The sequence below is a fragment of the Corylus avellana genome, chromosome 1 (genome assembly GCF_965113065.1).
Source record: "Corylus avellana chromosome 1, dhCorAvel1.hap1.2, whole genome shotgun sequence".
NCBI classification, from domain to species: Eukaryota; Viridiplantae; Streptophyta; class Magnoliopsida; order Fagales; family Betulaceae; genus Corylus; species Corylus avellana.
The window spans coordinates 18,318,474-18,444,553 of record NC_142490.1 but is presented as its reverse complement, the minus strand read 5'-3'; the positions used below and the strand labels follow the sequence as shown (position 1 = coordinate 18,444,553).

At 35.3% G+C, this 126,080-nt stretch overlaps 10 protein-coding genes and 3 pseudogenes across 16 annotated transcripts; 6 read left to right on the top strand and 7 right to left on the bottom strand.

Annotated features, from left to right (window-relative positions):
- Positions 1-5,188: 5,188 nt before the first annotated feature.
- Positions 5,189-9,943, top strand: LOC148588037 (uncharacterized; annotated as a pseudogene). The gene is made up of 5 exons (XR_015911577.1): positions 5,189-5,612; positions 5,967-6,533; positions 6,765-6,917; positions 8,739-9,153; positions 9,290-9,943. The product of XR_015911577.1 is annotated as an uncharacterized LOC148588037 (transcript).
- Positions 9,944-20,122: 10,179 nt separating this feature from the next.
- Positions 20,123-24,591, bottom strand: LOC148588036 (uncharacterized; annotated as a pseudogene).
- A 3,032-nt stretch (positions 24,592-27,623) lies between these two features.
- On the top strand, positions 27,624-29,573 carry LOC148588035 (uncharacterized; annotated as a pseudogene).
- Positions 29,574-36,985: 7,412 nt separating this feature from the next.
- Positions 36,986-38,304, bottom strand: LOC148588034 (heavy metal-associated isoprenylated plant protein 39-like). Of its 2 annotated transcripts, none has more exons than XM_088510807.1 (3): positions 38,049-38,304; positions 37,816-37,891; positions 36,986-37,568 (listed from the first exon to the last, which is right to left on the bottom strand). In XM_088510807.1, the coding sequence occupies exons 1-3, from the start codon at positions 38,055-38,057 to the stop codon at positions 37,138-37,140; spliced, it is 516 nt and encodes a 171-aa protein (XP_088366933.1). In that variant the 5' UTR covers positions 38,058-38,304; the 3' UTR covers positions 36,986-37,137. The 2 variants fall into 2 exon arrangements, with proteins under 2 accessions (XP_088366933.1, XP_088366935.1); XM_088510809.1 differs by having other exon boundaries at positions 36,986-37,573; positions 38,049-38,063.
- Positions 38,305-40,364: 2,060 nt separating this feature from the next.
- On the bottom strand, positions 40,365-42,110 carry LOC148588033 (uncharacterized). The gene is made up of 4 exons (XM_088513910.1): positions 42,024-42,110; positions 41,593-41,928; positions 41,399-41,500; positions 40,365-40,586 (listed from the first exon to the last, which is right to left on the bottom strand). The coding sequence occupies exons 1-4, from the start codon at positions 42,108-42,110 to the stop codon at positions 40,365-40,367; spliced, it is 747 nt and encodes a 248-aa protein (XP_088370036.1).
- A 10,059-nt stretch (positions 42,111-52,169) lies between these two features.
- LOC148588032 (uncharacterized) lies at positions 52,170-54,512 on the top strand. Its single transcript, XM_088513909.1, has 4 exons — positions 52,170-52,481; positions 52,567-53,559; positions 53,648-54,094; positions 54,174-54,512. Exons 1-4 carry the CDS (start codon positions 52,170-52,172, stop codon positions 54,510-54,512), a joined length of 2,091 nt encoding a protein of 696 aa, XP_088370035.1.
- Positions 54,513-63,027: 8,515 nt separating this feature from the next.
- LOC148588031 (uncharacterized) lies at positions 63,028-68,678 on the top strand. Of its 4 annotated transcripts, none has more exons than XM_088511718.1 (8): positions 63,028-63,123; positions 63,248-63,337; positions 63,621-64,115; positions 64,323-64,472; positions 65,242-65,391; positions 67,409-67,821; positions 67,926-68,180; positions 68,341-68,439. In XM_088511718.1, exons 2-8 carry the CDS (start codon positions 63,280-63,282, stop codon positions 68,350-68,352), a joined length of 1,533 nt encoding a protein of 510 aa, XP_088367844.1. In that variant the 5' UTR covers positions 63,028-63,123; positions 63,248-63,279; the 3' UTR covers positions 68,353-68,439. The 4 variants fall into 4 exon arrangements, with proteins under 4 accessions (XP_088367844.1, XP_088367843.1, XP_088367837.1 ...); XM_088511717.1 differs by having other exon boundaries at positions 68,338-68,439; XM_088511711.1 differs by having other exon boundaries at positions 64,371-64,472; positions 67,926-68,678.
- Positions 68,679-71,414: 2,736 nt separating this feature from the next.
- On the bottom strand, positions 71,415-75,337 carry LOC132169321 (uncharacterized). Its single transcript, XM_088511674.1, has 5 exons — positions 75,064-75,337; positions 73,879-74,272; positions 73,563-73,791; positions 72,260-72,775; positions 71,415-71,613 (listed from the first exon to the last, which is right to left on the bottom strand). Exons 1-5 carry the CDS (start codon positions 75,335-75,337, stop codon positions 71,476-71,478), a joined length of 1,551 nt encoding a protein of 516 aa, XP_088367800.1. The 3' UTR covers positions 71,415-71,475.
- A 3,298-nt stretch (positions 75,338-78,635) lies between these two features.
- OFP5 (ovate family protein 5) lies at positions 78,636-80,127 on the top strand. The gene has a single exon (XM_059579949.2). It carries the CDS (start codon positions 78,719-78,721, stop codon positions 80,033-80,035), a length of 1,317 nt encoding a protein of 438 aa, XP_059435932.2. The 5' UTR covers positions 78,636-78,718; the 3' UTR covers positions 80,036-80,127.
- A 58-nt stretch (positions 80,128-80,185) lies between these two features.
- LOC132168874 (heat stress transcription factor A-4c) lies at positions 80,186-85,797 on the bottom strand. The gene is made up of 3 exons (XM_059579950.2): positions 84,812-85,797; positions 83,628-84,704; positions 80,186-81,384 (listed from the first exon to the last, which is right to left on the bottom strand). Exons 1-2 carry the CDS (start codon positions 85,025-85,027, stop codon positions 83,748-83,750), a joined length of 1,173 nt encoding a protein of 390 aa, XP_059435933.2. The 5' UTR covers positions 85,028-85,797; the 3' UTR covers positions 80,186-81,384; positions 83,628-83,747.
- Positions 85,798-94,139: 8,342 nt separating this feature from the next.
- LOC132168875 (BES1/BZR1 homolog protein 4) lies at positions 94,140-98,296 on the top strand. 2 transcript variants are annotated; one of them, XM_059579954.2, is made up of 3 exons: positions 94,140-94,510; positions 97,101-97,864; positions 97,965-98,296. In XM_059579954.2, the coding sequence occupies exons 1-3, from the start codon at positions 94,295-94,297 to the stop codon at positions 97,966-97,968; spliced, it is 984 nt and encodes a 327-aa protein (XP_059435937.2). In that variant the 5' UTR covers positions 94,140-94,294; the 3' UTR covers positions 97,969-98,296. The 2 variants fall into 2 exon arrangements, with proteins under 2 accessions (XP_059435937.2, XP_088368528.1); XM_088512402.1 differs by lacking the exon at positions 97,965-98,296 and having other exon boundaries at positions 97,101-97,868.
- Positions 98,297-100,322: 2,026 nt separating this feature from the next.
- On the bottom strand, positions 100,323-104,295 carry LOC132168870 (uncharacterized). The gene is made up of 5 exons (XM_059579947.2): positions 104,028-104,295; positions 102,053-102,973; positions 101,481-101,669; positions 100,898-101,093; positions 100,323-100,778 (listed from the first exon to the last, which is right to left on the bottom strand). The coding sequence occupies exons 1-5, from the start codon at positions 104,160-104,162 to the stop codon at positions 100,579-100,581; spliced, it is 1,641 nt and encodes a 546-aa protein (XP_059435930.2). The 5' UTR covers positions 104,163-104,295; the 3' UTR covers positions 100,323-100,578.
- Positions 104,296-109,351: 5,056 nt separating this feature from the next.
- Positions 109,352-110,624, bottom strand: LOC132168876 (Haloacid dehalogenase-like hydrolase (HAD) superfamily protein). Its single transcript, XM_059579955.2, has one exon. It carries the CDS (start codon positions 110,452-110,454, stop codon positions 109,573-109,575), a length of 882 nt encoding a protein of 293 aa, XP_059435938.1. The 5' UTR covers positions 110,455-110,624; the 3' UTR covers positions 109,352-109,572.
- Positions 110,625-126,080: the final 15,456 nt, after the last annotated feature.

Genomic DNA, 126,080 nt, shown 5'->3' with positions numbered 1-126,080 from the left:
CAAAGCAAGAAAAGGTAAGGCGAAATTGGATCCCCTTGTCTAATCCCTCTAGAAGGACGGATAAGACCAACGGGTTCCCCATTGATAATTATTGAATAATTGACACTAGTAACACAAGACATTACAAGCCCCACCCATTTCGCATCAAAGCCCATCTTTCTCATCACCGACTCCAAAAAAACCCATTCCACTCTATCATAGGCTTTACTCATATCGAGTTTTAAAGCCATATATCCCACCTTACCCCACATCCTAGAATGCATAGTGTGTGTGAAGTGTTTCGTAGGCCACCAAAATGTTATCTGTAATTAATTTCCCCGGAATGAAAGCACTTTGATTGGGTGAGATAATATCCGGAAGTATGATTTTTAACCGATTAGCTAACACTTTAGAAATAATTTTGTAAATCACATTACAAAGACTAATCGGTCTAAAATCAGTGACTTTCGTCGCTCTAATATTCTTGGGAATAAGGGCTATGTGAGTAAAATTAATATCCTTATCAATGTTTCCGTACCTGAAAAAATTGGAGATGACTTTTCCAACTTTCGGACCCACCGAGGCCCAATGATCTTGAAAGAAACAAGTCGGGAAACCGTCGGGGCCTGGCGCTTTCATGGGATCCATTTGGGATAAAGCCATATAAATCTCCTCCATGGTGGGCTCCCGAACAAGTCTGGAATTCATTTCAGCTGTGACTCTATTGGGCAATAAATCCAGACTTTCATCCACCCCAGTAGGGTGTGAGGATGTGAACAGAGTCTGATAATAAGAGCAAAAAGCCCTTTCAACTTCTCTCGGATTGGACCATCTCCTGCCCTCCTCATCATCAATTTGAGAGATAATATTTTTACATCTCCTCTGTTTTACGCATTCATGAAAGAATCGTGTGTTCTTGTCCCCATTTTTGAGCCAATGCATTTTTGCTCTTTGTCTCCACGTTACATCAGCCTGAGCCAAAAGATCACCCAACTCAGTTTGCAACCTTTTAATCTCACCCCTCCTAGCATTACCATCGACTTCCTGCAGAGTTCGTAGTAGTGCTGATTTTTGAGAAATAATATCTCCAGTAGGTGGGACCTCCTTCTTTCTCCATTGCATTAACTCTCTTTTACTTTGCTCCAAATTCCTTGTAATTCCTTGCCAAGCGTCACCTTTCCTCTCCTTTTGCCTCCAAACTCTCTTGATTATTTCCTTGGGTTCCACTTTTCTACTCCACCTAGCCTCATATCGAAACCAGAATTTTTTCCTGCGTCCCGTCCTCCTCCCAGTTGAGCATTCAATAAATAATGGAGCATGATCCGAACTTCTGGCCACCAGAACCTCCACTTGAACATTAGTAAAAAATTCACACCACTCCATATTGCCGAAAGCTCTGTCAAGCCTTTCTTGGGTAAAATCCTCCGCTTCACGTCCATTATGCCAAGTGAATTTGGGACCCGAGAAACCCAAGTCCTGCAGATTACATTGCTCCACAACTTGCTGAAATTCCTGCATTTGTCTTAGTGCTTTACGCCTCCCTCCCCACTTCTCATGGTCTTCCAGAATTTCGTTGAAGTCTCCCGCGCATAACCAAGGGATTGGAGCAAAAGATTGGAGATAATTTAATAAACTCCAAGATTCCTGTCTTTTGCTAGCATTGGGGTTGCCGTAGAACCCTGTAAATTTCCAAGCCTGCGTCCCCGACACTGAATTTACCACTGCGTTGATATGCCAACGACTATAATTTTGAATCTCAATGCTAACGTCATTTTTCCAGAGTAAGGCGAGGCCTCCACTCTTGCCCACACTGTCCACACCAAAGCTGTTATTAAAACCAGCCTTTATTCTTATGAACTCCAAACTCTTTGCTTGTAACTTGGTCTCCATGAGAAAGACCATATCGGGTCTCTTTTCCTTTACCAACCGGCAAAGGTCTCGAACTGTCCAGGGGTTCCCAAGCCCCCGGCAGTTCCAACTCAAGACAATCATGATGACTGGCGGGGCTGGTAGTCAGCCACCGCCATTCCTCTTTGAAAATTTTTTTGAGTTGCACCATTTCTTTTTCCTCTCTTACTGCCTGATTCTACAGTAAAACCTTCATCCCGCTCTTCCGCAAATCGTTTGCTTTGAATTGTAATATCTTGTTGGGCCTCTGACCCATTACTTGCTTTCTCCCGGGCCAGTTTTTTCCACTTGCGCAGAGTTGGACTACCCACTTTTTTGTTGGGCCCACCCCCATGAAGATTGGGCGTGCCACTTTCCTTGCCGTTATTAGCCACTTGTCTTGCTGCACCCACATTGAATGTACAGGTGGCCATTGGATTAATGCCCCCTTCGTTTTCGTGCACAGAATCATTGAAGACCCCTTTGTCCGTTCCTCCCACGCAATCAACTCCTCCAACATTCTCCGCTTTTGACTCCTCATTACTCCTCCTTCCGATTACATGCTCATTTCCATAACTGCAGTGTTTATTTCCTAAATGGAAATCCTTTTTCAAAGAAGCATTTAAGTATTGCTCCTTATTTAAGCACATGGCAGTTACTCCTTCGACTACTCCCCCGAATTCATAGCCTTTAGAAGCGCTTCCCTTTCCATCAGTTACACCTGCCATATCTTCTGTCTCTCTCCCACATGGAGACTCCCCCGATTTTTGCAATCCGTTACAATCGTCATTAAATGAAGATTCGCTGCTGTTTCTCTCTGCTTCTTTCCGTTTTTGATCCTGTTTTTCCGGCCAAGCAGCCTCCTCCGACCGGCACTGTTTGTTGCCGTTTTCTCTTCCGGTGCCGACCGAACTGGACCCCTCCCTTTCCCACCATTTTTTGCCCGCTAACCATGGCTTCGTAGGAGGAACTCGAAGCCATGGGCCATACTCTTGCTCTGACCCCACCATTCGCTTTCCCGAACCTCCAGTACAACCTTTCACGCCATGACAAATTACTCCGCAAGTGTAACAAAATTTCGGCACCTTCTCATACTGGAAAGGAATCCAAATTGAGCGTTGCTTCATGCGAAGCATGGTTCCCCGAGGAAGTGGTTTGAGAACATTGACCTGCACTTTAACTCTCAGGAAAGCTCCCCAGCCAATTCCCTCCTCATTGGTATCCACCTCTTCAACCACCCCTATCGTCGCTCCCAATTTTTTCCCCATCTCCATCCCCATACAAGCGAGGGGAAGACGAAACATTCGGACCCAAAAAGCTGCATATTCGAACCTCATTTCCTCTGGAGATAGAAGGCCATCAAAATCTTCCACAGCGAAAAGATGGCCTTCAAAAATCCAAGGTCGACCTTCAAGGACTCGCTCCTTATCCCAATGGTGTTCGAATTCCATAAGAAACATATTGTCTCCCATTACTTTGAACATCATACGGCCTGTCGGCTTCCATCCACGAATCAGTTTCGCTCTGATTATATCCTTCCCAATTATCCTATCAGCCATTAGCTTGCCCACTAAACATGACTTGCCCTTTTCCACGATCTCCTCCGCGTCTTCTTCCAGAAATTCAACCCCATTCAGTTCCGCCTCCGAGATAGAAAACTTCCCCCACAGTTTCGTTAAATCTTCCGCCCTAGAAAAATCAATTCTCACTACCACACCGATGAAGATGTGTAGTCTATCTCCTTCTCCTCTGGGCTCAAAGAAACCTAGAGAGAATTAGCGATAATCATCAGTAAACCATATACTTTATAAATGAAGAAGAAAAAAAAAAAATCCATGAAACATAGATCAAAAGGACAACCACAAATTAGAAAGACAAAACAATAAGAAAACCTACTAAAGAAAATTCAAAATTCACTTGACAAACCAATTAAGTTGGTTAACCGATGAAAAGAAGTTTATACCCCCTATCGAATCGAACCAAAGTCGAAACAATATTTTTATTCCACCTACCGATCGCTGAAAATTGGTAGTTAGTCGATGATGGTTTAGTGGCGGTAAGTAGGTGATAGGGAAATTAATAAAAGTTGATAAAATTAATTAATAAAAAAAATAAAAATAAATAAATAAACATGAGAGATAGTGGTTTCACGTAAAACCAAATTGACCATTTAAAATGGAGTTTTACTACTTATGGCACTATTTGCAGCCTCATCAAAACTATTTTTTTGTTATTTTGGTGAGGCAATTTGGTAAAAGTTACTAAAAATTTTCATTTTCAGCCTCACCATTTTAATGAGAAAAAAAAAATGATGAGTGAACAATACTCACTATTGAAAAAAATTAATTAATTTCTCTCTCCCTTTTTGTTTTTCGTTTTTCTCTCATCCTTTAATAGTTAAAGAAAAAATAAAGAAATCTTAAAAAAAAAAAAAAAAAAAATTAATTAAATAGTGAAAGTTGATTGTTAAAATATTGAGGCTGCTAGGGATGTTCTAAAAAAGTGAGTAATTAAAATAGAAAAAAAAAAATACTTTTAGTTACTTTGATAAGTAAGTTGGGGGTGTTGTAAAAAGCAATCCGTAATTAAAATAGAGAAAAGTATACTTTTAGTTACTGTGGTGAATAAAATTTGGTAAAACTACTAATAATGCTCTTAGTAACTCTATTTTTTTTTTTTTGTGAGTAACTCTATCTTACTCCTATTATATTGGACCAATTTAGATAGAACAAGTGCCAAAATTTTACCGTTATTTTAGATAGAACAAGTCACGGCCTCCACTGCCATTTTGATAAAAATAAATAAATAAATAAATAAATAAAAAGGGAAATTACGAAATAGCCACTAACTTTAGAAATTATGAAATTTGCCACGGATTAAGAAAAGAAGAAATTCGTGGTCACTTGGATATGTAATCGTCAGCTCTTACGAAAGCATTTCTTGCGTAGTATTGGAAGAAATTTCTTATAAATGTAGCAGACTTTTTGGCCAAAATTCCTGCAAGCTGGTTGAATATCAAAACACTCACCGTTTCTTCCGACTGCTCAAAAGACTCTGAAGCTCAATCTCTAACGGCTAGAATTCGAACAGTACGTAATGTCAAGTGCCATAGATTTTTTCTCTTTCTCCTTACCATTATTCTTCTACTTTTAATTTTGTGTCTGTATATTCTTTCTTTTTCTTTTCTTTTCCAAGCGTAAATCATAATCTTGTACTGTTCGCATGGTGGTGCTTCTTTACTATTTTACAAGTTTGGTAGAAGAAAAGTTTATGAAAAACCATAGAAAAAAAAAAAAAAAAAAAAAAAAAAGGGAAAGAAATGGGTCAATAAATTTGTTGTGAGTGATGGCATGTTCATATGTCAAATTTATCCAACAACTAATATTTGTGGTGTTGAAAATATTTCTGTAATTTAAATACCAAGGACCCTCTAGGTGTGAGATTTGTGTATATGTAACGACGAAAAGAATTAACTTTTCACCTTTTTTTTTTTCTTTTTTTGTAGTCGTCACTCTTCATCACTTGACCTAATTAAGTGATCTATATATACATATAGTTATAATTATTTTGATCTTATGAATTACTTTTCTATCTGATTTTATTTCTTACGAAACCGGGAAAAAAAAAAATGAGAGAGAGTAACCATCAAATGACTTCTTCTGAACATTCTACCGAACAACAAAGTACATACAAAGACAACGATTTGCTTCTGAACATCCCAAGCGAGCATAATGCATATGATGAGAGTAAGTTCCCTCTTTCTCTCTCTTCTTGTCCTCCTGCAGTCACATCACAAATAAGTTTTAGAATATCTTAGGGGAAAGAGTTCTAAATGCGTTTGTTTTTATTTTTTCCCAACTTCCAAATACTGCATTGTTAAATTTTTCTGCTAAGCATCTTTTATAGAAGCAAAAAAAAAAACCACAAACGCGGGTGTGAAAAGAATATTTTTTCTTTTTTCAAGTAATTGTAGATATTTACGAATAGAAGATTCCCCATAAAATATATATACTAATTGTTCCAGCTTCTTAGCATCTATATGGCATGATTTATCACGGAAATATTGCAGTTAATACCTATGTCACTTGGAAAAATTTCAGGGACTTATTCAAAGGTAAGAGAGTCGCTCTATCGAGCTGCACTGGAAGGTGATTGGCAAAGTGCTAACAACGTATGTAAGAAATATCGAGGTGCTGCTAAATGGGATCTTCCCACGGAAATGGGTGCTCTTCCAGATGAAGTCACTATATGGGAACTTCCCATAACACAGCATAAAATGAATGCTCTTCAAGTTGCAGTTGCAGCAAAACAGACCTGTTTTGTTAAAAAACTGTTGAAGGACTTTATGAAGGCAGAAGAGTTAAAATTCAAAAATGCCAATGGAGATACAGTCATTGCCATTACTGCTCTGTGAGGAAGAGTGGAAATTGCTAAGATGATAGTGGAGAAGAATAATAAAAACGTTGCCACAAAAGAGGAAATTGCTGAGAAGAATAATGAACTGCTAATTGTCCGAAATGACCAAGAAATTCTATCACTTATCATAGCAGCTATGCACAGACAAAGAGATATGGTGTCGTATCTATATTCTGTGACTAACTTTGATAAATTGAGGGATGATGAAAAGATTAAGCTCCTTGTACTTGTTATTTCCTGCGATTTGTATGGTATGTCCTACGTCTGGCTGATTGAGAGTTTTAGACAATTAACGCGTTGAAATTTCATATGAATCATATGCTTACTGAACCATTCTACATTGTGGCCTTACTTTGACAATGAGTTTTAGACAAGTTGGATAGAGTTACCAATACTTATATGCAATATTATTGATCATATAACGATTTTTGAACCAATCTTTGACACTGATCATCAAATGAATGTGTTGTTTTGTTGAACAGATATAGCACTGAAAATGCTTAAAAAGGACTCAAAATTAGCAACTGCCGAGGATGAACATGGGTTTATAGCATTGGAACAGTTGGCAAGGAAACCTCTTGCAATTGGTAGTAGAATAAATCAGATGTCACTCGGGGAAAAATGCAAAGGCTACTGTTAGTTTGCCACCTACCCAAACTTTCTTTCCTTGCATAATCAAATATCTCTATATATATAAGAAATGCTAAAAATTACATTTTTATTCTTCAACCCCACAATAATGATATGACAATTTTTAGTATTGTAGAATAATTGTGACATAAAATATAATTTCTAGCATTACTATATATTGTATGTATTTAGTAGTTTGTTATTGCATATATTAATAAAAATTTGACTATCGGTTTACTCAATACTCAAATAACTTTGGGATGAGAAAGTAATCTTACTTGATCTCATCAAATCTTTAGATGATATCTACTTAAGTATTCTGGTAAGATCTAATTGATATGTTTCAAACTGTTGTAGAACTTGTTACTGCTTCCTTTTTTTTTTAGGGAAAAGTCCATATACCCCTCAAACTACCACCCAATTGATAATGTCCCCCCTAAACTTTTAATTGTGACAATTTCCCCCCAAACTACCAAAAATTGTCAATGTTCCCCCTAATGACGAAACCACCCTTAGTAAAATAAAAACAAAAAATACTAAAACTTCTAGAAAAAACCTAAACTAAAATAAATAAATAAAATCCAAAGGGTGGCAAATTTAAAATAAAATAAAATAAAATAAAAAATCCACTGTATAAGAAAAAAATTTTAAAAAAAAATTGTTATGAAAAATATTTTTTTTTTATAACTTTTTAAAATAAAAATTTCTGTTTTTAAAAAAATTAACAATTTTCGTTTAAGAAAATAAAAAATTTCAGTTTCTTTTAAATAAAAATTTCTGTTTAAATAAAAAATCACTTTAAAAAACAATCGTTTAAAAAAAATTAAAAATTTTCGTTTAAAAAATAATTATTATTTTTTTTAAAAAAAAAAATCTTTCTTTTTAAATTAAAATTTTCGTTTTTTTAAAAAAATAATAATAAAAATGTATTTATTTAATTTATTTTTTGAATTTATAGGGGTATTTTTGTCTTATTGAGAAATACATAGGGGCATTTTTATCTTTTTGCTAACCTTAGGGGAGACATTGAAATGTTTTTGTAGTTTGGGGGGACATTGTACATGTCACAATTGATAGTTTGGGGGGTACATTGTCAATTAGATGGTAGTTTAAAGGAAGTATATGGACTTTACCATTTTTTTTAAGATGAGGAGGAAAGAGGCAAAACTCATTATTTAGTTACAGAAGTACTTGTCTAGCCACTATAAAGCCCGTTTATTGATGCTCAAAAAAAAAAAAAAAAAGAGTTGGTCTATTGATATTTTCCATTGAACCAAAAGTTTGCTTCATCTTAAAAATCAAAAATTTAGTTCACTTTCTTGTCATGAAAATCACCATTAAATTTTACGTGTACTTTCATTTGTTTTTTCTTCTAATAGTGATTTTTATTGACAAGTAATTAAGTGAGCACTTGAGAATGAGCTCTTGAGAGCATATGTAACACTCAACTTTTTTCTAACATATTATATATTTTGGAAATTCAATCAAAACCATAAGCAATAAGACTGTAACTCGTGGCATTTGATATGCATCAAAAGATAAAGAGATTAAAGAGTATGTATTATGCCAAGACTACAAGACAAAACATACCCAAAGAAGTCTACAACGAGGACATAAATTACAGCATTTAATGCACTACATTATCTTCTTTTTTTCAATGAAAAGTTAAGTCTCATTTCTTATTATGTATCTTGTTAAAATAATGTATATAGAATAGATAAATTTCTATATATATATATAGAAATTTATCTATTCTATATACATTATATATATATATATATATATATATATATATATATATATATAGATTCTTTTCCTAATCCTAGGCTTTAAAGGGCTCTATCACAAAGCATTGATGCCGATAAATTAGTTAAAGTCATTTGGAGCATAGTTTCAAAGTCGGAATTGAAGAATTCTAGCAAATATTCCTCCGCAATTTTTCTTGCTGCGGAGTTGGGAAATGTTGAATTTCTAACTATACTTATACGCTCTGAACCTGATCTTATATGGATCGCTGATAAAAACAATCGAAATATATTTCATTTTTCTGTTGTATATCGGCAAGAGAATATATTCAACCTAATACATGAGATAGGCATTTTCCGGAATTTGATCATAGCCATTCATGACAAAGAGCGGAACAACATGCTACACTTAACTGGAAAATTGGCTCCTACATATGGACTAAATATTGTGTCAGGAGCAGCCCTTTATATGTAACGAGAGTTATTATGGTTTAAGGTATGGTAATATTATTGCAACTTCCTTAATTTATTCTAGTTTCATATATATATATATATATATATATATATATATATATATATATATATATGTTGGAAGCAATTTTACTATTCAACTTACACCTCGATTATTGTAGGAGGTTGAAAAGATTGTGCCCCATGCATTCTTGAAGGCGAAGAATTCAGAAGGACAAACACCCAAGGATTTATTTACGGAAACCCATAGAACGTTACATAAAGATGGTGAAAAGTGGATGAGGGGCACAGCAATGCATTGCATGCTTGTTGCAACACTGATTGCTACTGTAGTTTTTGCTGCAACCTTCACTATACCAGGTGGCAATGATCAAGGAAAAGGAACTCCTATCTTTTTGGAACGTAATTGGTTTTTGGTGTTCTTCATATCAAATTCAATAGCATTGCTATCTTCTTCAACTTCGATATTAATTTTTTTGTCAATTCTCACATCTCGGTACACAGAAAAAGATTTTTTCAGTTCATTACCTATAAGGTTGTTGTTTGGACTATTCGCACTCTTGATCTCCATAGTAGGCATGGTTGTAGCCTTTGGTGCAACTTGGTTTTTGGTCTATCAACGCCAAGTGACAAGGGTTCCGACTGTTATAATTACTTTAGCTGGTATCCCAATTTCCTCTTTTGTTGTGCTGCATTTCGAACTTTTGGTTGATATAATCCGCTCAACATACTCGTCTAATTTTCTTTTTCGGTCCCATAAACGTCTTTTTCATAAGAAAGCGTGGAAGATGCCCTCTCCAACAATTGGTCAGTAAAAAGAATTGTCGTCAAGGCAATCAAGGGATTAATTTTGACCCAGGAAGGCCAGGGAAAGAAATGAGGAATTGGCTTGATTGTAGTCAATGTCGTAATGTACCATTCAATAAGGACTTTCATTTGTCATGGGATTTAATATACCTCTCTTTTGACCTCCTTTTCACCCATAATAAGTGATCCCCTTACGCACTCTCATTTTCACTTTACGTTTTTTTTTTTTTTTTGGCATATTTACATTTTGGTTTTCATTTCTCTTTAGGGTATTTAAATTGTCAATTTTTAAATATTTATAGGCAAAAAAATAAAAAATAAAAAAAGTCATTTTAAACAGCTTGACACTACTTAAGTTTAGATAGTATTATTTAATATTGCTGTTTTAAATATTTGTAGACAAAAAGGAAAAATAAAAAGTAACAGTTTACATATCTTGATTCAATCTTAATTTTTACATTTTTTTTTTTATTGTTTGCAATTTCCTAGCATTACTATATATTGTATGTATTTAGTAGTTTGTTATTTCATATATTAATCAAAATTTGACTATCGGTTTACTCAATACTCAAATAACTTTGGGATGAGAAAGTAGTCTTACTTGATCTCATCAAATCTTTAGATGATATCTACTTAAGTATTCTAGTAAGATCTAATTGATATGTTTCAAACTGTTGTAGAACTTGTTACCGTTTCCTTTTTTTAAGATGAGGAGGAAAGAGGCAAAACTCATTATTTAGTTACAGAAGTACTTGTCTAGCCACTATAAATCCGTTTATTGATGCTCCAAAAAAAAAAAAAAAAAAAAAAAGTCCGTCTATTGATATTTCCCATTGAACCAAAAGTTTGCTTTATCTTTGGAAAACTCTACACAGATAAATATCATAGTTTATGCGGAATGAACAGATATTTATCAAAGCAAACAATCACCAAAATATAAACAATCACATACAAGGATTTTGGTGACGAAGAGGAAACCTTTTAGAAATCGATCTAAAAGTAAAACCTCTCCGGGGCAGCCAAACCCAGGAAATCACTATCGAAAGATTATCCAGAGATTACTGACACTAGGAACGCTTACAACCCTTTGCAAAACCTTGGCTCTGTAAGATCGACAAGCCTCCAACTTGTCTCATCGCTCACAATCTTCTTCAACGTGATTCTCCTTTATTGGACCCTTCCGGTAGACTTCAATTACACAATCAAAACTAACAAAAATCCTCTAAGAGGAATCAATTTGGCTCACAACAAAATAATCACTCAAGCATAGCCTCACACGAATTCTAGGGTGCTAAAATTCATGCATCTCTCTTCTATAATGATGTATATATATATATCAGTACATCAAACCCTAGACTTGGGCCCACTAAAAACACGTTTTTGGGCATAATAGGTACGGGGTGTCCGGCCAGGTTAATGGGCTGTCCGGACAGGACCTTGCGAAGCAAAAATAGAGTTTCTGGAATTGCTATCCGGACAGGGGGAGAGCCTGTCCGGACAGGAACTACAAATGGTGAAAATCAGCAATCTGGAAATTCCATCGGTGCTTGATCAACAGCTTCGATTGATGGGTGCTTGTGGTCCGATTGAGCTGAAATTTTGCAGCGGCGTTCATGACACATGAATCTACATTATGGACGGTGGAGATTGGATTCTGAGCATTCTGTATCATTGTTTGAGCTCGTAAACAGTATCCTCTGCATTTTGGAACCGAATTGAGCCAACAAAAATACTAACAAACTCCCCATTTGCAATTCGGTGACAAAACCTAGCAGAATCCAAAGACAACCAAAATGTAGGATATACATGATAAACAATTGTTAATCCAATTTTCTCCCCCTTTTTGTCACAAATTGACAAAAAGATTCCTGAAACACTTCACAAAACATATCAAACATATGGAGAACAGGAATAAAGTGTCATCAACACAAAAATACTCATGATCAAAGCAAAAAAAAAAATACAAGAAGTATAAAATGCAAGATCATAAAACACAAACAAAACTCCCCCTCAATGCATGACTTCATAACAACAATAAACTTGAAATTAACAAGACTTCTCTCCCTCAAAAGTCCAATGAACACACATGATACACACATCAACGACTCATGTATTGCACAATGAATATTCCAAACATGCTCCAAATATGCAAAATATATATAAAACTAGAAATGGCAAGAAACTCATATTGCTTAACCCAAGCAAAGAAAAATGTTCCATTCAACCCATACTTGTGTAGTGTGTTTGTGTAAACCATTCAAAGAGAAAAATTGTCAACTTACAAAATGAGGAGAAAGTTTCACCACCATGAGGTTTTGACAAGTATATCAAATCAAAAGTCAAACATTATCATACTAGGGCCTAACCACTCTCATCCTATACATTTCTCTTTGTAAAACATTTTGCACAAGTTTGACACAGTGAAATAAATTCCCTTTGGAATATGAACTTTTGATTTTATTTGTTTCACTATTTTGTTTATTTTTCTCTTTGAGAAAGTGTCCTTAAACTTTTGGTGCTTATCACAAAAAAGAAAGCAGGAATTTTTAAGCCCTAGGTTCAACTAGCATATAGTCAATTTGAAGAATATGACTAGTCAAAAACCTCAAATGGTTACCTAACAGACCTCACAAATAAAGTGAAACAAAACCTCAATTTAAGCTTAAATGTGCATAAGAGATCAAGCATAGGCAAAATGTACCACATAAGCTCAGGCTTTAGGTAACCACAAAAACAAGTCCATTGACACAAATTTTCATCTCATGCATATTAAGAACATTTCAAGATGCAATGAATTAAATCCATAAAAGCAACATAAGAAATTAATGGACAATCTAGGTGCATAAGACAAAATAAAGAAAAGAACGACAACCAAAGTAAAATATTTTTGTCTTTTTGTTATTTTTCACAAAAGAAATGCACACAAAAAAAAGAAAAAAAAAACAATTTCAAAACAAATAAAACAAAAATGCAATGCAAAACGAAAAACAACATATTCTAGGATATACAAAGATATGCAAGAAAATCAATCCTAGGCATATAGATGACTCACCTAACATAAGGTGAGATCATCACCACTCCCCCTCAAGGGGTGAATGGTATCATCCTTCCCAACCCAAACTTAAGAAATCTTAGGTCTAGACTTATGACTTTGCTCAAACTTATCTAGCTTACATAGCACTTCTCTCATCATTATGACCAAACCCTCACTTTCTTTTCCTAGAATAAGAATTTTCATTTATATGCACATGAAGTTTCAAATTAAAACAGTGAGGTCGAATGTGACCCACTTTTCCACAGTGATTATATGTAGGGACAAACCTTTGAGAAGATAATTTCCTAGGAAGATGCACGACTCTAGGTGTAGGGTAAGATGCATGAGGCTCAATGTAGATTTTCTTACTTTTCTTACCTTGAGGAGTCGGAGCAACTACTTGCTTTTCTTCACTTGAAGATTCTTCTACTTTCACTGGTTTAACAAAAACAATCTTTGAAGTAGAAGCACGGTTAGAAGACAAAGAAACAGTTTTATCAAATCCTAAGCCAGATCTGTCGCTAGAATGCTTTTGAATATGCAACATTTTATCAAGCTTTTCACTAAAGAATTTTGTAACATCCCCATCTCATATAGCGGAAAAACTGTAATTATCAATGCCAAAAAAAAATACTCTTAAAATACTTTTCGTTATACAAAAATACCCAAAGCTATGTCGTACAAGGCATTTATACAAATCTATCCGACAGTCTAAACTCTAGACAAAACTTAACCAACTTGGAATCTCTGTACATCTCAATATGAATCCCTAATCACAACTGCATAATTACCTTGATTTTCCATTCCTGCAAACACTACAAAAAAACTGTGAAGTAGTGAGTCAATTGATTTCCGATAATATAAATCATTGTTGAATCATATATAGCAAAATGCTAGACAAGTTATAAAACCACAAAAATCCGTATTATTGGATATCAATATCATACTCAGTAAGTAAGAATACTTACAGTGGATTACATGAATGGATCATCAAAGGTAATTACTTGAAACCCGTTCTGCTGCAGTTGGTCCATACCCATAACAATCCCTTCACTGACTTTCTCTCTCTCTCTCTTTCTCTCTCTCTCTCTCGCCTAAACTCTCTTTCTTCCTCTTCAGCTCTCTGTCTTAAATTTCCCATCTCACTCTCGGTTTCTCTTGTGTTCTTTCTTTCTTGTAGCGCTTGGTCTCGCCCTTTCTCTCTCTGTTCTGAGTAAACACTCTTAGAAAGAAGAAAGACCGAGTAAAAAGCGGAAGAAGGAAGAATATATGCAAGAGATGGGAGAGGAGATGAGTGGTGAAAATACTGAAGGAGAAGAGCTCTATTTATAGGAGAAAATCAAACACTATTCTACCGTCAATTTACAATTATACCCTCATTTTACTATTTCACCAACCCTATACTATTTCACCAACCCTATACTATTTCACCAACCCTATACTATTCTACCTTCAATTTACAATTATACCCTCATTCTATCTTCAATTTACAATTATACCCTCATTTTACTATTTCACCAACCCTATACTATTCTACCTTCAATTTACAATTATACCCTCATTCTATCTTCAATTTACAATTATACCCTCATTTTACTATTTCACCAACCCTATACTATTTCACCAACCCTATACTATTCCACCAACCCTTTACTATTTCACCAACCCTATACTATTCCACCAACCCTACACTATTCCACCAACCCTATACTATTTCTACCTTCCATTTACTATCCTATTATTTCACCAATTACCATTCTCTAATTACCACTCTCATAAATTTCCCAAGAATTAATATCACCAATTATTACAATCATACTCCAAATTATACCAATCAATCATCAATTATCATATCTCTTAAATCTCCCAATAAAATAATCAATATAAAATCATCATCATGATATAATAACCTCAAATCAATATTCATTCCAATAATATTCATAAGATCTAATAAGTTCCTCAAGAATAAATATTATTACCTAATATCATCAATAAATATCTCAACCTCAAAGTAAATGCCATTACCTAATATGAATATTGATATAATCATAGCATCAATTTAATATCTCTAAAATAAGACTTTAAAAATCTGGGGTGCTACAAATTTACTCAAGTGATTTCTAGATGCAATCAGATCATTTTGAAGGGATTTATTTTTAGCAATTAACACATGATTTTCAGATTTGAGAGTATTGCAAATAGCATGTGAATCACTCAAAAATTTCAACAAATTATCCCTTTCAAGCTCAAGATTCTTAATTAAAATCCTTAACAATTTTCAAGTTAGTATTTCTAAGCATAGAAAACTTTTCCATCAAATTGTTAAAGGAGTTTTGAAGGTCATTAACCCTATTTGATTCATTATCAGAGGCAGGCTGAACATCTGATTGATTAGAATCATCAGACTCATAGGAAGCAACGAAAGCCATATAATTAGGAATTTCTTTCTCATCAGTGTCACTCAAGGTAATATTAAAAGCTTTTTGACCTTTTGGCTTATTACTCTTGAGGTTAGTACAATCTTTCGCACATGACCATAGCCAGAACACTTATAACATTTTGGACCACGTGGGTCTCTTTCATTTCTATCCTGAGTACTCTCTTTTTGTTTTCCAAATTTCTTGAAAATTCTATGTTCATTTCTAAAATACCTTCTAGCTCATCATCTAGTGAATCCTCATCAGATAACTCATCAGTGTTCTTCCTAAGAGTTCTAAGGGCAATATCCTTATTTTTCCTAGGTTGAGGCAAGGAAAACTCATAAGTTTGAAGAGCACCAACTAACTCTTCTATCTTCATGGTATTAAGATCAGTGCATGACTCAATAGCAGTTACCTTCATTCTGAATCTTTCAGGGAGTGATCTTATAACTTTTCTAATAAGCTTAGTGTCAAAAATTTTCTTTCCTAGATTTATCATGGAATTTCTAATTTCACTAAGTTTACCAAAAAATTCATTGAATGTCTCAGCCTCTAACATTTTAATATCCTCAAACTGAGAAACTAACATTTGAAGTTTTGAAGCTTTAACAAGATTAGTTCCTTCATACGTAGTTTCTAGGATCTCCCATGAATCCTTGGCACTATCACAATTTGAAATTCTGGAGAACTCAGTTTGTGAAATTGCCAAGCATAGAGCATTCATAGCTTTGTCATTCGCCATACGAGTTTGTTTTTCAACATTAGCCCATTCAGCTGTCGGCTTATCTGGAGCTTTAAATCCAAATTCAATGACATGCCAAATGTCTATGGATTTTAAGAAAATTTCATACAAGACTTCCAATAGCCATAATTTGATTCATCAAAATTAGGCACAGTGTTAAGGGTTTGAGACATCTTAAACAAGAAACAAAGATCACACTCAGGAATTTAATCCTTCACGGAGTGAACCCGCTCTGATACCAATTGAAAAACTCTAAACAGATAAATATCACAGTTTATGCGGAATTAACAGATATTTATCAAAGCAAACAATCACCAAAATATAAACAATCACACAGAAGGATTTTGGTGACGAAGAAAAAACCTTTTAGAAACCGATCTAAAAGTAAAACCTTTCCGGAGCAGCCAAACCCAAGAAATCACTATCAAAAGATTATACAGAAATTACAGACACTAGGAACACTTACAATCCTTTGTAAAACCTTGGCTCTATAAGATCGACAAGCCTTCAACTTATCTCCTCGCTCACAATCTTCTTCAACGTGATTCTCCTTTATCGGACCCTTCCTATAGACTTCAATTAAGCACACAATCAACACTAACAAAAATCCTATAAGAGGAATCAATTTGGCTCACAACAAAATAATCACTCAAGCACAGGCTCACACGAATTCTAGGGTGCTAAAATTCGTGCCTCTCTCTTTTATAATGATGTATATCAAACCCTAGACTTGGGCCCACTAAAAACACGTTTTTGGGCATAATAGGTACGGGGTGTCTGGACAGGGCCTTGCAGAGCAAAAATAGAGTTTCTGGAATTGTTATCCTGACAAAGGGAGGGCCGGACCGCAGATGGTGAAAATCAGCAATCTGGAAATTCCGTCGGTCCTTGATCAACAGCTTCAATCGATGGGTGTTTGTGGTCCGATTGAGCTGAAATTTTGCAAGGACGTTCATGACACATGAATCTACATTATGGACGGTGGAGATTGGATTCTGAGCACTCTATATTACTTTTGAGCCCGTAAACAGTAGCCTCTGCATTTTGGAACCGAATTCAGCCAACAAAAATACTAACAATCTTAAAAATCGGAATCTATTTAGTTCACTTTCTGACATGACAATGAAAATCACCATTAAATTCTTCATTTGTTTTTTCTTCTAATAGTGATTTTTATTGACAAGTAATTAAGTGAGCACTTGAGAATGAGCACTTGAGAGCATGTGTAACACTCATCTTTTTTCTAACTTATTATATATTTTGAAAATTGAATCAAAACCATAAGCAATAAGACTAGAACTTGTGGCATGTGATATGCCTCAAAAGATAAGAGATTAAAGTGTGTGTATTATGCCAAGACTGCAAGACAAAACATACCCAAAGAAGTCTACAACGAGGACATAAACTACAGCATTCAATGCACTACATTATCTTCTTCTTTTCAATGAAAATTTAAGTCTCATTTCTTATTATGTATCTTGTTAAATAATGTATATAGAATAGATAAATTTCTATATATATATATTTTTTGAATAGATTCTTTTCCTAATCCTAGGCTTTAAAGGGCTCTATCACAAAGCATTGATGCGGACGTTAGCCCATAAATTAGTCAAAGACATTTGCAGCAAGGTTCCAAAGTCGGAATTGAAGAAACCTAGCAAATATTCCTCTACAATTTTTCTTGCTGCGGAGTTGGAAATGTTGAATTTCTAACGATACTTATACGCTCTGAACCTGATCTCATATGGATCGGTGATAAAAACGATCGAAATATATTTTATATTTCTATTGTATATCGGCAAGAGAATGTATTCAACCTAATACATGAGATAGGCATTTTCCGGAATTTGATCGCAGCCAGTCATGACAAAGAGGGGAACAACATGCTACACTTAGCTGGAAAATTGGCTCATACAGATAGACTAAATATTGTATCAGGAGCAGCCCTTCATATGCAATGAGAGTTATTATGGTTTAAGGCATGTTAATATTATTGTAACTTCCTTAATGTATTCTAGTTTCATATATATATATATTGAAAGCAATTTTACTGTTCAACTTACACCTTGGTTATTGTAGGAGGTTGCAAAGATTGTGCCCCATGCATTCTTAAGGGTGAAGAATTCAAAAGGACAAACACCCAAGGGTTTATTTACAAAAACACATAGAACGTTACATATAGATGGTGAAAAGTGGTGAGGGGTACGGCAATGCATTGCATGCTTGTTGCAACATTGATTGCTACTGTAGTTTTTGCTGCAACCTTCACTATACCAGGTGGCAATGATCAAGGAAAAGGAACTCCTATCTTTTTGGAACGTAATTAGTTTTTGGTGTTCTTCATATCAAATTCAATAGCATTGCTATCTTCTTCAAGTTCGATATTAATTTTTTTTGTCAATTCTCACACCCCGGTACATAAAAAAGGATTTTCTCAGTTCATTTCCTATAAGGCTGTTGTGTGGACTATTCGCACTCTTCATCTCCATTGTAGGTATGGTTATAGCCTTTGGAGCAACTTGCTTTTTGGTCTATCAACGCAAAGTGACAAGGGTTCCGACTGTTATAATTACTTAGCTGGTATCCCAATTTCCTCTTTTGTTGTACTACATTTTGAACTTTTGGTCGAAATAATCCACTCAACATACTCGTCTAAATTTCTTTTTCGGTCCCATAAACATCTATTTCATAAGAAAGCGTGGAAGATGCCCTCTCCAACAATTGGTCAGTAAAAAGAATTGTCGTCAAGGCAATCAAGGGATTAATTTTGACCAAGGAAGGCCAGGGAAAGAAATGAGGAATTGGCTTGATTGTAGTCAATGTAGTAATGTACCATTTAATAAGGACTTTCATTTGTCATGGGATTTAATATAACTCTCTTTTGACCTCCTTTTCACCCATAATAAGTGATCCCCTTATGCACTCTCATTTTCTCTTTACGTTTTTTTTTTTTTTTTTGGCATATTTACATTTTGGTTTTCATTTCTCTTTAGGGAATTTAAATTGTCAATTTTTAAATATTTATAGGCAAAAAAAAAAAAACAGAAAAAAGTCGTTTTAAACAGCTTGACACTACTTAAGTTTAGATAGTATTATTTAATATTGCTGTTTTAAATATTTGTCGACAAAAAGGAGAAATAAAAAGTAACATTTTACATATCTTGATTCAACCTTAATTTTTACATTTTTTTTTTTTTTATTATTTGCAATTTCCTAATCCATTTCAAAAGCAATGCACAATTGCCATCATAATGTCACGGCTATTGGGCTTAGTAAAAATTTAAGAATCAATGTGAATTTGAATTGGTTTGTAGAGCAATAGACTTTCAGAGTAATTTTAAAAGTTCTTTTTGTGTCACTCTTATATCTCTTCAAAAATGATGTGACTTTTAAAATTTTGATTGATTAATATCTAATAGTGATCAATCATAAACTCAATGGTTGTCTTCAATGGGTAGCTCAATCGGCTGTGGACCACGCCTAATGAAGCGGAGGTCACTAGTTCGAATCTCCCATCCCCCTTCCCTTGTGTGGACATGTCAAAAAAAAAACTCAATGGTTATTTAAGAGCCACATCATCTTTTGAGAGACAAAATAATGACATAAGAAAAACTTATAACATTACTCAGACTCTCATAGTTATAACATTACAAAATAATCCGATTTATTTGTAAGCTATATTTTGAAAAGAGCTTTGCATAACTAGCTCATAACAATTTAAGTAGGATGGCCATTTATAAATTTAACAAAAATTTCCTACAAACTTATTACAAACTAGCTTCTAAAAGTGATATGCATGTGTTCTTAGCATTAATTAACGTAACGAACACCCAATTTAGCTCATTTTGAAACCAAGAAAAATTATATTCATAGGAGCAGTCGAGCTCTATATCTTATGCTCTTCAACTCGGACAAAAATAAAAAGAAAAAAGAAAAATCCAAGCTTTGAATTTTTCTGACTAAACAAAAAAATGACAATAATATAAAGAATCCCATCTGAAAATTCTACCCTTTGGGTAAAAGTTTCTCTATCCCTACAATCTTCGCTAGTGCACATTCTCAATGCCTTGATTGCTTAGGTATGAGGATGTCAAAGTCACTAACGGTCCATTCAGCAACTTGGTCGGGGTCCTTGAAGATTTCAGTTTCCAAATCAATAGACATCCATTGCCTTTTAGCCGGTGGAGTTCCTGCATCCTGCAATGAAGTTTTTCTAGCTATTGTCAGCATCAAACCTCAGTTACCAGATAGATAAAATTTAACATCACAATACCATTCACGTCCCGCTCGGCAAATTTTAACTAAAAGTCGTCATTTTTATTGTAACTATCTATTTTTCTAAAGTATTTTTTGTTTCGAAAAGGGATTATAATGTGGCATATATGTGAACATTTGTTGTGTTTTTGAGCTATGTACGTGTTAGTATCTTTAACTTGAGAACAAAAAAACAAAGTAGTTAAGAAGAAAAAATACAAGTTTGGCAAATTTGTATTATGTAATTCCTCCAAAGTTACTCCTTTAATATATTCTTCTCCCCTTATTTTTGTTAAATCACCGGTTTTTCCCATAAGCTTAAGCTTTTAAAACAATTGGCGATTAACATGGTAACTAAAAGCTTAAGCTTATGGGAATAACTGGTGATTTAGGGCTTCTTTGGGTGTGTGTTTAAGGAGCCTAAAAATGCGTTCAACACTTAAAAAGTCCGTTTAAAAAAAAAAAAAAAAAAAAAAAGTCGTTTCGTAAAACAAATTGAAAGCGCTTTTAAAGGTCCAAAAAACCTAAAAATTGTCAAAACGCACTTTTAGCAAAAGCTTAAAAATGAAGTTTTTGCCAATAAACATTTTTTTGACTTAAAAACTCTATTTTTCAAACGCAATCTCAAATAAGCTCTTAACATGGTATCAGAGCCAAAGGTCATGGGATCGAACCTTAACTCTGTTAAATCACCTCCATTTAAATTAAATATTTCACATGTTGGGCCTTATCTACTAATAGGGAGTTTGAGTCCACACGTGAAGGAGTGTATTAAAGTAATGATTAAGTGATTAAATTTATCTCTTCCTATCAGCTTATGAGAATAAGCTGGTGATTTAATAGTTTTACTGTGAAAGTGGTTGCTAATTATTACCATTTAGTCCAAAGATCAGAGGAGGACAGAAAGAAAATCAAACCTAATAGAAGTAAAGTGATTGAGACAACCTCCCAACATCAAGATCCCACTTCCTAGGATCCCCAATCCAACCCTCCCCCTGCTTTGTCGAGTAACCATATTCACCCCAAACAGGGTGTGGCAAAATTTGCAATATCTCCTGAGGCTGAGGATTGCTATATGGATCACACAAACTGAAAGGCACCTCAAGCTGCTCTGCATTCCTTGGGGAGCAATACAAGTGGTAGGCGGCATAAGGGAAGCAGGCGGCGTCGATGCGGTAGACACGAGTCCTGTCAGGGAACGTGTGGTAAGGCGAGCAGAGCTTGAGGTTGCCTGCATTGCACCATGCACTTGTGTTTGGATTGATGACCATTTCACTGTATCTGGTGACATCTAAAGTCACATTGCCATCACAAGGCTGCCCATTGTTCTTCCAGCAGCTTCCCATGTCCATTAGGTAGAATTGGCTGCTAGGACCACCTCCTTTGATAACATTTAGGGTAAACCTCACTCTAAAGTTTGGCGATTCTGGGATCTGCACGTGTTAGAATATTAATTAAATGACGAAAATTATCATTTTTTTTATTAATTTAAACTTTTAGGACAATTAGTAATTTAATTTGAAATCTGACACTAAAATCAATGGGAAACAGTTGCATATGGGTTACTATAAAAAGTAACTCACAGTTCGGCCAAAGGGATTTTTGGCCGTTGCTTAAAACTCTAACTCTAACTTGTTAGTAATTGGACTCCAATACACCCACAATGAAGTTGGTCCATATAATACTAAGAGTTATATCTCTTGGATATGTCACTTATATAACCAAGAGTCGTGTCTCTTGGTTGGTTATAAATAATCCAAGGGATGGAAGTTAAAACATCATATTATTCATTCAATCATTTCAGAGTTAGAAATTTTGAATCTCTCTCAATTCTCTCTTCTATTCTCCATCAAATAGCATTTAGGTTGTGGGCATGTATGTTTTGTTCTTGTAATAAAACACCACTGTTGAGTTCTTTTAAATGTGTACGTGAGAGGCATCTTTATACATTGTAAAACACTTACCAAAGATCCTTATTTGTAAGTTCTAAAAGAAAGGTACACATATAGAACTCTATGTTTTTATGTTTATGTTTTTTCCAACATAACCATTCATTTACTTTCATTCTTCAAACACTTTATTGACTTTAGCATCGAAATTATTTCCCGCCGACATATTTTATTGCTTCTCGTTTTTTCTTTTGCATGTGCAAATTGGTTGGTGTTAGACATGAGGAAATCTGTTCATATACCTACCAAGGAAGGAAGAGAAAGATTGCTTACAATTTTAGACATCCCTCTGGTTGGGTAATGGTAGCCTCCGGAAAGTCCAAAGGTGGCATCCGATCTAAAGTAAAGCATCAACCAAGGATACTTTGTTGAAGTCCTCAAGACATGATGAAAAACCCAACTTCCTTTTCCCATGTCACTGAATGGTAAAATATGTTCCCCACCATACCTTTACTCAAATCTGCATCCAAGTCCCACGACCCATAAAACCTTAATAAAACATAAAAATAATGTTAGAATATTTAATTAAATAATTATATTTACTCTCTTTTTATTAATTTAATGATTTAACAACCTTCCTGTAAGAGTAGTCCTGTTAGGCCCCTGCAATGTGGTATAGTCATGATAAATCCTTGGCTGGTTCATGCACCCTTTTCCGAAGCAGGGGAACCCTTTGTCAGGGCCAAAAGGTCCAACTTTATGGCCATTTTTAGGGCATTTTGCTGCAAAAGTATCCATGTTGCCACTCTTGAGCATGATCATCCAAAACTGCCATGGATTTGGGGTGTCTTCAACTTGACATTTAGATCCCAGATAGAGTTCTTTCTCTGCAGCGTAAAGGTCTGCAGGGAAGGGCCTTTGGTTGCACTCCAAGAAATGGTTCTCCCACCCCTAGCTTGTTGTCTTTGTCTGTCACTCTGTGGACCAATACATAGGGAATGGACTTGCAGAGCGAGCAGTCGTTTTCTATTCAGATAAATATAAATTATTTTTTTAAAAAAAAAAAAAAGATCGGCTATAAATCTATCAGTAATTGCATGTTCTAGACTTAGAATGCATTTGGTACTGTGATTTCGTAAACGAAAAGACCAAATCACAGAAAATGCATCATTTGTAAGTGTTTTTTTTTTTTTTGTTTTGAAAAATTGCATTTTGAAATCATATTCCCAAACGAACCGTTTCAAGGAGAAAAAAAAAATTTGTGAAAGATTAATGCTATTTAGTAGGATATGATCTGACCGCCATACAACTATTACACAACAAGGTCTTGTAAAAGAAAGAAAAATTAATGGTTAATTTTTACTAACACATCATTCCAATTATATAACAGTTGTGTAAAGCAATTCACTAAATATCATTTCTCTCGTTGTAAAAATTCAACTAAAATTAGCAGTGCAGAATTGTATGGATGCTATTATACCAAGAATTCAACACACATAACACACAGCAGAATCAGAGCCATAATGTAAAGAAAATAAAAATAAAAATGATCAATGTAACTCTACTATCTCAAAACTTAAAAGCTTTCGGATGTCCCAAGAACAGAGAAATAAAATTTTAAAAAAGAAAAAAAACAGAGAGGCAATTTTCTTATACATCAATAAGGAAGAAAAACAGAGAGATGAATGGGGAAGTTCACCTTTTTGTTAAGAATATTACTTGTTATTTACTTCTTTAGGTATTATTAGTCTACTAGGTTTACCTTTTCTTATTCTACTAGGTTTACCTTTCCTTAATCTATTAGGTTACTTGCCTCTCTATAAATAGAGGCCTCTGTATTCATTATTATTATAAGAGTCAATACAATGTAGTCCATTGTGTGCTTTCGCTCTCTCTCTCTTCTCTCTTTCTTCCGCTTCTAATATATTATCCAATATATTTAACATGGTATCAGAGCCACCTTTCTGTGGCCTCCAATAAACGTCTTTGACGTTTTCCGGCACCGCCAGTGTTATCCGGCGAATCATTCTCTCTGCTCCTCACGGTTCTCTATCTTCTCCTCGAGGTTTTCAGTGTATCACTATACCGCTTGAAAACCCGGAAGACAACCGTCCCAGAGTCGCCGCACACAGCCCCATAGGAGCTTCCACGCGCCCTCATGCGCCGCCCAAATTTTTGGCAATTCCGCCACTGCCCTTCCACCACCAGCCGCCACGGTGGTCCGATCACTTCTCCAAGGCCACTGATCGATAGCTTTCATCTCGGTGATTCCAAAACAAGTCCCATATCCTCCATACGACGCCGCACGTGCCTCCATGTGCCCATAGAAGTTCCGCACGTCAGATCCACGCGCCAAGACCACGCCACCTTCGTTCGCGCGTGTACCACACACGCCATCGCACCAGAGTGCCACGTCAGCCCTATCTGCCACGTCAGCGGCTATGCCACATCAGCACCTTGACATGGTTGACTTTGACTGTTGACTTTGACCACTTAAAAAGTTGATTAGGTGTTTTCTACTCAATTTTTCGTCCTGATTTCAAATTTGTGGTCTATTTTTGCTTTTGGCATCTCTATATGGCAGAAAACAATATTATTCTCCAAATTTAGGCGTTTGTTTTATGCGGTTCAAGTTGGTTCATGCATTGTTCAATTCGGTTCCATAGCCTTTTCTTTGGAGCAGTTCAATCCGGTTCATTCTTCTTGCGGTAGGCACTCTCAGGTCAGACCAATCTTTCCTCAGGTCCATGGGTTTTCGGGCCAAAGAAGTCCCTTTCAACCGGCCCACTTATGCCTTGTCAAATGCCGCCATCACTGGTCACTACAGCCTCTCCTAGGCCATTGATCAATTACTAATGAGAATTTTTTTGGGTCAGACCTTTCAACGGTCCAAGGGTTTCAGGCATGATTTGCCTCTTCAACCGGCCATTTTTCTCCCTACTTAGCTCAGCCGGCTAGGCGAGACGGTCTACTAGTTAGATGGGCCAGACTTTAGTTCAGCCGACAAGGCGAGACGGTCCAAGGGTTTCAGGCATGATTAGCCTCTTCAACCGGCCCTGCTTATCTCAGCCGACCAGGCGAGACGATCTACTAGTCAGACTTTAGTTCAGCCGACAAGGCGAGACGGTCCAAGGGTTTCAGACATGATTAGCCTCTTCAATCGGGCCTACTTATCTCAGCCGACTAGGCGAGACGGTCCAAGGGTTTCAGACATGATTAGCCTTTTCAACCGGCCCTACTTATCTCAGCCGACCAAGCGAGACGATCTACTAGCTAAAATTTTTGGGTCAGACTTTAGCTCAGCCGATCAGGCGAGACAGTCCAAGGGTTACGGGCCAAACAAGCCCCTTTTAACTGAACCTACTTTTCTCAGCCGACCAGGTGTGCTACTTCATTACTAGTATATGGTTTTCAAGTCAAATTACAACTAAGTGAACCAAGCTCCAGCTTAAATGCATTGCTCAAATTCAGACAGAATCCACCGGTCTCTAACAACTTTTATGGCGTTACTTCGGCAATTGTTTTGGCACAAGCAGCTTTTTCGGCGAATTCCTTTTTCTTTCCCTTTTCTTTTATCCAAACTCAAGTTTACACATTGAGTTTGAGGGGGATGTTAAGAATATTACTTGTTATTTACTTCTTTAGGTATTATTAGTCTACTAGGTTTACCTTTTCTTATTCTACTAGGTTTACCTTTCCTTAATCTATTAGGTTACTTGTCTCTCTATAAATAGAGGCCTCTGTATTCATTATTATTATAAGAGTCAATACAATGTAGTCCATTGTGTGCTTTCGCTCTCTCTCTCTTCTCTCTCTTTCTTCCGCTTCTAATATATTATCCAATATATTTAACATTATTGGTTGAAAATTAGGATTTTTAATTGGGAAAGTTCATCAATAAGAAAAACGTGATTTTTTTATTTAGTTCATCGGTTGAAAATTAGGATTTTGTAGAAGATGAGACGAAAGTTGAAGAAGACGAAAGGTTGAAGATGACATTTAAAACGCACCGTTTAATAAATAAAAAACGCAACGATTTACTAATGTTGAGAAGCACTGTTTAAGGAAATTACGAAATGGCGACTAACTTTAGAAATTATGAAATTTGCCACAGATTAAAAAAAGAAGAAATTCATGGCCACTCAGATATGTAATCGTCAGCTCTTACGAAAGCATTGCTTGCGTATTATTGGAAGAATTTTCTTATAAATGTAGCAGACTTTTTGGCCAAAATTCCTACAAGCTGGTTGAGTATCAAAACACTCACCGTTTCTTCCGACTGCTCAAAAGACTCCGAAGCTCAATATCTAACGGCTAGAATTCGAACAGTACGTAATGTCAAGTTCCATAATTGTTGTTATCGTCAAGACTTTAGATTTTTTCTCTTTCTCCTTACCATTACTCTTCTACTTTTATTTTTATATCTGTATATTCTTTCTTTTTCTTTTCTTTTCCAAGCGTAAATCATAATCTTGTACTTTTAGCATGGTGGTGCTTCTTTACTATTTTACAATTTTGGTAGAAGAAAAGTTTATGGAAAACCATAGAAAAAAAAAAAAAAAAAAAAGGAAAGAAATGGGTCAATAAATTTGTTGTGAGTGATGGCATGTTCATATATATGTCAAATTTACCCAACAACTAATATTTTTGGTGTTGAAAATATTTCTGTAATTTAAATTACCAAGGACCCTTTAGGTGTGAGATTTGTGTATATGTAACGACCAAAAGAATTAATTTTTCATTTTTTTTGTAGTCGTCACTCTTCATCACTTGACCTAATTAAGTGATATATATATATATATATATATATATATATATATATATATATATATATATATATAAAGTTATAATTATTTTGATTTTATTAATTACTTTTCTATCTGATTTTATTTCTTATGAAACCAGGGAAAAAAAAAAAGGGAGATCCTAACCCTCAAAGTACTTCTCCTCAACATACTATAAATGTTGGAGGCTTGGAGCGGAGGCAAGCCCAAGCGAGCAGAATGCAAACGGAACTCAAACAGATAATAGTAAGTTCTCTCTCTTTTCTTGTCCTCATGCAGTCACATCACAAATAAGTTTTTAGAACATCTTAGGGGAAAGTGTTCTGAATGCGTTTGTTTTTATTTTTTCCAACTTCCAAATACTGCATTAATGTTAAATTTTTCTGCTAAGCATCTTTTATAGAAGAGAAAAAAAACCACAAAGAAGATTTTTTTTTTTTTTTTTTTCAAGTTATTGTAGATATTTACGAATAGAAGATTCCCCATAAAATATATATACTAATTGTTCCAGCTTCTTAGCATCTATATGGCATGATTTATCACAGAAATACTGCAGTTAATACCTATGCTACTTGGAAAAATTTCAGGGACTTATTCAGAGATAAGAGAATTGCTGCATACAGCTGCACTGAAAGGTGATTGGCCAAGTGCTGACGACCTATATAAGAAATATCCAGATGGCGCTATATGGGAACTTCCCCTAACAGTTCAGGATATGAATGCTCTTCAAGTTGCAGTTACAAGAAATCAGACCACTTTTGTAAAAAAACTGTTGAACCGTATGACTAAAGAACAGTTAAAATTCAAAAACTTCAATGGAGATACCGGCCTTGACATTACTGCTCTGTTAGGAAATGTGAAAATTGAAAATTGCTGAGGAGATGGTGAAGATGAACCCTGAATTGCCAATGATCCAAAATAGACATGGAATTCTACCACTCCTCATAGCAGCTATGCACGGACATATGGACATGGTGTTGTATCTCTTCCCTGTGACAAATTTTGAACAACTGACTCCTTATCAACGCATTAAGCTCCTTTGTCATGTTATTTTCTTCGATTTGTATGGTATGTCCTACAACTCACTGATTGTGAGTTTTAGACAATTAGCGCATTGAAATTTCATAAGGTTACTGAATCATTCTACATTTACAATGAATTTTAGGCAATTAGCCAATTAGTTGCATAGAGTTACAAATACTTCTTCATATAAGGATTTCTGAACCATCATCAGATTAATGTGTTGTTTTGGTGAACAGATATAGCAGATGAAATTATAAATCGGGATCCAACATTAGCAACAGCCGAGGATGAATCTGGGCACAGCATTGGAAGAATTGGCAAGGAAACCTTTTGCAATTGGTGGTAGACGTCAATTTCTTACAATTTTTTTTTAATAGATTCTTTTCCTAATCCTAGGTTTCAAAGGGGTCCATCACAAAGCGTCAATGCGGACGTTAGCCCATCAATTAGTTGAACACATCTGGAAAGCGGCTTGAGAATCTTCATCAATAAAGCTTACCCAACCAATTTTTCTTGCTGCAGAGTTGGGGAATGTTGAATTTCTAACTATACTTTTACGCAGTGATCCTGACCTCATATGGATGACTGATGAAAACCACCGAAATATATTTCACATTTCTGTCCTATATTGGTAAGATGATATATTCAATCTAATACATGAGATAGGCATTTACAAGTATATTATTGGAACCGGTTGTGACAACTGTGGGAATAACATGCTACACTTAGTTGGAGAAGTGGCTCCCGTAAATTCCGTATCAGGAGAAGCCCTTCATATGCGACTGGAGTTATTATGGTTTAAGGTGTGTTAATATTATTACAGCTTCCTTTTTTTCTAGTTTCATACATGTATATATATATTGGTAGCAATTTTACTATTTAATTTACCCCTTGGTTATAGCAGGAGGTTCAAAAGATTGTGCCCCCTACATTTTTGAACGCGGAGAATTCAGAAGGACAAACACCTACCGATTTATTTAAAATGACCCATGCAATGTTAGAGCAAGAGGGTGCAAAGTGGATGAGAAACACGGCAATGCATTTCATGCTTGTGGCAACATTGGTTACCACTGTAGTTTTCGTTGCAGCCTTCACTATACCAGGTGGCAATGATCAATCAAGTAGAATTCCTATCTTCGTGGAATGTAATTTGTTTATGATATTCTTCATATCAGATTCAATAGCATTTTTATCATCTGTAACTTTGATATTAGTTTTCTTGTCAATTCTCACATCTCGTTTCAGAGAGCATGCTTTTTTCGAGTCATTACCCTGAAGGTTAATGTTTGCACCCTACTTTCTGGTCTATCAACACAAAATGCCAAGGGTTCCGATTGTTATTGTTTCTTTGGCCAGTGTCCCAATTTTTTCTTTTGTTTGGCTACATTATGGACTTTTGATTGATATAATCAGCTCATCGTACTTGTCTAGATTTCGTTTTCAGTCCCGTAAAGCTCCATTTTTCATGTTCCGTCCAACAATCAGGAGATAGAATTGTAAGGGGTAATTAATCAAGGGATTTTGAGCAAGGAAGGCCAGGGGGCTTGATTGTAGTCAATGTACAATTTATTAAGGACTTTCATTTGTCATGTGATGTACTGTAACTCTTTTTCACTAATAAGTGATCCCCTAATTATGCGCTCTCTCTTTCTTTATCTTTTTTATCTTTTTTATTTTTTTATTTCTCTTTAGGGTATTCAATATTGTCGATTTTTAGATATTTTTAGACAAAAATAAAAACCGAAACAAGACATTTTAAACAAATTATTTCAACTTAATTTTAGATTATATTATTTAATATTGTCAGTTTTTAAATATTTGTAGACAAATAAAAAATAACAGTTTCCATATCTTGATTCAACCTTAATTTTACATTCTTTTTACTGTTTGCAGTTTCTAATCCATTTCAAAAGAAATGCACAATTGCACTCATTAGGAGGCCACCGGTATTGGGCTTAGGGGTGAGCAAATTAATTGTTTACCGCCTACCGACTACGATCGAGCTGAAATTAATCGCTTATCGCCAGAAGTCGATCAGTAATCGTTTAAGAATTTTTACACCGACGTCGGTTCGGTTTGGTTAATCGGTATAAATATTTTTTTGTGTTAACCAAATTAACCGATAAGTAACTGATAATAAATATAATCAACCAATAATAAATATTTTATGATCAATTTATTAGTAGAAGTGTTAAACATATGTATAGTGGACTCTTATTGTGTTAATTAATAGGCTTATTTAAAATTTGTTTGGTTAAATAAGTTATTTTAGCCCAAAAACAATTTGGGCCCCCCAAAACAATCAATTTTTTGCCAAATTAAAAAAGCTCACGGTTAACCGATTAACTGAACCGATTTTAACCAAAATATCCGTTCAATCAAAACTTTCGAAATAAATACTTATCGAAATGTAATCGGTGAATTAACCGATTTAAATGACAATTTCAGTTAACCGACCAAAAATGGCTCTACGGAACAGAACTGATACTCACCTCGTTTTGGGCTTACTCATAAGTTAAGAATCAATGTTACTTTTGAATTGGTTTGTGAAGAAATTTGTAAAGAAGTAAGAAAAAAAAAATAACCAAAAATGAAAATAGAGACAATAAATTTTGCATGGTTCGATTTATAATTTCCTAGGTTCATTTGGATAAAGCCCTAAGATATTAATAGAGCTTACAGATAATATCAATTTATTCAAATCTTATCAAATCCCTTTATTTAGGGTAATGCAATGATATCATACCTTCATCAAATCCCTAAGTGTAGAGTAATAAAATATATTCTAACACTTTCCACACCTCTACTATATTTTATTATAAGCATATGCATATTTTTTTAATAGCATATACTAATTCGTATAAATTCAATTATATACATTGAAAAAACAAGTTACCTTTTTTGTTACAATAGCATGGTAAATAGGTGTGGAACCAATTAAAGGATACAGAAGCTAATTAGCTAATCGGCGTGGAACCAATAGCTAGCTCATGACGTTATTAATTTTTGGCTCTAATTTATAACAATTTCAGTAGCGTGACCATGCATGAATTCAATCATATGACTTGTTAGAAATAACATTAACATGAATTCAATCATATACTACCACAAGAAAAACAGTGATTAAATTATTTGCGATGACAAAAATAAATGGTCGCGAAAAGCTATCAATCACGACGACATTTTTCAAGTCGTTAATACTATGAACAATATAATAATTGTGGAAAATAAGACAAAACAATCACCCAATGCAAGGTACATCCACAGATGAAGAAATTTACTATCAAAGATGAAATATAAAATAGTGAAGAAAAAAACCAATGATTTAACGGAAAATTCTAATAGAATAGGGTAATTGAAAGAAATTAAAAGTTCGATACCCTTAATTGAGAGTTTTTAAAGTTCGAAAGTATTTTCAAAACACATAGAAGTTCATGAGGGTTTTGTGAAAGGTTTTGTGAAGTTTCTCCTATTTCTTATTTAAGTTTGATTGTAATCAAATCTCTCTATATTAAGGTTTTATTCTAATATAGATATCGCAAAATGTTTGTTTGAGATTACGATTTCGTAAGAAACATTTGCATTTTTAAAGATATCGCAAAATGTAAGGTGTTTGACATTACGATTTTAAAAGCACCTAATCTAAAATAAAAAAATTAAAAAATAATAATATAAAAATCTGCAATTTCTATAAGCAGGTTAGAGAGTGTTTATTTGAAAAAGCACGAATTTAAACCAAAATTACTATTTTGCAAAACAAATATTTGATAAAAAAAAATATTTTTTAACATGTTTTACCAAACTCCTTTACGATTTTAAAAAACATCGATTTTAAAAATACAATTTTTTCACATGTTTTAAAAATACAAATTTAAAATCTCAATTATTGAAACCGCAATTCTAAACGGAACCTTAGTCTTTCTAAATTTAAGATGCATCACTACTTACTTTTTCAATTCGCATTGATTAATGGAACAGCACCCAGTTTAGTTCATTGCTAAAACCAAGAAAAATTATATTCATACGAGCAGTTGAGCTATATATCTTAAGCTCTTCAGCTCTGACAAAAATAAGAGGAAAAAAGAAAATCCAAGCTTTGAATTTTGCTGACTAGCCAAAAAAAAATGACAATAATATAAAGAATCCTATCTCTGAAAATTCTACCCTTTGGGTAAAAGTTTCTTTATCCCTACAATCTTCGCTAGTGCACATTCTCAAGGATTTCGCTTGTGTGCTGTAGTTAAAACTACAGCATACATGCTGTTAAAAAATTGAAGGGTAAAGATTTAACTAAAGTAATTGAAGGGCACAGATTTGTCATAATAAATACCAATTTTCTCTTTCATTTATCACTTCATCAATTTATTGGTATTTATTATGACAGATTTAAACCCTTCAATTACTTTAATTAAATCATCACCCTTCAATTTTTTAACAGCATGTATGCTGTAGTTAAAACTACAGCATACAAGCCGGATCCAATTCTCAATGCCTTGATTGCTTAGGTACGAGGATGTCAAAGTCACTAATGGTCCATTCAGCAACTTGGTCGGGGTCCTTAAATATTTTATTTCCCAAATCAATAGACATCCATTGCCTTTTAGCTAGTGGAGTTCATGGATCCTGCAATCAAGTTTTTCAAGCTATTGTCAGCATCAAACCCCACTTACTAGATAAATAATAATTAGAGTTAATAACTTTTTTGGTATTTGCATTTTGAGGTTTTTTAATTTTTTTTCTTAGGTTTTAAAACATGACAAAACTAGTACCTCAGATTTTGAAAAAGACCGAATCACTATCTCCAATTTGAAAAATTCTATGGGAGTGGCCGAACCACTGGCCACCCCCAGTTTGACCTCAGCCACCCCCCAAGGGCCAAAAAGAGGGTGGCCGAAACCACCCCCATGGCCCTTGGGGGTGGCTCGGCCACCCCTAAGGTCAAACTGGGGGTGGCCGGCCACATCCTGAGAGTGGTTCGGCCACCCCATAGAATTTTTCAAACTGGAGGTGGTGTTTCAGTCTTTGCCAAAGTCTGAGGTACTAGTTTTGTCATGTTTTAAAACTTAGAAGGAAAAATTAAAAAACATCAAAACTCAAGTACCAAAAAAGTTATTAACCCTAAAATTTAACATTATAATACCATTCACGTTCCGCTCAGCAAATTTTAACTAAAAGTCGTCATTTTTGTTGTAACTATCTATTTTTCTAAAGTATTTTATGTTTTTTTGTTTCGAAAAGAACAGAGGAGGACAGAGAGAAAATCAAACCTGGTAGAAGTAAAGTGAATGAGACAACCTCCCAACATCAAGATCGCACGTCCTAGGATCCCCAATCCAACCCTCCCCCTGCTTTGTCGGGTAACCATATTCACCCCAAACAGGGTGTGGCAAAATCTACAGTATCTCCTGAGGCTGAGGATTGCTATATGGATCACACAAACTGAAAGGCACCTCAAGCTGCTCTGCATTCCCTGGGGAGCAATACAAGTGATAGGCGGCATAAGGGAAGCGAGCAGCATCCATGCGGTGGACACAAGTCCCGTCGGGGAATGTGTGGTAAGGCGTGCAGAGCTTGAGGTTGCCTACATTGCACCATGCACTTGTGTTTGGATTGATGACCATTTCACTGTATCTGGTGACATCTGAAGTCACATTGCCATCACAGGACTGCCCCTTGTTCTTCCAGCAGCTTCCCATGTCCATTAGGTAGAATTGGCTGCTAGGACCACCTCCTTTGATCACATTCAGGGTGAACCTCACTCTAAAAGTTTGGCGATTCAAGAATCTGCACGTGTTAGAATATTAATTAATGACAAAAATTATAATTTTTTATTAATTTAAACTTTTAGGACAATTAGTAATTTAATTTGATATCAGACACTAAAATCGACGGGAAACAGTTGCATATGGGTTACTATAAAAAGTAACTCACAGTCCGGCCAAAGGGATTTTTGGCCGTTGCTTAAAACTTTGACTCTAACCTGTTAGTAATTGGACTCAAATATACCCAGAGACAATGAAGTTGGTCCATATAATACCAAGAGTTGTATTTCTTAGATATGTAACTTCTATAACCAATATACCCAGAGACAATGAAGTTGGTCCATATAATACCAAGAGTTGTATTTCTTAGATATGTAACTTCTATAACCAAGAGTCGTGTCTCTTGGTAGGTTATAAATCACCCATGAGATGGAAGTTAAAACATCAGTTATTCATTCAATCATTTCAAAGTTAGAAATTCTGAATCTCTCTCAATTCTCTCTTCTATTCTCCATCAAATAGCATTTAGGTTGTGGGCATGTGTGTTTTGTTCTTATAATAAAACACCACCGTTGAGTTCTTTCAAATCTGTACGTGAGAGGCATCACTATACATTGTAGAACACTTACTAAAGATCCTTATTTGTAAGTTCTAGAATAAATGTACTCACATAGAACTCTATGTTTTTATGTTTATGTTTTTTCCAGCATAACCATTCCTTTGCTTTCATTCTCCAAACACTTAATTGAATTAAGCATCGAAATTATTTCCCGCTAACATATTTTATTGCTTATTTTTTTTCTTTTGCATGCGCAAATTGGTTGGTGTTAGACATGAGAAAATTTGTTCATATACCTACCAAGGAAGGAAGAGAAAGATTGCTTACAATTTTAAACATTCCTCTGGTTGGGTAATGGTAACCCCCTGAAAGTCCAAAGGTGGCATCAGATCTAAAGTTTGCTTAGAATTAGTTTTGATGTTTAAGTTTGCTTGCAGAAGAAAAGTAAAGTAATCGATGAGTTTGAGTTTTGAGCCGACCTAGTTGGAGTTTTTTTTTTTTTTTTTTGACTTCTAACTTAGGATGTATTTGACGTTGCGATTTCATATACAAAAAGTGCAATTTTGAACCAAATTGCACATTTTTAAAAAAAAATTGCTATTTAAAAATGCAGAAAATCTATATTTTTAAATCGCAGGTAATGAAGTGTTTTTTTAAAAACACAAAATTTTTAAGGTCAAACCTCAATTTTGCCAAAAGCTTAATTGCATCTATAAAATACACTATTTTGAAATCACACTTTAAAATTGCAAACCTAAACGGACCAGCATTGGAACTTGATATTAATTTCAGTAGAAATCAACTGCCTTCTCGCCGTTTGAGTTCCTGGATCCTGCAATGAAGTTTCTCTAGCTATTGTCAGCATCCAACCTCAATTGCCAGATAGAGAACATTTAACATTATAAATAGTCACATTCCTCCCCTTCCATCAGTGATAGGAACATATTTGTTTTCCGCCATGCAAAGACCTTGTACAACTCAGATCAGTATACTCACAGTTTTGGTACCAATTTATTGGTATACATTTCTTTCTTCTTAAATCAAATGAATTCGAATTGGAAAGAAAAGTGAATATGTTTATTGGTTTATGTATTTTTTTGTTTTTTGTTTTTAATTTTAATTTAAGTTGTGTTGTGATGTGGATACCACAAGTGACGGTAGTTCATTGGTATAAAGAAAATTTCTAAAGAGATTGGACATGTACTAGGGTAAGAATTTGGCTCTATGCAATGAAGAATCACTCGCACAAACCTTATTAGTATTAGTCACCTTGGGTTCCACTAATGTTTTGGCGGGGCTGGATCATGTTACGACTTAATTGATCTTAAGGGAGTGCTTATGGTTCTTGCCGTTTAGGTCTCTTCCGAGTAGCTCCCAGCCTCCCAACAGGTAGATGCTACCATGATCATGCCTGGGTAGAATAACCACAATTAATCGTCCTCTCCTACTTTTTTTAATTCACAAAAAAAAAGTTGTGGTAAATTGCAATATATAGATGCTCTTGTTCATTGCATTTGGGAGCTTTTGTGCCTAACTAATTCAATGGAATAAATCGGGTTTATTGTTGAGATGGCCAGCCCTATGTTGTTTTTCTTGTTTGATGTACTTGAATAAATAAAATAAAATAAAAAATTTACCAGCATAAATGTCTTTTGAATGCTCTGGAAATGGACAATACTGGATAAGAGTTAAATAAAATAAAAAATTCACCAGCATAAATGTCTTTTGAATGCTCTGGAAATGGACAATACTGGATAAGAGTTAATTCACATTCTTTCATCAAAACCAAGGTGCCATCACTCAAATAAAACTATTTTTTCAGAACTAATTCGAAAACTCTTCCGTTCCCGTTGACGTAAAAATCACTAAACAAAAATTTGTAAGAGCGTTCCCAATAGAGGAGCCATATTTTTATGTAAAATGACTTCTCAAAACTTACTTTTATCTAATTTAACTAAGTCATCTTTAAATGTCTCTACATTCGATTAGCTATATTTTTATCTATTCTATTAAAATATTATTAAAGATAAGAAAAGTTTTGAAAAAAAAAGAGAACATGTGAAAAGAAAAAATGAGAAAATTTTTGGAGAAAAAAAAAACATGCAGAGAAAAAGTAGGAAAAGATTTGGAAAAAAGAGAAAACATGTAAGAAACAATGAAAAATAAAATAGCTCCCTTGAAAAGTGCCGCTACATTTAGTTTTTTTTTTAGCTCTTCCAATCAAATATCTATTTTACATTTTCTTTTGACTAATCCAATATAAGGGTTTTTCAAACATTTGAAGAGCTATTTTAAATAAAAGTAACATTTTGGCTCTTTCATTAGGAATGCTCTAACATTCCAAACAATACAAAACATTAAATAACATTTTAGAAAAAAGTACACTTTACACCCAAAGTTTGGAGTGATTTTTTTTTTTTTTTATAAAAAGTAAAAAAAATAAAAAAAATTAGGAGCAATATGAAAATTTTGGGATGACATTGGTCGAATTGAAAAAAAAAAAATTTTGCTAGTTTGGAGGGTGCATTGCAAATATTAAAACATTGGTAGTTGAATTGAAAATCGACCCAAAATTTGGAGGGCTAAAGTGTAATTTTCCCTAACATTAACTATCACTACTCTACATAAAGCAATTCAGTAACAAAAATTCAGCAAATTACACAAGCGCTCGGATCCTTCTCTGCGCTTCCAAGACTACTCTTGGGTCATAATATAATTCTTATAAGATTTAAGAATCAGCAAATTGCACAAGCATTCTGATCCTCCTCTACGCTTTTGCTTTTGACAAAGTAATGTGGTTGGGCTGCATGATTGTAGCCATCGTAGGCCTTAGAAAACTCAGCATATTCATCCTTTCTCTTACCCTTCTTTGGCTCCTCTTTCTTAGGTTCTTCCTGCTCCTTCTCCTTCTTTGGTTCTTCTTTCTTAGGTTCTTCTTCCTCCTTCTCCTTCTTTGGTTCTTCTTTCTTAGGTTCTTCCTCCTCCTTCTCCTTCTCTGGCTCTTCTTTATTAGGCTCTTCCTTCTTCTTCTCCTCTTTTGCTGGTCCAACAGATAATACTTCCGTGGAGCAGAGCTTCCTCAACGTTCTGACTACATCAACCGGATCGATGTCCCCGATCACGGTCATTTTCTGGTCCTTCATGACCATGGAGATCGAGTGCACACCTAAACTATTAGGTTACAGAACCAGCCAAATTAGTTAGTCAGATCTTTAAGATGTGGCATTTATTTCTATAAATCAAGGAAAATTCAAGAAAGAAATCAAATAAATTAAGTCGCCTAATCAGCTTTGACAATTGAGACAGATTTTCCTTCAAATTTTGATCCCCATCGACATGATTACATGAAGCATAATACCAGAGACTACCAAGAGGGGTTGTAGTAGAATTACAATCAGATAAAATCCCTATACCTTGAAGACCAGAGATTGACTTGATGGCCTTTCGTGTCGTTCTTTCATCATGCAAGAACACCTTAAATATCACTTTCTGTAGTAAAACATATAGAAATCTATTCAGATTTATACATCAGGGAATAATTAAAGTGAAAAAAATAAACTACCAGACCCATCACATGATTTGGGAACCCAATAAAACAACATCTAACAGCTGATAAAAATTTAAAATTTACAAACAAAATAGGTACCTTCTTCATTTCCTGATGGAGGGAGGGGCTTCAGAACTTCACACACCGCACACCACGGTATCTTGGCGTTGATGGTGACAGACGCTGGGACTGAGAGATGAGGGACTTCAGATCTGTATGGATCCTGAACGGTTATCGTCTCAGCCGCGATTGATTCATCAATGGTTCTGGATACTTCCTTCTTTTGCTTTCTCTCTAAATCTTCATTACACCTCTCACGGTAGTAGTTTTGGTTTTGGTTTTGGGTTTTGTTGAAATACCATTTCGATGTGATATGTAAAGGTCCTTTTGAAGAAAACTATTTATTAATGAGTGATGATCACTCTGGGCGTGCATGTAATTTAATATTTTAAAATATTAAAATATAATATTTTTATTAAAAAAAAATTTATACGGATATGCATGACGGTATTATCACTCATGCACGATGGAGTGATGTGTATCATTACTCTCTGTTAATAGTCAACTTTTAGATAGGAAATTAGAAAAAAAAAAAAAAAAAAAAAAAAACAGCTATTTTCCAAATGTCAAGTCCAAAATGTACCTATCAAGGACTTTTCGGGATAAGTGTAAAAAGAAAGACTTGCTTGGCAAATATTCCAATATTTTTCTTGATGTACTTACCAAAAAAAAATTACATTTGACATCAAAATAAATGCTTTTTTTTCTCCCATATTACCATTTTAATGATATTTTTTTCTCAAATTATTAATGAGAAATGTTAGAATGCAATCAAAAGACCACATTTTCACCATCAAAGTCTACGTGGCAATAATATGAAAATGAAAAAAAATTCATTTATCTCTCCTTTGTCGATTTCCTATGAGAAGAAACCAGGCTGGTTAATCCAACTTGGGTTAATCAGCCTTTTTATTAAAAAACAAAAAAAATAAATAAATAAAGTGCAGGAAAGATAATCACAAAGAGAGAGAGAGGGACAAAGAGATGAGAGATTGAGAGAGAGTGAGCTTGAGGGAGAGTTACAGAGAAGGAGAGACAGAACAGAGAAGAGGGAGAGATTGGAGAGTGAAAGAGAGACGAAGGGCGGCGTCGTGGGCGTCGAGTCGGCACCCCTGCCCACTGGGGTGGCGGCAAGGAGGAAGTGAACTCGCTGCAACCCCAGCCACCCATGGGTGGCCTCGTGCCAACCCCAATGGGCGGGGGTGGCGGCTAGCCGCTCCCTGCTTGTCCTAAACAAATAAATAAATAAATTGGAGCTTAGCCCATCTTCTCTGAATCTCATTGTCCTTCCAAAAAATTAAATCTCTCATCTCTTCGTCCCTCTCTGAGATTCTCTAATTAAAAGGCTGTTTAATAAAAAGCCTGATCAACCTATGTTAAAGTATTGATTAAGTGATTAAATTTACATCTTCCTATAAACTTAAGCTTTTGGGATAACTGGTGATTTAAACATGGTATCAGAGCCAAAGGTCATGGGATCGAACCTTGCCTCCGTCAAATCACCCCCCATTTAAATTAAATATTCCACGTGTTGGGTCTCACCTATTAAAAGAGAGTTTGAACCCACACGTGAGGGGGAGTGTTAAAGTATTGATTAAGTAAATAAATTTACCTCTTCCTATTAAAAGAGAGTTTGAACCCACACGTAAGGGGGAGTGTTAAAGTATTGATTAAGTGATTAAATTTAACTCTTCCTATTAGCTTATCCTTTTAGGATAACTGGTGATTTAACAAACCTATTTCTCAGATTCTCCAAAATAAAAAAATAAAAAATTAAAAATTAAATTAAATCGCTACAATTCCGGTTACTGCCGGAACGGGCTAAAATCAGCCTCTCCACACAGCAACACGACGCCGCCCTTCGTCTCTCTTTCTCTCTACAGCTCCCTTTCACTCTCGAATCTCTCCCTCTTCTCTGTTCTGTCTGTGTCTCTGCTTCTCTATAACTCTCCCTCAAGCTCTCTCTCTCTCAATCTCTCATCTCTTCGTCCCTCTCTCTCTCTGTGATTATCATTCCATCACTTTTTTTTTTTTTTTTTAATAAAAAGGCTGATCAACCCAGGTTAGGTTAACCAGCCTGCTTTCTTCTCATAGGAAAACGACAGAGGAGAGAGAAATGAATTTTTTACATTTTAATATTATTGCCACGTAAACTTTGATGGTGAAAATGTGGTTTTTTGATTGCATTCTAGCATTTCTCATTATTAATTGAGACAACTTAATCCTTAAATTATCAAAACAATGACAATGTAACTCAATATTAGTAAAATGATGAAATTATTCTTACTAAAATAAAAACAAATTACTAAAACTTATAAAAAATAAAAAAAAAATAAAAAAACTAAAAATTTAAAACTAAAAAATAAAACCAAACCAGGGGTGGTCCGCACACCTGGCCCTGGAAGGTTGCCTGGCCATTTGCTGAGTGGGCCATGCTGAAGGGGACAAACCCAAAGGGCGACCGTTTCTGGCTCCGACGTACTCTCTGTTCCTCCCTCTGTTTTGGACCATTTCCTGGCTTGTCTGGCGCTGTTGGAATCGTCGGCCCCGTTTGCCAACAGCCCGGGGCCGGCACTGTAGCTGGAATGGTACTGTTCCAGCTACAGTGCCATCTAACAGGTGCAGCAAAATATATATATTTTTTTAAAGCAAAATATTTATAAAAAAAAATAAATAAATAAATAAATAAAAAGAGAAAAAAGAAGGAGAAAGATGGGGTGGTTCCAGCCACCCCTTGGCCAAAATGGGGTGGCCGGACCACCCCATTTTTGGCCAAGGGGGTGGCTAGCCACCCCCTGGCCGATCTGGGGGTGGTTCGACCACCCCCATGGCCAAGGGGGTGGTCCGGCCACCCCCTTGGCCAAAAAAACGGATTAGGTGCATTTGGGGGTGGCCGGACCACCCCCAAGGGGCTAGGGTAGTTTCGGCCACCCCATACCGGCCGTATGAGGTGGCCGAAACCACCCCCAGCCCCTTGGGGGTGGTTCGGCCACCTCCAAAAGGCCAAAGAAAAAAAACGCGGGGGAGGGGGGAGATCGGGTGCATTTGGGGGTGGCCGGACCACCCCCAAGGGGCAATGGGTGGTTTCGGCCACCCCATACGGCCGGTATTGGGTGGCCGAAACTACCCCAACCCCTTGGAGGTGGTCCGGCCACCCCAAAATGCACCCGATCCCTTTTTTTTTTTTTTTTTTTTTTGACCAAGGGGGTTGCCGGACCACCCCCTTGGCCATGGGGGTGGTTCGACCACCCCTAGATCGGCCAGGGGTGGCTGGAACCACCCCATCTTTCTCCTCCTTTTTTTTTTTTTTTTTTTTAATATTTTGCTTTAAAAATAAAAATAAAAATTTAATATTAAAAAATACACTTTTGCTGCACCGGTCAGATGACACTATAGCTGAAACGGTTCCAGGGCCCCGGGCTGTTGGCAAACAGGGCCGTCCAGTCCCCCTGCTGCCTCATCATCTGCTGCTGTCTTAGCTGCTGAAACTGCTAAAATAAAAACACAAAAAAGTCCAATAAATAATCAACAAAGATTAAAAAGCTTCGAGGGTCTGATTAAAGCACAGTGCACGAGAGGTTACTTGAGTGGCTTGCCTTTGCAACTGCTGGTGAGAGAGTGACTGGTGTGAAACAAATCCAACATCAGAGTTGGGGTTGTTTTTCACAGGGAGAGCGACTGGAGAGGGCTTTCTCAGAGGACCCAAGAGATCTCTGCCATGGTTGAGTCCGTACACATCTTCGTTCATCCTCATCCGAGCTACTTCCCCCGCAGCAGCGTAGAGCAGATCCCAGGTCGCCGGTGGGGAAGAGGATTGGGAAGGCCCGTTTGGGCTTCCATGGCTCGAGCCCTGTCTGCAACCGCATCCGTTCCCCAACGCGCACAGAGTCGATTGCGGCGAACCGGACACAACCCAAGCCTGCAAAACCAGCAACGAAAAAACCCAAATCAGATATCACCACAATAGGGGTCGATTAGCGTAAAAAGTAGGGAAAAACTCTTATTATCTCGTGCCTTGGCTTTCTCAGAGGCAAAAACATGGTCGATGTTCCTGGAATCATCAATGAGAGTTGAGCGAGCTATTTGGCCGAGCCACCCCATTCCGGCGATTTAGAGCCACCCCCAAACATTTTTAATATTTTTATTTTATTTTAAAAAAATTTTAAATATATTTATTTTTTATTTTGTATTTTTTTTCAAATTTTAAGGGATATGTTTATCTTATTTAAAATGTTAAAGGAATAGGACCAGGCTTCCATGCGGTTCAAAAAAGAACTGCATATCTGCGGGAAAAACTTCAATGGTCCAAATTTAAGAGCAATTTATTTAAGGGTTAAATACTTAATACCCCATGAGATTTGATAACTTTATTTTTTTCTTCCTGGAGTTTGGTTTTTATTACATGAAGTCTTTGTGGTTTTGATAAATGACCAAGTTAGTTCATCCGTCAGTTGACCGTTAATTGACCTAACGGAATTCCACATAGACCAATCAGATGTTGACACGTGACACCTACTTAATTTTTTTAAAATTAGAAAAAAAAAAAAAAACAAAACAAAAAGAAAAGGAAAAAAAAAAAAAAATTGGGTGGCTCCCTAGGCTTCATGGGGGTGGCCGAGCCACCCCCAGTGGGTACTACTGGGAGTGGCCGGGCCACCCCCTTGGAGCCAAGGGGGTGGCCATCCGGCCAAATGGGGGTGGCCGAGCCACCCCAATTTTTTTTCTTTTTTTTTTTAAAAATATATATATATAAAAAAAAATAAAAAATAAAAAATTAAGTAGGTGTCACGTGTTAACATCTAATTGGTTCACGTAAAATTCTGTTAAGTCAACTAACGATCAACTGACGGAGGGACTAATTTGGTCATTTATCAAAACCACAAAGACCTTCTGTAATAAAAATCAAACCCAAAAAAAAAAAAAAAAAAAAAAAAAAAATTATCAAATCCCAGGAGTATTTAGTATTTAACCCTTTATTTAAAGGTGAAACTCAAAGACAACGTTAGAAAGAAACGCACGTTGTTAAACACCTCCATTTTAAGGAATAAAAGGGAATTAAAATATCCAGTAAACATTAAAGGGGAAGCGGAAAACACCTACCCGTATCTTCCTTCTTCTTTCTTCATGGCTTTTGGATTTAGCGACGAGGAAAACACTCCCCGTATCTTCTTCTTCTTCTTCTTTCTTCGTGGCTATTGGAGCATAATACTTCTTAAACTCCATGCGTCTCTCATAGTATCAAAAGAGTTAGGACCCGTCTCCGTTGCTTGAAAGCTCATGCATCCCCAGTTTAACGATCGTCAGAGCGTCTTTCGGGTTGTTAACAGGTAGATCAAAGTATGAGATGGAATGTAACAATAAAATCTCACGTTGAATCGGGATTTTTTGATTCGGCTTTCCTGTTGTATAAAACAGTGAGAGGATTGAGTGTTTCCCATGATAGTTTTACTTTTTCAATGGTAAATCAAGTTGTTTCAATGCTTTCAGAGAGATCATGAATGTAATATTTGGGGAGATCGTGTGTTCTGTCTCAATAAGATTGGGTTTTGAATTTGATGTACATTTTTGCTATACGATGATTGAATTTTGTGTGAAGTGCTGTTTATAACTTATGCCCGTAACCTGTTTGATAAGATGTTGCACAAAGATTTGGTTTCTTGGACGTAATTATTTGCTCCAAGAAATGAGGGTAGAATTTGAACCCAATGTAGTGATTACGTGTTACAGGGGTGTTGTGCTATTGGAAGTTTGATCCAGGGAAGGCAACTTCATGGTTATGCAATCAAGAACGGAATATTGAGATGGAAGTCGAAAGTTTTTTCAGCAAGATTGACAAAAAGCGTTAATGTTTACTGGATATTTTAATTCCCTTTTATTCCTTAAAATGGAAGTGTTTAACGGCGTGCGTTTCTTTCTAACGTTGTCTTTGAGTTTCACCTTTAAATTAATTGCTCTCAATTCTGGACCATTGAAGTTTTTACCGCAGATATGCAGTTCTCTTTTGAACCGCATGGAAGCAGGGTCTGTTAGTTATGACTTGCTTTTCACAAGTCAAAGGTAGCTGCCATAAATCCTTGAAGGAGAAAATTTGGCATGCTAGATTTTTCTCTAGAAGATTGTCGACAAATGAAGCTAATTGGTTCATTAGTCTTCATCCCTCTAGAAGCCTTAATAAAATGAGCAATAAATGCAAGCTATATTGTCAACAATTGTAAGCTATGCTTAGAGGAGAATTGTGAGCTTTGCTTATATATAGCCATTCGGCTATTGTGGTGAAGTGGGCAGTGGCTCCACAGAAAGTAATCCTAAGAAGAGAGCCTTTTTTTTTAGTGAGTAACAAAGAAGAGAGCTAGAGATGTGCAAGAGAGTGAGTGTTTTTGTCCTTTAATTCAATTATCACTTATTGTATTGAAAGGAGTGTGTGAGGGCAAAGTGTATTTGGGTGGTATGGGCATGTACTGTAAGTTGTAATAATTTGCTCATAGTAGAACTCTCTTGTTGGTGGACATACGCCAATTTTAGGCTGAACCACGTAAACTTTTTGTGTATATGTGTGATTGGTGTGTGTTCTCGTGTGTTTTCTTTTAAAACTTATCTTTCGCATAAAGGGCTGGTGGGAAATTAGTTGCCAATTTATTATCAATTTCCTAACAGGGTCCATAGGGATAATTGTAACATTTTACTAGTATTAGGAGGTACATTGTCATTGTTTTGATATTTTTTAGGATAAATTATTACAATTGATCATTTGGGGGAGATTATCATTATGGTGGTAGTTTTGAGGGGTTAAGAAGAATTTACCCTAATATTTAATAATGAAATTAAACTGCTTTTTTTTTTCTTTTTTCTTTTAAAGATTTTTTCGTGCATTTAAATAAAAGAATTTTTTTTTTTTTTTTTAATCGAATAGATCTTCCCCTCTCTCTCGTCTCTCTCAGCGTGTCAAGCAGTTTCTCAGATTTTTCTTTTTTCTATCAACCCAAAACTTCTTCATGAAGCTTCCATCTTCCTCATCTTCATCTACGTCCTCCAACCCCAAATCCCTCACCTATTTAAATGATTTGGCATTTTTAATTCTTTCGATTTCGTTTTATATCATAAATGATACCTCAATAATAGTTAAAAATTGAGATGTTACCTCCGTTTAAATTTTATTCAATAATTGACGATAATTCACGTCAGCATCCTTACAAAATTGACATGTGTTTACATATATAATTAGAAATAAAAAATATATTTTATTTTTTAAATTAAAAAATATATTTTATTTTTTAAATAAAATGGAAAAAGGGGAGGCCTCATTTGGGGGTGGTTCAACCCACTCCCAACTTGCAAAATGGAGGTGGTTTCGCCAAGGCTGTTGGGGGTGGCTCGGGTGGCCGAGCTAGCCCCGTTTGGCCTAAGGTGGTTTTGGCTATCCTAGACCGGTCAGTTTGGAGTAGTTGAATCATCCCCAAGTGCCAACCATAATTTTTTTTTTTTAATTGACCTTTTGGGGTGGGCGGTTCAACCAGCTCAGATCGGCCCATTTGGGGTGGTTTCGACCACCCCAAGCCAAACGGGGGTGGCCGAACAAATCCCCAAGAAATGCATTTTGCCTTTCCAATTTTTCTTTTTCTGTTTAAATTTAATTTTTTAATATTTTTAATCATTTTAATTTAAAACTGTTTTTTTTTTTTAATTATTTCTAATTAATTATATGGACACGTGTTGATTTTTTTGGGGGTGTTGACATGAATTTTCATCAATTTTTAGACGAAATTTAGACGAATGTACCATTTTCATTTTTAACTATTATTGAGGTACCATCTATGATAAAAGTGAAATCGAGATGGAAAAATAAAGTTGTTAAATAACTTGAGGTAAAAAGTATTTAACTTCTTTTTTATTTTTTGGTTAATGATGTTGTAGTTATTCAACGGACGCTGTTAGGGCTGGCAATTTTGACACGATCCGACAACCCGACACGAACACAACACGAAATTAGCGGGTTTTGGTTTACATTAAACGGGTTGGGGTCATAAACGGGTTGACCCGTTTATGAGTGTCTGACAGGTCGTGTCACGGGTCGACCCGCGGGTGACCCACCAGACCCGTTTGTTTGTTTGTTATTTATTTATTTATTTATTTATTTATTTATTTTTATTATTATTTTTTTAAACTTTTACCCTAAAAGAAAAAGTGAAAAACGCATACAGCACACTCGTCTCCTCCACCCCCAGATCCAGAAATCAAAATCCCCCAAACCCAGAGACCCTCTCGGCCTCACTCCTCACGCCACGGCCACACCATTAACGCTCCTTCACTGCCGGTCTCTCTCTCTCTCGCCGCTCCTCCACTCCTCAGTCCTCACGCAGCCATGGCCCACGCCACGCTACTGCCGCTCCTTGCCTCCTCCACTGCTGCTCTCTCTCTTCCCCCGAAAAAGTTAAAAACGCACCAGACAGTCCAGACCCGTGTTGCAAACTTGCAGTCTCCTCCACTCCACTCTCCAGATCGGCAGATCCAGACGGACCAGACCTCTCGGCCTCTCACCGGCCACCACTCACGCCACGCCTAGTCCTAGTCCTCAATCCTCACGCTCATCGCTCACGGACCAGACCTCTCGGCTTCTCACCGCTCCATTTTTCCTTTGTTTCTCACTTTCTCCATTGCCGCTCTCTCTCTCTCGCCGCCGATGTAACAAATCAAGCATCAAAGGAAGCCATGGCAACGGTGGCTGAGAAGGCACCCATTACTGCAGAAAGGAAGGTCCGAGCTGATTAGGAGCCTAAGCACCCCAAGCCCTGTAATATTCTCTTCTTTTTCATTTTTTCCTTTTCTTCTTAATCCATCTCTTTTCATATTGATTTTGAAGTGTATTTCTTCTTCAGACTTATAACTATTATTATAAAACTATTATTATTTTAAAAAAAAATCACTTTTTTAGTTAAGCGGGTAACGTCGACACGACCCATTGTTTTAAATGGGTCTCACGGGTCGTGTCAGGTGACCATTGAGAATTCCTGTGTCGTGTCATGTCGGGGGGTTCGACCCGTTTAAAATAATAGAAGAAAAATGAGATTTTGATAATTTCGTACATGAGGGCATATTTTTCTTTTTACACGTTTTGGCTCGTCGAAATTCGTCTTTTCCCAGTCAATTGCTGTGTTGCTGCCTGAGGGCACCGATTGAGGTCTGAGAGCACTAGGAGCAGACTTTTTATATTCCATTCTTTTTTTTTTATGTTTTAAAAAAATTTCAAAAAAAATACACATTAGAAGTCTGAAATTTAAACAACATCAAATGACATTTACAGTCTAGACTCTATATGCATTATTAAATTATAAAACATCTTATTTTCTTTTCAATTTCTTTCAAATGTCTCAACAATTCTTTTTCTTTTCTCTTTTTTATTGGTTACAATGATAAAAAAAAAATAGTATATAATTCATATATAAAAAAAAAAAAAATCATTGGGAAGTGTTTTTTTATACAGAATAAAAAGTAATTTTATTTCTAAATTAAGTAAAAATAGTTAAAAGACTGTTGATAGTGCTCTGAAAGTAAACAGTATGTTGTCTGATCCGTAACCAAATCATGCAGCGGCTCAAATCTTTGAGAATCTTAATGCAACAGCGACGTCAATATCATCTATCTATTCAGACTATTCCAGCCACACGCTTCAACATCCTACAATCCATTCCCTCTTCACCAAAACGACAAATTGGAGTTAAATTTAATTTTTTAATTGTATTTGCAATATTTTTTCAACGTCTCTTATCGAAATGGTGGGAGACAGCTCACGCCTCATTCACGAGCACTCATAAAAACTCACAAAACGTGGGCCATCGCGGTTATAATCACGAGTCTACGTAAACGCAGGTGGGGTGGGTCCGGTGGGATGAAAACGGATCCTTTTCAATTCTATTTTCAAAGAAATAAATTAGAATCGAGGTGAATATTATTTTTTTAAGGATTAAATGCAATTTTAATCCTTGTTGTTAAGGACCTAAGGTGTTTTAAAAAGTGTCACAGCCCGTATATGTAATTATTAAAAATATTAATTTGTTACTTCTGTCCAGATGCCGTTCAAATTTTTAATGGATCTCTACGATAAATCGAGGGGTTGTTTGATTTTGGCCTTAACCACAAGTATTAAAGTTGCATTCAACCCTATTTTTTAAAACAACAAAAAAGAAATTAAACCTTATTTCTTTCATCTGATTTTTAGTAAATAATATTTATCTAGAAGACTAGAACTATGAGAAGTTGAGAACACTTAACAATTTTCATATAAAAAAAAACACAAGAAAAACAAAGGGAACCCTCTCCGGCTCTCCCACTTCCTCCCCGAGTAGCAGTGATCAATGTCTTTTTTGTAGTCTCTGTGTTTGGTGGTTTTATTTTAGATCTAGATCTAGTTCTTCATACTCAGATATACTTGTCTCGGCTGACTTCTCCGCTTTCCATTGCTTCTGCACTGATCAACCAACGAATTCTCGCGTGCCGGAGCATGTTTCTCACGTGCCAAGTAGTGTCTTCTTGGGGATGTCTAAGACGCAATGGCGTGCTCCTCTGCTACTTTTTTCTGGTGGTGTTTTGTTGTTTTTAGTTTTTTGCTTTGATTTATTTTTTGTTCTTTTTGTGCTTTTGGGTTGAGGACATGAGTTGACTCTTGACCTTTGGGGCGAGGACGATTAGATCGGTGTAAAGAATTATCTCTCATGGCTAGAAAATAAGTTTTGAAAATTTGGGCTACCCATGTCTTAGATCTAGTTTGCGCGGAGCAGATCTGTTTCATAACTGAAGTTGTACATGAGTTAACGGAAGCTGATGTCATAGACAAGATTTGATTGTAAGGATTTTCTGATTGTATTTATGACTTTGAAATTTTATAGTTTCTGGCTAGTTTTAATAAGAAGAAGGAAAATCCACATATTCCTCAAACCACTACCCAATTGACAATGTCCATCCCAGATTACAAAAAAGTTGTCAATGTTCCCAATAATGATGAAACTACCCTTAGTAAAATAAAAGGGGAAACTTCAGAAAACCCCCCTGAAGTTCCAGCCGATTTGAAAAAGCCCCCCTGAATTTCCAAATCTCTCAATTAGCCCCCCTGAACTTTGGTTTTCTCTCACATAACACCCTTCCGTCCATATGAATCGTTAAAGTCTAACGGACGCCCACTCACGTGATTTTCACGTGATAATTTTCGGCTTGCTTACCCATTTTGCCCTCATTAGTGCTAACCGAAATTCCCAAACTGCCCGCATTCGAAAAGTGGTAAAAATTAAAACCTAATTCGGCAGATTATCGAGCCAAAATTCCCAAACGCTTCTAGAAGGGTCTGCTCGTGCGAACCATCGTCTTCGTTGTCGGTGAACCATTTTGGCTGGAGTTTGGGTATCGATCTGCGACGGTTTAGTCAGAAATCCCATCTAAATCGCTTGGGATCCACGATAATCAAGTAAGTTTCGTTATCCCGAAAATATACATTTAGGGTTTGTTATAAATTTTCTGAGATTTGTGTTTGACCAACAATTTGTATCGGATGTTTTGGGGGTTTTGCATGTAACGCGTTTGGAATGGATTTTGTGGAGATTTTAGTTTAGGGTTTTATTTATTTGAAGTGGGTCATTATTTATGGTGTTTGTCAGACAATACGTTTAAAGTTGTCATGTGTTTATTGTTTAGGATCGTTTGTTTTGTTGGAAGTTGTTGTTCTTTTGTCTGATGTAGATGTGGCCCCCTAGGTTCGACTTGTGTTGGCCACGTGAGTAGCAGCATGATTTTATACTATGAATAAAGTAGTAAAGTGGTCCCTTCCATTACCTGTAAGGGAATGAAGTGATCGTGCTTTAACATAGAATTTTTGGTTGCTGACCTTATAAGGGACAACTGTGCTTAGTGTATTGGCAGATAGTTTCAGTTGTGGAGTTGTTGCATTTGGTTTAGGGGTAATGTAGTCATTTGGGTATAGGAAAAAACGTGACCACGACCACACTTCTTACATTTGGTTTTGAAATTACTACTTAAACCTTGTGATTTGTTTGTGGCTGCTATGAGTACAGGGGTAAGATGGATAATTTTTATTAAAGGGACAATTGTATTAAAAGATGTGTTTGTGATATGAATTAGGATAAAATATATGCTTATTAGGATAAAATATATGCTTTAGGGTTGTTTTTACTTTGCTGAAATTGTGGGTTGGGTTGTTTTTACTTTGATGAAACTTAGGGGTTGGTTGTTTTTACTTTGCTGGAATTGGGGTTGGTTGTTTTTACTTTGCTGGAATTGTGGGCTGGGTAGTTATTTTTACCCTAAATATATGCTGAGTACTTTGAGTTAGGGTTGGGTCATTTGTGTGCTGTTTTGGGTTTTTACTTTGGTTTAATTTTTACCTTGATGGATCTTACAACAATTAATGATTACTTTAAAAAATTCCTGTTTAGTTTATTTCAAATGTCTAACCTTGTGTGCATTCATAAACCCTAAATATATGCTGAGTACTTTGAGTTAGGGTTGGGTCATTTGTGTGCTGTTTTGGGTTTTTACATTGGTTTAATTTTTACCTTGATGGATCTTACAACAATTAATGATTACTTTAAAAAATTCCTGTTTAGTTTATTTCAAATGTCTAACCTTGTGTGCATTCATAAACCCTAAATATATGCTGAGTACGTTGAGTTAGGGTTGGGTCATTTGTGTGCTGTTTTGGGTTTTTACATTGGTTTAATTTTTACCTTGATGGATCTTACAACAATTAATGATTACTTTAAAAAATTCCTGTTTAGTTTATTTCAAATGTCTAACCTTGTGTGCATTCATAAACCCTAAATATATGCTGAGTACTATGGCTATAATATTAAACTACATTTCAATGTAATGAATGTGGCAGGATACGAGATGGGTACACGTTATATCATGTTTGAGGTGCACTATGGGGGTGTTTTTAACAGGCAATGTAGGATTCATTATGTTGGGGGTAATGTTAGTCATGACCCAAACTCGTATGATGTGCACAAGATGAAATTTTCTGACATAGAAGATGTGTGTAGTAGATATGGCTATAGGTCTGGGGACCTTGTGTATTATAGTTTACCAGGATTGCCTTTAGACCAAGGCTTAAGACTTATGTCATCTGACTACAATGTGAATGAAATGGTTTCCAAACATTTAGATCATGATCTGGTAGTGTTGTATATAGTAAGTTATGGTGTAGTGGATGATGTAGTTGATGAAGAGGAAGAGGAGGATTCAGAGAATGAGAGGGCAGCTGTGTTTAGGAAGGATGCCTTCTGGGATTCAGTGCTTAGTGATGATACAGATTGTGTTGATTCTAAGGATGATGTTACTGTTCCTAGTGGGGACATCCATGAGGGGGTTGGAAATTCTGAAGGGGTTGTTGAAGATGCATATGTGGATGGGGATGTTGGGGATGCTGGGGATGGGGATGTTGGGGATGTTGGGGATGTTGGGGATGCTGGTGAGGGTGATGCTGGTGAGGATGCTGGTGAGGGTGGGGCTGTGGAGGGTGGGGAAGAAAGTGATGATAGTGTAGAGAATTATGGTAGTGATCATCTAGAATCACCCCCTTCTAGTGATGATGATAGTACAGTTCACAGAATCCGTAGGGATGTAACCACTAGAGTTCCTTTTGATCCCACTGATATGGCTAATCCGACATTGGTTGTAGGGAATACATTTCATGATGCAGCTGAATTTAGAAAAGCCGTGAGACAGTACAATATTATCAGAGGGAAGGATCTGAAATTCAAGAAAAATGAAAAGAAGAGGATTGTGGTTGTTTGCAAAGATACAAATTGTAGGTATAGGGTATATGGGAGGCAGTTGGAGAATGAGATGACATTCCTTTTAGTATCCCTTAGGCCCAAACACAGTCGTTCCAGGAAGTACCACAATCATATGGTCACTTCAAGTTGGATTGCTGATTGTTGCATGGATTCTTTTAGGGAGCAGCCAAACATGCCCATAGATGTGTTGCAAAAAAAAGTGAAATCCAAATATAATGTGGATGTCCATGTCAGTTCTCTGTATAGGGCTAGGAAAAAAGCAAGAGAATCAATCTATGGAAAATTTGATGAGCAGTACCATCGGTTGTGGGATTATTGCTCCATGGTTATGAGCACTAATGTAGGTAGTTGTTTGCTATTGATGGTTGAGAGACCAATGCCTCAGGTGCCATGCAGATTTCAGAGGATTTATATTTCATTGGCAGCCATGAAGAATGGTTTTCTTGAAGGGTGTAGGCCTATTGTGGGTCTTGATGCATGTTTTCTGAAGGGAACGTATAAGGGGCAGTTGATGTCTGCTGTGGGCAGGGATGCCAACAACAACATGTACCCTATTGCAATGGCTGTCGTGGAGGCTGAGACGAAGGATAGCTGGACATGGTTTCTTGAGGCACTTGTTGCAGATCTTGGCCCTACTCCACATGGGTTGACTTTCATTTCGGATCGACAAAAGGTAAAATACTTGTATTCATTTATTATTCATATCAATTTAGTATTTATTGTAATGCAACTAATTATTTTTTTCAACTATTGTGCAGGGCCTGATTCCAAGCCTAGAACAAGTATGTCCGCAGTCTGAGCATCGTACATGTGTTAGGCACTTGTACGCGAATTTCAGAAGCGCTGGTCATCGGGGGGTGCTATTGAAGGACCTTCTTTGGCGAGCTGCCGCATCATACACAAAGAATGAGTTCTATGGAGTAATGGATGAGCTGAAGATGGTTAGCAAGGATGCGCATGCTTACCTAGAGAAGATAGATCCTAACACTTGGTGTAGGGGATGGTTCAATACACATTGTAAGTCCAGCCTCTTACACAACAATACTTGTGAGAGTTTCAATTCTTGGATCAAAAAATTCCGTGACCAGACAATCTTGAGCATGTTGGAAGAAATTAGATGTAAGTTGATGAGAAGGTATGTGAGGAAGAAAGAGTTGATAAGTTCAATGGAGGAGGCCTTAGGGCCAAAGATTAGGAAGAGGCTAGAAAAAGAAGAGGATGCAGGCAGTAATTGTTGGTGTACATATGCCGGTCAGGGTATGTTTAAGGTGGAGTGCCTTGGGAGAAAATTTGTTGTAGATATGAAAGCTGGCACTTGTGGCTGCAGGAAATGGGATGTGACTGGTATCCCCTGTGCGCATGCAATTTCTGCCATTTTACACCAAGGTGGGGAACCAACTGAGTATGTAAGTGAGTACTATGGCAAGGAAAAGTACCTCAAGGCTTATGACCACGTTGTCTATCCTGTGCCAAGTGAAGAGCAATGGCCTAGAAGCAGCCAACCAAATATTGAGCCACCCAAGGCTAGGGCACCTCCTGGTAGACCTAAGAAAGTAAGAGATAGGTCTGTTGATGAACCAAGAAATCCTAATACAATTAGAAAGGGGGGGCAGAAAAATAAATGTGGGTACTGCATGAAATTTGGCCACAACAAGAGGTCATGTGTTGCTAGGCAGAGACAAGATGAAAGAAGGGCACGTGTCAAAAAGTACTACAGGGATAATGCATCAACTGACTGGAATTTGGACATGGTATCTACTCAATTGCTGATTATTGTTTAATTCACTAAATTTATTTACATATTTGCATACTTATTTATTTCTTCATTTTTCCTGTCAGTTGATGCAGGATGGATCTTCACCTGCCACTACAACTACCAGCAGGAAAAGGGGAAGAGTGAACACACCATCAGGTTCACAAAGGGCAGGAGGATCAGCAACTGGTGGTTGTTCAACAACCACAACTCAAAGACCTTCACAGCCGGCATCAGATCATGTCTCACAGCCTGTATTGAGGCCAGCATCAGATATTGCATCTCCTCACAGCTCCTGCCAGCCTGTATTTAGGCCAGCATCCCCCCCTGCATCACCTCACAGCTCATGCCAGCCTACATTTAGGGCAGCATCAGATATTGCATCCCATCCTGCAACACAGGCTGCATTAAGGCCATGTTCAGATATTGCATCACAGCTTGTGGGAGTAGCAACCTCTGCCACCCAACCAGGAAATGCACCTGCTGCCACCCAACCAGCCAAAACAGCAACACCTTATGCCTACAAACAAAATGTGAGTCATTCTTTATATCCATGTAATTAAGAGTCACACAAAATATAGGGGCCTAATTGTATACTTTGCTGAAATGCAGGCATTTACCATTTTTGGGAACAAGGATAAAAGAACCCTAGGGTTGGCAACAAGGACGAGAGCAAGTGGTAGGCTGAGGGAACATGTTAGAAGTGGAAGAGAACCTGGCAATAGGCAGAAGCTTGTTGTTGATCTGACTGGCAGTCCTACTGGGCCACCACCAATTCCAAGGGGTGGACCATTATGCTCTTGGGGTCCTCCCAGAGTTGGCGGTATGACATTTAGAATAGCCCCGCATGATTTCGACATACAAAAGGGCCAAGGGACAGCTGATAACCATCCACCAGGTTTTGATGAACATGTTCGAAGAATGGACAAAGGGAAGAAGAAAATGCATTGACCATGACAAGATGAAAGAATGTGTGAACTAACCTTTTTCTTTTTTGTGTTTGGGGTGGTATGCAAGCATTGTAAACCCTAAACTTTATTATACATTGTAGCTGTTTGATGTATTTTGTAAACACTGTAATCATTGACCTCTTTGGACATGTGCCGGTTTGGTGTCAACTTTATTTTGTGTTTGACCACTCACGGTTTGTAACTCTTTGGGCTATTTTTTGTAAACAATGTAAACAATTATACCCCAACGGTTTGTAACTCTTTGGGCTATTTTTGTAAACAATGTAATGGATGAATTCTAGATGGTTGTCATGTACTTGTTTGGTGTAAAATTTATTGTGTTTTGTGTTTGACCACTTACAGCTTGTAAGTATTTGGGGTATTGTGTATACATTGTAATGGACACATTGTAGATGATGGTCATGTATTTTATGGATGTGGATGATGTAACTTTTAGTACTTTTGGATTTAGATTGAAGTATAATTTCTTAAGTACTAAACACTATCTACATATAGTTTTTGCTATAAATTCTTTACTACTTGTTATTTTGGAATTGAGTTGAGGTATAATTTCTTAAGTAGTAAACACTATCTATACATAGTGTTTGCTATGACTTTGATATTTGGATTAATTTACAAGTGCTTATACATTTAGTGTTCTTGTGGTATTAATTAGGTTAAATTAAGTACATGTGGATGATGTAACTTTTAATACTTTTGGAATTGAGTTGAGGTATAATTTCTTAAGTAGTAAACACTATCTATACATAGTGTTTGCTATGATTTTGATAGTTGGATTAATTTACAAGTGCTTATACATTTAGTGTTCTTGTGGTATTAATTACGTTAAATTGAGTACATGTGAATGATGTAACTTTTAATACTTTTGGATTTAAATTGAGTTCAATTGACAACATTTTGCCAATGTTTTATTTCCCAAGTGAAGGTAACACAGCATCAACCAATAAGAGAAATTGCGATCACAAGTGGGTTGGAAAGTTTAGTGAACCAATCAATTTGGATGCTTCTAAATTTGTACCAAGAAAATTCATACAAACCATGCCAAATATTACACAAAAGTTGGGTACAAAAAACATAACCATATGGTCAATTGATACAAGTCTGATACAAATAAAGACAACAAACTGTCTTTTTCAGCTGCTTAACATCAGATTTGATGCAAGTCCATTAGAAAAAGGGAAACACAACAATACAGCAACAAGACACCAACAACATGCAAGTGCAACCCGAAACTTCAGCTGCATCGAACGATACTTATTCTCAACCCTTTCAAGTTTAAGTGCAAAATTAGCAGCATCAACTTCAATTTTTGACTTGTACTCAGCAAGTTCAATCTTGCATTTCAACACTTCCATTGCCCTTTCGGACTTCAAATCGTGCTGCCACGCCAACAACATTGACATCAGTCGATCACCGCACACACAAAAATTTGATTCAACCCATTTAAAAAAATTGCAACCACGATTTGTTTCATTCTGCATAATCACACAAATTAGGGTCATACAAATTAGAGTTTAATCCATCATTAAATGATTTAGGCATAACGGGAAGAGCAGCAAATTTATGTGAAAATAAATAAATAAATTCTCAAACACATCTTACCACATAATTTACACAGGCATAAAACCTTTTTCCATGATTTTTAGTTGTTGATGCTGTTTTGACAACGGTTTTGCTCCCACATTTGCAAATTGGATAGCTCGATCCTGAATCGCTTAGCTCACCCTCGGAGTGCTCCATCTTTAACCGTCGTCACCTCGCCGGTACTGGACAGTGAGTAAGTTTGCCGGTGGATGATTTTCGCCGGTCTGGGTCTCGCCGTCGTGGGGGATTCTTCGCCGCCAGATGTACTTATATTCAGCTTTCTTTCTTCGACTCTCTTTCTAAGCCTTCGAATCGATGGCTGGAACCCAATCAACCCATCAGCTTCCACATTTTCTCCGCAAGCTTCGGCCGTGGGTCTTCGTCTTCCAGTTTGGTGTGCTTGGACGAGTGAGCGTGTCTAAGGGTGAGAGTGAAGGGTTAGTAAGACACTAATGAGGGCAAAATGGGTAAGCAAGCCGAAAATTATCACGTGAAAATCACGTGAGTGGGCGTCCGTTAGGCTTTAACGATTCATATGGACGGAAGGGTGTTATGTGAGAGAAAACCAAAGTTCAGGGGGGCTAATTGAGAGATTTGGAAATTCAGGGGGGCTTTTTCAAATCGGCTGGAACTTCAGGGGGGTTTTCTGAAGTTTCCCCAAAATAAAAACAAAAAATACTAAAACTTCTACAAAAAAAACCTAAAACTAAAAAAGATATATATAAAATCCAATGGGTGGCTAAATTTTAATTTTAATTTTTTTAAAAATTCCTTTTTATAAGAAAAAAATTTATATAAAATTCTATTTTTTCTTTGTTTATAAAAATTGAAAATTTTCGTTATATATATATATATATATATATATATTTTAAAATAAAAATTTCTTTTTTAAAACAAAAGCGTTTTTTTAAATAACAATTTTCATTTTAAAATTTTTTTAAAAAAAATATAAATTTTCGATTTTTTTAAAAATAAAAACTTTGTTTTTTTATTTAAAAAAAAAATTAAAAATTTCTTTTTTAAAACAAAAGCGTTTTTAAAAATTTATTAAAAATTATTATGTTTTGTTTTTTTTAAATTTATAGGTGTATTTTTATCTTATTGAGACATCTATAGGGACATTTTTATCTTTTTGCTGGCATTGTTGGGGACATTGACCATGTTTTGTAGTTTGAAGGACATTGTAACAATTGAAAATTTAAAAAATATTGTCAATTGATTGGTAGTTTAAAGAATATGATATGATGCAACATGTCCGCTTAAAATTTACCCCCTTTAGCTTTCATCTTTTTGCAATCATCTCCATAAAGCTAAAAAAATCTCAATTTAGTGTATCCTAAGTTAAAAAAATTTACAATGTTATGTTACCCCTCCTGTTGGGTTTGGGGTTAAATCTGACAAAGTATATGTGAAATGTCCATTATACCACTATATTTAAAAATTATTTAAATTTTGAATAATTATAAATTAAAAAAAAAAACAATGAATCTACGGCTTGGCTATGGATCAGCTATGGGTCAACTCGATAGTATTTTTTTTTTTTTTTTTAATTTTTAAACAGGGGTATTTTGGCTTTATCTGTTAGGATTTAACATAAAATCTTCATAAATGGGTGACATTGCAAACGTTAAAGTTGAATATATTAAATTTAGAGTTTTTGAACTCCAAGGAAATAATTGCAAAAATAATAAAAATTAAAAGGTGTTAAGTGAAATTTTTCTGAAACTAAAATGCTTTGTAAAAAGATAGATAAATGATATTTAGTATATTCTCATACGATTGTCATATAATTATGATGATGTGACAATTAATATCAACCATTAATTTTTATTTTTACAAATTTTTATTAGTCAAAATATTAATTTTCACTACCATATCATTATTATTATTGTATAAAAATTTATTAAATAGCATTCTAAAAAGAAAAAGTCAATCAATTGAACTAATAATATAGTTTTACTGTTTCAAAAAAGTATCTCGATCAATTGAAAATCACCCCTTGTGAAACAAATATCACTTATTCAAATTCTCAACCTCCTTTTTCACCCTTACGCCCACATGTGAAATAAAATAATGCAGTTGTATTGTACTACATGTTATTGCTCAGACTACATTCAGTGCATCAAATTAATTTCTGACCAATCTGTCAAAAAGTATCTCAATGAATTGAAAACCACGCCATATTTTTAACCTTTAAGCGGACATGTACTACATGTGCGGACATGTGATGTCAGCTTTAAGCGGACATGTTGCATCATATCATATGAAACTAAATTCTCAACCTCCTTTTTCAATCTTACGCCGACATGTCAAACAAAACAACGCAGTTGTGTTGTACTGCATTCTATTGCTCAGACAAAATTACATCCAACTTTCTTTGTTGCTCGAATAAAATAAAATAAAATAAAATAAATAATATAAAAAAAAAACAAATAAACAATTATATTTATTGATACTAATTTTTTTTTCTTATTCTTACCTTAGAGCATTCCTAATTCTGGACCGGGATAGCCGGCAATGGCCTCAAAATTACTCATCCCAAATTTTATAAATATGAATCATCCAATGTCATCTAAGAGCAGCCATTAAGCTACGTGTCTCACTATAAATAAATTAATAAAATATTATTTACATTTTAAAAAATAAATATAAAATAAAATAATAAACAAATAAAATATTATTTACACCGTCCTCCCTCCCAAAGCCCAGTCTTCGACGAACCCATCTTCAACACCGGCCCCGTAAACTCAATGCCGGCCATAACCGTCAACCCCGAGTCCGACATAAGATTGAAATGATTTAGCAATTTTAATTCCTTCGATTTCGTTTTATATCACAAATGATACCTCAATAATAGTTAAAAATGGAGATGTTATTTCCATCTAAATTTCATTCAAGAATTGACGATAATTTACGTCAACACCTTTACAAAATTGACATGTGTTCATATATATAATTAGAAATAAAAAAAAAATTAAAAATTAAAAAAAAAAATGGAAAAGGGGTGGCCTCATTTGGAGGTGGTTCGGCCCACCCCCAACTTCCAAAATGGAGGTGGTTTCGCCAAGGCTGTTGGGGGTGGCTCGAGTGGCCAAGCCAGCCCCGTTTCACTAAGATGGTTTTGGCTATTCTAGACCGGTCAGTTGGGGGGTGGCTGAACTATTCCCAAGTGTCAACTCTAATTTTTTTTTTTTTTTTTTTTTTTAATTGGCCTTTTGGGGTGGGTGGTTCAGCCACCTCAGATCGGCCCGTTTCCAAGCCAAACCGGGTGGCCGAACCATCCCCAAGAAATGCATTTTGCCTTTCCAATTTTTCTTTTTCTATTTAAATTTAATTTTTTAATATTTTTAATCATTTTAATTTAATATTTTAATTTATTTCTAATTAGTTATATGGACACGTGTTGATTTTTTAGGTGTGTTGACATGGATTTTCATTAATTTTTGGACGAAATTTAGGAGAATGTACTATTTTTATTTTTAACTATTATTGAGGTACCATCTGTGTATTATTTTTTTTAAGGATTAAATGCAATTTTAATCCTTGTTGTTAAGGACCTAAGGTCATAATCAAACAACTTTCTCAGTTTTAAAAAGTGTTACAACCGATATATGTAATTATTAAAAATATTAATTTGTTACTCCCTTCCAGTTGTTGTTCAAAATTTTAAAGAATCTCTAAGATAAATCGAGGGGTTGTTTGATTTTGGCCTTAAACACAAGTATTAAAATTGCATTTAACCCTATTTTTTAAAACAACAAAAAAGAAATTAATCCTTATTTCTTTCATCTGATTTTTAGTAAATAATATTTATCTAAAAGACTAGAACTATGAAAGTTGAAAACACATAAATTTTTTCATATAAAAAAAACACAAGAAAAAGCACATGAAGGAACCCTCTCCCTCTTCCTCCCCTAGTAGCAGTGATCAATGTCTTTTTTGTAGTCTCTGTGCTTGGTGGTTTTATTTTAGATTTAGATCTAGTTCTTAATACTCAGATATATTTGTCTCGGTTGGCTTCTCCGCTTTCCATTGCTTCTGCGCTAATCAACCAACAGATTTTTGCGTGCCGGAGCATGTTTTTCACGCGCCAAGTATTGTCTTCTCGGGGATGTCTGCAATGACGTACTCCACTACTTTTTTCTGGTGGTGTTTTGTTGTTATTAGTTTTTCGCTTTGATTTATTTTTTGTTCTTTTTGTGTTTTTGGGTTGAGGACGTGAGTTGACTCTTGACCTTTGGAGCGAGGAGGATTAGATCGGTGTGAAGAATTATCTCTCATGGTTGGAAAATAAGTTTTGGGATTTTGGGCTACCCATGTCTTAGATCTAAGTCTGCGCGGAGCAGATTTGTTTCATAACTGAAGTTGTACATGAGTTAACGGAATTTGATGTCATAGACAAGATTTGATTGTATGGATTTTTTGATTGTATTTATGACTTTGTAATTTTATAGCTTTTGGCTAGTTTTATCAGAGTTTTATGCTTGTGATGTAAGAGTTGTTATGCTTTTGACCTTATACCAATGAATTCTGAAATATTACCGTTAAAAAAGAAGAAGAAGGAAAGTCCATATATTCCTCAAACTATTATCCAATTGACAATGCCCATCCCAAATTACAAAAAAGTTGTCAATATTCCCAATAATGACGAAACTACCCTTAGTAAAATAAAAACAAAAAACACTAAAACTTCTACAAGAAAACCTAAAACTAAAAAAGATAAATATAAAATCCAATGGGTGGCTAAATTTTAATTTTTTTTTTAAATTCCTTTTTTATAAGAAAAAAATTTATATAAAATTCTATTTTTTCTTTGTTTATAAAAATTGAAAATTTTCGTTTTTTATTTTATTTTTTGTTATATATATATAAAAAATAAAAACTTTGTTTTTTTTTAAAAAAAAATTAAAAATTTCTTTTTTTAAACAAAAGCGTTTTTTTTTTTAAAAAAAAAAATTTATTAAAAATTATTATGTTTTATTTTTTTAATTTATAGGTGTATTTTTATCTTATTGAGAAATCTATAGGGACATTTTTATCTTTTTGCTGGCATTGTTGGGGACATTAACCATGTTTTGTAGTTTGAAGGACATTGTAACATTTGAAAATTTGAAAAATATTGTCAATTGATTGGTAGTTTGAGGGGTACGTGAACTATACCAAAAAAAAAAAAAAAAAAAATTTCTCATATATATTGTGAACTTTGGAACTAATACTTAGTGGGGATAAATGCATTTTTAGTTCTTTTGTTTGGGTTTTGACAAGTATCTAACTTTATAGATATAGATGTGAAGAGATAAATAATATATTAATGAGATGAATGTTGAATAGTACACGCTATATGTAGCGGTGTTTTATTCACAAATGTAATCACGTCAAGGGTGGCCGGGGGTGGCTGTGTGCCACCCCATGTCCACCTCTGGGGTGCCCCTCTAACATTTTTATTTTTAAAAAATTTTAAAGTTTTTTTTTTTTTTTTAGATTTATATTTTTAATATATTTATATATTTTTTTATTAAGAGTGACACGCATGATCATTTTATTAGTGCTGACGTGACACTTAACAGATCTATTAAATGTTTTAACGAAATTGGACTTCAATGACTAAATGGCTTTTTTTGAACATATCACATATACTTATGAGTTCACTTTGATAGTACAAGAAGTAATTTGTAATTTATGCAGCAATTTTCTAATTTTTTTTTAGGACCTAATCCCTATTCTTCTTCTTCTTCCTGTCTTCTTTCTCTTCTCTGCTTGCCCCTGTCTTCCCATCTTTCCTTGCCTCTTTTTTTGCAATTTTTGAAGTGTTGCATGTTTGTAAAATTTGAGTGTTTGTTCAGCATGAATATCGAGGTAGAGGATCGAAAATGAGGAATTGTTAAAGTTTATAGAGTTGGTGAAAACGTTAATTACATGGTGAGGTGTTAGATCGATAAGAGAGGGGGTGCTAGGAGAGGCTTCATTTGGAAAAAGGAAAAGAAAAGAAGAAATTCATGGTCACTTTATATGTAATCGTCAGCTCCTACCAAAGCATTGCTAGCGTAATATCGGAAGAAAAAATTTCTTCTATACTTATTTAATTATTATTATAAACAAGTTTATTACGAGAAGAAAACGACTTTAAAAAAGTAGTATGTACCCTACTAGCAATAATAGTGAATACTGTTTTGTTTTTGTCTCTATATGTAATGATGACTGAATAATGTACTCGACTAACAATAATGCAGTACTGCACGTGGATTCGACACGACATCACGTGTGTGTTTTACAAGACTTGTCTCTTTCGGGGCGGCTCAATATATTTGGGAGCTTTGGCAAAATTTCGAAGTTGAACTTTTTTTTTTTTTTTTAATATTTAAATATTAATTAAATAATATTTATTTTTATAATATTATAATATTTTTATAATGTTATTATTATTTTTATTTTCATTGCTGTTTCATGATTTTTAAGTTTAATTTTTAACTAATTGTCCAAAAAAATTGATGTGACATATTTGTTTTTTTAAGTTAATTGATCTTATTTACAATGAATTTATTATATTGGGACATTATTTTAGAGACCTTAAATTTTTATGGGAAAAAATTTTGGGCCTTATTTAAAAAAAAAATTAGACCTTAAGTTAAAATAAAAGTATAAAAATTTTTTAGGCCTTATTAAAATTTTTTTTGGGCCTTATTAAAAAATTTTTTAGGCCTTACTAATTGGGGGCCCTAGGCGACTGTCTCAGTGGCCTAACCATTGAGCCGACCCTGATCTCTTTTCAATTTTATTTTTTCTTAAATAAACAACTTTTTCCATTTTTTTCTTTTAGAAATTTTAAAAACTATTTTTACTCACCTCAAGACGCCATAAGAAAAGCTTTATCTAACATATCTATAAATGTAGCAGACTTTTTGGCCAAAACTCTTGCAAGCTGGTTGAGTATCAAAACACTCCCAGTTTCTTCCGACGACTGCTCAAAAGACTCTGAAGCTGAATCTGTACCGGCTAGAATTCGAATAGTAAGTAATGTTAATTGTTGTTATCCTCAAGACTTCAGATTTTTTCTCTTTCTCCTTACCATTATTCTTTTATTTTTAATTTTGTATCAATACTGATTCTCTTTTGTTCCATCAATTCCAACAGCAAGCTATCAAACAACCCAAGAAGACTCGGTGATGACAGACATAGTTGAGGATCCGGAGCCAGGCCCAAGCGAGCATCGTGCAAATGAAAGTAAAGTTCTCTCTTTTCTTCTTCCATGCAGTCACATCACAAATAAGTTTTATAATATCTTAGGGAAAAGTGTTCTGAATTATGTTTTCTGCCAAGCATATACATATGGACCAAGAAAGAACAATGAAGAAAAAGAAAAATTCAGTTATTGTAGATATGTACGAATAGAAGATTCCCCTTAAAATATATTTACTAATTGTTCCAGCTTCTTAGCACCTAAAATGGTATGATTTATCACAGAAATACTGCAGTTAATACCTACGCTACTTGGATAAATTTTCAGGTCCTTATTCAAAGAAAAGAGATTTGCTCTATCGAGCTGCACTAGAAGGTGATTGGCAACGTGCTAACAACGTACGTGCTGCTAAATGGGAACTTCCCCAGGAAATGGGTCCTCTCACTATATGGGAACTTCCCCTTACAAAGCAGAAAATGAATGCTCTTCAAGTTGCAGTTGCAGCAAAACAGACCGCTTTCGTAAAAGAACTGTTGACGTGTATGAATGAAAAGGAGTTAGAATTTCAAAACGTAAATGGAGATACCGGCCTAGCCCTTACTGCTCTGTCAGGAAATGTGAAAATTGCTAAGAAGATGGTGGAGAAGAACACTGGACTGCCAATGATCAAAAATAAGCAAGGACTTGTACCACTTCTCCTTGCAGCTATGCACAGACAAAGGGACATGGTGTCGTATCTATTTTATGTGACTAACTTCAAGGAATTGACGAGTGATCATCGGATTAAGCTCCTTATACATGTTATTTTCTACGATTTGTATGGTATGTCATACACTGACAATTAACGCATTGAAATTTCATAAGGTTACCGAATCATTCTACTTTGTGGCCTACTTTAACAATGAGTTTTAGGCATTTAGATAAGTAGGAGTTACCACTACTTCTAATGCAATATTATTGATCATGTAAGGATATTTGAACCAACCTTTGACATTGATCATTAAATTAATGTGTTGTTTTGGTGATCAGATATAGCACTGGAAATTCTGAAAATAGATTCATCATTAAAAATTGCAGCGGATGAAAATGGGAGTACAGCATTGGAACAGTTGGCATGGAAACCTTCTGCAATTGGAAGTAGAAGTCAGATGTCATTCTGGAAAAGATGCAGAGGCTACGGTTAGTTTGCCTCCAACCCAAACTCTCTTTCCTTTTATATATATATAGAAGTAATTATTTTTTTATAGCTAAGTTGGACTTGAGAAAGCGCATACGATTTCGACTAAGGGTCCGTTTGAAATTGCGGTTTCAATAAGTGGGATTTTAAAAATAACGTTTTTGAAATCGTTCCTTTTTAAAATTGCAAATGTGTTTGGTAAAACATGTTAAAAAGTACTTTTTTATTAAATATTTGTTATGCGAATTCATGATTTTAGTTTAAATTTGCACTTTTTTAAATAAGCACCCCTAGCGTACTTATTAAAATCGCAGATTTTTTACTATTTTAAATCAAGTGCTTTTTAAATCGCAATGCCAAACTTCTTACGTTTTGCGATATCTTTTAAAAACGCAGATTATTCTTGCGAAATCGAAATCCCAAACGCATCCTAAGTATAATAGTCATATGTAATAGGTCTCTCCTACCCTGCATTTTTTATTAGGAAAAAAATTATTAATTTTTATTCCATTAATCAAAATTTGATTACCAATTTACTCGATACTCGAACACTTTGAGGAAGTAGCATTGTTACTTGATCTCATCAAATCTTTAGATGACATGTAAATTGGTAAATCATTCTACTTTGTGGCCTACTTTAACAATGAGTTTTAGGCATTTAGATAAGTAGGAGTTACCACTACTTCTAATGCAATATTATTGATCATGTAAGGATATTTGAACCAACCTTTGACATTGATCATTAAATTAATGTGTTGTTTTGGTGATCAGATATAGCACTGGAAATTCTGAAAATAGATTCATCAAAAAAAATTGCAGCGGATGAAAATGGGAGTACAACATTGGAACAGCCGGCATGGAAACCTTCTGCAATTGGAAGTAGAAGTCAGATGTCATTCTGGAAAAGATGCATAGGCTACGGTTAGTTTGCCTCCAACCCAAACTCTCTTTCCTTTTATATATATATAAAAGTAATTATTTTTTTATAGCTAAGTTGGACTTGAGAAAGCGCATACGATTTCGACTAAGGGTCCGTTTGAAATTGCGGTTTCAATAAGTGGGATTTTAAAAATAGTGTTTTTGAAATCGTTCATTTTTAAAATTGCAAATGTGTTTGGTAAAACATGTTAAAAAATACTTTTTTATTAAATATTTGTTATGCGAATTCATGATTTTAGTTTAAATTTGCACTTTTTTAAATAAGTACCCCTAGCCTACTTATTAAAATCGCAGATTTTTTACTATTTTAAATCAAGTGCTTTTTAAATCGCAATGCCAAACTCCTTACGTTTTGCGATATCTTTTAAAAACGCAGATTATTCTTGCGAAATCGCAATCCCAAACGCATCCTAAGTATAATAGTCATATATAATAGGTCTCCTACCTTGCATTTTTTATTAGGAAAAAAATTATTAATTTTTATTCCATTAATCAAAATTTGATTACCAATTTACTCGATACTCGAACACTTTGAGGAAGTAGCATTGTTACTTGATCTCATCAAATCTTTAGATGACATGTACTTAAGTATTCTTATAAGATGTAATTATGAGATAAACCGTTTACTTGATATTATTCAAACTATTGTAGAACTTGTAACCGTTTACTTTACGGACACTAATAGCCTTTTTCCCAGTGGGTACAAGGAAGCATTTCTTTTATGAGAGGACTCTAGTTCTCTTTGTGTTCTCTTAAATGTGACTTGACTTTTAAAATTATCATTAAATTTGAGATGGTTTGATAGAGTTCCACCACAATAAAAAGTCTATTAGTGTTTTGTTATTTACTGCATCAAGGAGTCTATTAGTTGTTTTGTTATTTAATATCTAGAGAGTCCTAGTCCTGTGTTAGTGTTTGAGTCCTAAGTTAGTTAGAATCTTTAGTCCTATATCTTATTTTGTAATTCTTAGAGTATAAATAGGAGCTCATAACAATAGTTTCAATTATGGAAGATTAATAAACAAGTTGTGTTATTCTCCCGTCTTGAGTGAAGTTTGTGGTCTCTCTCTCCTAAGTCCTATCCGAAAGGAGCTAATATTATCCATATATTTCTGTCATTCAGTTGTGGCATTTTATCGTGATTATTATTGAATTTTGATCTATTGGTGATTTTAAAAGTCATGTTACATTTAGGAGGACTCTTGACCTTCTTATAGCATTACTCTTCTTTTTCCCTTAATTTTAAAAATACAGTTTTTGTAATAGTTCTTTTTGTTATTTAAGAATATGCTATTCATCAATTAGTAGGACATCTAATCCCAAAAGACTCCTAATTTGACTCCATTGATCTCACTGTGTTTTGATATTTGATTATGCAATGGAACTCTTGTGAAATAATAGTTAATTAATAGCTTTTCAAATTAAAATTCAATTAATGTCAAGGACTAATGGAAAAATTAAATCACTATTCATGTCAGAATAATATAGAATTCATTACAAACCCTATAGGCGTCTATCAGGATATAAAATAGAATGATATATAGAAAAATCAATATCTTGATCCCAAGAAATAATCTTGAAAAATCAACATCAAATCTAAATCAACATGGCATTCTTAAAATGTAAGAAGAGGCAAAACTCATTGCTTAGTTACAGAAGTACTTGTCTAGCCATTAAAAACAATAAGTTTATTGATGCTCAGAAAATTAAATAAAGTCGGTTTATTGATATTTTGCTTTATCTTAAAAATCAAAATCTAAATAATACATTTTTCCTAACGTTTTATATATTTGGAAACAGAATCAAAATCATAAGTGATATATAAGAGTAGAACTTGTGGCATTTGATATGCTTCAAAAGGTAAGAGATTAAAGTGTATGGATTATGCCAAGAGTACTACAAGACAAAACATTTAGTGCATTGCATTGTCTTCACTTTTTCAATGAAAATTAAAGTGTATGGATGCGGACTTTTTAATAGATTTTTTTCCTAATCCTAGGTTTTAAAGGGGTCTATCACAAATCTTTGATGCGGACGTTAGCCCATCAATTAGTTGAAGACATCTGGAAAGAGGTTCTAAAGTCGCCATTCGAAACTCGCAACTATAGCAAAACAATATTTACTGCTGCGAAGTTGGGGAACGTTGAATTTGTAACTATACTTCTACGCTATGAACCTGACCTCATATGGTTGCGTGATGAAAATGACCGAAATATATTTCATATTTCTGTCCTATATCGGCAAGAAAATATATTCAAGCTAATACATGAGATTGGCATTTACAAGAATCTGATTGGGTCCCAATTGGACAAAGACGGGAACAACATGCTACACTTAGTTGGAAATATGGCTCACTTAAATCCCCTATCAGGAGCAGCCCTTCTTATGCGACGAGAGTTAATATGGTATAAGGTGTGTTAATATTATTGCAGCTTCCTTTATTCTAGTTTCATATATATATATATATATATATTGGTAGCAAATTTATTGTTCAATTTACACATCGGTTATTGTAGGAGATTGAAAAGATTATGCCTCTTGCATTCTTGAACGCCAAGAATAAAGACGGAAAAACACCTAAAGATTTATTTACAGAAACACATCAAACGTTACAAACAAAGGGTGAAAAGTGGATGAGGGACACGGCAATGCATTTCATGCTTGTGGCAACCCTGGTTGCCACTGTGGTTTTCGCTGCAGCCTTCACTATACCGGGTGGCAATGATCAATCAAATGGAATTCCTATCTTTGTGGAACTTAATTGGTTTACGGTATTCTTCATATCAGATTCAATAGCATTTTTATCCTCTTCAACTTCGATATTAATTTTCTTGTCAATTCTCACGTCTCATTTCAAAGAACAAGATTTTGTCGATTCATTACCCAAAAGGTTAGTATTTGGACTAACCGCACTCTTCATCTCCATAGCAGGAATGGTTGTAGCCCTTGGTGCACCTTGCTTTTTGGTCTATCAACACAAAATGATAAGGCTTCCATTTGTTATAATTTCTTTGGCTGGTGTCCCAATTTCCACTTTTGTTCTGCTACAGTATAAACTTTTTGTTGATCTTATAATCAGCTCAAATTGCTTTTTTAGATTTGGTTTTCAGTCCCGTAAAACTTCATTTTTCTTGTCGATCCCCTCCAACAATTGATCAGGAGAAAGGAAGCCTAGGGAAAGAATGAGCAATTGGCTTGATTGTCGTCAATGTACCATTTAATAAGGACTTTCATTTGTCATGTGATGTACTCTAACTCTTTTTCACTAATCTCTCTTTCTTTACGTTTATTGTTTATTGTTTATTTATTTATTTTTAATTTCTCTTTAGGGTATTAAGATTGTCAATTTTTAGAAAAAAATCAAAACAGAAAAAGACATTGTAAACAGCTTATTTCTACTTAATTTTAGATTATATTATTTAATATTGCCTGTTTTTAAATATTTGTAGATAAATAAATAAAAAATCACATTTTCCATATCTTGATTCAACCTTAATTTTACATTCTTTTTATTGTTTGCCGTGTCTAATCCATTTCAAAAGAAATGCACAATTGACATCATTAGGCAGCCACGGGTATTGGGCTTACTCAAAACTAGTCAAAAGTTAAGAATCAATGTTACTTTTGAATTGGTTTGTGAAGAAATTTGTAAAGAAGTAAGAAAAAGTAAACCCTAAAGAGAAAAAAAAAAATAAAGAACTTAAACCATAGGAGGGGAATAAGATATTTAGCCATTTTTTTAATAGCATATGCTAGTTCGTATAAATTCAATTATATACATTGAAAAAACAAAGTTACCTTTTTTGGTACAATAGCATGGTAAATAGGTGTGGAACCAATTAAAGGATACAAAAGCTAATTAGCTAATAGGCGTGGAACCAATAGCTAGCTCATGACGTTATTAATTTTGAGAAATGCTTGACTTCATTAAAAAATCTATTTTTTGGTTATTTTAATCATAAGTGGCATGACCCATTTTAAAATTAATAGATTTTAAACAATAAATTAATAGATTTCTGGAAAATGTGTCTGCCACCTAGGATTAAAATGGCCAAAAGATGAACTTTTTAATGAAGCCAAGCATTTCTCATTAATTTTTGGCTCTAATTTATAACAATTTAAGTAGCGTGACCATGCATGAATTCAATCATATGACTTGTTAGAAATTACATTAACATGAATTCAATCATATATACTACTACAAGAAAAACAGTGATGAAATTATTTGTGATGACAAAAATAAATGGTCGCGAAAAGCTATCAATCACGACGACATTTTTCAAGTCGCTAATACTATGAAAAATATAGTAATTGTGGAAAATAAGACAAAACAATCACCCAATGCAAGGTACGTCCACAAACAGAAGCGATGAAGAAGAAATTTATTATCAAAGATAAAATATAAAATAGTGAAGAAAAAAAACCAAAGATTTAACGGAAAATTCTAATAAAATAGGGTAATTGAAATAAATTAAAAGTTCAATACCCTTAATTGAGAGTTTTTAAAGTTCGAAAGTACTTTCAAAACACACAGAAATTCATGAGGGTTTTGTGAAGTTTCTCCTATTTCTTATTTAAGTTTGATTGTAATCAAATCTCTCTATATTAAGGTTTTATTCTATTTTTTTTTGTAGGTTTATTCTCTTCTTTAGTTAATTTAGGTTTTCTTGTTCTCCACTTCTTGGCCTCTCCATAATTCGAGAGCATTGTAATACAGTTTAACATACTTCAATATGTTGACATTTGAGCATTTGTCGGTGTTTTTGCACGTGATGGAAATTTGGAGTTCATTAATTAAGCCCAGTCACTGGCCCGGTTTGTTGTGATGTACGGCCTAGATCATTGCCGATCCACGGCCCAACCCTTCACAAAACAGATCAACAAAGGCCATTTACAACAAAGTACAAACACTTAAAAAAGAGCAACACCCATCATCTAAAGAACAAGACCAAATTCTCACCATCCAAGTTTGAAGACAGTCTCAAATGCATGACCATTAATGGCGACATTAAAAATTTACTCTTTTCCACAGCAAAGTGCAAACCGATAGAGATGGAAAAGAAAAGACCAAACATGCATTTCCTGATCCGTGTTTGGTTGCCCAGAAAATTTTAGAATAGAGCAAACAAACCCAAACCAAAACCCAAAGTGAATTGTATAAAGCGTGAATCTTTATTATCTTTGCGAGAAACAAAATTCCCAAAAAACCCAAAGTCAACCCTTAAAAGAGAACAATCAAACCATTTACTGAGATGAGAGATTCAGAAGCTTGCAAGACACAAAACCTGAGGCCCGAAGCAGTAGGCAAAGGATGAATATTCAAATGAAAAAAATAAATTGGCGCTGCAGAACAAACTAGCGACTCTGACAATTGCCTAAATTACTATAGACCAGATAGTGCGTTTGAGATTACGATTTCGTAAGAATAATTTGCATTTTTAAAGATATCGCAAAATGTAAGGTATTTGACATTACGATTTTAAAAGCACTTAATCTAAAATAAAAAAATATAAAATAAAAATATAAAAATTTGCAATTTCTATAAGCAGGTTAGAAAGTACTTATTTGAAAAAGCACGAATTTAAACCAAAATTACTATTTTGCATAACAAATATTTGATAAAAAAAAATATTTTTTAACATGTTTTACCAAACGCCTTTATGATTTTAAAAAATATCGATTTTAAAAATACAAATTTTTAACAAGTTTTAAAAATACAAATTTAAAATCGCAATTATTGAAACTGCAATTCTAAACGGAACCTTAGTCTTTCTAAATTTAAGATGCATCACTACTTACTTTTTTAGTTCACATTGATTAATGGAACAGCACCCAGTTTAGTTCATTGCTAAAACCAAGAAAAATTATATTCATACGAGCAGTTGAGCTATATATCTTAAGCTCTTCAGCTCTGACAAAAATAAGAGGAAAAAAGAAAATCCAAGCTTTGAATTCTGCTGACTAGCCAAAAAAAAAATGACAATAATATAAAGAATCCTATCTCTGAAAATTCTACCCTTTGGGTAAAAGTTTCTTTATCCCTACAATCTTCGCTAGTGCACATTCTCAATGCCTTGATTGCTTAGGTACGAGGATGTCAAAGTCACTAACGTTCCATTCAGCAACATGGTCGGGGTCCTTAAATATTTCAGTTCCCAAATCAATAGACCTCCATTGCCTTTTAGCTGGTGGAGTTCCTGGATCCTGCAATCAAGTTTTTCCAGCTATTGTCAGCATCAAACCTCAGTTACCAGATAGATAAAATTTAGGGCTAATAATTTTTTTGGTAGTTGGGTTTTTAAGTTTTTTAATTTTTTTTCATAGCTTTTAAAACATGGCAAAACTAGTACTTCAGATTTTGAAAAAGACCGAATTACCATCTCCAATTTAAAAAATTCTATGAGGGTGGCTGAATCACCCTGGCCACTCCCAGTTTGACCTTAGGGGTGGCCAAGGCCGGTCTGGGAGTGGCCGAAACCACTCCCATGGCCCTTGGGGGTAGCCGAGCCACCCCTCAGACCGGCTTTGGGGGTGGCTGAGGTCAAACTAGGGGTGGCCGGCCATCCCCATAGAATTTTTCAAACTGGAGGTAGTAATTCGGTCTTTGCCAAAATCTGATGTACTAGTTTTGTTATGTTTTTAAACTTAGAGGAGAAAATTAAAAAACCTAAAAATCTAGGTACCAAAAAAGTTATTAACCCTAAAATTTAACATTACAATATCATTCACGTTCCGCTCAGCAAATTTTAACTAAAAGTCAAGTCATTTTTATTGTAACTATCTATTTTTCTAAAGTATTTTATGTTTTTTGTTTAGAAAAGAACAGAGGAGGACACAGAGAAAATCAAACCTGGTAGAAGTAAAGTGAATGAGACAACCTCCCAACATCAAGATCCCACGTCCTAGGATCCCCAATCCAACCCTCCCCCTGCTTTGTCGGGTAACCATATTCACCCCAAACAGGGTGTGGCAAAATCTGTAGTATCTCCTGAGGCTGAGGATTGCTATATGGATCACACAAACTGAAAGGCACCTCAAGCTGCTCTGCATTTCCTGGGGAGCAATACAAGTGATAGGCAGCGTAAGGGAAGCGGGCGGCATCAGTGCGGTGGACACGAGTCCCGTCAGGGAATGTGTGGTAAGGCGGGCAGAGCTTGAGGTTGTCTGCATTGCACCATGCACTTGTGTTTGGATTGATGACCATTTCACTGTATCTAGTGACATCTGTAGTCACATTGCCATCACAGGGCTGCCCATTGTTCTTCCAGCAGCTTCCCATGTCCATTAGGTAGAATTGGCTGCTAGGACCACCTCCTTTGATCACATTCAGGGTGAACCTTACTCTGAAGTTTGGCGATTCAGGAATCTGCACGGGTTAGAATATTAATTAATGACGAAAATTATAATTTTTTTATTAATTTAAACTTTTAGGATAATTAGTAATTTAATTTGATATTAGACACTAAAATCGACGGGAAACAACTGCATATGGGTTACTATAAAAAGTAACTCACAGTCCGACCAAAGGGATTTTTGGCCGTTGCTTAAAACTCTGACTCTAACCTGTTAGTAATTGGACTCCAATATACCCACAGTGAAGCTGGTCCATATAATACCAAGAGTTGTATCTCTTGGATATGTAACTTCTATAACCAAGAGTCGTGTCTCTTGGTTGGTTATAAATAACCCATGGTATAAAAGTTAAAACATCAGATTATTCATTCAATCATTTCAGAGTTAGAAATTCTGATTCTCTCTTAATTTTCTCTTTTATTCTCTATCAAATAGCATTTAGGTTGTGGGATGTGTGTTTTGTTCTTGTAATAAAATACTACCGTTGAGTTCTTTCAAATCTGTACGTGAGGGGCATCACTATACATTGTAAAACACTTACTAAAGATCCTTATTTGTGAGTTCTAGAAGAAATGTACCCACATAGAACTCTATGTTTTTATGTTAATGTTTTTTCCAACATGACCATTCCATTACTTTCATTCTCCAAACCCTTTATTGACTTAAGCATCAAAATTATTTCCCGTTGACATATTTTATTGCTTATCATTTTTTTCGTTTGCATGCGCAAATAGGTTGGTGTTAGACATGAGAAAATCTGTTCATATACCTACCAAGAAAGGAAGAGAAAGATTGCTTACAATTTTAGATATTCCTCGGGTTGGGTAATGGTAACCCCCTGAAAGTCCAAAGGTGGCATCAGATCTAAAGTAAAGCATCAACCAAGGATACTTTGTTGAAGTCCTCAAGACATGATGAAAAACCCAACTTCCTTTGCCAACTTCCTTTTCCCACGTCACTGAATGGTAAGATATGTTCCCCACCATACCTTTACTCAAATCTGCATCCAAGTCCCATGACCCATAAAACCTTAATAAAACATAAAAAAATGTTAGAATATTGAATTAAATAATTATATTTACCCTTTTTTTTTTATTAATTTAATGATTTAACAACCTTCCTGTAAGAGTAGTCCTGTTAGGCCCCTGCAATGTGGTATAGTCATGATAAATCCTTGGCTGGTTCATGCAACCTTTACCGAAGCAGGGGAACCCTTTGTCAGGGCCAAAAGGTCCAACTTTATGGCCATTTTTAGGGCATTTTGCTGCAAAAGTATCCATGTTGCCATTCTTGAGCATGATCATCCAAAACTGCCATGGATTTGGGGTGTCTTCAACTTGACATTTAGATCCAAGATAGAGTTCTTTCTCTGCAGCGTAAAGGTCTGCATTGGAAAGGGACTTTGGTTGCACTCCAAGAAATGGTTCTCCCACCCCTAGCTTGTTGTCTTTGTCTGTCACTCTGTGGACCAATACATAGGGAAGAGACTTGCAGAGCGAGCAGTCGTTTTCTATTCAGATAAATATAAATTAATTTCCAAAAAAAAAAAGAAATATCAGCTATAAATGTATATTGCATGTTCTAGACTTAGAATGCTGTGATTTCATAAACAAAAAGTATGATTTCAAATCACAGAAAATGCCTCGTTTGTAAGTGATTTTTTTGAAAAATGGGATTATAAAATGTACAAAAATCTATGTTTTTAAATTGCATGCAATTTAGTGCGTTTTTAAAAATGCGCAATTTTAAATGTCAAACTACAATTTTATCATACGCTTAACTACAGTTTTAAAAATTGCATTTTCAAATCGCACGTTTTAAAATCGCATTCCCAAACGAACCATCTCAAGGAAAAAAAAAAATTGTGAAAGATTAATGCTATTTAGTTGGCTATGATCCGACTGCCATACAACAATTATAAAACAAGGTCTTGTAAAAGAAAGAAAAATTAATGGTTAATTGTTACTAACACGTTATCTCAATTATATAACAGTTGTGTATAGCAATTCACTAAATATCATTTCTCGTCGCGAAAATTAAACTAAAATTGGCAATGCAGAATTTTATTGATGCTATTGTACTAAGAATTCAACACTCATAACACACAGCAGAATCAGAGCCATAATGTAAAAAAAATAAAAAACAATGATCAATGTAACTCTACTATCTCAAAACGAAAAAGCTTTTGGATGTCCCAAGAACAGAGAAATGAATTAAAAAAAAAAAAAAAAAACAGAGAGGCAATTTTCTTATACATCAATATTAAGGAAGAAAAACAGAGAGACGAATGGGGAAGTTCACCTGCTGCAGGCGGTGCAGAGGCCTTGTAAATGTCAAAGCAATCTGCAGCTCTGGGGCTGCCCATTTGAGGAACTTCTTCACCAACCTCATTGCATTGGTTCCATGACTCGATTGCCAACCGCAGCCCATCCCTTCTCATTCCCGGATCACCCACACCCGACACAAACTCACCATCATCATGAGTTTCTGCAGCAGAAAGGAAAACCAGTAGTTGCAGAACAAAAGCAAACAGAGGAAAAGCACGACATGGGTTTTTCCTGTGTTTAGGCGCCATTGATGACAACCAAGAAAGCTTCAAACATATTGCTTAGTTTGTGCCTAAAGTTTGCTATATAAGCATGGGAAATATTGGAAAAAGGTTGATGAACTTGAATGGAAATCTGACAAACAACTTTTTATAACACCTTTTTATTTTTTTATTTTTTATTTTTTATTTTTGGTTTTCTTATTCTTAGAATTGCTTTGTACGTAATTCATACTTTGCCATTGCATGGACCATACTCTTCCTTTTATATGCTTACTTTTGAGCTAATATTAGGCGTATAATTAACGTGCAGCATGCCATCATGCATTCAAGGTAATAATATTTAGTTAATAGAAAAAAAAATGTTATTAATATTTAGATATCCTTATTGTTTTGTTACTTTAATAAATTGGGTTAAAAGAATTTTCTTTAACTCATCTCCACGAAATAATTCAGTGTCCATGAAAGAAAAAATCCCTTGTTTTTTGTATAAATGTTTGAAGGCCAAAAAAAGATATAATTAATTATTTAGATACATCTTACAAGATTATGCATAATTAATGGATATGCTGTGAAGACAAGGATTTCAAATTTATTTTAAGGTCAAGATTTAAAATTGGTACATCTAATAATTTATATGATTTCACATTATTTAATTTTTTAAAAAAAACTAGCTAATATTAACTTCATATACACTGTTAGATGTATTAACTTTAAATCCTGACCATAAAATAAAGTCGATCCTATTTCATACTGCAGACGAGATTTTAGCATTTTTCACAATGATTTATTATGTGTTTAATATAGCGCTTGGAAGAAGATATTCATTCATTAAAATTGTAGCAACTTTCACCATTGTGATCATGGTTTAGGTTCAATAAGGTTTATATATAATAATTTAGGGAATGCCAAAAAGTTTTTATTCTTTTCTTTCCTCTATCTATGAACCTTTAACTTAATTAAGGTATCATATGCATTCTTAACCATTAGACAACAAGGTAATAATTAATAAGCATTGATGGAATCAGGAGCTGATCATGAAGGTCGTTGATTTTTGAAGTACGTAGTCTTTTCTAAAAAAATAAGGCTTGACCCCTCATTCATTCATGGCTTTCCGGAATAAAAAATTCTGGTTCCATCCCTCTACCAATAATTTGAATTCCATAAATAAATAAGTATTTTGGTATTGCAAAAGAAAAATTAAATTAGAATTTGAATGCTGGTAGTACACGCATGAGTATTATTTGGTATTATTTGGATTTGATAGGAGATCAAGAAGAATGACAACTTCAATAATAAACGTATATTAATTAAGTTCCGCTAATTAATTAAGTAAGATGAGTGAGTGATATGGCTAGGTTACCTATATTATGGGTTTGTGGGTCAATAAGTAATAGAAGATAACTTGAAGAGCAAGGTAGGTTTAGTCAAAGCAGGAGGAAGAGCACCATCCATGTTAGGAGGATCTGGTTTTGTTCTGGCAGATGTAACTGAAAATGGACCCCCCTTTGCATGCTTTCTTCTTCCATGGTCACAGGTTGGCCTACCCACTAACAAGCTAACTCTATCAGCAGGTTAAGTAGTGAGCACTGAGCAGCCTAGTTGATATGTCTTAATCAAACATAGCTCCAGGGTTTTTTTTTTTTTTTTTTTTTCATAGGGGATTTCTCTTGGGAAAGAATGTACTCCATCCTGCTATATTTAGTTAAGAATATTAATTAAATTGTTAAATTTATCATTTCTTAGTTCCTTAAATTTTGAAGACAACTAGTAATTTAATGGTCAAAAATTTCCTCCAAACTAGTCTGAAGAAAATATCCTTCAACCCATTTAAAATAGTATCAAGTGTCTATAAACATTTAAAAGGCACATTAAATTCTTAACGTCATTAATAGCAGTTTACTAACTTAGACAAAATTTAATGTGTATTTTAAATGTTTATAGACACTTGACACTATTTTAAATGGGTTAGAGGATATTTCCTTTAAACTAGTTTGGAAGAAATTTTTGTCCTAATTTAATATGGTATCAAACAAAGGTTATGAATTCAAACTCTGTCGTCATAGTTTACCTTTTATTTCAATTAAATATTTCATGTATTGGGCTTCACTTATTAAGGGAGAACATTAGAATATTAATTATATGATTAAATTCATCATTTTTTATCAATTTAAATTTTTGAAACAACTGGTAATTTAGACATAATCATAGGTTCCATAATCTTGATATCACTTGTTCAAATCCCGTCTCGATTTTTTTTTTTTTTTTTCTAAAAAAAGAAGTTTAGATCCAAGCAATTAGTAATTTTGAGTACCTTTTTTTAAAGAGAAAATATCAAATTATTCCCATGAGTTTTATCCCAGTGCAACCAAACTTCTCTACGAATCTGTTTGCCCTTGCAATTTTGCAAGTAAAAAGTGTAATTTTAAACAAAATCGCAGAGAATGTCTTGTTTGAAAACGGACAATTATAAAGATTCAACTGCAATTTTAACAAACATTTAACTACGTTTTAAAAACCCACGTTTTAGAATCACTATTTTAAATCACACACTTTCAAGCCGCAGTTAACGCCCCTAAATTCCGACCTTTATCCTTAATCCTACCAATTGAAGTAGCACTTCCTCCGGATATTTGGTACATGGTCCAATTTCAGGACCGACTTCTTTCCGGTCATGGGCTTAACATCCTCAACTTTGAGCCGAACAAGTTCAATTGAGCCCGGCCCAATAGCCATATTCCATTCAACCACTCTGGCCCACTGTACTACTCTTTGTCTCAAAAAAGAAAAAGTTACATAATCTAGAACCAACAAGAAAGCTAAGAAAAAGCAAAAGAAGCAACCCCACAGATTTTCTTCACAAAAAGACGACGACTAAAGAGATAACTCCCATTAAACGGTAAAACCCAGAAATAGATTTTCCTACTTCTAATAATTCTCTTTAAATCTACCAAGAAAAGAAAATTGTGTGCCGGGGGCTAACTGTCCAACGGTTACGACAAAGTTTTCCTCCCAACCGGGCGAGTCTATTAAATTGACGTATTTGCTTTTAAAGCACGTAATTCTCACGCGCATTCACCTTTCTTCTTGTCTCAATATATTTTGTTTTCATAATAATAAGAATAATTTATTTGGAACCTGTGGGAATGGAAAAGAGGTCCCCTGCTTGGCATAAACCTTTTTCAAGCCATAAAGTAGAAAAAGGTGGGCAAGTGGTCACAAGATGGGCGGGCCTTTCTTTTGAAAAAAACAGCAGATATCCAATAGGAAACCCACGTTCTTATTTATAACAGCCTAACCGTCCCTCTCTAACTGCTGCAACCCTCTCTCCATTACCATCTCTCCACTTCACTTCTTCTGCAGACTCCAAAACCTTAAACAAAAAGAAGACCACATTGTCAGCTGCAAACGATGAAGTTGGGAAGAAAGAAACCTCCTCCTCTGCCTTCTTCCTCGTCGTCTCGGCCTTCACTCATCTCTCATGTCTTCCCCGCTTCATGGCTTTCTAAGTTCAAGCACATGAGCATCAGCTCGCAACCAAACCCTGGAAAGGTAAAGCGAAAGGGTAAGCAGAATTCTCCCTCTATGGTGGGTTCAGTGCAGTGTGCTGGTGAGAATGGCGGCCGGTTTTATGGCGGGGATGATGATGGTGCTTTTTGGAGACTGTCGTTTGGAGAAGAGAGTGCTAATGGGGAGAAGATTGATAGAGGGGTTTTGAAATCGGTGTGGTATGAATCAGATACTGAGCTCGATTTTCCGTCTTCAAGGGGCTGTAGATCAAGTTGTCATAAGGTGGGGGAAGGAGAAGAGGCTAAGAAGTTCAATAAGATGGTCTTGGGTTTAAAGAAAGTGAGAGAACTGCCAAAAGATGTGGAGATTTCACTGGAAGTGGAAACAGAAACCAGAACACCGAGGAGGAGGGTTGACAGAGATGGGAAATTGAGGAAAATGGATCGGCGGGCGATGGAAGAGAAGCTGTTGGAATTAGGAGGAGGATCATATGTAGCAGAATGGGAGTCAGCAAAATCAGTAGAGAAAGAAGCATTGAAATGGGAAACACCAAGAACAATTTCGTCAACTAAGAGGGAGAAGTGCAAATTAGTAGCTTCTGGCTCAAGGAAACATTCTAAGAATGCTAGCCTAAGAACTATTGCAGATGATGGTATTTTTGCTACTCAGAACTTGGAAGAAACTGAGGGCCTCTCAACAGAAAATTTAGATTCAGAGTGGCAGAAGTTGAAAGAAATGAAAATTGAAGAGTTGAAGTCAAAAAGTGGGAAAGAGAGGAAATCTCTTCATGTAAGCAGGGATTCACAGAGAAGAAGAGCAAAGCAGCATTCCAAAGTCAGAATTAATTCTCCAAGAACCCCTTCCAAGGTTGAAACATGTAAAATAAAAGCGCTAGAAGACATTAGGAAATCAAAACTGAAGATGAAAAAGAAGGCAGAGGAGAGGCCAGCGGAGGAAACAGCAGGCTTGGATAGTTTCGCTATGGTGAAACGCTCGTTCAACCCACAGCAGGACTTCAGAGACTCAATGCTTGAGATGATTATGGAGAAAAGGATGAGCCGGCCAGAAGAGCTTGAAGAACTCCTGGCTTGTTATCTGACATTGAATGCTGACGAATATCATGACCTCATCATCAAGGTATTTCGGCAGGTGTGGTTCGACTTGAACAAGTCCTGTCTTAATACTGAATTACACACTGAAGATTGTTGCTATGACTAACTAATGTTTAGCTGATGATAGACAGACCTGTAATCATGTTGTAAATAGTTAACACTATTACTGCTATTACATTATGTTCCTAATTTGCAGAAATTTTCAGTTTTAGCTTCAATCAGTTGCATAAAAGCATAAAAAAATCAAGTTTCATCAGAATTTATATGTGTAAGCAACTCCAAGCAAGAATTTCTACAATGTGCCTTTGTATACAAGATACATATCTGGAAGAAATTTGCTCTGCCCCTTCAAAGGAGCCATAGTTTCAATTACATATTTGTTTGTCAGTGCAAGCGAAAATGGAATGAGCATATGACAATCTGAGAGTCAGAATTGCTTGGTTTTGAGCATGTAGGCATGTGCTGGGTAGAGTTCAGAGATGGAGACGGCTTTCTCTACGAATCATGGAATTTGTAGTGGAGAGCAAGCACACATTGTTTGTACCAACTTTTGAGCATATCTTGAAACATCAACATCAACATCATTCAAAGTAAGGGTGACTTCTATTAAGAAAAAGAAATCAACATCATTCAAAGTAAGGGTGACTTCTACTAAGAAAAAGATGAGGAAGTATCCGTGAAGATGGTTTGAGACCGGTTAATATCCCCGTGAGACAATTAATTTCATTTTAAGTTAGAGGATTAAGAATCAATAGAGAGGCCTAAAATAACGTCTAGTTAAGAAGGATGTGTTAAATAAGGCGGTGGCATAGAATACGATTTTAGATTAAGATACAATGGTGAAAAATAATGCATATTGCCAGCCTCAATTGACGATTATTCATGTCCAACCTAAATTCAGTTGGGACCAACGTTGAATCCAATTATACAACCAGAACAGCAATTTGGTAACTACAACAAATAATACTTTCTCCTAGACATGGGCTCTTAGGCTCTGAACAATGAAAAGGCAAATTATAAAGACACTGGCAGAATGGGTTGTCTGTTTTTAATCATATAATAATATTAACATATACCATCAAGAACAAAGCTTCGTCTGCACTCTGCAGATTCACTCCTTGACATTTTTTATGAAGATCAGTCATATGCCTAACATTTTCTCAAAATGCATAATCGGGAAAAAAAAAAAAAAAAAAAAAAAAAAAAAAAAAAAAAAAGAGAGAGAGAGAAAGAAAAAACAGTAAAGAGCACAACAGCAGTATCTATTCTGATTAACCTAACCAGATTTTCAGGTGCCAAATATGCTTCCATCCTTCCATCAACATGGTAACAGATATTCAAAAAACTTTTACAGCCTTAGCTTTTTCAGCGGGGCCTTCAGAGCTCTGTGAAAGAGACTAAAACTGGTCAGAAAGAGTTCTGCGTCTGCTACTCTGACTGAAATTGAGCTGGACTCTGCAAAAGAGTACATAACAGATTCAAACCTAAGTACTTTGATTCCCTGTAGTACAATTCCAGGAACAGAAAAGTACAAGATAAAAACCATATGAAAAATGCTACACTTAACAAATTTTCTCTTCAAAAGTTGATTCCCAAGTGATGTGTCACCATCCTATGAGATGTATTATTTTGAAAAATGTGTCATTATTTCATGCGATCGCAACACATCACTTGGGAACTAACTATTGAGAACAAAATTTGATAAATATAGCATTTCTCGAAACATATATAAAGCAAACAAATGCCTGTATATAGCAGTGAATAAGCAAGAATGTTCCTGGTAAAGAAAATCAATTTCTAAATATAAATTAATATACTAGTGCAAAGAAAACCGAGGCAAACAATCCCGAAGAATGCAAGCACCTTATTCTAGATATAATGTTTGGACATGCAGCTAAATAAAATATAATTTGCAAAGATGTAATTAGAAACTCAGGGCCGAGGGGGGAAAGAGAGAGAGAGAGAGAGAGAGAGAGAGAGAGAACCATTTCACACATCATGAAGACACTTCTCAGACAATGAAACAGTAATCTCAGATGTCCTATCATTTGGTAAAAGACAACGGAAACTTTTAGTTTAACAAAAATTCATGTCAACATTTTCCAAGCATGTATTATCTTAGTTGCATTAGCCGATCTCCTAATTTGAACTTTTGCACATTCATACTGTTTATAGAACTCATCTGCACATTGCTAATTCTCGTAGTTCACTAATGAAGGCATACAGAAAATCAAACATCCATTGCCATCAATCTAAGAAGATATCGATATCTTCTAGCGTAGCAGCCCCCTGAGAAAGTCAAACATGGTAATGATTTTCTAATTATTCTACTTCTACAGTTCCTGTGCTTGCATACAAACTCTCGCTTAGATATGTATATATATTCGGTATCATAAATCCACAAAGACTCATTTATAGCCTCGCATTGTCCCACATCAGAAACACTTGTCTCTGTCTCACAAGTCAAAGAACATATTCAACAGCAACCCGCTGATAGAATATAGCCAAGTGCAGTTAAAGGATTCCAGGAAAAAAATATTGCAGTCAATATTGCCTATAGAATTTAACCCTTTGTAGACTTTGAGAAAGATTACTAGATCATATAAATTACGATAATATGGTCTCAATCAATTATCTCCCAAGTGTTTCAGGCAGAAAACACTCATATGTGAATTTATGCAATTCTCAAACGGAAAGAAAAGGTCAGAGAGCAGTAGAATTATAAGGAAATTAGTTAATTACTCAGCATCATCAAACATGAAAAAGATTCCCGGCTGCTTAGCCACCAATCTCTGTACAGAGTTCTCTAGTGTAATGGATATGAATTTGCTCTCCAGACACTGAACAAGTTTTGCAAATTGGTTGGTAAACCAAACACCTTTCTACAGAGTGGGCACCAGCTTAAGCATTAGCTGGTGGACAAACAAAAGAACACATACAATAATACAAATAAAGAAAAATAGATCAATATGTCCCTGCCTACAGAAAACACACTGTGACCTATCTACCTTTGTAAGTGGCAGAGAATACATAATATCAAAAGGCAGACAACCAAATCTTCACCACATTTGCTCAAAGCAATAACACCCACCAAACGTACAAGATAAATTACAAATTTTATGGGCAGTACAAGAGATGGACCCTCATAATAGGTGATAAAGTTAACATCTGAAGAGAGAGAATTTGAAGTCATACCTACTTCCTAATAAAAGCTATAATTTTTGGGGTGTATCTTCCTACTAACATCTGGTTTGCAGACATTTCAAAACAATACCTACATTGATCCATATCCAATATCTGTTTGGACACTTAAAGTTCAAATATGTTAATTAGGATAAATTCACGGCAGTAGAACCTGTCACATGGCTTCCGCAATCTTCAATCTCTTAATTTGTTTTACTTTTCTTCTGTATCCACTCGTGTGTGAATTTTGCTAGAAATAGTAAACTTGGAAGACATATACAAGAGATTTTCCCATGTGTAGATTTCAGTTGTGTTTGAAAACTCAAATCTACATTCTAAACAACTCCGTGTCAGCGACTACTCTAAAATTAATGTGAATGCCAATATCAGATTATGTCTAATTGAATTGAAAAATCTGCTGTGGGACTTGAATGAAGTCAATATAGGACCAAAAGCAGTAAAGGAAAAAAAAATAATTAGATATCTATTTATAACCAGAACAAACCATTTCATACCTAAATTTATTACATGTAAGCCACTGGGGCATCAAAAGCCGGGAAAAGGAATCCAATGATATCAAGTTCTCTCAGCTGAAGTAAGATGCCCCATCTGCTCAGCAATGTTATTTACATTCCTTATCTTCCACTAAAATTTGCCATGATCGCCAGGTTTGGTTTCATTCTTTCTGCCATTGATTCCTTTCTTTCTGACTGAATTTCCTGAGTGTCTGATGAACCAGGGTTCTCAGTCAAGAACTGTTCCCAGAATACATCGTTGACCCCAGTTGGCATAGTAGTAGAAGTCCCAGCTGCTTGGTCTTTAGAGGCAACAGGCTCAACAGGCTCCAGAGCAGCAGCTGTAGCAGGTTCAGAGTTCATGTCAATTCCAGGGGATTTAGGCCGGCAGTCAACACTAAGCTGTATGCAAGATACACCCGGGCTATCAGAACAACTTGTAGATTCATCTAATTCCCCGTTGGAATTTTTGCTGTAAGTTTGACCAATATCATTTACAATATTCTCCCAAAATGACAATGATGACTCCAATTGCTCAAAGGGCTCCATGTTTGATGTCAAAGCAGAAGTAGTTGCCCCACTTTCTCTAGGTACAATTTGGGAAGTTCCCATCTGATTATCTTCAAAGCCGGCTTCATCATAGAGGCAAGTGATTCTTGGCAACCTTCTCTTTCTATCATGATTTTCCAATTGGGTCAGAAGATTCAAGGCAAGCCCCGGCTTCCGCAAGACTCCAGCCACAGAAGACATCATAGCTTGCTGCCGCTGCTCTATTTGCTGCAAACGATCCCTTAAGAACTGGACTTGCAGCTCAAATCCTCGCCGGTCCTCTTCATGTCTCTGTATCTCCAAATGAAGCTGATCTTTCTCATGTCTAAGCCTCTCAATCTCCTCCTTCAAACTCTGTCTTTCGGATTCACTTAAAGGAGATGCATTTCCTTGTCCTTGTAGATGATTCGGCAATGAATGGCTATGAACAGGTTTTCGTCTGTGTATGTTTTTTAAAAGGTGTGGCTGACCTCTTATAAATTCTTCATTCGCAAACTCCCATTGTTCCGGATCAACTTTTCTAAACCCCTATCAAACGGATAATATAAATCAACCAATTCAGTTCAACACAAATCAAGAAAAAGAAATTATACAACAATTGATTAGATAAAGCTAATGAAAGTGAATTGGCTTACATATGTATTGAGCTGTCTAATGAAGCTGGAGAAGTTATTGTGCTTGAAGAACCTGGGCAGCAAATCCCTTGCGAAATCCGGTGGATTCCACACTACAAAGCTCTTATTACTCGGGCTCCATGACACAACTGAGTCCGTGGAGGGATCATCCACCATCTCATACGTCTTTGTAAGGAAAGGAGGCAGCGAATTCGAACCACCCTGAGCTTCATCCATCCTTATTCCCCAATTCTTAGTCACAAATCTTAAACCCCCCCAATACCCAAATACCCACAAAATCACAGAGAGAAAAGATAAATCAATCAAGCTCTCAGTTTCCTTGTATACCCAGAACAAAGATTTCAATTGCAAAACCCTTTTATCTCAACCCCAAGCTTCAAATTCAATCAAAGCAAGAACCTTAAACCCCCAAACGCCCCAATATCCACGAAATCACAGAGAAAAAAAAGAGAAATCAATCAAACTCTCAACTTCCTTATATACCCAGAACCCCAAGCTTCAAATTCAAACAGACCAGAACCTTAAGCTTCAAATTCAATCAAAGCAAGAACTTTTCTTTACCCACAGCAATGGAATCCAATAACTCAATCAAATGCAAAAAAAAAACAAAAACCCCAATAAAACCCATTTTTTTTTAATCCGCCAGAAACATCACTCCAAGTCTTTTTGAGCTCGAATTACCTGGAAATTCCACAGACCCTTGAATCTAACCACGAGTTTTTCGAACTTTACCGGAACCAAAGTGCTAGAACCTCCTGGAATTGAAGTCCCACGAAGTCAACTCACCTTAGAATGCCAATTAGACACGCCAAACCCCAAAGAACTCGCCAACCGACAGGCAAGCTTTTCCCTTTACCCCTAATGCAAAAACCCTCACAAAAATCCTAAATCTGACAGAGAACAGTTGGCTGTATAAATTTGATATTTCTATATATACACCAAAAACAATCAGTTCATTTCTGTTATTAGTTGGAAAAAACCAACCATTTGACCAGCCGTTTACTGTACCATAACGTTATTTAATCCCAAAACAAAAACAAAAAAAAAAATATATCAAGGAAATGAAAACTTGTAGTAAAAGTAACAACAACGTCAACTTAATATCCAAAATTTCACATTTTTAAAAAATGGGTCTTTTAAATTTTATTTGTTTTGATGTAACATATATATATATATATATATATATATATATTATTCAAACTCTTTTCTTATCTTTTTTTTTTTTTTTTTTTTCAGTATTAGGATTAGGAAATAAGACAGCGCAGAGCAGGTATTGACTTGGTTCAAACGCATAAGCCTTAATTTGGGTTTCATGCAGAGGAGTTGCAGACTTTAGGTTTATGTCACCCTTACGGGATCACGACCCATTGTCGATTGTAGCAAGTGTGTCGCCGGGGTATTAGGGGCTTCTAAATTCATCTGTGCGTTTCGCAAATCAAAAGTGCGTTTTTTTTTAAAATAAAATAAAAATAATAATAATAATAATTATCATTTGAAAGTGCTGTTTTTTAAAAAAATGTTGGAACAATTTTAAAGGTCGAATTATAATATACTGAGTTATTAATTGTATTTTAAAAATTATATTTTTAAATTTGTACATTTTTAAATAACAAATATAAACAAACCCTTGGTTTAGTATCGAGCTGCGACAATAACCAATTAACCATGAGTAATACTAAGAGGACTAGAGTCCTTCTTGAATCCTTTCAAATGTGAAGTAACTTTTAAAATCACCATTAAATTTTGATCTAGCAATGACTTTAAAAGCCACATCATATTTGTGAGGACTCAATAAGAACTCCAGTCTTCCTAGCATTACTTGTTAACCGTCTACGACCTGTTTTTGTGCTTTTAAAGTCATCCTAACTGAATATAAATTTGGACATAAATTTTTTATAAATTCCTATAACTCCGCCGAAATTTTCACTACATCATTAAAAAAAAAAAAAAAAAAAAAACAAAAAGGTTTACTAATATATATATATATATATATTTTAACTATATTAAGTGCAACAACAAAGAATAAATAGATATTTGGAAGCTAAAATAAATAAATTTTAAAATTTATTTTTATTTTTGGCATTTTTCTTGCAATTTGGTTGATTAGTACAAATAACTAGAAGACCAATGAATGACGGGCATTGACTTGGGTTTTTAGCTCTATTGGGCCGGAAACACATGATTGGCGCTCTCTCTCTCTCTTTATGATTCGGATGACTTGGGCGGAGATCTTTGACTATTCTCAAGGTTCATATGTGGATGATTTGGATGTCTCCCTCCCTCTCTGTCTACGTGTCAGCCTGTGACGTGTGTGCTTTCGTGGCAATCTCTAGTTCACGGGATTTGCCCCAGCTTCAAGATAGTTATATTTTTATTTTTATTATTTTTAATTATTTATTTAATGTAGGCATCTCCCATATTTTAGCCGTACACGTGGTTTGAACTTGGCTGCCTTCCTTTCCAAGGAAGAAATTATTATAATTTTAATAATGGTGGTTTCTTGTCTTTAGTTTAGAGGGAATAAATTATAATGGGGAGCTATTCACCATGGTTGAAAAGGATGTTAAGGTGCCCTTATTTTCAAACCATGATGGAATTGCATTTATTTCATCCTTTCTTAAAAGATATATTATCTACATAGTTTGAATTGTCAAATATATATTGTTTATCGAGGTTCAAAATTTTTTATTTATTAAGAGTAATGTTATTTATTTAGTATATTATTATATAATTGACATATAATTAAGATAACGTGACCGTAAAAATGAGCCTTTGAATCGACAAAGACTTATAAAAAAAGAAAAATAAACGGTTGATTTTCCTGCTGTATCTTCTTAGAGCTTGTTTTGGATTACGTTTGAGAGAGAGAGTTTTTAAGTCAAAAAGTGTTTTTTTTAAAAAAAATTTCATTTTTAAGCTTTTGTCAAAAGTGTGTTTTAATCATTTTTAGGTTTTTTTATCCTTAAAAGCGCTTTCAATTTTTTTTTTACCAAACGAGTACTTATTTTTTTCAAACGCATTTTTAGACCCCTCAAATACACACTCAAACAAGCCCTTAATCATGTGGCAATCGTATAATAGTTTAATAAATAGTATTTCTTTTTTATTAATGAAGTATTTTTTAAGAAACCATTTAAACGCTCGGAGCTTATACATGTGCTGATACAATAAAACTTTTAGGATCGAGTTTTCTTTTAGATTGTCATGTGCAAATTTATATGCGTTTTGGACATACGCCGATTTAATAGAATGGATTGGAGGAAATTCATCCAATCCGATTTGGAGAAAAAATTTGTCCTAATTCATTGTGAATATGGAGTTTGTTTTCTTATATATATTAGAAAATTAATCTTATTGTGTCGGATATGATGATGTAAGAAGAGTGACATGAAGGAAACCAACATGGAAATATTAATTATTTCTAAGAATGTTAATTAATATGTATGAAGTCACTTTCGTATTAAATCAGGGTAATTTTATTATATCAAGATTAACCACTTGGCCTAATTTGTCGTTGAATATTATGAGTTTCCTAATTGCTGTGAACCACTTCGGCTTCCAGCTGCCCACGTTGTCACTTTCTGTTAGTTAAATAAAGTCTGCATCAAACGTCGGATTGGGGCTCAACTCAACCTACTTCCACTACGTTTTGGGCCTCAAATCAATCCATCAAATTGGGCTGCCCGAACTTCACAAACAGACACACCTAATGCCAATGCTGGCCCACAATATTATGTTTCTTTGACCCGTTGTCTGCATGTTCGGTTCGTTAACCCTCGGACATTGTCACGTCATGAAGTAGAATAATTCTATAAGTCCCTTTTATGTCACTCAAAAAATGAGATAACTTTTAAAATCACTATTTTATCAAAATTCAATATTGATAGATCACAAACTCAATAGTAATTTGCAAAATTACTCAATGAAATGAATAGGGGTCTAGTTTTTAGAATTACTCTTTCCACATCCACTATCTCTGTACAGCGAATGCCGTTAGCAAAAACCACTATGTTTTGACGTTAAAGTACCACGTTAGCACTAATCATATTGCGACACATGTTATTTACAATGAAAATATCAAACCACACCCTTTAATTTTTATTTTTTTTTTAATGATAATTCTATTGCAAGTAACACGTGTCATAATACAATTAGTGGTAACATTGCATTATTAAATGTTTTTGTCAAAATTTTAGACAAAGTTGGGTGCAAAATTTTATTTGTTTTTATTTGTATTTTTTCAATATAAATAATTTTTTTTTTTTTTTAAAAAAAAAGACACCTAAAGGGTTTTGCTATGACCTACCCAACCAGAACCTCATATCCGTTACAGTGGGAAGCAAGTAGTGCAAAGCCTCGTGGGTGGCGGGCAAATCGGGCATCACGCGGCCCCACCGGTTTAACGGATATGATTAGGAACGGGAGGTGGCCCCCGCCACAAACAACCAACTCCCGCAATCGGTGCCACGCACAAGGAGCCAAAAGCCAAAAAGCAGTAGGCGGACCCAACGGCCGGATCCCAATCCAGTTAATTGATGACCCGTTGGAGTCCGCGGCGCACGTGCGCAGATGGTTGAATTTTTGTACGAATTTACTTACGTGTCATGATTTTGCCCAATTGTGTAGGCCGCTATAGTGCTATACCATTTTTTCAGTGAAGAAAATATTCTACAGTTTTTATTATAATTTATTTTTATCAATTTCTTTATAGATATAACTAATAAGTGCCATGTAAATTGCAATTAGATTATATTTTAGTAATTAATACGATAAATATCACCTAATTTGTCATATTAATTTGAAAATATGAAAAATGACATAAATTTTTTATGTAATAGTTCATAGTTTAGCGCTCGAGAGTTCTATAATAATTAAATTATTTTAGATATTTAAGTGAAAATAATCTCTCAACCACTATATGAACGGGAGCAAACCATTATCTATCAATCACCAGATGAATATGAAATGTGAAATGAGGACAAGATTTGTCAAAATGTTAATCTATTAAAGTAATGATTAAGTGACTAGTAATTTAACATATCAGAGTCAAAGGTCTTAGATCGAATTGGTAATTTAATATATTAGAGCTAAAGGTCTGGGATTGAACCTTGACTCCGACAAATCACCCCATTTAAATTAAGGGTAATTATATAATAAGTCCTTAAGTTAATCTTCCAAAATTTAAAAATCTTAAGGTTTTTTTTTTCATTATTATTATTTTTTTTTTTATCGAAAATTTACTCCCTAGATCAATCAAAATGACAATAAAATTCTTACTGTCAAAATTTTTTAATAGCAGTTAGTCCCAATCAAAACTCATTGTTTCACCTCATTAAAATATTAATTTTTTTAACAAAAAAAATTTGAAAGGGTGACGTTGCCATCCTTGGCCATCCTCAGGAGGTTTTGGGTGGTTTGCACATGGGGTGGCTTGCAAGAGTGGAGGGGTGGCCCTAAGGGGGTTTGGGGTGGTTTGCACATGGGGTGGCTTGCAAGAGTGGAGGGGTGGCCTATGAGCCACCCCAAACCCCCCGAGGGGGGGGTGCTGCCACCCCTGGCTACCCCTTCAATTTTTTTTTTCTTTTAATTTTTTTTAGATTTAAAATTTAAAATTAAATTAATAAAAAATTCATATTTTAATGAGGTAAAACAATGCGTTTTGATTTGGACTAACGACTATTAAAAAATTTTGACTGCATAGATTTTATTGTTATTTCGATTGATCTAGGGAGCAAATTTTCGAAAAGAAAAACTTAAGGATTTTTAAATTTTAGAGATTGACTTAGGGACTTATTATATAATTATCTTTAAATTAAATATTCTATGTGTTAGGCCTCATTTATTAAAAAGGAATTTAAACTCACACGTAATGAGAATGTTAAAGTAATAATTAAATAATTAAATTTACATTATTCTTATCCACTTAAATTTTTAAAATAACTGATAATTTAATAAGCATAAGAGCTTGGCCAATTACATGACAGCTCGACACAAAGCCTTACAATAATAGCATTATTACTAGTTTGTAATATTTTGGGACCAAATGTCGGGAAAGGAAAGGGATGAAGAATTCAGGTGAGCAAGCTGGGCCCACGATGCCGACGTGTTGAAAGAGGAGTACTCGTTGAGGTGGGGGCATACCAGTAACCAGTTGGGGGGGTGGGAACCCCACAACACCAACCCTAAAAGTGTCCTCAACACGTGGGGTGCACGGTATCTTATAGGCTTATAGCTCACGCAAAACAGATCGGAGGTTTTGGGTCACGTGAAAAGGGAGCTGGAGGGAGAAGAAGAAGCATGCATGAGAGATGAGAGGAAGAAGGGGGCAAGGAGTAATGAGTAAATAGTGCGCCAACTACGCACGCACACAAATACAGAGTCACTGACAAAAGTGACAGAGTGTGTCCCCACTGGCCGGCCCCCTTCCACCTCCCTCCACGCAGTTTTTGGTCATCGCAGGCCGGCATGCAACGGGGCCACGCCGCATTTGTACGTGTCTTCACCCATCAATTAGGGCCCCCCCATTGGTTGACTCCTCATTGCTCCTTTAGTGCCACCCCTTGGCCTACCCCCACCTCCCTATAATGGATGAATTATTTCTTTTGAAATTACTTTTGTTTTAAGGAAGATTAGCACAACACTATTACATCAGTTTAGTGAAATTAAGAGTAAAATAGAGGTTTAGGTGTTTGAGAAAATGTAGGCCACCTTTGTTTATATATTTGGATAAGTGTTTTGGATTTTTGGTTTGAAATTTTTTAATGTGATCATGTAAAGGTAAGAAGTGTTTATAGAAGTGTATTCTGATTGGGTTTACATTTGAAAAAATATTTTTGAGAGTCCCTTTTTTCCGGATATGGTGTAAAACTCTATTTTACAACCTTCGATAAAATTTGAACATATGATGTAAAAATACCAAATACAATATAGATGAAATTATTGTACCTTTAATTCAAAATCAATTCCATAGACTTTTCTATTCATTATAACATAACGCCAACTACCTACTACCGAACCCCGAACCCACCTTCAAGCTCTCGACACTAAAGTCTCTAAAATTAACTAAAATGGTGGCTCGGTGGTTTTGTCTATGAGGTATTTTGTCAAGAGAAAACAAATTATTTAGTGTGAAGGGTTATATTATTTTTTGGTGTTTCAAGCTATGTGTTTGCTTCTTATTTAAGGGTGTGAAACACCCAACTTACACCACAACCTAATTTAAGTTATTCTCGATCTCTTTTTTTTTTTTAGTGTACATCTACTTATTTTGAGTAACCCTAAGTAGAGATGTAAAGCCTTACTTAAAAAAAATTAAAATTAAAGGTAAATTGATCGTGTAACCACTGTCAATGTATTTGAAATATTTGTATGACAAGGTAAGAATACAATTTGAAAATGAATGATCATTGATGAGGCCAATTCTACGATTATTGCAAATACTTTGACAAATAATTTTATTTTGGTCAGCTTTATCTCGAAGCATTCATTGCTCTATCTCGTTGTGAAATGCATTTATACATTCCTTGGCAAGCATTGATCATCACACGTAGAGCTATTTTTCATCTTGATAGCTCCAGTTTCTTGTATTTGGATAATGTTGATGCGGATTTATGTACACGAATACACGTGTAATATAAAGAAAAGAGAGTCCATTCTATAAGGATATGTTGTAAAATTTTATTTCACAACATTCAATAGAAATTTGACACATCATATAAAAACACCGAATATAATAGAAATGAAAATATCATATCTTTAATTTAAATAAATACTATGGACTTTTCAATTCATTTTAACTCAACACCCACCACCCATCATCGATCCCCCCACCCACCTCCGAACCTTTAACACTGTAGTCTCCAAAACAAACCAAGATAGTAACTCTAGTGGTTTTATTACTGGGCATTTTGTCATTACAGAGCTTCTAATTAATGATTAAGTTAAAATACTTTTCTCTTAGAGAGAGCCTAATATAATTTTCAGGCTATTTAATGTCGTATCATGTTTAGAGTTTTGTTGCCCTTCTTACAAAATAATTTTTTTGCAGGTAGTCCTAAATATATAATGTTTCCTGATTTTTTTGCCATATAATGGGCTCATAGTTGTACAATAGTAACGGTCTAATAATTAAGCAAATAACTCTAGACATTTACAATTCCAGCAACATAGGCAAATGATCAATAATAGTCAAACTTGACAACTACAAGATATTTTTTTGTGTCCAATAAGGTTGTTACTTTAACTTTTTTTTTTTCTTATATAGTTTAAACAGAAAATATGCTCTTTTACGATTTACACCGCAAAGTAGAATAGATAATTTGGTAAAGTGTGTATAAAAAAAAGAATAGCTAAAGTAGAAATTTATATTTTTTTGGGTAGTTATTTTGGTTACTCTTGTTAGCGATGCTTTTAGTTAGGCTGTGTTTGGCAATGAAATGGAAAAAGGGAGTGAAACAATACTATAACATATTTGATTGATATGAGAGAAAAAAGTAAGAATGTTTTGTATAAAAAAATGAAAAAATTTGTTTTGTAGTGATTTTTTTATTTGAATAGTAATAAAAAGTGATTGATGTGATGTAAAAAGTAAAAATGTTGAAGTTGATTTTGAGAAGAATTTTTTAAGTTTTGGAATCCGGTCTGGTCCGGCCCTTTGCCAAACACAGCCTTAATTAAGACCTTATAAAATGAAATAAAAAACACATGCAAGGAATTAATTAGAATATTATGTCTTCGGTCAAATTTAGGTTAAATTACTTGGAAACAACAAGAGTATGCTACTACTTATGAGAAATAAATTACTTCACTTTAAAAAAAAAAAAAAAACGAAAAATGTCATTTAGTATATTCATAATATACTAACATATGAATATTAAATCTGTAAAATAAGATTTTAATCATGATTATTTTCTGTTTAATTCATAATAATTTCAAAAATTTAGGAGGGGTAAAATTGACCGTTTGAATCTAAGTGGTGTACAAAGAAATCTTCCTTTGATTTTCCACTATGCGAACACTAATCATAGCCTGATAGCCTTATCCCCTTAAAACTAATTTCCCACACTGCCCTCACTAATCACCCACACGACACGGCAACACGGGAACGACGTCGTCGCATTCGTGCTACCCTCGAAGCTACTAGCCTGCTACGCAGAAGGCCGCTTCGCTTTTTTGAAAAAGCCCAAACACGTGTTAGTCCCGTGATTCCGGAACAAAGCTTGTAGTGGCAGTCTCGTAATTTCAATAGTCAACCATGACCAATTACAATCATTCCCTCTTATTTAGCTCACCTGCCTCAAACCCCTACTCTCTTTAGTCTTCATTTAACTACTCTCTCTGACCAAAAAAACCGCCAACCGGATCACGCCCATTTTTTCCGGTTGTTTCCCGAGAATTGCAAACATTTTCCCGAGGAAATTTTTTTCTATATGTGAAGCGCCTTTGTTCCAGGTAGAGTTTTCCGGCGAGGAGAAGTAGCTGAGAATGACGACCGGGTCGAGAATGCCGACGTGGAAGGAGAGGGAGAACAACAAGCGGAGGGAGCGGAGGCGGCGGGCGATCGCGGCGAAGATCTACGCCGGCCTCAGAATGTATGGGAACTACAAGCTCCCGAAGCACTGCGACAACAACGAGGTCCTCAAGGCTCTCTGCAACGAGGCCGGTTGGACCGTCGAAGAAGACGGCACCACCTACAGAAAGGTACGTTCACCTCGAACTCCACTCCACTTCGCTTCTCTTTTTCTTTTTCTCCAAGCTGTTCTGTGTGTGTGCGTACTTTAGCAAATCCCTGTGGAGCTGGGATAAGATGCGCCGGAGGTCTGAGGTTGATCTGATTTAATTTTTGCGAAAATTTTTGGGGTTTTTAAAAGGTGCGATCTGTGCGGTGATGGGTTTTTTCCTGGGTTGTTTTGCTAACGTGCACGGGGTGCGTAGGGGGTGTGGTGTTGCAGATCGACGGACGGCTGAGATTGATTTACGTTGTACTGGGTCTGTTATATTTTTCTTGTTGAGCGCACGGAACACGAAGCCTTGATTTTTAAGATTCGCTTCTCTGCTTCGATGAACAAAACTGCAAAATACCCTGAGAATCGCAGAGACCGGGCAGAAACCTTTTTACAGGACGAATATGCCACGGTCAAAGAATAAAATGACCCCCTAGCTCTCATACTTTCTGAGCTCTGAAGGGTAGTCTCGTCATTGAGGACAACAGATCCATGTCCTAGATTGAACTTCCACTTCGCTTTAATGCAAAACTAAATCAGTTTCCTTTTCCTTTTTCGGATATTTTTTTGATTTCCGAGCACTTTGCAATTCCCGTGAAAACCTGTTTCCTCGACTCGGTAATTTTACCGTTTCCCCTTTCAAAACTCCTCTACCCTCCGTGCGACTTCAGGGCATTCGGGTCATTTTACTATGCAAATGGGTTAACTAGTTTTCCGAGATTCCCGGGGCAATTGGTACTGGGAAATACTTTTCCCGCAGGTGATTGAGAGCATGGATGGCATTTCGATCGTGTGTGGGCCGGTGGTGTTGTTAATTAAATGATTAATTAAATGGGAAAAGTCTGATTAGTGATTAGTTTAATTGAGAAGGAAAGATTTCCGAATCCTTGGATGCTGTCAATTGCGATTTTTCTAAGCAGCAAAGCGTGTGGGGGGTGTTTGTTTATAGATTAAGGAGCAACAAAATGCTGAGAGGGATAGGTTGTCTATTTATGTGCACACAATTGTTGACATTAATTTCTCTTTTGAAAAGGTTTTGGTCTGGCTGGTTGCAATTACATGATTGCCAATTTGACATCATGTTTTATTTAAAGGATTAGGATAAATATACTTTGACCCCTGAATTAACAATCTTTTTTTATTTAGCCCCATAAACTAAAAGGTGTGACACTTAGATATATTAAACTATCATTTTGTTACATTTAAGTCCTTCCGTTAGAGTCTACCGTGTGTGCATGTATTAATGATATGAAGGTTTTATTACCATAATGAGACCGTAGGTGATCAAAATAGAGTAATTTTAAGTGGCTTACTTGTGTCATACTAAGAATGATGTGGCTATTAAAATTACCACTGGGCTTGTAATTGATCATTATTGAATTTTGATCAAATGATAATTTTAATAGCTACATCATTCTTAGTATGATACAAGTAGGCCACATAGAATTACTCGTAAAAATATGATTTTTTTTTTTTTTTTTAAACTGTTTCTCGAATTATACATTGTTCTAGGACAAAGGGCGAACCCTTTAGGTGGTGTGGCATTTTAGGGTGCAGTTCCACTATCTTGAAAGTAAATTTTGAAGCATTAGTCTCATACAGTTGGGACCGGAAATAGGAGTTTAGTTTCTGGTTGTGAAATGAAATGTTGTGGTACAAATTCTGTTGACAGCTACCATTCACTATAATAGCCCCATTTACAAAGATAAATTTGTTCATCCAAGTACATATAAATACAATGGTGATCAAATTACTATGGAATTTTGAAATCTTTTTGGTCCTCCTGACGGTTTGATTATGCTGCAGCCAGACATTTTATGAGGTATGTTGATAGTGTTTTGGTCATTGACGTGGTGATCGGTTCATTCTTGATTTTGGTTTTATTTTTTAGGGGCAGAGCTTTCTACCATCAATACCTGTTTCAATTTAAGCATCAGAATAGGGGAGATATTATTTGACAGTAAAAGTTTAATCCCTAAGAGGCGATGTTAAGTTTTGTGATGAAATGTAAAATATGAGAAAAGGACACAAGTAGGAAAAATGTGATAAGTGGCAAGTTTTGTGATGATGTTAATTAGTTTTTGATAATTTGTTTACAATATAAAGGTCTCTATTTATAGGGAAATTCTGGTAAGCGGAGAGGATACAAATAGGGTGATTTGATCAAATCCTTACAATCAAACCTAAGTGGCAAATATTCTAATAAAGAAAATAAATCAAACTAATATAGAAAATCCTATATTCTAACATTAAGGGTAATCAAATCATGATCATATGAGTAATGGATGCTCATGTTCACAGTAAGGGTAAAAACTTTAAAGAGTATCATGATCGAAGTTGTCATGAAAATCTACCATCATTCTAACATTGTCTAGTCTGCAATGAATGTCTGAACCATGCTTCTGTAACACTCAACTAGAAAAAAGAGCAAAAAGAGAAAAAGAAAAAGAAAATAAAAAAGAAATAAAAATCATGGTGCATTCAAAATATTTGTGTTTTCTAAACGATATGCAATTATTTGGCTCAGTAGTAGTCAGCAAAGATCATCTTTATCTGCTTTTGTGCAGGGATGCAAACCTGTGGAACGAATGGACATCATGGGTGGATCAGCTTCTGCAAGTCCATGCTCTTCGTTCCATCCGAGCCCATGTGCGTCTTACAATCCAAGTCCTGCCTCATCTTCCTTCCCAAGCCCGGTCTCATCTCGTTATGCTGCCAATGCCAATGGTAATGCCGATGCTGATTCCCTCATCCCGTGGTTGAAAAACCTCTCATCAAGCTCATCATCAGCTTCATCCAAGTTCTCCCACCATCTTCTTGTCCATGGAGGTTCCGTAAGTGCTCCAGTCACACCACCATTGAGCTCCCCAACGGCCAGAACACCAAGAACCAAAAATGACTGGGATGATGCAACTGCTGCCCCGTCATGGGCTGGGCAGCACTATCCTTTCCTGCCCTCATCTACTCCACCAAGTCCCGGCCGTCAGGTCCTGCCTGATTCACGGTGGTTTGCGGGTATCCAAATCCCCCAAAGCGGGCCATCATCCCCCACATTCAGCCTTGTAGCAAGAAACCCTTTTGGATTTATGGAGGAGGCATTTTCGGGTGGAGGGTCTCGGATGTGGACTCCCGGGCAGAGCGGCACATGCTCTCCTGCAGTTGCTGCAGGTGTTGATCACACCTCAGATGTTCCAATGTCAGATGGGATTGCAGCTGAATTTGCATTTGGCAGTAATACGACAGGGTTGGTGAAGCCCTGGGAAGGAGAAAGGATTCATGAGGAATGTGTATCGGATGATCTTGAACTTACACTTGGGAACCCCAGAACCAGGTAACTTGGAGAATATATTTATGGGTTAAGGGATTCAACAGTGGAATAATTCCTCGTTTACTTCCTGTTTTGTTTATTAATGATGGTTTTGGTGGTGCAGGTAGAGAGGCTCGACAAAGAGTTGGTTTGCGTCTTCCTTCCTGTTCAAAAGTTCAACATGAGATGTCCCTGGGTGTCTCGGTTGGCAAGGCATTCCAGTTAGAAGTACAGTGAGTAGGAGCAGCTTCTTTTTCTAGTTTTTTTTTTTTTTTACTTTTCTTTTCTGTTATTTTTTCCCCATCAAAAGAGAGAACCAAAATTAAATTATAAATAGTTTATGGTGGTGCTTAGCCCCTTCAGTTCAATTCATTCTTCTTATTTTTTTTTTTTTCATTTTTTTTTTTTTGGTCTAAAGAGGAAGTTTTTTTATTTATTTATTATGGATTTGGTATTGGTTGCTGGAGTGATTTCAGGCTTTGTGATTGAAAGGGATTTTGGATGTCAACATTAACTGAATGGCTATCGAATTACTGACTACACTGGTGCGATTGATGAATAACTTAATGTTGCTTTCTTTTTCTTTTCTTTGTTTTTTTTTTGGCTTTCCTCCGCAAACAAATACTGTTTTATCTGTACATGTCTCTCTGTCTACGTGGCTAATAATAAACAGATTTGCAAGACCAAAAAACTACAAGAAACAAAGAGAAAGAGGGGGATCCTTCGCACTAATAAGGGAAGTTGACAGGAAGGGGGAGGAAAAGGGAATGCTGCCATAGTAAAATCTGGCAGCGGCTCAACGTGCCACAAAGTGGGCGTAGAAGTTTACACTCCTATTAACCTTTCTAGCTTCCCAAGAGGAAGCAATATGAATAGTATCTAAGGTATCAAAAATGATGGGGGAGATTCCAACCTTGGGCTAATATAGGATGAAGGTCGAACAGAGATAATAATATTTCTATGGAGGGATCAAATTTTGTGGAGCAAGACAACCATTGGGCTAATATAGATACCAACCCGGAGCAGGACAAATCTTGCTGAACCGTAGATACCAACCTTGGACTAATATAGGATGAAGTTCGAAGAGAGAGATCATATTTCTTTGGAGGGATCAAATTTTGTGGAGCAGGACAAACACCCTTCTTATGCCCAATAAGCCCACAGATAATACAATAATCATCCAAACGTTTGTATTTGAAGGCAACCCAACGAGGTTTCATGCCTGAACTAGGAATATAGAAGCTTGGAGCAAGAGGTAGAGATGTGTTGATTTCAACTTTGAATCGGATAAACTGACACCAAATAAGACTAAATGAGTTATTATTGTCTAGCTCCAAAAGCTTACCTATCCCTTTGCCAATCCTAATGGCATTTTTAGTTGTCATATTCTAATGAGGAAGATTACGCATTTGAACCCAGAGTGAACAAAGAAGAAGCTTCACTTCATTAATAGCTAGATTAGGAGACCAAGGTTGTAGTAGAAGAGAGCCTCGAACATTCCAAAGACCTTGAGTGATAATACGTGTAAAATGGCTTTCAAGTGGAACAATAAATAAATACTTGTTTGGAGCCAAGACCTCCATGAACAGAGGTGCTGCAAAGTTCCACACAGAAGAGAGAGTTGCACGAACATGGTATGCGTTAAGAGGCTTTAAAGCTAAAAGCTTACCAATGAACACAAATCCCTCTTGAGTAGCTGGATTACCATCATGAATCTCCAGCTGATTTGGATTATCCCAGCCTAAAGCTTCAATTTCAGCAATAAGAGCTTGGAGGGCTGCCTGAGACATGAGAGAATCCTTCATAGACATTCAAGAAAGTGAAAGAAAGAAATAAGAAAATTAATATATAAGGTAGAAAAATATGATTAATGGAAAGAGTAAGGGTAAGGGAACTGGGAATGGTAGAGGAGACGTAGTCTTTTAGATGAAACTATTTATGAAGGAAAAAGGAGAGAGTTATGAGGGAAGAGCGAGCATGAAAGGGTAGATTAGTTGCTCATAATAATGAATAAGAAAGATGAAATCAAAGCTTTATGCCCACCTACTAATTCTGAGGAAGATGGGTGGAGTTTATGAGAATCATTATTTATTTATTTATTTTTATAATTACATCAAACGAGAACTACAATCGAGAAGAACAAAAGAGAATTTGGCAACCCAACACTAAGTCACAAAACAATCAGAGTAAACCAAAATTAAAAGGAAATGCATAAAATAAATGACGTGGCCCTATGTATTCTTGTCACAAACACCAAGAAAAGTGGCTGTCAATTTAGGCGGGTAAACAAGGTGTGGACAAGGGTATGACTCTCGCGAGATTCTTCAACTTTACCCAAACCCCCAGTGCAAGGGATATAGATTGAGGCATGACCTTCAAGAACGGACGGGCAACAATAACAGCAAAAACGTAGAAAAGGGAAATACAGAAATTTAAAAACAAAAAAGTTAAAAGGGAAAATAAAAAAACTATAAAAAAAAAAAAAAGCAAACCAATAACTTATCATTATATACAATTTGAGGCAGACAGAGAATAGGTGTTCGACCAAACCAATTACTTATCATTATATACATACGTATGTACATTGCCCTTTTTTGCCTTTCTGGGAGATTCTCAATAGACATGCTATACATCACTTGCTTATTCTTTACATGCACAAAGAATGGTAGCAAAGAACCTTTACAAACTGCTTCAGATTGATATCAAGTACCAATCAAAGTTCGCAAAGAAATCGATACTCAACTCCATCCAATCCCTCCTTCGATGTTCTGATACAAATCTGCAAGAGAACGATATAGAATGGCAGCAGCAGGCGGCCTTGGCAGGGAGCCAAGAAGTATATCTAATGCAGTCAATGACTGGCTGCCATAGAATCGAGAATTCTCCCTTGTGCGGGTGGTGACAATACTACCTTCAAATGAACAACCAACGAATGCACCTGCATGTTTCACAGATAATCATATTCTGCAAGTACAAAGAAGGAACTACCAAAGAAAAAAAACAAGAAACAAGGAGGACTAGAATCAGACATAGGCATAAATCAAATAAATCATGCACCTTTGCTGCAGCTGTAAGTATAACAAGCAGCATAACCACCATCACCAGCTCTTACATCAGCTTCAGCTGCCCTTCCAACAATTCCCACTGCTGCACTCAAACCAGCTCCAACTGAAAGATGGATATTACCACTAAATGTCTTGACAGCATCAGTTGTTCTCAACACAATAATGAAATCTGTCAATTCTCCTCCAGCCTTTAAGGGGTTAAAAAAAAAAAAGGACAGAAGAACAGGAAGTTTTCAGTTTCTAGAAAGAGAAGAGAACACATTCAAAATCGACATCAAGGATAAGAATTCCTACATATATATTAAATTGGAAATCAGGATTAAGGTTCATTGAGTTGAAACACAGATGAATGCAAGATTGAATATTTAAAAAGGATAAGCATCTATTTTAGGTTAAATAATGAATTGAAATGTACGTAGAACAAATATTGAAGCAGTTCAAATTTTAAAAGAAGAATATGGAAAGAGAACAATGACAATTGCTTGTACATGTTGGTAGGCTGTGCTTCCGTTTCACAGTACTTGGAATAGATGAAGACAATAAATATCGAAGTTTTCAGAGATGAACTTGCTCACCTGAGCCCCCCACCCCACACCAAATGTAGAAATGGCAGATGGTGGAGACCATGAGCCATCTTCTCTACGTGCAACCACAAGTCCAGTTCCAATATTGTAGGTAACCATCATTCCGACTTTCACAACAGTTATGATTGCAAGACCTTTTGCTTGTCGAAGAATGGCATCTGGAATTTTCTTCTCAGGTACCTAAGAAATAATTTAATTTTTGATCCATAAAGCAAAGCATGGTGTAAGAATCTGAGAAATTTAACTAGATAATTCAGTCGAAGCACATTCAATATCAAGGCATGACACGAATTATATGAAGAAACAAATGCACATGTTCTTGTCACTGTCATCAGCTATGAGTCAAGCCAGACTCAAGTTTCATGTGCCATAATTGAAAGAGAAAGACCTCAAAAAGCAAGAGAGAGTTGCTAGACTAATAAATTCCCTTTGAATAAAACACCCAGGAATGTACATTCCAAAGGTTAAAATCCAACCCATCAGCAAATTAAGACCCCTATGGAAAAGTTCGGGTACAGAAATCTAATATAATAAACAGGAAGTTTTAGAACTCAAGTTCTTACCTTATTATAAGCCTGGATAGTGTTTGCTGCCTTATAGATCTCATATTCCATGGACTGTCCCCAAGGAAAATTAATCCATGATCTCAAAGTACTGAGGTCTGTCAGGTCATGAGTTGGTGACTGAGCCGCATTACTTACTTGGTCCATCAAGTATGGCTGGACAGAATCAAGGCGGACACAACATACATCACAGACCCGTTGGGGATCCCCAACACGAAACTTTGCAGGCAACAAGCTCCTTCCTCTAGAGCATTCACCACAAAATATTCCTCCGCAAAACCGGCAGTGATGCCTGGAGCAAATGATCGGATGAAACCGCACACCGCATAGCATACAAGTAGAAGCAGCACTGTCAGCCAACCATTTTGGTGGCTCCGCTTCAAGTAATTCCTTCACATTTCCAAAATTAGCCTCCGTCAGAGTCTGGGCCATCTCTTTCCAAGCTTGCTCAAGTAGAGGGCTTGATACCCATGAGAATGCACACCTGTGAATGTCACCTGAAGCAATCGCACTCACTTTCCCTCGTGCCACAAGTAACATCTCCACCATCACATCCCACATACTCAGCTCCTTTTCTTCTCCAAGGAACTGGCTCCACCCCATGTCTCCTTCAGGGAAGTAACCCCCATTCGAGTGAAAACCTCTGGCCCACTCTTTGTGCTCACTTTCCAACATAGGTGGAACAGAGACAGGTATCCAAGCTCCAGTTACTTCAGATAGCGGCGAGTCATAATAGAAGTATCTTCCTTGCTTCTGATGGCCAGCTTCGTCGTCTCTTCTTTGATCATTTGGTTCTTCCCTGGAGCCTCGAGGCAACACGGTCTCACATTCTCCAGACACATTCGATCCTTGGATCACGATACCAGCAGCAGGCAGCAAATCATCATGCTCCCTGTGATTTTTGAGCCCTCCATCTTCATTCTATTATCAGCACCAAAGAAAAGCAACATAACTATCTATCACTCTTGTTATTTGGACATAGATGCAATTCAAAAATACATTCAGCTTTCTCAATCTATTGTATCATTTGGGACTCACAAATTATTAGTTGTCCACGAACCAAAAAACTTAAAGGGAACGAAACCACCATTTTTTCTTTTTTTTCTTTTTAAAGATGAATGAGCAACTTTATTAACAAAAACAAATCCAACAAACTGGAACCCAGCTACCCACAGTAGCTAATAGACAAACACCTATACAACAATACTACTAACAAAGGTCTCCATCAGGGAGACCCCAATTCCTACACAAATTAATATTCTCACTACTTCTCACATATTTACATTTAGGAAGTAATCCGAGTTCTAATCTCCCAACGAGTTTTTAAAAGAATCTTCTCTTTCGTGAGTAAGTGCGCTCCATGACGAATGCTATTTCTTTCATTCCAAATGGCATAGACCGATGAACTCAAGCAAAGTCTAGCCAAAACTGATTTCAAACTTTTCCCCTTCCATTCCTTCCCCCTTCTGTCAATGATTGCCTCCCAGTCTCTGAGGAAACCACCAATTTTCGACTCGATGAAAAACACTTCAAAGATAATCACTGAACCACCAACCCAAATATCACCACCGCAAAGACCCAGATTCCAAATTTTCCCGTATCAACATCCAAAACACTCAAAAATAAAACTATCTCACCAAACAGAAACATATGAGAATCCGAATTCACATTAGCGTGGAAATCATGAAAACCCAGAAACCAAAACCCAGTTTGAGACTCTAAATTTAGATTCTTGCCCTAAATTTCATAAGCTAGTAGGACCTTTCCTTAAGAAAGCTAGCTATTTTATAGAATAAAAAAGAAATCCAACAATCAGAAAATACAATCTAAATTAACAATAACTATAAGACGCAAAAAAAGACAAACAATAACACAATCAAAATTGGGACTCCATCAATTATTCTGTATCCATCATCCATACCCACCAAAAAATAAACAAAATTTATGATTCACCAAAAGGAAATAATAAAATTACCGGGAGAGAATTGGAATTCCGGCAATCTACATCTTGGGCGCAGGACAAGTCGGAAATCCCACGCGTCAAAGCCTCGGATTCTTTCTGGGTTTGCATCGAAAAACCAAGGTTGTTGTTGTTGTTGTTCTCTTCCATCGTCGATGCCCTTTCCCTGAGCTGAGAGACAACAAGGACGATGCCGTTTTGGTTACGTAAATAATATTTCTTATTTTCCTTCCGCCGTGTTGTGTCGCTTTTACGTTACGATTGAAGGTGTGTGTTCAATAAGAGCATATGAGCAGAGATCGAGTTTGTATATGTTAAGAGTATATTTGAATGATGGGATCATGAAAGATTAGATTAGATTAAATTTAAGGATATGATTATATTTTTATCGATCTTCATTAAATCTCATCATTCAAATGTACTCTAACACATCATTCAAATGTACTCTAACAGTATATAAGTCTTTTGGTTATTTTATTAGACTAGTTTGTATGAATTATTTTAAATCAATTTGTAGAAAATTTTAGTTGAGTCGATGCTCTCAAACTGAACTCTAATTCTTAGTTGGAGCGTAACTTTGTACGAGAAATGGGACAGAAATTAGCTACAAACCCTAAGAAATGCTATATTTTTACTTAATTAAGTATTTTACAATATTGAGGTGGTAGTTTTAAATAGTTTTTAAAATTTTTAAATAAAAATTGCTTTAAAGATTGGTTTAAACCATTACATCAACGCTGTTAAATACTTATTAGTTTTATTTTGTATAAAAATATAATATCTAACATTACTCTTGAACACGTATTGGGATTAATGGGTGGTTTTGGTTAGGCTATTAGAGGTGATTTGCTATGTACTTCACTGAGGTATTAGAGTTGTGTTAAAGGTCATACGAGATGCACAAACTTTATTACATATGGTAATAAGATTTAAGAGTACTCATAGATATAGGGAGGTGAGTTATGGGATTAATAGATTTTTTTTAATTAAATTGAATAAGAAGAATTTTCTTAAGTTGGTTTTGGGTCACTACTTAGTACTCTACCTTAAAAAAATTAGCAAATTCTAATTACATTTAAAAGTGGTAAATATTAAAAAAGAAATACTAGAAATCACACCTTAATTAAATAACCAAAGAGATCCAATTGGCCTGCCGACTGTTGCTAACGTCGTCGTTTCGTATCCAGGTGTCCAAAAGGCTAACGATAACAGTTGAGAAAAAAAAAAAAAAACAGAACAACAAAGCTTCCTCTGGTTGGAGCTTTGTTGTCTCTGTGTCTCTCTGATGGCAAACTATAATTGTAGCTCAAGCTCAAGCTCAAGCTCTGGGCTTCTGATCATCCTCCTTGTTACCTTCCTTCTCCTCCAAAATCTTATCGGATCATCCGCATCAAATGGGTCCTCAGCTCGAAATCTCTTAGGGGCTGCTAGGACAAGGATCCCCAACTGCGCTGACTTGGTCTCCGATTCCCAGTGCTCGCGAAATCCAGAGTGCCGGTGGTGCAAAAGCCAGTCTCTTGATGACACGTGCTTCGCTCGGCTTGAGGCCTGGCGCTTGCCCCAACAGGTCTTCTCGTGCGATTGATTCATCTCTCTCTTGCTGTTTGTGTGAATTGAAGAGTTATGAGTTTTTTGTTTTTGGGTTTTGAGTTTATGTAAGATTGATTGGAAATTAATGGAATTTTTGATGAATTTTGATACCCATTTGTTTGTTTTGTTGGGAGAATGCCGGATTGTTTGGTTTATGACATTTATGTGCTTCTTTTGATTGGTTAGAGAATGTGACTGATTAACACCAAAAGATACTAACTTGGGTTATGGAAGCTCGGATTTTTATTTGAATACTCACTCCATTGTTGGGGTTTTTATAGAGAATTAAAAATGTCAAAATTTGAGTGATGATTCGGTTATAAAGATAAGGACTTGGGTGTTTGATAGGGCTATCAAAAGACCTAAATATCTGACCTTACCGATGCTGCCGACTTGAATTTCTGACTGTCCAGCAATGTGGTGCACTTGTGGATTTTTGGAAACTGTTGGCCATTGGGTCGATATTCAGTTCTGGGGGTAGTTTGTTGGATGAAACAGTTTGAAAAATAAATTGTAAAAACTGGTTCAATTCGATACCAGTGAGATGATTTCATTCCAGTATATATTGACAATTACAAAACATTTGAAAACAAGATAAGTGCAGATAAGCTATACATTCAAAAGTATAAAATACAATCTAATCTTCTAGAATAGAATAGCAATTCAAATATTGGTGTCATCTGATTCCCCTTATCTTCGACTCTTCTGTATGTGAGTTTGCTGCATTATCTTCGGCCTTTGCTGCATTATCTTCTGTGGAGGACATTTTAGTTAGTGAAGCTTGTGTTTGATGAACAGACAGCAATATCAGTATGGTTAACAGAAACAAACCCGACTTCATATACAAATGCAATTATGCGTTTGAAATATAAAACCTTTAAGTGAGCTTCATGGTATATGGTAATCACTTGTGAAGAAATTAGCTCAATTAGTGGTTGCCTAAAACAATAAGGAGTAAGATGAAGATCTAGACCAAAACTTTTGGACTTGCTATCATGTCGTCTTAGAACTTTTGCTTAGCAACCCATCATCTTGTTTTACTTAATACAAGTTCTGCTTCAATTGGATCAAGATAAAAACACCCCAGGTTAGTTCGAATTTGTACTTCTCTGCAAAATTTAGATAACATGTGACTCCTGACTCGAGTGGAAGCTGGTTTTAAAAATAAGCAAATTTTAACATGCATAAGTCTTGGAACGAAGTTGCATAGCCCTGGAATCTCATAAATTTGAGCTGTTTCTATGATGAGAATTCTCTATCTGCTGTGTTAATGTTTCATAGTTCGATATCCTTTTCTGGTGACGCTTCAATATCTTTGGTTCATGATCAGCATACGTTCTGATGGCCCGACTGTTACCACTTTCCCTTTGGTCATCGTATCACTTTGATTACTAAAGTAATCAGATGAAATATCTGTGGAGAAAACCAGTAGATTTGGTTTATGACTGCAACATGAAAGTATAAAAGATGGTGGAACATCAAAGATGCCAATCTAAGGATTACAAGAATACAGTAATCCAGTTCTATTTCCCTAGGCAGCCTTTATCTGCAAGGTTGTGCTACCCAAATCAAGGGTTGTACATGTGGCAATACTAGAAGTGCGAACAAGGGTGGAACACTTGAAAGGCTTAGTTCATTTTTCTGTGATGTGGTTTCTCCATTATTGCAATGGGTTTACTACTGCCTTGTCTTGCTCAATGTTGCCGAGCACCTAATTACAACCCCTTATTAACTCATGTTGATAAGAAGAATCAATTTCCTTTTATATGCCTTACTTCACACTAGTACTATTGCAGCATACTCCTAGTTTGTAACTAGAGTATCTTATTCCATGCAACCAAACCGACCCTTTAGAGGTTATGATCCTGTCCATACTTTTGTCACAAACTTTACCCAGGGGCATCTAATGCTGGAGCCATACCGGCAGTATGCTGCTTTCTCCATCAGCATGTCTCTTTCAACATGATCAATTTCAATTGGTGTATAAACTTAATTTAATTGCATCCTGAAAGTTAAAAGTCTGGTTGCGCCATTCATCCAATTTCATAAGGAAAGTAATGATAAGCTTAAACTGACTTCTATCATCAGCTCCTAGTTCAATGCCATAGGGGGTGATGTTAGTCCATTTCCTTGGGACATGCTTTCTGCTTCTACATTCTAGCTTTTTCTTGTATTGTTTGGTGTTATTCATCAGTATTGTTATACTGGGTTTAAATTTTGAGGTTTTGACTCTTTATGCTAGATATGGTTCTGTGAACATCTCTCTTAAAAATGAGAGGACATTCTAAGGGATGGTTGGCTTCAGATAAAAGCAATCATGAAGAAACTGTATGATGCTTCACACTGTATTATGCAAACAATTCCCAATGATTGGTGATCATATAAGTTGATGGTTAGATAATAAAGAAATTAGATAAATGTTCTAAAGTTTGGGCAGGGTTGGCTGGATTTTTATGCTCTCAGTTCTTCAATGTTCTGATCAGGCATTATCTTTATACAGCAGTATTAAAGTGAGGAGCCTGTAGATGGATTGGATGAGGCTTGGCATCATAGAAGATCTAATTCTTACGAATCTGTTCATGGGCGAAAGTAGTAGCTCATGAGAGATTCTCTAATTTGGTAGAGAGATGCATAAAAGCTTTTCCGCTGAGGTTTTAATGGCATATGCCTCAGAGATTGAACGTCATACTCCACTTGGAATGTTTTTGTGCCTTATGGTTGGCTTTATGGTCTGGTGGCAACGTCAACCTGCCTCACACCCATTCCCGCTCAGCTGAGCTTTTGTTTCTCGTTGATGGATCCCTTGAAGTTGGATTTGTTGACACAACAAACAAGCTCTTTACTCAGAAGCTCCTAGTCAGTGACTTGTAGAACTCTATTCGAAGAAGAGAAGTAGCCGGATGGCTGAAGTAACTCTAGAGTACTTCGGTTCGCGTTCTGCAGAAAAGATACTCATGTTGAGCCTTATATAAAAATTTCTAATTTCCTAAATGTTTTGTTGCAAGTCTACCCGAGGAGAGTGAAGGCATGGTTGTGTTCTCTCTTATGTGGCAGATTTCAAGAAAATGAGCTGAAGATTACTAGAATTCTAATGCTTGTCGGGAAAAATGTGGGTTACTGGCTACTGAATCCTTGGGGAGGGTGACACTCTGAAAATATAACGTTGAGCTATCCCATCATTTGCATTGTTGCTAAATTAGAATTCAAATTTAGTTGTTCGGGTTGCTAGAAATCGATATGAAAGTCCCTATAGAGCGCACCTGATTCAATAAGTAGGCAGACTACTCTAGAATGCACCTGATTCAATAAGTAGGCAGACTACTCAGAAAATTGTTCTGACAAGTGGACTCCATATGAACTCTTTCATATTTGTTGCCTCAACCGTTAGCAATCCTAGCAACAAAATTGTTAGGAGATCTCTATCTGCCAAATTGAACACCAAAGGAAAAGCGCAACACAATCTTTCTTCCTCATGAGCTCCCCAGTGAAGAAGCTACAAGATCAAATGTAAAGGATTCTAGCAGACACACATCCTATCAGAAGCTTGTTAATTTAATTTTCAGTTTTCACTTTGAAGAAGAAATTACTCTCTGAGAAACAGAGTCACTGTCTGCTGTCTGCTGTCTGCTGTCTGCAGATCATATTTTGTGTTCCGGGGGACCTTAATTCAATCAAACTATCTCTCTTGGCCTTTACAAACACTCATTTAAGCCCTGAAACTTGTTTCAGTAGCTAATGATACCCATAAAAACCAAAAACCAAAAACATATAATAACAGAAGTACCTTTCAAAACAATAAGCTTTGGTCTATATTATAAACCACTGGATCTTCAACATAGAGACAACTAGATCAAATTACTCAAAGCTTCTTTTCTCATTACAAATTGAACAACTTTGTTCAATACATTCCAAGAAAAAGAAACTCAAAAAACAAAAAAACAAAACAAAGAAATCAGAGAATCCCAAACCATCAAAGTGTTTTACCATCCTGATCAGCACCCACATAGAGCTTCACAGCCGCCCTCATATCCTCAATCCCATCACAACCCTCCAAGAATTCCATCAACTTCTCCAACTCTCTGTCCCCGAGATCCCCTGTAAAGGGTTCTATTGGAATCGCGTTCTCCGGCTGCAACCCGTAAGCATTCGGGTTATCGTCAACGATCACCACGCGCCTCAGGTCCCTCCCCAGCCCGGACAAGTCCTTAACGAACTTCCCATCCACCTCCTTACATGCGTCGCGGTACAGCGCGTGGGCGATCACGCCTTTCCGGTCGAGCCTGTGCAGCACCAGCGACGCGTACTCCCTTAGCCCTGCTGTGAACACCACGACCTCGAATCGCTCACCCAGCGCGGCCAGTAGATCGTCGACACCTGGCCGCTTCTGCACGTAGAAGTTCATGATCTGGCCGTCGATCATCGGCCTCACCATGAAGTCGAACCGGTCCGGCGGTGGGTCCATTTTGGAGTGGACCAGGGTCTCGTCTAAGTCCAAAACCACCGTTCTCTTCGGCGAGATCAGCGGCGGGAGATGCGCTGGTTCTATGTTGTCGAACACGAGGGATTTCCTTACACTGGTTTCAGATTCGGGTTCGGGTTGTTCGAGTTCGGGGATTTTGGGGATGACCTTGTAGCCCTTGTGGTGGCGTTTCGGGCTGGGGGTGGCGATTCGGGCCAACTTAGAGAAGAGCTTGACGAGGCGGCGATGGCACGCGAAGAGCGACTTGTTGATGGAGGCGATCACGTTCTTTGCTGGAGATTTCCGCCGGTGGCGTCGGCGGTTCTGGTGGTTGCTTTTCCGGCAGTCTTTGATGGACTTCGTTGGGGTCCTCTTGGAGATCTTCGACACCATTTTCTGGGTTCTTCAGAGAGAGAGAGAGAGAGAGAGAGTGAGAGGGTTGATATTGATGGGATTGGGATTAGAAACAGAGAAATGGTGGTTCGGAGAAGATTTTAAATTTGGGTTCGGCGCAACGGTCATCAGTGTTGGTTCGGGACCGAGGCTAGAGAAGTTGGGTTGATTAGTTGCTATGGACGGGGTTGAGGTTTGTTACTTTGGTTAAATTTTGGTTAGGTGGACTTTTCTCATGTTAAAATTAGTGGGTGAGATTGAAAATTTGAAGGGTCGGAATTGGGATCGTTACCTGTAGAAGGAAGAGAGAGTTGTTTTTGCCAGAGTATTTTCAACTGTTTTTTAGTTTAAATTTAGAGAAACTGTAGATACTATATCTTAATTAACTTATAATAATAATATGGCAGTTTCAAATAATCTTTATAAATCATAATTCACATCAAAATTATAAAATAATTGTAAGATAAAAATATAATTTTTAATATAACTCTTAAATTTGAGAATGATTTCAATTAGATCGTAGTATAAACAGATTATTTTGCATTCTCCAATAAGAAGCAAACACTTCAATTTGAAACACAAAAAAAAAAGGAAAAAAAAAAAGAAAAACCTTTCGCACCAAATAATTTTCATTCTTTTGACAAAATACCTCATAAAAAAAATATCCATTGATAAAACCACCGAAGGGTTGACTTTGGAGACTCCGGTATTGAGGTGTTGGAAGTAGGTGGCCGGGGGGGTCGGTGGTGAGTGGTGGGCGTTGGGTTACAATGAATGGAAAAATCCCTGGGATTGATTTGAATTAAAGATACGTTGTTTTTATATCCATTATATTTGGTATTTTTACATGATGTGTTAAATTTTTATTGAAGGCTATAAAATGGGGTTTTACATCACATCCGGATAGAAGGAGCTCTCCTTCAATTTACAATAAATTGTTTTGAAATTTGAAATATGGACAAAGTTGTCCAAAAGAGTAATGATATTCTTTACACTCAATTATCATTTTCATTTTACACGGAATAACCTGACAAATTTTAAGTGACTTTCCATATTAACCATTTTTTCTTTTATAGTTTAAATTTACATTAAATTATTTAGAAAGTTTAATTTTAGATTTTTTAGAAGTTTAAATTTTGTTATAGCTAAAGGATACTAGCTTGGATATATAGTATTGTTAGTGTGCCATCAATTGTGGGACATGTCTCTAAAACTAGATGCCTAATTCACACAAAAAAAAAAAAAAAAAAAAAAAAAAAAAAAAAATAGGGATGAAGAAGAAGAAGAGAAGACTCGTACGACCATTTGTGCTGCACTTATTGGATCAAATAAAAGAAAAATCCTGATTCATAATTTATCAGGTTATTTCATTTTAAAGTTAATAATTTTTTAATTGTTGTAAGGGAGAGGTGGTTTTCTTAAATCTGGTTTCTTGACTCTTGAGAGTGAGAACAATCATGATTTTGTTGAAGAAAGTATGTTCTCGCAAAGCTCATTAGAATGAGACGGATTTTTAATAATTTTGTTGTTTGGATTGTTAATAATTCAAGTAATAAAATTGATAAGTTCTTATGAAGTCCACCTATCTGAGCAAGTCTCAGGCAATTCACCCCTTGTTCGGGTAAGTATACTCCAACTTCCACAATCCTATTCTCATACTTCCCAACATGGCTTTAACAGTTTGTAAGGCAAAAAATCAAGTTGAGCAGCTTGTCTTCTCCTTATCTAAAACACATATTTTGACCACTAATTTGTAGTTTAGTGTTTTTATGAAACTTTTCAAGAGTTTTGGCACGTACTAGCTAGGGCATGGATTCAAATCCTACAAGGGACTCCCCACACTAATCTGATTAGTGTTAGTTGTTTTAAATTTCACTGATATCCTAGTGGGGCTGGATTCGACTATGGCTTAGTTGGACTTAAGGGAACGCCTATGATACCCATTGTGTAGGCCCATTCTGTATGTCTTCCAGCAAGCAGGTGCTACTATAGTCACACTCAAGTAGAATAGTTATAGTTGGTGTCTCTCGCCTACGATTTTAATAATGAAAAAAAAAGTTTTAATTAACTACTTTTAGGCAAGCACAGAAGCACTATAGCTTATGTATTCTTTTTTTTAATCATTTATTTCTTCTTTCTCTATTTTTGCTACAATCATTTCTATCTCCTCTATTGGTGGTTTAAGAATACAATAAAAAAAATACTGAAAATAATATATAAAGAAAACAAAGAATGAAATAGGAAATATGTTGGAGCTTATATCGAAAAAACACTAGGTAAAGTAAAAAAGTATGCTCTTTGATTAGCTAAAATGAATAACATTAATGGATATGCTCTTAGATATTATAAGACATTCACATCCCGCTCAATAATATCTAGTTAAAAAAACATTTTTTTCTTCTATTTTTTATGTTGATCTATATCTTCCCCTTTCCCTTCCCCTTCTCCCTTTGCAACTTAGCCAAAAAAAAAAAAAAAAAAAAAAAATTGTCTCGGGATCCTCTACCTTCCTATCATGCAAAAAAGGCAACGAGAAATCTATGTTTTAAGGACCAGAAAAATTGGGATTTGGATTAGCTAGCATATATATGTGCCGTAGTTTTTTAAATGGTTTTCAAATTTTTTTATGAGAAAAAAACTAAAAAGAGAGAATGAAGTTAATATTGGATGTGGGACCCATTGCTCTTCTTTTCTTTTGTATAAGAGCATTCTCAATGGAGGAGCCATATTTTTATGTAAAATACTAAAATAGCTTCTCAAAATTCACTTTTATTTAGTTTAGTTAAGCCATTTTTAAATGTCTCTACATCCAATTAGTTATATTTATATTTTTTCTATTAAAATATTATTAAAAGTAAGAAAAGTTTAAAAAAATAGAGAACATATGAGAGGAAAAATGGAAAAAAAATTTGGAAAAAAGAGAACGTGTAGAGAAAAAGTAGGAAAAGATTTGGGAAAAAGAGAAAACAGGTGAGAGAAACAATGAAAAATAAAATAGCTCACTTGAAAAATGCTGCTACATTTAGTTTTTTTTTTAGCTCTTTCAATCAAATATCTATTTTACATTTTTTTTTGGCTAATCCAATGTAGAGAGTTTTTTAAACAATTGAAGAGCTATTTTAGATAAAAGTAACATTTGGCTCTTCCATTGGGAATGCTCTAAGGAAAAATTACAGTTTATTCCCCCTAAAGTTGACAGCGTTTTTTCAATTCGAACACCAAAGTTTCAAGCAATTCACTCCCACAAAATTCTAATTTTTTTTTTTTTCCCAATTCTATCAATATTATCCCAAAATTCTCATATTATCCTTAATTTTTTTTTTTTTTTTTTTTTTTTTTTTTTTTTTTTATAAAAAAGTAAAATAAAATTTGAGGGTGCAAATGGCCAGATGGCCAAAGGGGTGGCTACGGCCACACCAATTTTTTATTTTTTATTTTATTTTTTTTATAAAAAATAAAAAAAAATGGTTAAATACTCCAGACCCCCCTAGGGTTTTCTAACTTTATTTTTTTCCCCCTAGGGTTTCATTTTTATCACAGGAGGTCCCTGTGGTTTTGATAAGTGACCAAGTTAGTCTATCCGTTAGTTGACTGTTAGGACTGACACGTAGACCAATCAAACGTCGACACGTGGCACATATTTAATTTTTTTTAAAATTAAAAAAATGTATATATATATATATTTTTTTAAAAAAAAGAAACGGAAAAAAATTGGGGGTGGCTCGTTGGCCATTTGGGGGTGGCTCGGCCACCCCCATCCGGCCAGATGGGGGTGGCCTGGCCACCCCCATGGCCAAAGGGGGTGGCCGAGCCACCCCCAAATGGCCAACGAGCCACCCCCAATTTTTTTCCTTTTTTTTTTTTTTTTTTTTTTTTTTTTTAAAAAAATTAAAAAAAGACATTTTTTTTTTAAAAAAAATTAAATATGTGCCACGTGTCGACGTCTGATTGGTCTAGGTGTCAGTCCTAACGGTCAACTAACGGATGGACTAACTTGGTCACTTATTAAAACCACAGGGACTTCTTGTGATAAAAATGAAACCCTAGGGGGAAAAAAATAAAGTTGGAAAACCCTAGGAGGGTCTGGAGTATTTAACCCTAAAAAAAAAGTAAAAATTATGGGCAACATGAGAAGTTTTGGATATAATTGGTCAAATTGCAAAAATTTGAAACTTTGGATGGTGGATTGCAAAAATTAAAACTTTGATGTTCGAATTGAAAAACGCTGTCAACTTTGAGAGGTAAACTGTAATTTTCCTTTTGTATAAAGGATGGTAATTGGTAAGTGGCTGGTGCGTTAGTTGTTCTCAGGGAAAAAAAGAAAATGGAAGAGGGTACTAGCAGCACCGACACCGACACCCCATGTAGAAGAGGAGGCAAGCGGAACAGAAGATGTTGAAAATGAAACTAATGAGAGTAAGTGCTCGATCTCCCTTTCTCTCTCGTAGCCATGTGACAGAGTTATTGAATACCTTTTAGCATTTGAAATACTCCTTTTGAGCAGTTGACAGCTAGTGATCGATCTCATTGAGCGAGCTTCTTACTCATACTATTTCCGCTTATATGTATGGTATGTAATGTATGTCGTGCCTCTCACTAATTTTGAGTTTGAGACAACTTATTTTAACTCTTTTTTCTTGTATTTATAGAAAAAACTTCAATTGGACATGAAACATATGTCAAAGTTATGAATTTAAGGGAGTTAAAAGACAATTAAGTAGGGTTTTTGAACCAACCTTTGGCACTCATCAAATTAGTGTGTTGTTTTGATAAACAGATATATCATGGGATATTCTCAGAAAGGATCCAACGTTAGCAACTGCCAAGAACCACAAAGGGCATATAGCATTGGAAGTGTAGGCAAAGAAACCTTATGCAGTAGGCAGTAGAAGTCACATGTCGACATGGGAAAGATGCTTAAAGTCCTGTTAGTTTGCCTCCAACCCTAACGTAATTATATATATACTCACAATTACAATGACTCAAGTTATATTGATCACATTTCAAAGAATATTTTTCTTGCATATATATTTTTAAATACTTAAGATGTTCTTATTATAAAGTTAAGGGAAAATTACACTTTACCCCTTCAAAGTTTATGGCGATTTGCAATTCGACTTCTAAAGTTTCAATTTTGGCAATGCACCCCCCCAAGGTTCCAATTTTTTGCAATTCGACTAATATTATCCCAAAATTCTCATATTTCCCATAATTTTTATTTTTTATAAAAAAAAATGAACAAATTTCGGGGTGCAAAAATGGTTAGATGGCCAAAGGGGTGGCTACGGCTACCCCATTTTTTATTTTTTATAAAAAATAAAAAAAAATAAAAAATTAGGGGCAATATGGAAAGTTTTGGATACAATTGGTCAAATTGCAAAAATTTAGAACTTTGGGGGGGTGGATTGCAAAAATTGAAACTTTGGAGGTTGAATTTCAAATCGCTCCAAATAATTTTCCCTAAAGTAAATAATAATACAAAAATAAAAGTTATACATGTTTATATAGCAAAATCGAGTTTATACGAGCTTATATATATATATATATATATATATATATATATATATATATGAGTCAAGTCGATTTTATATAAATTTAATTGACTCATTTAATAAAGAAGCCTACATAAATAAATAATAAACCATTTCATTATCATCATTTTGTAATTCAAATTTAAATATTTATTTCTTTTTATGGATCTCACAAGGGTAATAGATATAGATTTAATAATTTTTACCAAATAATCTTTGAATAGATTCTTTTCCTAATCTTAGGGTACAAAGAGGGCTGGAACAAAGCTGCCATGCCGGCCCATCAATTAGCTGAAGCCCTTTGGAAAAATATTCAACTATTGCCAGAAAATCGGTTTTTAGGCCTGGTTGACAAACATTCCTCTTTACTCTTTGTTGCTGCGGAATCCGGGAATGTTGAATTTCTAACCATACTTTTACATTCTCAACCTGGTCTCATATGGAAGTGTGACAAAGATGAACAAAATTTATTTCACTTTTTTGTTTTATTTAAGCAAGAGAGTGTATTCAATCTAATATATGAAATAGGTGCTTTTAAAGATTTTATTGAATTTGTGTTGACGTAAATGACAACAACCTGTTACACTTAGCTGAAAATTTGGCTCCTACAAATAAGCTACGAATTGTATCAAGAGCAGTTCTTCAAATGCAACGAGAATTGTACGTTGTTGTTTTAAGGTGTGTGTTGATATAATTCCAATTTCCTTAATTTCTTCTGGTTGTACTTTCACTATACAATTCACACCTTTGTTATTGTAGGAGATTGAAAAAATGATGCCGCCTACACACTTGTTTTTGAAGAATTCAAAAGGCCAAACACCCCAGGATGTATTGACATAAACGCATTGAGATTTGCAAATAGATAGTGAAAAGTGGATGAAGGAGACAGGAAATTATTGCATGCTTGTGGCAACATTGATTGTTATTGTGGTTTTTGCTGCAGCATTCATTGTACCAAGTGGAAACTATCAAGACAATGGCAGCACTGTACCAAGTGTAAACCATCAGGAAAATGGCACTCTTACATTTTTGGAAAGTAAATGGTTTACGGTATTCTTCATATCAGATGCAATCACACTGTTATCTTCTTCGACTTCCATATTAATATTTTTATTGTCAATTCTTGCATCTCGTTACAAGGATGAGGATTTCCTCAAATCTTTACCTAGTAGATTGGTGTTTGGACTCATTGCGCTTTTCATTTCCATAGTAGGCATAGTGGTTGCGTTCAGTGCAACTTGCATTTTGGCCTATAAGTACAAAACGGCAAGGATTCCATTTGCTATAATTATTCCGGCTGTTTTCCCAATTGTTTTGTTTGTTTGGCTAATTTATGATCTTTTGGTTGATGTAATTCGCTCAACATACCGGTCGAGATCTCTTTTTGGGCCATGTAAACATAGGCTTTTCCAGCCAATAGAAGGTGCCGACCCCAACAATTGATCCATAGAAAAGGAAGGCCAAGGAAGGAATGTAGCAAAAATCAAGACTTTTCAATTGTTGTCCATCAAAACTTCAGTTTAATCTTCATTAGAATTATTTTCGTTTGTGTGAGAAATATAATTTCACATTGTATTTTTCTAATTTGTAAACCCACGATTTGGCTTTGACTGAAATCAACGTACCATTTAGTAAGGAATTCCATTTGTCAAGTAATGTACTATACCTCTCAATTGGCGTTCCTTTCAAACATATATAAGTGACCTTTGTTAAAAAGTTTTAAAAATTAATATCAGGGAAACTTTACTTACCCCCTGAATTGTCATTCATTTTGTAATGTTCTTTTAAAGTTTAAAACCTCTCAATTTAGTGTATCGAACTTTTAATTTTTTTTTAATGTCGTCAATCCATTAGGATTTTTCATTAAATCCCAATGAGTGAGTGCTCAGAGCATTTTTATTAGGCTAACTAAAAGTTATTTTGGCTATTCGTATGGCTAGTAATTGCTACATCTTCAACAACAATAATGCATAACCAATGTAATTCTCTGTCCTTTTAAGAATAATGAAAGTAGGTATATAAAGGAAGAATAAAGTAAAAAAATTTAAATAAAATAGTAAAAATAAATAATTAAAATAAAAAAATTGATTCTTTAACTAGAATTTATATGAAGTTTATTGAGTTAAGGGAAAATTACAGTTTACCCCCCTAAAGTTGACAGCGTTTTTCAATTCGAACACCAAAGTTTCAATTTTTGCAATCCACCCCCCCAAAGTTCCAAATTTTTGCAATTTGACCAATTGTATCCAAAACTTCCCATATTGCCCATAATTTTTATTTTTTATAAAAAATTTTAAAAAAAATTCGGGGTGGCTCCTTTGGCCATCTGACCATTTTTGTAGCCTCAAATTTATTTATTTATTTTTTATAAAAAATAAAAATTAGGGGCAATATGAGAATTTTGGGATAACATTGGTCAAATTGAAAAAAATTGAAACTTCGTGGGGGTGGATTGCAAAAATTGAAATTTTGGTGTTCGAATTGAAAAACGCTGTCAACTTTAGGGGGTAAACTATAATTTTCCCTTGAGTTAATTATTTTTGACTCACACGTACAAACTCTCAAGCAACATGTTTTCATTACACAGGTTTGAGCAAAATTATCTACTAAATACTCATTTTTTAGTCTTCATACTGATGAGGTCTTTCAAACGCCATAGTTTGATTCAGTTGTCAAGTTTTATGGATTGAAAGTCTAAAATTAAGACACAGAAATCTATACGACTTTAAAAGAACAAGTCTATACATCACCCTCTCATCCCTCTCTTATCTCTCCCGATCTCGATCATGTAGCATGCATGGTCCCTCAAGTATACAACTTTTCGGGATCCGTTTCCTTCTCATCGTGCTAGAAAGTGATTTGGCTTAGGTGTTGCAAAAAACTATAGCATGTATTTTGTATTCAACTGTCTAGACTTAATTTTATTCAAGTTTTCCTAAGGGTGCAAAGGCGGGCGGTTAAAAACCGCCCGCTAACCGCTAACCGCTATAACCGCCAACCGCCTAACCGTCTAACCGTATTACCCGCTAACCGCCTAACCGCTATAACCGCCTAGCGGTTAACGGTTATTGGGTTTACTAACCGTAACCGCTAACCGCTAACCGCCTTTTTATATAATATATTTTTATAATTATAATTATAAAAATATTTATAGATATAACATAATCACTTGATCATTAAATTACAATTTTTTTTAAAAAGAATTAAATCACAATTTAAGTATTAATATATTATCACTATAATTTATATGATTATATCATATAATCACTTGATCATTAAATCACATTTTTTTTTTAAAAATAATTAAATCACAATTTGAGTATTAATATATTATCACTATAATTTATATAATTATATCATATGAGATTGATCATTAAATCATTTGATTATATAATAACAAATTATACATATATAATATGACATAACTCATAAGTATATCAATTCATACTAATACAACAATTAAATATCTAGAGACTTATTTTCAATGTATGTTATAAACTTATAAGTCTATATATGTTATAAGTCTATATAAGTCTACATATGTATATGAATAATATAAATGTATAATATCAATACTTAATCATATGATTCAATGACAATTCAAATACTTTATTCAAGACTTCAAGTGAATCATATTATTAATGTACAATGATGATATGATTCGTATAATATCAAATTAAGTAATTGACATTGAATTAAACAATGACCAATGTGTTACTTATAAACACAATTTAAGTATTAATGTATTATCATTATAATTTTAGTAATTTATATATTATCACTATAATTGATATGATTATATCACATGATGATTTGATCATTAAATCATATGATTATATAATAATAAATAATACATATATAATATGACATAACTCGTAAGTCATAAGTCTACAAGTTAATCATATGATTCATGTACAATGATAATCACAATTGATTCAATTGAATTAAACAATATATTACTTATAACTACAAGTCTACAATTTAATTAAAACATTATTAGATACTTTAGGAATTTAGGATTTAGGATTTTGAACATTACCATTTACCATTAGATATTGAGTTCAATTCAAAGAAAAAAGATTATAAGTAAATATGATAAGAATTTAAATAATTAATCGCTTATGATTTAATATTTAAGGAAATTTTTTTAAAGTACAAGTAAATGTAAATTTTGGGTCAAATATTTTTGATTTTTCAATATGGGCTATTTTTATAGCAATTGGGCCCAAGAAGATATTAAAAATACAAGAAAAAAAATTGAGGGTAAAAAAAAGCCCAAAAAAAAAAACCTAAAAAGCCCTAAAGAAAGCCCAAAAAGCCCAATTTTAAAAAAGCGGTTAGCGGGCGGTTATCTATTTCGCTAACCGCTAACCGGCGGTTAATCGCTAACCATTAACCGCTAGGCGGTTAGCAGTTGCGGTTAGTAAAATCAACTAACCGCTAAGGCGGTTACGGTTAGCGGTTATTGCCACTAACCGCTAACCGTAACCGCCTTTGCACCCCTAAGTTTTCCAAATCCCAATTTTTTCTTGTCCTCTTAATTAGACAGTTTTTGGGTTACCTTTTTTGAGAATTTGGCTTCTGTGTTGTACGTAGTTTTAACTATAGCACATATGCTAGCTATGCTGTAATAAAAAGTAATGGCTTAGATTTTATATAATCTCATTAAGTATAGACGACGTCGAGGCACTGCACTGTCTTCTTCTTCTCAATCCAAAATTTCTTTCATTCTGCTTTCTACAAAGAGAGAATCTTTAACAGAAAAAAAAAATAAAAAATGTAGAGGTTAGAGGGGAGGAAAAACATTTGGGATTGACTAGTTAATTCCTTTTTTGCTCGATCAATCCCAAAACATTACAAAATGATCCATATTGGATTCATGGCCAAAGCTTGAGAATCTCAGGTGTTATAGTGTTAGGCCCTTAATAATTGGGACGAGAATGCAGCTTATATTTCAAAAATAAGAAGCAACAATGTAAAAGCAAACGTTAAAGTCTCAAGCATACACAAACCTAGCTAGCAAACATTCTTAACTAATTATTTAGGCAAAGCTGCCTGGGAGAGTGAACTGGAAACAAGTACACGCAAACCTAGCATCCAAAAATCAAAAAGAGTCCGCAAGATATATTCCGAAAATAAGAAGTGACAATGTAAAAGCAGATGTTAAGGTCACAAGTATACGCAAACCTAGCGAACATTCTTGACTAATTATTTAGGCAAAGTTGCTTGGGAGTGAACTGAAAACAAGTATACGCAAGCCTAGCATTCATAAATCAAAAAGAGTCCACAAGATATATTCCGAAAATAAGAAGTGACAGTGTAAAAGCAGATGTTAAAGTCACAAGTATACGCAAACCTAGCAAACATTCTTAACTAATTATTTAGGCAAAGTTGCCTGGAAATGAAATGGAAATAAGTACACGCAAACCTAGAATCCAAAAATCAAAAAGAGTACGCAAGATATATTCTGAAAATAAGATGTGATACTACAAAAATTTCTACATTTAATGATATTTGAATAATGATATTTTTAGAAAATGTCATTAAAATGAGACATCTTTTTTTTTTTCTTTTTTTTTTTTTAAAAAAAACTGTTCAAACGTCACCATTCATAAAATAATGATGTTTGAATAGTGTTCAAACGTCACCATTCATAAAATAATGATGTTTGAATAGTGTTACTATTCACGTGTCACTATTCATGTGCGAATAACGCGCGAATAGTGATGTGTGAGTAGTGTTACTGTTCTCACGTCACTATTCGCATGCGAATACTAGTGCCTTGTGAACAGTAAAATGTCTCAAAATTTGAAAATATTGGCGCTCATAGTTTGCATTAAAAACAACCACTCATATCCCAAAACATCAAAAAAATTTCACTTACACACATACACATAAATCCTTCTTTTTTTTTTTTTTTAAAAAAAGAAATACAAGTGGCTACCGGTAGCCACCCATGGGGTAGGGGTGGCTGTCGCCACCTCCGACCACCTCTAGGGTGGCTTGTGGCCACCTGTGAGGTCGGGGGTGGCCTTTCGGGCCAACCCAAAGTAGATTGGGGATGACCCGAAGTCCACCCCCAACCTCAGGGGTGGCCCGCAAGCCACCCTCAAGGCTAGGGGTGCCCTTCGGGCCACCCCCCAACCCCCAACGAGGGGTGGTGGTGGCCACACCCTCTATATAATTTGATTTTGATAAGAAAATTAATTTGATTTTTTTGTTTATATATATATATATATATAATTGATTTATTATTATAATTATTTTTTTGTATAATTTTTTAAAGGGTTGCGACATGTAAACAGTAAAAACGTCACCTTCTAGATGGTGACATGCACTGTACACACGTCACATTCTCAAAGGTGACATGTGAATAGTGAAAACAGCACCTTTTAGAAGGTGATGTGCACTGTTCACACGTCACCTTCTATAAGGTGCCGTTTTGTTGAAAATGTAGCAATTTCCCGCTGTTTTCACTGTGCAAACAACAATAGCCCAAATTCCAGCTTATGCACTTATTGTCATTTTTAAAAAGTTACTATTTGAATGTCATCAACTTAATAATGATGTTTTTTTGGGCAAAAAACATCATTATCTATAGTCATTAATACTGGGAATTTTTGTAGTGTGACAATGTAAAAGGAAACATTAAAGTCACAAGCACACGCAAACTTAGCAAATGTTCTTAACTGATTGTTTGCGCAATGCTGCCTGAAAGTGAAGTGGAAACAAGCATTCGCAAACCTAGCATCCAAAAATCAAAAGGAGTCTTCAGGAATCAGGATTCCTCAAGTAGTAAGCAACAATTTAAAAACAAACGTTAAAATCACAAAAGTGTTAGTATTGGATGCCTGCCTCCTTCCCATCACACAAAAAAGGCAGCGAGAAAACTGTCTCAAAAACGACCGGAAAAATTGGGATTTGGATGAGCATATATGTGCGGTAGTTTTGTTTTTTTACAAGAAAGTTAAAAAATGGTTGAAAAAGAAAAAAATTTAGTAGGTAAAGAAAGAAAACCAAATTATACTAACAAAAAAACCAATGTAATTCTCTTTCCTTTTCAAGAAAAATGAAAGTAGGTAAAGAAAGAATAAAGTAAAAAAATTTAAATAAAATAGTACAAATAAATAATTAAAAAAAAATTTGATTCATTAACTAGAATTTATATGAATTAGTTTATTGAACTATTTTTGACTCACACGTACAAACTCTCAAGCAACATGTTTTCATTAGACAGGTTTGAGCAAAATTATCTACATACTCATTTTTTAGTCTTCTTACTGATGAGGTCTTTCAAACCCCATAGTTTGATTTTCAGTTGTGAATTTTTAAGGATTGAAAGTCTAAAATTAAGAAACAGAAAACTATACGATTTTAAAAAAACAAGTCTATACATCACCCAGCTCTCATCCATCTCTTACCTCTCCCGTTCTCATGTAGCATGGTCCCTCAACTATACAACTTTTCGGGATCCGTTTTCTGTACTATGTTTTCCAAATCCCAATTTTTTCTTGTCCCTCTTAATTAGACAGTTTTTGGGTTGCTTTTTTTTTGAGAATTTGGTTTCTGTGTTGTAGTTTTAAGTTTCAACTATATAGCACTTATGCTATGCTGTAATAAAAACTAATGGCTTAGATTTTATATCATCTCATCAAGTATAGACGACGTCGCAAAGGCACTGCACTGTCTACTTCTTTTCAATCCAAAATTTCTTTGATTCTGCTTTCTCCAAAGAGAGAATCTTTAACAGAAAAAAAACATAAATAAATAAATAAATGTAGAGGTTAAAGGGGAGGAGAGGAAAAACATTTGAGATTGACTAGTTAATTCCTTTTTGGCTCGATCAATCTCAAAACATTACAAAAGAATCAATATATATTGGATTCATGGCCAAACCTTGAGAATCTCGGGTGTTATAGTGTTAGCCCTTAATTGGGACGAGAATACAGCTTAATTTCAAAAATAAGAAGCAAACGTTAAAGTCTCAATTAAGCATACACAAACCTAGCAAACATTCTTAACTAATTATTTAGGGAAAGCTGCCAGCTGGGAGAGTGAACTGGAAACAAGTACACGCAAACCTAGCATCCAAAAATAAAAAAGAGTACTCCCCAAGATATATTCCGAAAATAAGAAGTGAAAAACGCTATGCCGACTCCAAAAACTTGTTTATCACAATTTATGCGGAATTAATAATATGTAGCAATAAACAATTCAATCATCCAAAATATATAAAGCAATAAAGAGGCAGACACAGATATTTTGGTTACGAAGAGGAAACCTTTTAGAAACCGATCTAAAAGTAAAACCTCTCCGGGGCAGCCAAACCCAGGAAATCACTATCAAAAGATTATCTAGAGATTACAGACACTAGGAACACTTACAACCCTTTGCAAGACCTTGGCTCTGTAAGATCGATAAGCCTACAACTCATCTCCTTGCTCACAATCTTCTTCAACGTGATTCTCCTTTACCGGACCCTTCCGATCGACTTCTCAACCGTAGATTTATCAAAGGAATAAACAAAAACTCTAAGAGATTCAATTAACGCTCACCACATATGATCTCTCTTAGCACAGCCTCCGACGAACTCTCTGGGGGCGAAAATTCGTACTTCTCTCTTCTATAATGATGTATATATACCCCCGACAAAACCCTAGACCTAACCCACTTAAAATCATGTTTTTGGGCCTAAAACTTACGGGGTGTCCGGACATGTTAATGGGCGGTCCGGACACGGCTTCGCGGAGCAAGATTTTAGTTTCTGGAAATGAGGTCCGGACCCGGGGAATTGAGGTCCGGACCCGGCCTGTCCAGTCTTCATCAACAGCTCCGATCGATGGGCGTTTATGGTCCGATTGAGCTGAAATTTTGCAGGGACGTTCATAACACATGGATCTACATTATGAACGGTGGAGATTGGATTCTGAGCATTCTATATCAGTGTTTGAGCCGTGAACAGTAGCATCTGCATTTTGAAACTGAATTAAGCTAACACAAGAACTAACAAGAAGTGACAATGTAAAAGCAGATGTTAAAGTCACAAGTATACGCAAAACTATCAAACATTCTTAACTAATTATTTAGGCAAAGTTGCCTGGAAATGAAATGGAAATAAGTACACGCAAACCTAGCATCCAAAAATCAAAAAGAGTCCGTAAGATATATTCTGAAAATGAGAAGCAACAATGTAAAAGCAAACATTAAAGTCACAAGCCTACGCAAACCTAGCGAATGTTCTTAACTGATTGCTTACGCAAAGTTGCCTGGAAACAAGTATACGCAAACCAAGCAACCAAAAATCAAAAGAGTCCGCAGAATTGCACAACTAGTATGCAACATTTTAAAAACAAACGTTAATATCACAAAAGTGTTACTATTGGATGCCTGGTGCCATACGTTTTTCTTTTCTTTTCTATAAAGGATGGTAAAGGGGCTGGTGGGCTTTGTATAAATTTGTTTGTTGTTCTCAGGGATTGCCATTCTTGTGGTGTTTGGAGGGTTGGTTATACGTGCATGGCATTAAGTGCGGTTCCAGTTACGGTATGAGTCAAAGTATTTATTAAGTATTTATTTGTTATTAAATTAAACTTCTGAGATTTCTGCTGATTTAATATGTTATAATGTCTCATGTTAGAATCCTGATTGTAAAGTTTATTTTATTTAACAATTTTATGTTTTGTATTACATTCTTTTCTCTCAGTAAAATTTGTACAAAAGAGAATTAAAAAAAAATCAAAATGGGGTGGCGTAACAATATAATAAAATATTATTTTTTAGTTTAAAAATAAATAAAAATTAAATTAATATAATAATATATTTTTTTCAGATTTTTTGTATGGCCCTTGGGTGGCCGGGCCTCCCAAGGGCGACCATTTGGCCATGGGGTGGTGTTTAGCCACCCCTAAGGTCTGGTTGGGGGTGGCCGAAGCCCTCGTAACATGTCAAATGACAGCTTATTTTATTTTTCTTAAAGTCTTTTATTTATTTATTTGACGAATTTAATATAAATGACTTTTTTAGGGACATTAGGCGGTCGCCTAATTGACATAGCCATGGTGCGCATCGGATCTCTTAAAACAATAACTTATCATG

Coding starts and splice junctions, on each gene's coding strand:
- LOC148588034 (XM_088510807.1), bottom strand. Junction 37,569..37,815: donor GTCAATCTCTGGTCTTCAAG/GTATAGGGATTT, acceptor CTAATAGTTTAG/GTGTGCACTCGATCTCCATG.
- LOC148588033 (XM_088513910.1), bottom strand. CDS start 42,110: ATGGGGTGGCTCGGCCAAATAGCTCGCTCAACTCTCATTGATGATTCC. Junction 41,501..41,592: donor TGCAAAGGCAAGCCACTCAA/GTAACCTCTCGT, acceptor TTTTTATTTTAG/CAGTTTCAGCAGCTAAGACA. Junction 40,587..41,398: donor GGAACCGTTTCAGCTATAGT/GTCATCTGACCG, acceptor CCATTCCAGCTA/CAGTGCCGGCCCCGGGCTGT.
- LOC148588032 (XM_088513909.1), top strand. CDS start 52,170: ATGGTTGAGAGACCAATGCCTCAGGTGCCATGCAGATTTCAGAGGATT. Junction 52,482..52,566: donor TCATTTCGGATCGACAAAAG/GTAAAATACTTG, acceptor ACTATTGTGCAG/GGCCTGATTCCAAGCCTAGA. Junction 53,560..53,647: donor CTGACTGGAATTTGGACATG/GTATCTACTCAA, acceptor TTTTCCTGTCAG/TTGATGCAGGATGGATCTTC.
- LOC148588031 (XM_088511707.1), top strand. CDS start 63,280: ATGACAGACATAGTTGAGGATCCGGAGCCAGGCCCAAGCGAGCATCGT. Junction 64,116..64,322: donor TATTTTCTACGATTTGTATG/GTATGTCATACA, acceptor TTTGGTGATCAG/ATATAGCACTGGAAATTCTG. Junction 67,822..67,925: donor GAGAGTTAATATGGTATAAG/GTGTGTTAATAT, acceptor CGGTTATTGTAG/GAGATTGAAAAGATTATGCC.
- LOC132169321 (XM_088511674.1), bottom strand. CDS start 75,337: ATGGCGCCTAAACACAGGAAAAACCCATGTCGTGCTTTTCCTCTGTTT. Junction 73,792..73,878: donor AGGACTACTCTTACAGGAAG/GTTGTTAAATCA, acceptor TGTTTTATTAAG/GTTTTATGGGTCATGGGACT. Junction 72,776..73,562: donor CCCGAGGAATATCTAAAATT/GTAAGCAATCTT, acceptor TAACCCGTGCAG/ATTCCTGAATCGCCAAACTT.
- OFP5 (XM_059579949.2), top strand. CDS start 78,719: ATGAAGTTGGGAAGAAAGAAACCTCCTCCTCTGCCTTCTTCCTCGTCG.
- LOC132168874 (XM_059579950.2), bottom strand. CDS start 85,027: ATGGATGAAGCTCAGGGTGGTTCGAATTCGCTGCCTCCTTTCCTTACA. Junction 84,705..84,811: donor TTAGACAGCTCAATACATAT/GTAAGCCAATTC, acceptor TCCGTTTGATAG/GGGTTTAGAAAAGTTGATCC.
- LOC132168875 (XM_059579954.2), top strand. CDS start 94,295: ATGACGACCGGGTCGAGAATGCCGACGTGGAAGGAGAGGGAGAACAAC. Junction 94,511..97,100: donor ACGGCACCACCTACAGAAAG/GTACGTTCACCT, acceptor GCTTTTGTGCAG/GGATGCAAACCTGTGGAACG.
- LOC132168870 (XM_059579947.2), bottom strand. CDS start 104,162: ATGGAAGAGAACAACAACAACAACAACCTTGGTTTTTCGATGCAAACC. Junction 102,974..104,027: donor GGAATTCCAATTCTCTCCCG/GTAATTTTATTA, acceptor TGCTGATAATAG/AATGAAGATGGAGGGCTCAA. Junction 100,779..100,897: donor TACTTACAGCTGCAGCAAAG/GTGCATGATTTA, acceptor TGAAACATGCAG/GTGCATTCGTTGGTTGTTCA.
- LOC132168876 (XM_059579955.2), bottom strand. CDS start 110,454: ATGGTGTCGAAGATCTCCAAGAGGACCCCAACGAAGTCCATCAAAGAC.